Here is a 144,179-nt window from a genome sequence, read left to right on the forward strand (position 1 = left end):
CCCAAGTAGGCGGGATCGAATCCCGGCCTCGGCGGCCGTTTTTCGATGGAGGTGAAAAGCAAGGCACCCGTGTGCTGTGCAATGTCAATGCACGTTAAAGAACCTCAAGTGGTCGAAATTTCCGGAGTCCTCCACTACGGCATCTCTCACAGCCTGAGTTGCTTTGGGACTTTAAACCCCACATACCAAAGCTCTGTTGCCATAAACAAAGTGCAGATTTTGAGGAAACTTGGCTCTAATCAAAAGTTAGCGCCTCTGTTGTCGCGCTGGACAGCGAGTAGCAGAATGCGATAACAAAATAAGAGACATAGTTCACGCTGGTCACTTTGGCGTGTCGCGCAAAGATGTAATCAATACAAGATGCACTTTGGTAGTAGCTTTAGGTGGGTTACTAACAGTGACTATCGCTCATAGATCCAACGCTGCTGCAGGCACGAATATTAAGGCGAAAGCATTTCTTGGCTCGCGGTGAAAATCTCCCATGTCATCTGTCCGGGAGATCCCACGAGATGTGTTCTGTTGTTGTCGTTGTGGCTGTAGGATGGTAGTACAAACTTTATTCAGTGAAGGCCAAAAAAATTAAAAAAGTAAAATTATGTTGCCGCCGTTCCGTGGGTGGCTTCCGGCTGCTGGTCGTGGCCTCCAGGTCACGCCTGGCGGTGACTTCCGCTGCCCAGGTTGTAAGCCGCTGTTGAATATGTGGCTCCGAACTGGCCAAAGCAGCCTCCCACAGCTGCGGGCCGTTTATTTGCCAGGAGACGGGGGGGAACGTGCGCCGGACAAGAGTAAAGAATGTGAGCATAGTCAGCTCGGATAGAGCTGCAAAGCGTGCATTGGGGCGAGATGGCACCAGGGTGAATAAGGGCAAGGCGTGCAGGGGAGAGGAAAGTGTGGGCCTGTAAATGGCGCCACGTATTCTGTTCGATTTTAGATAGGGACTTGTGAGGGGGAGGGAGGGATAATCGGGAGTTGCGGTAGTGGAGGATGATTTTTCTGACCCAACTCGCATCGGCTCCAGCGTCCAACGCAACACTAATCCGGACCTTTCCATTTGCAAAAACGTCGTGGATGCAGCGTGGACGAACACCTGGGTCTTTCTCGGCAGCGACCACTATATCCTGTCCATTTCTCTCTCTCTTCCTAGCCTATCCTCCCGCCAGCGTCTGAGCCAGGTAGTCGACTGGGATCAGTTTCGCCACTCACGGCAACATGCCCCCACCTCCATCTCAGACCTTTCTCAATGGACTGCCACCTTGCTCAAAGTTGTTTCATCCGCCACCTCTACCGTCCCTACCCCTCCTCACTCCTCCACGGCTGACAGCCGCCTCCTTCACCTATGGGAGGCGCATCATTCCCTGCACCACCGCTGGCTTTCACAAAAACACAATCGCACACTACGCCTCCGCCTTGCCCGCCTGGGTATGGAAATTGAGGAGCACTGCTCATACCTCAGCAGGCAATAGTGGGGCCAGACATGCGACCGTATGGCTGGTAACCTCGGGCTGAGGGATACGTGGGCGCTCCTACGTGTCCTCCTTGACCCGTCGCATACCAAGGCCACGCAACGCAGGGATGTGACGCGCCTCCTACAATCCTCACCGCTATCCGATTCCGATTTCCTTCTTGCACTCCGAGATCGCTATCTCTGCACTTCCCCTCCGCCCCCCCTCCCTTCTTACATCGGCGCCATTATTTCTACGCTTGACGCAGATATCACTTTGGGGGAGGTTTGTGATATCCACTTCCGCACCAGGAGCAGACAAAATTTCTAACAAGGCCCTCTGTAACCTGGACACATCATCCCTAGAGGCCATTACGGACCTCGTTAACAAACATTCGCACGAAGGCACTCTGCCTTCTGAGTGGACCCACGCTAAGGTGACCTTCATCCCCAAGCCTGCAATCCCATAGACATTCAAAATCTCCGTCCTATTTCCCTCACCTCTTGTCTCGGTAAGCTCTTCGAGCACGTCGCTCTAGACCGCTTACAGAGCTTCCTCGACGACAACCATCTTTTCCCCGATTCGATGTTCGAATTTTGCCCATCCCCCGCCGGGGTGGTGCAGTGGTAAGACGCCCGACTACTGTGCCGGAGTTCCCGGGTTCGAACCCGACCTCGGCGGCTGCGTTTCGATGGAGGCGAAACGAAGTGGCGTCCGTGTGCCGTGCGATGTCAGCGCACGTTAAAGATCCCCAGGTGGTCGAAATTACTCCGTAGCCCTCCACTACGGCTTCTCTTTCTCTCTTTCCACTTTCATTTCCAACCTTCCTCCCTTCCCTTACGGCGCGGTTCGGGTGTCCACATAGCAAGTGTGACAGTTACTGCGCCTTTCCCTTCCTGTGAACCAATTTAACTTTAACTTAACTTTTGCCCATCCCTCTCTACACAGGATGTCATGCTCCAGCTCTTCGAAGAGATCCTTCACCCTGTTCACGCCAAGCGCACTCGCGCGATCATGGCGCTGGACTTGACGAAAGCATTTGATAATGTCTTCTTACCGCCATCCTAGACGCCCTTTCTACCCTTAACGTGGGTTCCCGAATCCATAGTTACATCAAGGCTTTTCTTGCCCATCGCACGGCTGAGATCTCATTCGGCGCCCTCTCCTCTCCCGCTTTCCCTCTTGGAAATCGAGGTACTCCCCAGGTTTCTCTTCTCTCTCCCCTTCTCTTCAACATCACCCTTTTCCCTATGGCACGTGCTCTAGCTAGCATTCCTGACCTCTCCCATGCTTTCTACGCTGATGATATCACCCTCTGGGTGACTACCGGCAATATTGGTGAGATGGAAGCCGCTCTCCAGGCGGGCGCTAAAACGGTCGCCGATTACACTCGCACGGTCGGACTAGCTTGTTCCCCGTCCAAGTCGGAGCTCCTGCTCCTCCTGGCTCGAGGCATAGTTCCAACCTCATCTCCTAACCTTAACGTTACTATCGACGGACATCCCATCCCTTCTGTATCTTGCATCAGTATTCTCGGTCTCTTTCTCCAATCCAATGGCAAACACACTACTGTCCTTTCCCGCCTTACTACCACCGTCCAGCCGACGGTACGGCTGATCCGACGGGTCGCTAACCGACACTACGGCATGCGCAAGCACGACCTCCGTCGTCTTGTTCAGGCCTTTTTTCGACCACCTGGGGTTCTTTAACGTGCACTGGCAATATAGCAATATATATATATATATATATATATATATATATATATATATATATATGTGTGTGTGTGTGTGTGTGCGTGTGTGCGTGTGTGCGTGCGTGTGTGTGTGTGTGTGTGTGTGTGTGTGTGTGTGTGTGTGTGTGTGTGTGTGTGTGTGTGTGTGTGTGTGTGTGTGTGTGTGTGTGTGTGTGTGTGTGTGTGTGTGTGTGTGTGTGTGTGTGTGTGTGTGTGTGTGTGTGTGTGTGTGTGTGTGTGTGTGTGTGTGTGTGTGTGTGTGTGTGTGTGTGTGTGTGTGTGTGTGTGTGTGTGTGTGTGTGTGTGTGTGTGTGTGTGTGTGTGTGTGTGTGTGTGTGTGTGTGTGTGTGTGTGTGTGTGTGTGTGTGTGTGTGTGTGTGTGTGTGTGTGTGTGTGTGTGTGTGTGTGTGTGTGTGTGTGTGTGTGTGTGTGTGTGTGTGTGTGTGTGTGTGTGTGTGTGTGTGTGTGTGTGTGTGTGTGTGTGTGTGTGTGTGTGTGTGTGTGTGGAGGAAAGAAGCCAACAGTCGGCGAGGCCAAGGAAAGCATTGTGGGTTGTACTTTGTCTTTTTTTTCTTTAATTGTTACTTGGATAATCACAGAAATTAGTAGTGTAACCTGTTTAGGGGAAAGATAATTAAACACAAAGTAGAAGCAAAAACAACGTGCCGATGGTGGGAACCGAACCCACGGCCTCCGAATATCGCGTCCGGTGCTCTTCCAACAGAGCTACATCGGCCGCTGTCCCCCGTGCTACTTTCTTGGGTATTAAAGTTGTCTGTATACGAACCTTGAGACTGTTCGCCAGCGCCACCCTCAACCATAGCGGCAGACGTGGAACGTCCAATATATATATATATATATATATATATATGTGTGTGTGTGTGTGTGAAGGAAAGAAGCCAACAGTCGGCGAGGCAAAGGAAAGCATTGGGGATTGTACTTTGTCTTCTTTTTTTAATTTTTATTTCGATAACCACATAAATTAGTAAAGCAATCTGTTTAGGGGAAAGATGATTAAACACACAGTAGAAGAAAAAATGCTCAGGCTTAGCTAAGGTTAAGCCTAGTCAGAAGCTATTCATATTGGTGGCTAGGCTTGGAAATGCACGGTTTTTCCTTGGTTAAACTCGGCAATACACGGTTTTCCTTGGTTAAACTCGGCAATAGCATGACTCGTCCATCTCGAAAATACTGTAGTATAACTGTGTTACCGACACACAACGAACATGACGAACCCCGGGCCAACGTTGATCGATTACCATTACGCGAATATGTACGCGTATCAAAAGCTCTTAGAACATCGACGTGCTGAAGGGATCAACGATTATGAATTTTTCGGCAACAACACGGTCATATTGGAAAGCCTCATCGTAAACTACCCATGTCCAGCTGGCTTGACATGCAGCAACGGTAGTTTCGTCTTCACAAGGCAGGCAGGGTTGTGAGGTCACGTCGTGTATACCCTTCGAGCCATATCACCGCCACGGTGGTCCTTCTATTACACCACCGAAGCCCATAAAGCGGTCCTTACGAAAACTGTTCAAAACCGAATCACGCACTTTGTTTTGTTACCTAGACGGGGAAACGATAGGTAGTGCATACGAGCGCGTGCCTCGCTATAAGAATGCCATTATGAGAAGAAAGATGAAACTGCCTGCAAACGATACCGCTACCAATGACATACCCGATACACAGATGCTCATTCCAACGGGCAGCCCTGTCTTCAGGAGGCATCTCAAACCCGTGTGTGCCTAGCAGAAGTTGTTGTGACTGTAGGAAGAAGGAAAAGAAAATGCACGGGCCTGCTACTGGCTTTGTAGCTGAGCCACCTCCGCTGCCTCGTGCAGACAGAAGGGGAGAAAATAGAGAAGAAAGAAAAGGAAGAGGGAGAGAAATACGTGCGCCGCAGCAACAGCCGTCGTCCACCACCGAAAAGGTGGCGGGTGCAATGACGGCCTACAACAGATAAAAATTCTGCGGCAGGCCAGCTCCCGCCGCAAGCAGCGGTGGCCCACCTGCCCCAGCCCCACCAGGGGAATAATACCGCAGACGCACCCCCCTTATATATCGCCGCTGCGGTATCACGTGTTCACTACAGCGCACCTAACGGTAGAAGTGGGAAGCGCATTGGTAGCGACGCCGCGCTCGACCGCGCGAGCCGGCTGCCCATCTCTCCTCTGCTCTGACGTCACACACCACGTGGTACTCATTGGTAGCGACGCCGCGCTCGACGGCGCGAGATGCAGCCCGGTCTCTCCTCTGTCGTGACGTCACGCATCACGTGGTAGGTCATGAAAGGTCAATGGTGGCGACACCGCCGCGCTCGAGGAGCTGAGGCTTAGCTCTAGTAATATGCTTCGCATAAAAACAACATGCCGATGGTGGGAACTGAACCCACGACCTCCGAATATCGAGTCCGGTGCTCTTCCAACTGAGCTACATCGGCCGCTGTCCCCCTGCTACTTTCTTGGGTATTAATTAATGTTGTCTGCATACGAACCTTGAGAGTGTTCACCAGCGCCACCCTCAACTATAGCGGCTTACGTGGAACGTCTTGTGTTACCGCCAGCGTCACGTAGAACGTGATCAAGAGCGAGGGCGAAAGCTGTGCTAGAACCCTCTTACGCTACCTATGGCTTCAAGACTGCCAGAACCGAGACCCCCGTAAGCTACAAGCAGATATATGAAGGGGAAATGAGGGTCCTCGTTATAATACATGAAGGAAAGAAGCCAACAGTCGGCGAGGCCAAGGAAAGCATTGGGGATTATACTTTCTATTTTTTTTTACTTCGATAATCACATAAATTAGTAATGTCTTCTGTTTAGGGGAAAGAGAAATAAACACAAAGTAGAAGAAAACAAAAAAATGTGCCGATGGTCTCCGAATATCGCGTCCGGTACCGCGGTATATATATATATATATATATATATATAAATGTATATATATATATATATATATATATATATATATATATATATATATATATATATATAAATATATATATATATATAAATGTATATATATATATATATATATATATATATATATATATATATATATATATATATATATATATATATATATATATATATATATGTACCGCGGCACTAAAGCCTACGTAAACTGCAGCGCCTGCTACTGCAACCCAGATTATAGTTATTAGAAAATTTTGTCCATGTTCTAGGCACTGTACCCAAACTATAATGCTTTCTATTATAATGTATCTTCCCTTGCCCGAACATTGTAGTCACGCCGGTTTGGATATCAGGTGGCACTAAGCTTGAATAAATGTAACAATATCCTCTGAACATTACCGTCCACGCGGCCTTGAATAGATGTCCCCAAATTCCACGGCAGTGGAACACGCCGTGACGTACAAGCAGAAAATAACTGAACGCTACAAGAACCTCACAAAACCCCGTGTAATATTAACCCAATCGTACGCTTTACTCAACACCTAAGAACACTTTCGCAATGCAAAAAAATATCATTCTATTTACGCCACCCTTTGTCGTTTCGGATGGTGTGATACAGCTTTCTGCTTAAAATGTCTGGACATCCGGGCAGATAGCGAACACATTATATACTCGTCTGACATTTTCACTACCTCTCCTAACTTTTCTTTACCTGCCCCCTCTTTCCAGGACGAGATGAACATTGCATAATATTTCGACACAAAAATAGCGATAAACTAACGTTAATATTATTGTTACTTTATGTAGAATTGTACAATTCTCTTTTATCATAATGATAAATGATATAATGACAATGTAAAATAACGACAACTCTGAGACTATTGATTATGCCTTATGGTACATGTATGTGAACTTAACGTTTTAGATGCGTGACTTCATTGAGGAGAGGAGCACCTTGAAAAGTTTCCAGGTTACACTTTAATTGTCACTGATGCGTGTGTATCACCGTGTAGAAGGCAGCAGTTGGAAATTTTTGTCTCCCCTGGAGTTTTTCGGTCCGCGTCCCTGATTACGTACAAATAATTTTAGCACAGTTTATGGCTGTTGCGCTTGCTTATTTAAAACTTTCCTGCGAAGTGTCACCAATCATTTTTCTATCAAACTGTTGTCTTATTTCGTTGTAGTAAACATGTGATGCTCTTTTGAGTGCTCACTTGAACATTTCATCCCTGAATGGGCAAAATAGATAGGTTTCATCTTTTTCCCAGGCCGCTGCGGTATTTTCCAGAATAATGTGGCAGATATTTTAGCGAACGCAGCTCTCGCTGGGCCGTAATCTCATTTTCGGAATGTTTCGTTTTCGGCGCTATCAATATATAGCTGCCTTGTAAAACGATCCTTTGCTATCCACCATTGACTATCAACATCTGGAAGGGCCCAAACTCGGTTGCTCAACGAAGTTTTTTTCCCCCCCACCTTCTCAATATGTTCATACATACATCATCATAGTTGCGGGCAGATTCCCTCCTTACTTGTATTCAAATATTTACAAACTTAGAAACATCGCTCGATATTTTTTGCTTTTATTCATATCAGCAGTCTTAAATGATAGGCTCTTTTTTCTTAGTTCATCATTGATTCAATAAAACAATCAGGTAAATACAGTACTTTTGGCTGAGCTCACTGATGGCTGAACTCACTGAACCCTCGCCAATCCCCCTCGTGCGCGTGCGTGCTTGAGCCAAGGAAGAACCAGAAGAAGAAGAAGTGGCCGGCACTGTGTGTTTTGGAGACAAGAGAACATAAACGTGTATGCCTACGTCCCTAGAGGCCTGCAGAACAGTCACAGGTGAGACAGCTCTGTATTGTTCATTGTCATATATATGTTTCTCCGTTTATTATCAGAGGTTCGAAACTCACCAACCTCGTTTGACACTCCAGAAAGCGTAATGTGTGATTTGGTTGTCTAGAAACTAGAAGGCGGCTGTGTGGAAACTTCTGATCTGTTCACATTGAGATTGCCGCAGTCACTATTGATTGCGTAACCAAGAAAATACTCTGCAGCTCTATACCTTCGAGCAGTGGGAGGCCGCTATGCTCAGCTCTCACTTTCTAGTAAAACTGCGGGCCATTGAGCCTGCAACCCAGGTCGCCAGAGCTCAAGGGCTCCTGGCAGTCTAGCGCGGAAGCTCCTGCTTGCCTGAGTTAATAAATGTTTATCCTCCTTCTCCTGTAGAGAGATCAGGCTATGTGGTTAAACAAGGTTATTTGCTGGGATACTTGGTATAGCATCATAACATTTGGAAGCGCTGAGGCACACAAGGACGGGAGAAGTGAACGGGACAAACGCTTGGGTTGAAAGGTGCGTCAGCATTACGTCAATGACATCGCTGCAGAAAGAGTTGCTGTTTTTGTGCAAATAAAGATAAAAAAAAAGTGTTTGCCCCATCCACTTCCCTTGTCCTAGTCTGCTTCAGCGCTTCCAAATAAAGATGAGGCTATGTCTGGGCCGTGTTGAATGAAAAAGACAATTTTTTTCACCAATATATGATACTGAAGCCTCATTCGGCAGTTATTTAGGGTGTTCTCCACTTAGTGTAGCGACCTCCAGACTGACGCAGAAATGAACGCTGGTAAATGGCAAGCATCGCACCTCCAAATACAGACTGTAGTAAGTTTCTATAAACGCATCTGCCGGATACAGATGCAAAACGTCTTCACAGTTCGCAGTATCCATGGTGATCGCGTGGTATCTTAATCGTGAAATACAGTTTCTTCCCTCCGTGTCGTTTGTTTTGCGCACTGTATTTTTTTTAGATCGTGTACTAACTTGGGCGTATTATTAAGAAATACAATTACCTAACACCTACCGGGCGCGGCTATTTGCACGTGGTCAGGGTACGATCGCGAGCACGTAGATACTGCACTCAAGAATATAATAACTAGTTCACAGGAAAGGAAAGCCACAGTATCTGTCACACTTGCTCTGTGAATACTTGCCCCGAGCTGTAAGGGAAGGGAGAACAGTGTTAGTGAAAGTGGAAAGGGAGAAACAGGAGCCGTAGTGGAGGACTACGGAGTAATTTCGACCACCTGGAGATCTTCAAAGTGCGCTGACATCGCACAGCCCATGGGCGCCTCTTCCTTTCGCCTCCATCGAAACGTAGCAGCCGGCGTTCGGCATCGAACCCAGGTTCGTCAACACAGTAGTCGGGCCTCTGAACACTGCACCACCGCGGTGGGGCCGAAACAGTTGTCGGGCATCTCAACCACTGTATCACCGCGGTGGAGCACCATGCACTTGATGAAATTTTAAAGGAAGGATAAAGGAAGGAGCAGTAATGCATATCGTACAGTACAACTGCAATGTCAAGTATAATGTAGTAATGATGGCATTAAGAAGGAAATAAAGATTCACCGTAGCGGAGAGCTCGAATTAAATTCAAGAACCTGAGCGCTTCGAAGTTCTCTAATATTGCAGACGACATGGACGTCTTTTGCAGTTCCCCTCTAGGTAAAACGTGGCTGCCATTATAAGGGTGAACGCGCTGCGCATATAGCCACCCCAGTGAGTTGTTTGGTTGGTTGCGCAATTTTTATTTCCATTGGAAATGGGCGTCCTCTTTCCCGCCCCCGGCACGCATTCTGGGGAAGACGGGTGGAAAATTTTCCGAGAGCACTGCCGAATCTGCACTGGGAAAATGTGCGCTGCGGTGTTGTCAGCGAGATGTGTCAGCGGGATCCTGCTTGTGACTTCTACTGCGCCTTTCTTTTCCTGTAAACCAATCATAGAACGTAGGTGAACTGCGATGCATTCAGAGGAACGAAAAGGGCGTTTCGCTGGGACGCGTGGAATCCACTAAGACAGGTCACCGGAAGCTAAGAAATGAAACTCGAATTTTCTTAGCGGCCGTCTTGGCTTCCAATTACACACTTAATTAGCTCTAAATAGTTACCTAATTAACCGATGTCAACCATCTTGTTTCTTGCACACCTTTTCTTGAGGTTCTATTCTATGGTCAATTCTTTTTCCGAAATACCAACTAGTTCTTCTTTTACAGCGCCGACAAGTCATGCCCACGCAAAACCAGCGTACATAGCAGCACATTGCTTACCCATTAATAAAGGGCGCTTATTGTAAAAGTAAATTCGTTATAATCACGGAAATGTGCAGCATCTGTCACACACATAGGAGGATGCCTAACCGCACCATAAATGAAGGGAGGAAGGCGGCAGTGAAAGAAAGGGAGATAGAGGTAGTATAGTCGAGTGCTACCATCTGTGGTTCTGTGGGTGGCGCTGCGATCGCCGAGGTGAGCGAACGCTTTCACATCTTCTCTGTCTTCTACAGTTGTTTTTGCAGTAATTTCAACCGTATCTTACCGCGGATATTTCACCAACTAATCTATCAAGTCAAGAGGCATCAGCGGATAATCAGTTTTGAGGTGGGTCACCATTCTTTGCTGAGATATTGATTTTTCTTCGCTCCGACCACGCCATAGCCTCGCTGGGCATAGGTGTGTACGCCAGACGCTAGGCCTAGCCGGCGCAACAGTTGAGCGCCTCCGACGGACATAGTGCCACCTATATGAACAGTGCCTCCTGGAGAACAGTGCCTGCAGCGTCGCGCCTGTCTCCATAGTATTGAAATTGGCGGTCTGTTTCGCTGAGGGACTGTGTGGTGGCGCTAGCGTTACGTCCTGTACCAATACGTGTGTTACGCGCGCGCGCGAAACATGTGCAGGCACGCTTTTACATTCGTAGCCCTATTTTTAATTTTCAGTTGGTTTAAAACATCTTGAAGGTCATTAAAATTCGTGGAAGTTGCCTGCAAGCGGCTGCTCCATTGGGAATTCGCGACGTGGCCGCGAGACGGAGCCATAATTATGCTCTATTGAGAAAGGGAGTGGCAATAAAGGGAGAGGGTTTGGCGGAAGGCAGAACCCCAACGCTGCACGCACGGATAACTTAAGGAGGCACTGATACGAATAGTTTCGAACGAAGTGGCACAAGCCGACGAACGTGACTCAAGAATGAGCGTGCAAATGATGGAGGAAAACATTTCAGCCGACGTAATTACCGAGGAGCCGGATGGAAGACCGTTGGAGCCCGGCATTCGAAACTCCGAGACCGTGGTGCGAATTCGACGCAGGACATCGATGCAAGAACGAACGTGCCTGGCACCGGCCAGCAAGGTACGAAACTCAAGCATGTCAAGGGAAATGTTATCAAAGCGGAACGCATGCCCAGATTACCGAAGGAGGAATCCCAACTCATACCAGAACATTGTCGTCATCAGCACACCGAAACGAACGAACGCGGACCACTATGCCAAAATGCGGCAAATTCACGCAGTCAACGCGTACGAAACGGCACCCGATATACAACCAAGGGAGTGATCACGGAGCACGGATCCCAAGCACTGGACGAGAACGTCGTAAACCCGACAAATCTACTGGCACTGGCGGCCAAACGCACAGGAACTACGACCATGGTTGTTATTGCCTTCGACGGACTCAGTGCCCAACATCGTCAGGAACGGTGCAACACTCGTTCGTTGCACGTTGTATCGCAAGCAAACTGGCATCTGTTACCAGTGCGGATGCCTCTGCCACCGCATGGACGTTCGCCCAAATCCCGCCAACCGCACTTCCAGGGGATGGGGAGACCGCAACCGCTACCAGGGATACCAATGTTCGCTCAAGTGTAACCTGTGTGGTGGCACTGACATAACGGCTGACAAGGCCTGCAAAGCAAGATAAAAGACTCCGCACGTAATTCGCAGGCGACTATGGGAACGCCTAAAAGCACATGTCTGACTAACACAGCAAGACTTCCCGCCCATCCAGCCGCCAAGACTCAGATCCACGTTGAGTTCGCGTGACGGATTGCGCTCCCGCAGCCGGAAAAAGTGCAGTCGCGACAGAAAACATCGAGATCTAGGACACCAACACCCGGAGACGAGGTCAGCTGGGCGGAACTATCCGGAACATCGCGCGGGAGGAGGTTCAGGGACAAGGGCATCAAGGACACATATTATGCAGGAAGTTAGACTAACCGCAACTAGGGAAGAGGACTCCTCCAAATGGCTCACCGACAACGATAAGTGCAGAAGCCTTCTCCGGTTCCTTACGGAAAATAGTTTACATGGGTTGTCTTAATATGCCTTATGGCAAGCTTGCGTAACCAAACAAAAAGTCCTAACAGCGCCTGCAGTCCCAAGGCAAAATCGCAAAGACAATAATGGCATTTTAGAGGCACCCAGGAAAGGGAATGTGAAATGCGAGAAGAAAAAGCGGTAAATCGAATGCTCATGTGAGATATGCAGCTCAGACGCGAGCGCGGCGTGGTGGAACAAAACAAACATCGCGCAACAACAGGTGCCAACGAGCATTCCTGACACGGACGCCTCCGACCCGAAGAAATGGAGATACAATAACAGCACGAAGGCGGTTTCGAGAGCCAGGTTCGAGCGGAAATTACAGACATCAAGACAATGCTGTGCACCATGCAAATTACCATTGAGATTTCTACCCGCAACAATCCCCGGGCTAGCAAACAGGACCACTAACCTCGAAGGAAACATGAACACAACAATGAATCACTCTGTATTCATGCAACACGGACACGTACCGGCGAGCAGTGATGCCGGACCGAGCCACCATCAAGGGCAGCCGGCAACTCGCTTCAGCATCAACGTTGCCAACGATAATCAAGCGATAGTAATACGGCAGCGGAACTGCTGCGGCTTCGTCGGCAAAAAGGCGATTCTACAGCAGCATAGTAAAGCGGACATAATATTACTCCAAGAAACACTCACCAATGCGGCTACCTTAACTGGCTACCTTAACCCTAACAGCAAAATCAAGGGGAGGTGTGTATGTACGCTCGTTAAGAAGCGTCTCACATTCGTTTACCACGAACTAAGCGGCGTCCAGATGGAACATGGTCTCATCGAACTGATATCCACCAAGCAGAGGAAACAAAGTTATTCATACTGAACGTATACAGCAACCCGTCGAAACACCGCCAACTCTTCCGTGTGCTGTTTCAAGAGGCACTCAAGATTGACGGATCCCGGACACTGATTAGGGGGCGATTTCAACGCGGCAGACACGGCATTGCGTTACAGATACACCACGACCAAGGAAAGACAACTCGGACAAGATACGTAGGAACTCGACTTCACCTTACTTACGGCCCCGGCGCACCCAACAAGAATTGGCAACTCCACTACCAGGGACGCGACTCCGGACCTGACGTTCATCCTAAATACCATGGTGACGGCCATCACGTAGAAAAACATGTCGACTGACCTGGCGAGTGTCCATATGATCGTCGAAATACACGCCCGGATGCCGGCCAAGCGCAGGGCAGTAAGCGAAAACTCCGAAAGACCGACTTGGAAGGTTTCAGAAAGATACGATACCAAAAACAGTCTTCGGGAGATGCGATCACGGACATCAGAGCCTGGAACTGCTCACAGGTTGCAGACGCAAAAGTGTCAACCAAGACTGTCGAGACCAGGTTGAAACTGAAAAGATGGACAGCCGATTGGCGCATCTCACTGAGGCGAAGAATTCAATCCTGGCCAGATGGGAGGGACAGAGATTCAATCAGAAACTCTGAAAGAAAATTGCGGAATCAACCGCAATATCGAGGAGCACTGCCCGATACTAACTGCAACCAATGGGACGAGTTATGCAATGCACTCGACAGCCAACTACATAACGGGAAATCGTGGAACCTGCCCAGGTATCTGTTGGACGAAACAAAGACCAATTAAGTTCCACCAGAGGAACTGTTTCGCACTTCTACTACACAGGGAGCTCCAGAAGCAAGATGTATGTGCAGTGACCGTCCGGTTACGAGAAAAGTACGTACCGCAACTTCGACCTCACAATACGGCCCATGTGAGGGGGATCTGAATGTTTAATTGGGTAAGGACTTTAGTGCAGTAGAGATCAGGACGGTGCTGCACAACCTCCACAGCCGATCGGCGCTAGGCCCCGACGGGGTGTCGAATCGTGCCCCGAAGAATATCGACGACAAATCCGAAAAACAGGTAAAGGCAATCATCAATGACTGCTGGCGGCGTGGCACCTACCCGTAACTATGAAAAATGCGAGAATGATACTAATCCCGAAACCCAGAAAAACGTCCAGCCTCAACAGTAATCTTGTGCGTCGGCAAGACCACGGAGCACGCCCTGCTCAACCGCTGTCAAGCCCACTTGAGCACAAAGGGGCATATCCACCATCCACCGTAGGATTCCGCCCACAATTGTCCACGCAGGACACAGTGATACACTTGAAGCACCACGCGCTCGACGGCAAGACAGAAGTACTAGAGCAATTCTCAGCCTCGACCTTGAAAGCGCGTTCGGTAGAATCGCGCACTCGGTAATTTTACACCAGATATCGCGGGAAAACCTAGGTGTACGCACGTACAACTACGTTAAAGATTTCCTGACTTACAGACGATCTGTTTTAGTGGAATTGGACTTCCAGCTAGAAGAGCAAACGCTGAGAATCACAGGAATCCCGCAGGGCTCCGTCATCTCGCCCACGCTCTTCAACCTGGTCATGATCGAACTAGCAGAAAAACTACAAGAACTGAAAGACGTCCGGCACACCATGTACGCCGACGATATAACCCTTTGGGTGCACAGCAGACTGCATACGCTCATGCACCCCAAACCAGAACAATACCACGATAAATATATGCAAGGTCTGCTGCGCTGATATAGCCACTTTAAGTCACATGCTCTGGACTGTAACAAAAACCCGCGCGGTGCTAACTCCGGAACCTTCGCGCCGTGGTGGGCCGCTTCCTTGCACAGTCCCAGCTTCGGTGACCAACTCTGGGCCGCCCAGCAGGCCTGCGAGGCAACGGCGAGGCAACACCTCAACGTCCCCACGTGGGAGACCTAAGGCCCCGTCGGCGAAAGCTCTGGAGGACTGTGACGTTGTTACCAACCAACCAACCTGGGGTTCTTTAACATGCAGAGAAATCGCTCAGTACACGCACGCCTGTGGTTCCGTAACCATTAAAACGATGCCGCCGCGGTTTCGACTGCTGGTATTCCGGTCCAGTAGACAATGGTCTTAAACGCTGATCACCGTAGCGGGTATTTTATTTGAAGATTATTTTCAGATGAAAAAGTTGTATTGTCCCCTCTGAGCTCACCCCTCAACAGAGCCACCAAGAAAACTTTGGGGGTGGGAGTAAGCATTGCCTAAACGAGCGAAAGCTGTGAGGCTAGCTCGGGAATCCTTGTAACACCGCCTTTTCAATCCTCGAGCTTGCTTTTTTATATATTTAACAGTTTTAGCGGTCACTATCTACATTTGCCGGTTACTGGACCGTTGCGCTGCCGCTATCAGATTCAATATTGCGGCCTAGTCAGCAGGGCCTGATTAACAGTTATCCCTATAATCTACCCCCCCCCCCTCCTTCGCTGATCTTGTTGTCATATTTGAGACTTACCGCGTGTGTTCTCTGCACATACGCACCATATTTACTCGAAGAATCTGTGGAGTTTACGAATATTGCCTGAGGATGTACTTTTGCACTACGCACACGGACAGACCAGTGTCTAGACAGCTATTCTATAGGAAATGAACAGGCAACACAACATCTTCTCTCAAAATTCAAAATGCGCACTCATAAAAAATTAAAATAAATGTAAAAAACCTAAAATTAAAATTAAATTAAAAGTAAAAGGCAGCGTTTCGACAGAAACTGTGATATTATGTTTTATACGGTGACGCACAATACGGCAAATATTATTTAGACTACTAACGCTGTCGTGATGCGGGATGCTAAACATTTCCGAAATAGCGCCTCTTGTATAAAATGATATCATTACCGAACTGACACAAAATTAAAGTTTTAACACACTCTAATGACCAGCAATATATATGTACATTTTTACAGATTGTTGATATTTACAAAGCCAGTATATTTACAGTCTGCACATAACCTCCACTTTTAAAACAGAAGGAAGCACATCCTTTTCTGCTTTCAATATACATAGTAAATTCACATTTTACGAGATGGTGAATGCAACTTACTGCACCGAGAGGTCGCCCCCGCCGTAGGTGGTGGTCGAAAAAATACGGTGGTACCGAAAAGGGTGTCGACACGTAGGGTCAGCCTTTGAGTTCATTATCAGACAGCGTTAAGGGTACCTCTTTGCCGCCTCCCCATGCCAATTCTCTTTCGCATACATGCACGTTCCTTTAAAATAGGGTAAAGACTTAAGCCGTGCTATCGTGTCTACAAGACCGCTTAGTCGTCGTCCTATTTTTTCCAGAAATATTACATGCTTGCACAATGGCGAAAATATAGGTTTAAATACTTCACAGGAATTCAACTTTAAATGGGGCGTGTATTCGCATAACCTGTCTGATTTTGTTTTTGTTTTTTCATTACACTTTTAGGCAAGTGAATAGATGTATTCAAATTTCTATGCGCGTTTTCGAGCCCTTTGCTGGGATAGTTTCTTGATGAGATGTTCAGCGTTGAGCCGCCTGAGAATCTCGCGTCTCTATACTCTCAGCAACTACAAATTACTAAGACGGCTGTCAGCAATGAGCAATAATAATTTCTAACTAAGAATTCATCGCTTTAGTCACAACTTTCACTGCTGCTCAAATGAATAAACTCGCATTGATCTCAACATCTCAACAGCAGTAATGACAGATATTAGTTGGTTTACCAGATAGTATGACGTGACTCTCAACTGAAAGCCAGCTAGAACAGGTCACTCCACTTGACCGCCAAGTGGGACCAACTGAATTCCAACTGGTAGGCATCTGAAAGTGGTTAATTCTAGTTGAGTACCACCTGGGACCAGCTGAAACCGACTTAAATGAGTTAGAACCAGCTAAGAATATTTTTATTTTTTTCATCCACTTGGAAGAGTCAAAGCTTTGTATGTTTACTGGCAAAATGTGAGGCTGGCTTTGGAATTGAGCACACGATGCGACGAATAGATAATTTTAACCATAGAAAATCAGAAAATTGATCATTGATTATTTGACTATTTTTGGACCAAACCTTGAGGTCCACGCCATTTTTGTTAGCTCACGGGGGGGCCCTGAGAATGGTGGGCCCGGTTCCCTTGAACCCTTTGAACCGTAGATAATCCGGCCATGCAAGCCACGTGATCGCAGCTGCAACGCTGCAAATAATTTCTTAGCTACCATGTGACCACCCATACAATAAAGTTCATCACCTGGTCCATCTTCCGCAATGCCATTGATTCCCTAGTACCAATTAACCGAGGTCCCCCACCACCGCTGCATTACATACCATGCCAAGACCGATGAGACACACAGAAAACGAGACAGGTTCAATAAATTATTGTGCTTACAGAATCAGTTCTCTGTGACATTAACACCGTCAAACTAGTCGCCTTCAGCATTCACATACTTCTGCATACGGTGCTGCCACTGCTGGTAACAGTTCTAGAACGATATTTTTGGAAGGCTCTTCAGGAGATTCTTCGTTTTTGCCTGGACCTCTTAAACTGAGGTAAAATGGGTTCCCTTTAAGCAAGATTTAACTTTAGGAAGTAAAAACGCGTCGCATGAATCAAAATCAGGTGATTAAGGAGGATGCTCCATCGCAGTAATGTTTTTGCTGGTCAGAAACTGCTTGACAGATAGAACCGTGTGAGCGGGTGCATTATCCTGCGTGAAACAGGCATCCATCACTCGCCAATTGTGAAATTTTTCCCTAATTTTTTCACGAACTCTTTTTAGTAATTCAACATAGTAGTGTTAATTAACCGTCTGACCACTGAAAATCCACTCAATCATTAGAATTCCACTCTTTTTCAAGCTTATCACTTAGTCTCGTTTCTTCTGTGTAACTATATTCCACCTGGAATGTGTGTGCGTGTGTGTGTGTGTGTGTGTGTGTGTGTGTGTGTGTGTGTGTGTGTGTGTGTTGTGTGTGTGTGTGTGTGTGTGTGTGTGTGTGTGTGTGTGTGTGTGTGTGTGTGTGTGTGTGTGTGTGTGTGTGTGTGTGTGTGTGTGTGTGTGTGTGTGTGTGTGTGTGTGTGTGTGTGTGTGTGTGTGTGTGTGTGTGTGTGTGTGTGTGTGTGTGTGTGTGTGTGTGTGTGTGTGTGTGTGTGTGTGTGTGTGTGTGTGTGTGTGTGTGTGTGTGTGTGTGTGCGTGTGTGTGCGTGCGTGCGTGCGTGCGTGCGTGCGTGCGTGTTGCCGCTTACAGTCCCCATCGGTGGCAAAATTGTGGTCCACTCGTTTAAGATAAAGTTTTGAGTCGTATCAAACAAATCGGCACCATGTGACAGAATTGTTTTTTGCGCTGCATCCTAACTTGTGCGAGCGGCTCGAACAGATGACGTTTGATCCTCGAAACCGCGATGGGATGCGAGCTTCAGAGGACCGTGGCGGGCGAATCACTGGTAGTAGAGAGGTGCGAGGTGTACAAAACGAATCGCTGTTTAGTAATGCACACGGGTTGTGCAAAATCTAGGATATATAACTAAACTGATTATTAAAGCGAGCATTCCCTGCGCTGTGGATCAGTGGTTAAAATGCATGGGTACTGAATGCAAGCAGCCGGGTTCGAAACTGAAAGCGGCGCACTTTTTGATGGAGGCGACATGCAAATGTATTGCGCTGTGCGGGGTCAGTGCACGTTAAAGATCCTCAGGAGGTCGAAACTATTACGAAGCCCTCTACTATGACATCTCTTCTACCTTCTTTCACTCCCACCATCCTCCTATTTCTTATGGTGCAGCACACGTGTCGGCTGAGAAGTGTGACATATACTGAGCTTTTGATGTACTGTAAACAAATTTACATTATAGAAACTTGTACCGCTTCTTGCTCCAGTTATCATCGACATTGATGCGACATCAAAATAAAGACAGCCAACATCCGGGCTCTGATTTTGCTTCATCTGGGGACCAAAACTTGAACATCCGGGCTCGGAACTAGATTTAACGAAAGGAGCTCATCGCTCTCTAAGGCGTCTGCTCTGTCTTCAAGGATGGCTGTACACGTTCATACACTGCCGTGCACAACACCGTAAGATATACCGGCGGTCTAGGCTGCAGCCATTCGAAACGCTTTTGCAAACTTAGATCCAAGTTTGTCACTGTATTCCTGCGGGTGCCTGCGAACCTAAGGGCCTTCGCCCTTTGCCTAGGAGGCTCTTACCACCGGTATATTTGTATCTTTTGCACATCTTTTCATTGCATTCGCCGCTGCTTCGGTGGCGTACTATGTCTGTGTCGACGTGCGTCTTTTTCTTTATTCCTTTATCTCCTTTAATTCTCCTCTGTCGGCACTGAGTAATAGCAATGGCTCAGCTAGAGCCAGCTGACAGGCCAGTGTGTCCTTTTCTTTCTTGAGTCGCAGCAACAACAAGAACTGTGTTGCTGCGTCTGCTCATGAACACGTCGTTGTGGCTCGGTGGTTAGGACGCTCGGCTACTGAACCGGAGTACCCGGCCTCGTCCCCGACCACGGCGGCCATGCTTCTATAGAAGCGAAACGAAAATTCACTCCTGTGCTGTGCGATATCAGTGCTCGTGAAATATCCCAGGATGCCGAAATTTTTCTGGACCTCTCCATTACGGCGACTCTTTCTTCCTTTCTTCTTTCACTCCCACCTTCCTCATTTCCCTTACAGCACGGCTAAGGAGTTTCGGCTGATGTGTGACAGATACAGCTCCTTTTTGTTCCTAACACCAGTTTCCATTTAGAGCTCACGACGTTTGCCTCTTAGCAGACATTTGTATACAAACTCAAAAGCAATCGATGCCACTATTTCTCCCACATTCTTGTCAGGCCACTGTCTATCCGTACCCATGTATGCTATTTCAATGCCGCCACCATCAGAGCGACACAAGCTGAGGAATGGAGCCAAATTAAGAGTTATGATGCGTCTCGCGGAAAGCGAACGCTCTCTGTGTAAACGTCACGACAGTAGACTGCTCGCACCTTCCAACAACATGGTAGGCCCGTGAACATTTCATACTTACAGCTACTCTACATTTGGTTAGTTTGGCTTGTGGGGTTTAACATCTCAAAACAACTTAAGTTATAAGAGACGCCATAATGAAGTTCTCCGGTAATTTTGTCCACCTGGAGTTCTTTAACATGCACTGACATAGCACATTACACGGGCTCTTGCTTCTAGCAGGGCGGGAAGAAGCAGTAAGTTTTTTCGCAGAGCACTACAAGGTCCTTCACACTTGTTAGCGCGTATGAACGAAGGGGCGCCGCCATTCGAGCCGTGTTAGTTTAAAATTCCGAGGCCCTCGGCCTCTGACTACAAATTACGCCTTGCACGGTAGTATGAAAACAGGAGAGACGACGTTACTTCTTGCAGTCACAAGGGATTTACTCTTGCCGCAATACGTATTTAAGGCACATAACCGATAGGTGTTCAGGAGGATTAGGCATGAAAACGCATGTGAATCCAGGCAAGGAGTCTATCAGTAAAGTCGCCCATTAATGGGTCCACAGAGTGGCAGACATTGGTGCGCTACTTGAAGGACTAGGTAATCAAATGACTTGGAACTGAAGCAATTTGCAGAAAACTGAAGAACAGATGAGTACATGACTCAACTAAGCTGGAACTTTTCGCAATCGGCGTAGCTAACCGATACGCACAGCAAGAAAAGATTCCTCAAGCCCACAAATCGAACTGGCTGTGCTTGTAGCAGCTCTTGACTGCCGCACTCGGCCAGTCCGAGCCCCCTACAGCATCTAGTAGCTAGAGACAAAAACGCTCGTGCGCAGAACCCTGAGTTGGCAGATCCACCAGAGAGCCCGCCTCGTTGTACACGTAAAAATAAAATGCAGGATCTCCGCATTCACTTTTAACACCTGTTATAACCAATAGCAAAGCTCGAAATTTATGTAAGGATTTCCCGCCAACCCAAAACTCCTACGCAACGTATAGCCCTCTACCTTCAACAGTGTTGTTGGCATTACCGTAACAAACGCAAGTAGGTACGTCACTCGTTAAGCTAAAAAAGGAAAGCGTTACCGCTTTACGTTAGCTACAAAAAATACAACACGTTACCATTAACGATAAAAGTGTACCGCACGTTACTTTGCCGTTACTCAATGGTCACATATTTTAAATAATGCGTCTTTGCTGCAACGAATTACTATAGCAATGTTATAAACCTCATATTTCGCATAAACTTCTAGCCCAGAATATTTTGCCCGCGACATCAGATATGTGGTTGAGGTGGTCTTATTATCGCTACCGCGCTAAGATGTCGTGTTTCGAAAAACTCTATCAGAAAGTAATGTTAAACTTGCAGCATCCCTTGGGAAAAATAGCATGCGCTCCAGGGTCACCTTGGCGGCCCAGAGCCGGACCTGTTGTAAAGTGGCAGAGCCTGCTTGGTCGTTAATTTGCCGTTGAGCTTTCTGTGAATAAAGAAAGCTCACTTTGGAAACGCCAAGGCTAGCCGGCGAATAATGGTGCGCCTAGGACCTAGGACTTCAGTGACCGCATATGCTGAGTCGGCCAAAAAGCACCAAGACTCAAGATATATTATTAGGAAAAGTGAGAATTAAGGTGCCCCAATCCATTGGCTGATACTCACTGCGTATTTATGAGAAGAATTCAGAAGGCTGCACATAGAAGAGTTTAAGATAAAATAGGCAATTAAAGGCCGAACACGCTTCAGATGAGATTGCCCTGCTGAGTAACATTCCGAGCAAATTGCACCGCATTTTTGTATTGAAGACTTCAAAGCGCACGTCTAGAAGTGCATGATGAGAAGACTTCATGATGCGCAGCTGGGTATTGAGTTCAGTTCAGTCGTTCAGTCGTGTCCGACTCTTCGTGACCCTATGGACCATGTCACGCCACGTTTTCCGGTCTCTCACTATCTTCCTAACATCACATAACTTCAGCTGCAGTGCCTCGAGGATGCCATCTAACCATCGCGTTCGCTGCCTACCCCTTCTCCGGCGACCCTCAACCTTTCCCAACATCAAATCTTTCTCCAGCGACTCCTTTCTTCTCATCAGATGACCAAAGTAGCTGAGCTTTAACTTTAGAATTTCACCCTCCAATGAGCAATCAGGGTTTATGGTCGACAATATCGACTGATTTGATCGTCTAGCAGTCTAAGGAACTTTCAAGAGTCTTCGCCAGCACCACAATTCAAATGCGTCAATTCATCGGCGGTCAGCCTTTTTCACAGTCCAACTCTCGCATCCATACATCAGAACTGGAAAGACCATAGCACGAGTTATACGCATCTTAGTTGGCAGAATAATGTCTCTGCTCTTTACTAGGCGGTCAAGGCTAACCATTGCTCTCTTTCCCAGAAGCAGGCGTCTCCTAATTTCATGGCTGCAGTCTCCTTCCGAGGTAATCTTGGAGCCCAAGAACAGAAAATCTGTCACAGCTTCCACTTCTTGTCCATTGATGCTCCAGGACTTGATAGGGCAAGACGCCATGATCTTTGTCTTTTTAACGTTCAGTTTAAGCCCAAACTTCTCACTCTCTTCTAGTACGCGCATCAGAAGTCTCTTGAGTTCCACTTCACTTTCTGCCATTAAAGTGGTATCATCCGCATATCTAAGGTTGCTGATACGTTTTCCAGCAATCTTCACTCCAGCTGAAGACCCGTCCAGACCGGCCTTCCTCATGATGCACTCTGCGTATAGGTTAAATAGGCAGGGCGACAGTATGCAGCCTTGCCTTACTCCTTTCTCGATCGGAAACCCATTAGTAAGACCATGCCCAGTTCTGACTGTGGCCTCTTGCCCTTCATACAGGTTCCTGAGGAAATAGATGAGGTGAATTGGAACTCTCATCTCTTGGAGAGCTTGCCACAATCTGCTGTGATCTACGCAGTCAAACGCTTTCGCATAATCAATAAAGCAGAAGGTGATGGGTTTCTGGAACTCTATTGCTTTTTCCATGATCCAGCAAAGGTTGGCAATTTGGTCTCTAGTTCCTCTGCCCTTGCGAAACCCAGCTTGCACGTCCGGACGCTCCCGATCTACGTACTGCTGCAGCCTACCTTGGAGGATTTTCAACATCACCTTGCTAGCATGCGAAATAAGCGCGATAGTGCGGTAGTTGGAACAATCTTTGGCACTGCCTTTCTTTGGAATGGGGATGTAAACTGACCTCCTCCAATCCTGTGGCCACTGCAGGGTTGTCCAAATCTTCTGACATAACGTATGCAGTATGTTAACAGCGTCATGGTTGAAGTTTTGAAGCAACTCAGCTGGAATGCCATCAATTCCGCTAGCTTTGTTCTTAGCAAGGCTGGCTAAGGCCCATTGAACTTCACTCTTCAGGATGCCCGGCTCGAGATCAGTAATCACAACAGTCTTAAGTTGGGTTTGCACATTCGGGTCCTTCTTGTACAGTTCTTCTGTGTATTCCTGCCACCTCTTCTTTATCTCTGAGGCCTCAGTGAGGTCCTTGCCTCGTTTGTCCTTTATCACGCCCAGCTTAGCACAGAAGCTTCCTTTGATATCTTTGATTGTCTTATACAGAGCTCTTGTGTTCCTTAATTGGCTGTTGTCCTCAACTGCTTGGCACTGTATGTTCAGGAAGGCATTCTGATCTCTCCTTGCTACTTTCTGAAAATCCGCATTGAGAACCTTGTATCTTTCTCTTTCCCCATAACTTTTGCCATCCTCCTTTCCTCAGCTATTTGCAAAGCCTCTTCAGATAACCAGTTTGCTTTCTTGCATTTCTTTTGCTTTGGAACTACCGTAGTAGCAACTTCTTGTATTATATCACGAACATCAGTCCACATCTCTTCGGGCTCTCTGTCTTCTAGATCTAATTCTTGAAATCGATTCCTCACTTCCACAGTATATTCTAATGGAATTTGATCCAGATCATACCTGAAATGCCTTCTGGTTTTCTGCGTTTTTTTCAATCGAAGCTTAATTTTGGCAACAAGAAGCTGATGATCGGTGCCACAATCGGCCCCAGGCCTTGTTTTTACTGCTTGTATAGCACTTCTGCATCTCTGCCGGTAAAAATATAATCAATCTGATTCCTGTACAGACCGTCCGGTGAAGTCCATGTGTACAGGCGCCTCTTGTGCTGTTGAAAATGAGTATTCGCTATCGTCAGGTTGTTTTCTTGACAAAACTCTACTAGCCTCTGCCCAGCTTCATTTGGCTCGCCAACACCGAACTTGCCTATAATTCCGGATATTTCTTCACTCCCGACCTTAGCATTCCAGTCTCCTATGAGAAAAACGACGTCTGATGATGGGGTGCGGTCTAAAAGGCATTGTAGGTCCGCATAAAATCTCTCAACGTCGACTTCTTCAGCAGTAGTGGTCGGTGCATAGACTTGGACAACTGATATGTTGAAAGGGTGACCTTGGATTCGAAGTGAAATCATTCGGTCGTTTTGGGGTTGTACCCTAGCACTGCTTTGCCCATTCTTCTGCTTACTATGAGAGCGACCCCATTCCTTCTCTTGGATTCGTGCCCACAATAAAAGACATAATGGTCGCCGGAGTTAAATTCTCCCATTCCGGTCCACTTGAGCTCGCTGATACCCAAGATATCAATGTTCAATCTGTCCATTTCTCGCTTGACGACATCCAGTTTAGCTTGCGTCATAGATCTTACATTCCATGTTGCTATGTGATATATCTCCTTGCAACATCGGACTTTCCGGTCGCTTCCCGACACATCCACAACTGAGCGTCTTTTTGGCTTTAGCCCAGCCACTTCATTCGTCCTGGAGCTACTAGGAAACGCCCTTTGTTCATCCCCAGTAACATGTGGGACGCCTTCCAACCTGGGGGGCTCATCTTCCGGCGCCATATCTTTAATGGTATTGTGACTGGCCATAGGGTTGCCTTGGCAGGAAATACTGGAGTGGATTGCCATTACCTTCTCCAGTGAATCACATTTTGTGAGAACTCTCTGCCGTGATCTGTCTATCTTGGGTGGCCCTTCACAGCAGAGCTCACGACTTCATCGAGTTTCGCAAGCCCCTCCGCCACGACAAGGCAGTGATCCATGAAGGGGAGCTGGGTATTGAAAATGGTGATAAAGACACGATGCGTTATTCCGATGCTAACACACTTTTTGTCAGCGATAGCCGAATCCCGAAATAAGATAAGTGGTAAAATCGGATACAAAGCTAGGAAAATCCAGCGTCACTGCTATAAAAAAAAAGGCTTTTGACTTTAGGCATTGGCCGTTGACATGTTGGGTATTGTACAGACTCTGACACCAAATGCGTGCATTGTTGCATTAAGCCAGCCTGATTTTATTGCGAAAGCAATACTACTCCTATTTTGAGCCCTTCTAGTAGCCACGGTCGGTAGGCACGTTTGACATTTAATGACCCCAGATAGCTGTGACATCATACCAGCTGCGAGAGATGGGCTACCAAGTAGAGCCGTGGGGTGGCGGCGGTCGGCAGGCACGGCGCGACGCGGATGATATGATGACGTCACTATGACGTCATACCAGCTGCGAGAGATTGGCTACCAAGTTGAGTCGTCGGATGGCGGCGGTCGGTAGGCACGACGTGCTGCAGCTGGAGCCGCGATGCTACCGAGTGGAGGCGCTGCTGTCACCTCTTTTGTCGCAGTTTAGAGGAGGAGGAGGAGGAGAACGATGGGTATATAAATGCTCGCGCATGCTCAGCTGAGGCACTCGCTAGGCATTCTGATAAACAGAAAGAAAAGTCACGCCGTCTCGATGAAGCCAGGAAACGACAGCGGGCTACAGAGACAGAGAAAGAACGGGAACAGTGTTTCGCTCGACGGCGCGCTCAAGATACAGCTAGACGAGCGCGTCGCGCTTCTCTTGAATCGTCCTGAACCGGTGACGACTCCGAATAGAATGTAATGGACGCTGTCTATTACATTCATTACATTGTGTCCTGGTTTAATCGTACGGTCAACATTGTACGCCACAACTGGCTACACTACAGCTTAACTATAACGTAGCCATGCTAATATTGCTTTCGCAACTACCGAGATATAAAGCTAAGCCCCAGCTATTTTTTTGAAAGAGGAAGCGTATGAAATCAGGAGCAATGTAATTGCACGAAAGGGAGGGCCGATCTGTTTTCAGGGTTCAATTATTATTATTGCCTTTGATGAAGACCCGTACAATACCCTTACTAGCAACTACACTGGGCCTAATGCATGGAACTGTACTTGCCCTGAAATCTCATAAATGTGATTCAAATCGATTCCCTTGAACGACAACGTAAGTGCCCTATATATTCACCCAGGTTGAAATTTCTGGTCGCCGCGTACCCTCACGAGCAGCAAGCAGCGCGGGGATATCCATTTGTAATTATGTGGCCACTAGACTCCACCTAAAGACGTTTGCAACACACTTGAGCCCACAGCTTTCATATCCAGTGAAGGCTCCAAGAGCTCCAATATAGTGCTTGAAAGAGTTGAGGACTACGTAACTATTTCTGGAAAAATTATTGCAGTAATTCCCCCGCACCCATCTTTTTCATGTCAGGTGACCGCAGAATACTGAATCACGTTTACTGTTGTATAAGTTGTAGATCTGACATATTTATCCTATAAGGACCGTCGTACACTTGAAAAAGCAATGTACATTCTTCCGTCGCAGCAATGCCTTGGGCGCCTGCACCATGTAACGCTGCTGGACTTGATGGAACGCAGCGCGGACGGGCTTTGATTACGCCGCGTTTTTAGAATAACCGCAATTTTTTAACGTTAGCCAGTTTGAATTTAATTTCGTCCTGGAGATACATTTGGGGTACTTCTGGTATCAAGTAACGGGCGCAATGCTTCAATGACCTCGAATATTAGATAAATACGTTAAATAACTTTCCTAAGTTTTTTTATTGGCTGAAATTGAGCTCGGCCTTCAAGCAGTGTAGCCAAGAAAGAAGCGCACGGTACAAGTCACAAATAGATTGTAGCGCACGGTACAAGTCACAAATAGATCAGCTCGATAGGCGGCTTCACTTCATAACGCAGCGCAAGCGGGGTCGCCCGGCGTAGAACCTGCTCTTCTACACTTTAAGGTCTGAATGCTAGCGTAATGACTGTGCGCATTGCGTACTTGCGTAATTTGGTCGGTACCAAATTGGCAATGAACCGCTGCGCGCTAGTCAGGCTCTAAAGGGCTGCTACAGGCGGGTTAGCGTGGATGCGTTACGATACGCTGCGCCTATCGTGGTTATATTTGCAGGTCTTCTAACACACGCTGCAATTTCTTTAGGAAGTTGTTTCTTGGCTGTACTTCTTGGAGGACGAGCTCCAGTTCTGAATATACAATATACCCCCTATTATAAAGCATAAAACGTTACTTACCGTGTTCAGTTATTTAGCGAACTAATAAAAGAAGTTCAGGAGAGTAAACTGCTGGGCTAGTTGGTGCATATTACATAGAAAGGAAACCAGTGAAACTAGACGTAGGACCAAAGCAAAGAAGGCAGACACGCACCACACCGCTGTACTTGTGTGGTGAGGAGTCTGTTTTCGCTGGTTTCCTTTCTATAATAAAAGCAGTGTCCCTCTTACTAGGAACGACCATAGCCTAAATATCCCCCAAAGAAAAGAATAAATCTAAAAGCAATCATTATCCAAAAACAATTTTTCACCTTCAGAAAAAGCACCCAATATTTTTCACCGCGTTTCACTGCAAACATATGTTCAGTGGAACAAACCAAAGGCATAGATAGACCTCTGGAAATATTTAACATATGTTTGCATTGCGTCCCATTAACATACTGAAAAGGCGCACTATATATTTATCGGCATGCGCAAGTTTTTCAAGAGAGCGGGAATAAACTTTATTAATATAAAGTAATTACAAGGCTGGCTCACACAGTTCACAAAGCTCCCCAGGCCTGACCAGTCAGCTGGTGCTGAAGGGGGAGCTCTGTGTAAGCCAGCTTCGCCTCCCACTGTTCACGAGTGAGTTCCTGTGAACTGTGTGCTTTAGGTTGCTCTGAGCAATTCCAAACCAGTGGATGATGTCAGAAATCTCTCCGAATGCCTGACATGCATTTCTGGAGTATATATTGTGCGGACCAAATCTTATTGTGTTGAACTGGGTTTGGCAGTGTGTGGGCTTGCATGTTCCGCTATGAAGTGGCTTTCTGACGATTTAAGTCTATGTGGGGAACAGCGTATTTCATGGACTAAGTCGGTGTTAATTTATGATTTTGCCGCATGTTACAGCAGACGAATATTCGAAGGTAGACGGCGACGGGGCTGAGAATGTGTGACCTCGAGCTATCCTGTCAGCTGCTTCAATGCACTCTAAACCTTCGTTGGCTGGGGCCCACAGAATACTGTTACGGGTGCGTGTACCGGTAGTATGATTCCTCATGATGGGGGCAACCGCTTGGCACAGTTGCAGGCTTGCTGCGAGTCGCTTATGACTGTAGTCATTTGCTTGGTGGGGTCAGCTTGATAACTTTATCAAATACTAGTTTTAAACGAAAGATGGTTGGTTTGGTTGGTTTGTGGGGTTTAACGTCCCAAAGCGACTCATGCTGTGGGAGACGCCGTAGTGGAGGACTCCGGAAATTTCGACCACCTGGGTTTCTTTAACGCGCAGCACTTGGGCGTCTTGCTTTTCGCCTCCATCGAAAAGCGGCCGCCGAGGCCGGGATTCGATCCCGCATCCTTGGGAACAGTAGTCGAGCGCCGTTTCCCCTGCGCCACACCGGCGGGCGTCTTAAACGAAAGAGGGGGGAATCGACAGGATATTTAATGCAACGGGGAGATAGTCGATGGTCTCGCATGCTAGCCATGGTAATTACATTCGCTTCTAGACGAACCCTATGCGGCAAGAAATTAGCTGGCAAAAAAAAGTAATCGGGAAGTTAGCAGGAAAAACACGTAACCTATGAACCTGGAATTGACAAATTGGAGGGTAATATGGGCGATTATAGGCTGACAACAAACGTTTTTAGGCTGATTGCTACTAGTACTGTAGGAAAAACAACTGAGAGGGAAGAAAGTTCTCGAGTAGTTACCGCTTGTTTGCCAGTTTCCGTAATTGGGCTGCGCAGCAGGCATGCGGAGGGCACAATGGCGCCCAAAATTTAGGATGCCTTCCTGCATTTAGCAGAAATAGCAGGCAGACTGCCTAATACTGCCGAATAACCCTTTGCTGAAAGATCACGCACTTTCTTTATTAACCCTCCCTGGCTTTAACCTAATGAGATCTGCTTTCCTTGCAGGACCCCTTCCAAATTTGAATTACGTATGGCTGACCGGAAAACGAGGCTGAGGCTTTTGGCAGGTGCCTCTCTTCTACTAATGTCGTGTGCTTACGTCATGTTCTGCCTGCATGCTGGTAAGGTATGGGTGCCAGCGCCCATGTCAATATCTAATCAAGTCGGCGGACGTAGAGAGCAAAATGGAACTGGCAGCGACGGGAAAGCGAATTTCACCAAAGTTGGTAAGTTTCTAGTAAAAAAAAAAAAAAAACCGTGTACCTTTGATGATGTAAGTGTAATAGCTGGCAAGTGAATGACTACTCATCGGGTTGAGTGACATCACCAGACCACATGACGTAGTTTAGGTAACGGGCGTTACCAACTGAGGTTTTGTTTTAAGATAGGAGTGCGAGGTCGCTGTCCAGCCTTCCAGGACCCTTCTAAGGAGGCGAAAAATAACAGCCCTGTATTGATATACTGTGTTGAGAATGTACTTCTATATTGGGCCGGACGTCTCAAACACGGTACCAATATTATTCAAATGAATTGTGCTTCCTCCGCTTTGTCTGCACTTTCACCAGACCGCCCTAATGTATCTATGTCAGCTATATTTCATATATTACGGTATCTTTCGGCTGTATGCTAATACGTAGTTTGTGGGATGTTAGATGCATGGAACAAAACAGTGCAGAAAAGTGAGTAGCAAGCAGCATATACGTGAGAGGGCATCCAACAGGAGAGCCAGAACGCAGGGGCCATCAATGCTTTGCGTGATACCCTTAAACGCGGGATTGAAATATCTCCCTAATTTTCTCCATGATTTGCTTTGCGTCATATCCATAACGTGGGACTGAAATAGCTCCCTAATTTTCTGCATGATTTTAAAGCGAAAGCCTTTAATGCCTCATCGTTGTCGACAGAAGGTTGCCAGCAGAGGTGTTACGCTTTCGAGAGAAAGAGTTAAAAATAAATTAATAATCTTTGTCTCCATCGGGAATCGAACCGCTATCCTTTGGATCCCCAGCCCAGCGCTTTACCAACTGTACCCCGCTCCAGATGGTGTATCGCTCTTCATAAATCCCCTTATCTACCGTGAGGATAATAGCAAGATTCAGCGAGTGACAGATATTACGTCTGTCTTTTCCTATAAACCAATTACAGAATGCCGGTGAACTTAGATGCGTTCAATAAAATCCTGATTGTGTTCGATAAGGGGCGTGCAATGTACCATCACGACCGGTCATGACGTCACCAGACGATTCATGTATATACGAAGCTGACCGCGCCGGGCGTCCGATCCAGGCGTCCGTGCGGCGCCTTTTATTTGCCGCTTCCTAGAACGCCGCACCACACAGCAAATAGAAGTGGACCCAGATGTCTATAGGAGGCGCTAGTACAGCAGTTACCAGCTGCATTTGAAATTAATTTACAGGATAGAAAAGGTGGAGTATGTCATAATTCTTCGCGGACACATGTACCACGCCGTAAAGGAAGGGAGGAAGGTGGGAGTGAAAGAAGAGAGGGAGAGGTGCCATAGTAGAGAGCTACGATCCACTGCGCTGTGATGGCTTTCGCCTCATCGCACTTTAGTGGTCCAAAGTGCCCTCTAGAATTTTTACATCAAACTTTTTATGAACTAGTCGTCTAAGCTAAGTACGGATGCCTGACTGAAAAACTTTATTGAGCAGATAATGCCTGATCTCGTATTAAGTTAGGTGTCGTCTATAGCGGCACGGAACGTAGTCCTAATGCAACAAAATCCGAGTTGACTGCAATTTTGCTTATCTATGAATAATTAAGAGCTATTGCACTGCCGCCTCGATCTGAGCCACCCAGATTCAGGTAACTTGCTGTTGAGCTTGCTAGTGTGCAGTATTGTTTTCACTGGGGAAAAATAAAAGGATGAAGCTCGAAAGGAGATGGCAGAACAAAGCGCCACTTTAAAAGTTTTACAGAAGTCACATCAGGTGTCAGCCCTGGCTCAAGGACGACAGGACAGGGCTGGCTAAATAAGTTTTATACGCTGCGCAGAAAACAAAAATGATGTTTCGTTAAGGCGCTGGCTGCCTCTGCTTTTCATTTCAAAAAGGTTTTATCAGTGAGCTTCCCTGGCTTCCGCGTCCTTAGTTCAACCGAGAAAAATGTCGCCAGTGTAACATTGTTCACATGTGCGGGAGAGGCATATTTTACGGCCTCCTTTATGCGCTTCTACGGATCTGCACCGCCCTTACACTTTTCGCGAGATCGTAAGGGTTTCGTGTCAGTGAAAACACGACAGTGCTCCCTCTAGCTCTCTGAGAGGACTGATTTCATACTTGACGGCATGCGTGAATGCCTGGAGCGAAAACAAAAAAGGATTCCTAATGTGAATGAATGATCAGTGCATGTCTGAAATTGCTTAACTTTACAGAGCAAATGATTTTACGCAATAAAAAATGCATTTCACTGACGATTACACTTTAACGTCGTGTGGCACGCGACCACGTCAGCTGCTCCCGGCTGCGGATACTTGTTCGCATACATGCGCGCTGCTATCCGCATAACCACTAACCCGCTTTAGAACAGTAGTGTAGATCAACAAAAAAAGAAAACCGATTTTTTTATTTCATTACTAAAAAATATTACGCACTGTGCCAAGCAAAAGCATACAGTGGCAAGGCCGCAGGAACGCTAGAAGCCATTTAAAAACGGCGCCGAAAACCGCTCTTCCTGGTATTTAAAAATGGCAGACTCGAGGCTTTGTGTACATGGTGTTTTTGCATCATTTCTTTAGTATGTATGCACATTTTTGCAAGGTATATTGCTAACTCGGCAAATTTATCTACGCTCTCCCATTTTCACGATTTGTTATTGCAATCTTTCCTTCTAATGCGATCTTGTAGCGCGTTGAAGCGAAGTCATTGGTTTTTTTTTTTTTTTTGTGAGATCTGCGCATGTGCTTTATGAACGTTTTTTGGCATTTTAGCCACTACATCTACCTTGGTTTGGCCGCGTATTGTGCTTGATTATGGCAAGACTCAGCTTCAATGTGGACGAGAAAAAGAAATAATTCAGCGGGAATTACTTCACGAGAAATGAAGCGAACGCTCGTCGAAGTGCTAGTGTCTCGAATATAGGCGAAAGTGCGCCATGTGACACTTTCAACGAGAAAGAAGCTACCTCTTCAGGATTTGCTTGACTGATATTTAAATCCTTCGGGACTTTCTTCGGGCGTCTACATTGTGCAAGAAATGCAGGAAATGTGAGCTGAGCCTAACAGAACACATTGATTGTACCATTGAACTCGCGTGCACCATGAATGTATGTTTTGTTGTATGTTGCGAGACAAGCTCGTTCCAAATAACTAATCGAGCCCAAATTGTATGTTTGGAGTAAGCGAACGGTTTGTTTACGGGCTGCGAACATGTCGGAAAGGGCTGCTGGCTGGCCGTGTGATATGCGCTGCTTGAACATGCCTCCGCCGCCTAGGAAATTTACGTCATACACTTGAAACTTACTTCATGCAACAGAGGCTGTTGCTTCGTAAAGCATCACCTGAGCTGTTGACGAGGTGAAGGCTGACATGCCTGAGAGTAATGAACCGCAGAAAATAGCCGTTACTGTGGATGAAACTTGGAGGAAGAGAGGGCATTCATCCCTGCATGGCGTCGTCACACTTATATCAGTGGGCAATGGCAAGGTGCTATTTTTGGAAGGGAAGACTAAGTTCTGCCATCTGTTATTACGGAATCTCCACTCTGACATCAGCCACGAAGAGTGCAGAGCAACTCATTTGGATCACCTGGAGGTATGGAGGCTGCGGGTGCTGTTGGCGTTATGTACACCAAATATATTGGTGACAGAGACAGCAAGGTATGCTTTGCTGTCAAAGAATCGAAACGCACGAGTACGTTGGCCATGTGCAAAAGCGTATGGGAACCAGGCTTAAAAACCTCAAGACTACCCTGAGAGGTAAGAAGCTGTCAGATGGACTACCACTGTTTGGAAGAGGTCGTCTCACAGAAAAGGACATTGAGTCCCTGCAATTTTATCATGACAGGGCCATACGTGAGGAAACCGGAAGCTTGGAGAATATGCGAAAGGCGGTGTGGCCAATTTATTTTCATACGTTTACTACTAATGGAAAGCCAAATCATTGACTGTGCCCCAAAGAAGCGTCGTTATGGTGTGGATACAACCGGGCCCTCAGTGAAGGATACCCTGAGGGACATTGCATAAAAGCAGCTTGCCAACCGCTGTTCTGAAAGACGTCAAGCCAGTGTTCCAAGCTATGTCATCGCCAGGCTTTCTAAGCAAGTGTTTGCGCGGCAGGATACAGAACAACAAGGAAATCTTGATTCGGCAGCTTTTCGATGGAGGCGAAAATCAAGGCGCCCGTGTGCTGTGCGATGTAAGTGTACGTTAAAGAGCCCCAGGTGGTCGAAATTTCCGGAGTCCTCCACTACGACGTCTCTCATAGTCTGAGTTGCTTTGGGACGTTAAACCCCACAAACCAAACCAAACCTAATTCAAAAAGGATAGGGGCTTTAAACAAAACCTAATAAAAATGGGTTTCTATGTGCACCTAAAAGAAGTATCTGGTACCGCTGTCCGAAAATAACGTTTGTTAAGAATGACGCATTAAAACTGGCCACATGTGATGCTGTAGCGTCCTATAATGACGGAATCGTGCACAAATTGACGTCTTGCAAACACTTGACATCACGCGAGGTGTATTCCGTGCAGTCTGTCTGAACCGGATTCACAAAGAGCGCGTTGCAAGGGAAGAGTTCCGATGTTCACTGGAAAGCAAGGAACATCGTAGAAAAAAAAAAGAAACATAAAAAAAGGCTTCAGGGATTATATTAAAGGGCCAGAAAGTGCGCTTATTCTTCCACTGCATTTTGATATCTTGTGTTCTGTGGTAAACATAAAAATTTGTTGTTTTTTTTCAAAATCACTTTTTTGAAATTTTTTGAACTTCTATGTACCTTTTCTCGAAACCTGTCAGGCCGACTACGCTAAACGTTTCTCAACTTCTAAAATGCTTTGCAAATAATCTGAACATAAAACTTCTAACATCATTGGAGTTATTATTCGGAAAACATTTTATTCGAACGCTCTCCCATAGTTGATGGCAGGGGATGGTAATATACTTATTTTAGGTGCACATAGAAACCCATTTTTATTAGGTTTTGTTTAAAGCCCCTATCCTTTTTGAATTGGGTTTGGTTTGGTTTGTGGGGTTTAACTTCCCAAAGCAACTCAGGCTATGAGAGACGCCGTAGTGGAGGACTCCGGAAATTTCGACCACCTGGGGTTCTTTAACGCACACTGACATCGCACAGCACACAGGCGCCTTGCTTTTCGCCTCCATCGAAAAGCTGCCGCCGAGGCCGGGATTCGATCCCGCGTCCTTGGGAACAGTAGTCGAGCGCCGTAACCACTGCGCCACCCCGGCGGGTTCCTTTCAGTTTGCTAAGTTTCACTGCGGTCAAACTGTTTTGTTTCTGAGAAAAGGTGTGTACATCTAATTGTACACACCAGCCTAAAAACTGCTTCTGAAATAAAAACTTAAAGCCTGCTGTAACAAAATTACACAAAATAAGGCCAAAGGCATGCTTATTCAACAACCAAAATTTCATGATAAAATATGTAACAGCTGATGAGCTATGAAGCTGAAACCACGACAACCCATTTATCCTACCATGCCCCCTTAATCCCTAAATTCTTAATTTGGACTGTTATCTCGAACATGCAAATTAGCGTACAGCAGTGTGCATTGGCCTGAGCATGCAGCTCCTGCAAACTAGGCAATGCAATGCGGTTACCATGTAACACAAACTTTTGGCCCAATATAGAAGGATGTTGGCAGTTGGTTGGCTCTTTATAGGGCTGCACATCGCGAACACATTTCCAATATCCCGGCCGATGGTTATTTTTCCTGATCTGGACGTCACACAAACCGACGGGTAGGCACTGCCTTTCTATGTCACCTACCGGCTGTCAGAACCTTACCGTAATTGTTCGCACGCAATGCAGACAGCGCCAGCGCCAGATTATGTGGAGGGCCTTTCCTAGGCAGCACAAAACACTGGCCCAATATTAAAAATGGGTTACCAATGTCCGAGTCTACATAGGATCAAGTCCACTCCTGATTGGGCCCGTGCATTACGTTTTCTGGGTACACTACCCAATCAAAAATGAATTCTTGGAACACTTTAGGTCGGCCATAAAACATTTGAGCGGAAGCATTGTCGGGATCTCTTATATAGCGGCCTGGAGTCATGTTTGGATATTTGTTTTTAGAAATCAGCGCTGCTTTCTATTTGTTTAGTGTTCATCACAAGGTACACAAGACCTCACTTCAGCCAAGCTGGAGGAAGGTTAATTCATGTCCAAAGGTCAGCGTGTGTGACTCCCGAGCCAATGTCCACAGTTTTTATTGCCTTTTATTTACCTAGTTTTTGCTTTTTCAGCGCCACATTTTACATTCTTACACTTCGCAAATGCGTTTCAGCCATGTTCTGACTTTATCATCAAGATATATAGATATATTTGTTCACTTTTTATTTTGGTTGCTCACCTGACGACCCTGGGAATTTGACTATGTGATGTCACGTATAGTGGGGCGTCATGATTAGCGTGACTTGATGACTCTCACGGCTAGTCCTAGTTTCCCCGACACAACACCGATAGTCGCTGCAAAGGCAGCTGTTGCGATATTAACACTAGTCTGTTAATAGAGATATACACATTCTCGAGCAAATTAAATATCTACTGTCCTACAAGTACACGCTCTTTGCCCAAGAACATTAATAGCATCAGTACATAGCGCTGTCAAAGATAGAAGCGTAGAGTAGGCAAAACGAAAGGCAGCGCAGTGCCATGTAAGGGCGAGAGAGTAACAGGATGATAAGCAAAATTATGTAGCGGTAGACGGAAAGTGAAAACAGGGGATGAAAGCCGGCTTTGTGAAACCCGGCGCCCCACCCGGGATGCCAGAAGTGGGGATTCAGTCCTTGCTCAGCGCCCTTGAATGAGGCTAGGCGTAATTAGATGTGATGGCGATACCTGAGCAGAGGCTCGATCTAAAGATGAAGAGCGCAAAGCAGCTGAGTGAGCTTGCAAGCTTATTGTCGCAGGCAATGTAATCACATAATCACAATTCACATTTGCGCCTAGGCAGAAGAATCTCATTCTAGTATCTGTTCTCATTCTAATTTAAGCTTGACTTGATTTTTGGACTGCGTTTTGTATATTCGCTACGCCATTTTAGATTCTTGCTTGTGTCTGCATCGATTATTGGACACGAAACATATGCGTCAACAGAAAGCGTAAATATATACCACATCTCACAAATTCATTTAATAGATCAGCTTTTGAAATGTATAAGATGCGGTCATGTTCGCAATTGCGAAGCGCAACGCATTGTATATCGATTCTTCTCGCTGGCCAACTAATACAAAATCTAGTTGCGCGTTAGAATGGACGCACGATGAGCCGAAGCAAAGAGACGCCACCTGTTATAATTTCGCGTCTCGCAAAACCGACACTACTGGCGCAGAAGCCGCGTTGCAGCCAGGGCCGGATCCTCCAGGATTCAAAGGGTTAAAATGACCCGGCCCCTCTATTCCCAGGAGCCCCCCGAGAGTTGGAAAAAATCGGCAGAGTTCGAGGTTTGGTCTAAATAATTATCGAATCATATTTTCCTTTTTGTCCATGATCAAAAGTAGAGGTTATATATCTTAATGTCGAATGTTTCAAAAGCTCTTCATTGCTTCTTACGCTTAATCCCAAAGTCAACCTCAAAGCTCACCATTCAAAGTACAAAATTTTGTGCTTGACCAAATGGGTAAAAATTCAAAAGGTTTTATCTAGTTTTCTCTTGATTTATTTCATTTCAGCTGGTCCCAACTACTACTCAACTATAATTAAATGGTTCCAGATGCCTACTCGCTGGAAATTAGCTGGTCCTAGTTAGTGATCGAGTTAAATGAATAGGGTTTAGCTGTTTTTTATTTGGGAGTCAACTCGTACCAGCTGGTAAACCAAATGACATCAGTCATTGCTGCTGTTGAGGACAGTTGTGTATTTTATTGTTTCAAATATAAGTAGTGAAAACTGTAACAAAAGCAATAAATTATTCGTTGGAAGTTATGAAGGCTGATAGCTGACAGGCATCTCAGCAGTTTGCCGCCGCTCAGTGAGGAGGCAGAGATTCTCAGGCGGGTTAATAATGCAGATCTCATCAAGAAGCTCTCCCTGCAAAGTGCTCGAGAGCGCTTATATAAACGCAAATGCTTTTCTTCACTTTCTTATACGGGTAGTGAAAAAAAAAATAGATTTTTAAAAATACGCACTTCATGTTGAAGTTAGCTTCCTGCGAAATATATGTAAACGTGCAATATTTATAGAAAAATTTAGAAGGACGCTTAAGCTTCGCCTTGCAGACGCAATAATGTGGCCGAAGTGTTCACCCTATTCGAATGAAAAGGACATGTACGCGAACGAAGATCCGCATGTGTAGCCAGCAAATAAGAGCTTGCCGTATTAATGCTCTCATAATGCACTTAAAGCACAGAACCGGGTTAAGTGGAGAAATATGGGAGAGGCCTTCGCCCTGCAAAGGGTATAATCAGGCAGATGATGATGATGATGATGATGAATGCACTTAAAGGCGGAGCTTAAGTGTCAACCTCATGTTTTTTCCGAGTGCTGTCTACGGCGGTGGCGGCTTCTCGGTAGAACGAGCTGTATACGCTAGATTGTAAAAGGTGTCGCTGAAAATGAGTGCAATACACGAAAAAGTGCTTGATTCTGTTTTAAAAGTGGAAAATATGTGCAAAAAAAAAGAAATATACGGTCTTTGTTAATTTGGACAATCCGTAAAATTGTAAATATATATTATTGAGTAATTGGGCGTCGTAATTAAAACTTTAATTTTGTGGCATTTCAGTAAAGATGTAATTTTCTACATGTGCCCCCTTTTCGAAAAGCTTTACCTCTCAGCATCATGACAACGTTTGAAGTATTAAAGCCTATTTGCTGTACTTTAGGTCAACATACAGAACATAATGTCGCAGTTTCTGTAGAAACACTCTCTTAGCCGAGCTACAGTTTGTCTTGCTGCAATATTTCAGAGAACTTTCCGGTGATTAATCGCGTATATACGGCAAGATTTTGCAAGCCAGTTTATGAACAAGACTCACCTCTACTTCGTCTGTCCTCGCACGCTGTGGATTTAGCCAAGGAAATATCCACGCGAGAAATATCTTTTTCGGATGTGGCGCGTTCTGATTTTGAAAGAGGATGTTGTGGTGTCCTGTTATTTTCTAGACTAGCTCACTCTAGATGCCAGTCTGTCCGTGTGCTCTGCGCAAGAAGGCTCAGGCGATGTTCATAAAAAGTCCCCAGACAAATAAATATGGTGTGTGTTCTGTGTAGAAAATTCTAAAACGCATCAAGTCCGAAACGTGACAACAGAGAGCGGGATAGCGTAAAAGGGGTTATAAGGGCCATCTTAATCTTTTGAACCGGACCCTCATCACCGGTAATCCGGCTTTGGTTGCAGCAACTACCCAATTTCCCGCAATATGCAGCAGGTGCATATTTTCGAAATATACTGAAAAAGCACAATTTACATCACGGACGAAGACAAATATGCATCACAGCGAAAAAGGTGTCTCTATTCCATAACAGAAATGGATTCCACAAACGTAATGAGCATACTTTCCTGCAGATTGTTTTTCCTGTTTACTGTATCATTCATCTAACAGTGTCAGAACGGTAGAATTGATGACCACGGATGACACATGTAAAATAGAACAGCCAATTGAGTGAAATACTCCTACTGTAACACATGACCGTTTTAATGTAGCAGCTAACCACGTGAAAAGCATTTCTAAAGGGTGCAAGGCTGCTACTTGTGCCTACAAGAAACGTCTTTAAGGGTACAAATATTTATTAACTCTGAAGGGGTGCAAGGTACTTCTAAAAATTTTACTCCTTCTCTTGCCTTTCAGAAACAACGAAGAAACAGATACCAACGACGCTGCCTCCACTGAAGCGGGAAATGGGTATGGCTTTAACAACCCGACGCCACTCTGGCAATGACACACACCATAGTGGAGAGCTTGGAGTTAATTTCGACCGCTTTTAGAACTTTACTAATTAATTGTTCGCGCAGCGCACGGGCGCCTTTTGCGTTTCTACTTCAACAAATGCGCCCGGCAGCAGTGGTGTACGAATCCACTCAATATAGTCGAGCACCTAATCACTGAAGAAGTGCGATGTGTAGGGAAAGAATTATCCTGAACTATAATTATAGGGCTGAAATTTGCACGGCGACCTTTGCGCACGTAAGCATACAAAAAGATCTGAGCTTTTTTTTTATTATTGCAGCGATCGACTTCGATCACTCGCATTAACTCCAAAATTATCGCATTGAAATGTTGTTCTTTTTCTTTGTTGTTGTTTTTTGTTCGGTTTCTTTTGTAGGATTCAACTTTGCAAAGTGACTCTGGATATGAGAGAGGCCGTGTTGGAGGATTGCGGAAATTTCGACCACCTGGGGTTCTTTACAACATGCACAGACATTGGACAGCACACGGCCGCAACTCTGTTTCTGTTCATGGCAGTCGGCACACGTGCCTTAGCGCGTTTTTGTCACGTGAGACAAGAACGCGCTGAAACTCCTATAATGCTCGTAATCGTGAGCGCTCGTTTAAGCTGCGCTATAAAAGTTCATTGCCTCGCGTCAGAATGCAGCGATGGCCATCATAATATCGAGAGTCGGACGAGTTCATTCCGTCGTCATCGATTTGTCTTTTGTTTTGCATTTCTCAATAATTCCGCATTTCCGTCACGCTTACACAGACGCGGACGCTGAGAAAATGCCTGAATCAATATAGTACCCAAGAGAAAAATTCTCATGCAAAACACTACCGAGAAAAAACTCAGTAACAAAGAAACAATGCGTAATCAGATAAGGAACTCGGTAAGATAACGAAAAATGCTGCTTGCAGGAATTAGATAATAATGAAGTTGTCAGTTCCCTGTATAGTGCTGCTTAGCCGAACACCAATCTAACAGCGTTAATTTTTCCTGGAATCGAAATATTATTTAAAATCATCATATATTACTTCATATGTATGATTTCAACACGCAGAGCTTAGAGATAACCTTGAGTGAACAATTCCGCGATTAAGCGGTCAAGAAGAGAAATTACCTGAAAGTGATAGACCGCGACATAAATGGCGAAAGGTATTTAATGTGTACTGTTCTCTTAGTGAATGTTTGGGTCATTTGAAGTATTTATTTTTAAAATATGTTGGACACCTATAGAAGAAACAATATTTACGAACCCTTTAAGTGTATGAGTTCTCTCTCTCTTTCTCTCTCAAAGAAAAGAATAATATTTTGTTCGTATTCACTCTGGTGAAAATCGAGCCGAATTTTCATCAGTACAGAAGGTCACGTTTACCAAAGGCATTGTCTTGTGTATGTAAAGCGTATGACCCACCTACGTCTTTCTTTTATAGAGTGATCATACGTATTGGATGGAGAAGAACCACGGGCATTCAGAAGGCTTGAAGAGCACCGAACTGAATTTCAAATGCAGAGTAACTGATTCCAAATAAACTTGCCCTGAGCGAAGCTTCAGTTGCCCGAAATTATTAGCCTAGTTTGTTGACTTCGGCTAAAAGTATGACACTTTATTTCGTTCCTCTCGCAGGCACTTTAATAAAACAATGGCCTTGGAGGTCGTTCCATCACCGCTCGAAGCCCGATCTGCCAAGGATCCTCTTCTGGACTAAAATTTTTGGCGCTTGGCATTCGGATTTACAAAAGGGGGATCCTGAACTGCAGAACAGTGGTTGCCCTGATCGCTACTATTTGAGCAACGACCGTCGTACATTAAATATCAGCGACGCCGTTGTCTTCTACGGCCCTGACCTGGTCCCGAGCCTTATGCCAAAGCAAAGAAGTCCGTTCCAGAAATGGGTCTTCTGGTCCCTCGAGCCTCCCAACATGGCCACTGTGGAAAAGTTCAGGGGCCTCACGGGAATCTTCAACTGGACATTTACCTACCGGTGAGTTCCTTTGTGCTTCAGGGCAACATTATATGAAGGAGCACTGAACAAGGGTAGAGGGGAGGAAGCCTCAGTACGTAGTCGAGCCAACGCTTCGACAAGTGAATTGTCTTCGCCTGGGCTTGTCCACTTGTCGAAAGGTTGGCTGGACCTGCGAACTGACCCCCCCCCCCCCCTCTCTACCCTTGTTGATCAAGCTTTCATACCGCGTAAGCCACCCATCTTCCTGTCGTTCTATTAGGACCAACATTAGGACGAGAACATAGCCTCCATTTTACGCTAACATCTTGTTAATTTGTCCTCTCTCATTTTAGCATTCTAGTTATGGTGACAGGGCACGTCCCACGCGGTAAGGTAAATTGATCACGAACTTAATTCCTTTTTTTTTTTTATTTCATTACTAAAGAGCAACATCCAATGGGAAGAGCAAAATGAGCACCAGTACGTACATGCGGAGGAGTATTCTACGCCATTTTAAAATTGATTCAAATGCCGCCAAACTGCTTTAAAATAGGCACATGCTGGCGTTGTGTTCTGCTCTATTTATTTTAGCGTATACATGTTTGTTGGTAAGGAGAAGCTTTGGTCTGTAAAATGCAAGTGGGCTGGAACTGCCACCTAACCAGGCAGCACTTTGCGGAGGAAATTCAAGCAATTGGGGCCCGTGGGGCTCTCTATCTCTGTATGGGGCCCTGTAGGGATGTGATCTACCTTTGCATACGCATCTACGTGCTCAGCCTTTTTTGATGAATTAGTAGAAGTCTTCGCTTTCTCTGCCATCGGAATGCACTCCTTTTTCCCAGGCCCCTGTTCTCAACCCTGACATCATTATTTTTAAGACAAAATGTACAAAGTTTTGCTTGTTCTGCATTCAAAACAAATATTTGCATTGTCTTCGTCCCTCAAGTTTCAAAATTGTCAGAGGGTGAAAGACATGGTACGCTTAGAGCGATACCGCTTCTTCTTATTATATTATCGGATGGAAAATAACTTGGTCATAACGCCGCCTGCAGAAGTAGTTGCGAGGTGGCGCCGCACGCTTTCGCAGAGTGTGCCCCGGGTCACCATAAACTTCGTTGCGGTCTTCACGATCATGCTTTTCACGCTTGATAAACTTCTAATGTTGCATTTTGCTGCTCTGCTGCTGAAGGAATGAACGAAAGGGATCCCAGAGCAAAGGTTCCACATCCATTACTTACCGCGCCTGCAGGAAATAGCGCGCCTCACGTGGACGCCGATACGACTCTGTGACGTTCGTGCCAAGCAAATCTATATATGTGCGACAATTATGTTATGACCATTTCCATAAAATATTAAAAGCCTGCGTTATTTCCGCCCAGACTCACACTGATATCAGATCGCGTGACCTCAGATTACTGCTATATAAATATTCACTGTCTTGTTCCTTCACTCTCAAAGTCCTACCCTAACATAACCGCCGCACTGTGGATCTTTCGACAATTTCTAGGCGGACATAGTGTAGCAACAATCAAGTCATTGTTATAGATGCACAGGCCGATAACTCGGGTTCAGGTGGCAAAGCACTTTCGCTCTACGCAACGTATTCAAGTGAAAAAGAACTAACATAGAAGCAAAAGAGCTATAGCTGATAATTCCCAAAATAAGCTGTATGTCTGCTCCGAAGTTATGCCTGCTACTCAGGAGGAGAGTTTGCATGTCAGCAAGCAAGGTACAATACACAGCTCTATTTTTAACCCTGACGGAAAGAATGGGTCGGTGACAAAAGTACAAACTAGCTAGGGCTTCGTTTCATAAGAATGCTAAGGTTTTATGTCGTACAGCCATCCATTTGCTCCTATACTGCGTGTGACATCACGGTTTTCTCGACCACTTGAGATGCGCTTTCACCTTACTTTTGATCCTCAGTGGCTAAGGACCCCATGCGGCACTGAAAATGCCATCGCCAGATCAGCGCCAAAGTTTCTAGTTGCTTGGCAGACGCTGGCCGTGAGCAGGTTACACCAACTAGAAGGCCCCCAGTCACTTCTTTCGCCGAAGCCCATGAGCCATTCATTTCTCCAGTCGAAAGCACGCTGGTAGGGCTTTGTAAAGGGCTGGAAAACGGCGTGCTACCTCCTAGACCGTGTGATAAATGTACTTTTTGTACTCGAGACATGCGTAAAATGTGGATCTAGCCATTACTACTCATACCGATGTAAAGTCATTAGATAACAAAGGCAGAAAGAAACCCATTTCTCTTTCTCTCTTTCACCATTCCTCTTGGTGAACCCATAATGCAGGCTGGATTCCGATATCCTAGACGTCTAAGGCAAACGTGACCGTCCAGAAACCTGGCCGCGAGATGTACCCCAATGGCTCCCTGAAGCGTATCTGGAGAAACAAGACCAAGATTGCCGTCTGGGCTGCCAGCCACTGCAATACAACCGGCAAGAGAGAGGACTACGTTCGCGAGCTGAGGAAGCACATGGCTGTCGACGTGTACGGCAAATGCGGCGAAATGAAGTGCCCTCGCAGCAAGGAAGCAGAATGCTACCGTTCGTTTTCTGCGAACTACCACTTCTACTTGTTCTTCGAGAACATTATCTGCAAGGATTACGTCACGGAAAAGCTCTTTAAGGTGCTCCTTTATGACATCGTCCCCGTGGTATTTGGTGGAGCCAACTATAGCCGCATAGCGCCACCAGGGTCGTTTATCGACGCCCTGAGCTTCAACTCATCTAAAGACCTGGCGCTATACCTTCAAAAAGTGGCCGCTAACTTCAGCCTATACAGCAAGTACTTCGAGTGGAAAGGCAAGTATAATGTGTGGTATTGGACTTACTACACCTTCTGCGCACTCTGCCGCAAGCTGCACAGCAATTCCTTCAATGAGAAGTCAGTGGTTCCGGATCTACTACACTGGTGGAACGCTTCGTCACATTGCCGGGCCTTTAACAGCAATACTAATACATTCTACGAGTGATCAACTGTCATTTCAACAGCGCACTTCTGCTGTATCTGCACCATTGGTATACATTAACGGCAACGCAACAAGGACCACCAGCAGTCTCTTCAATATGCAAAACGACGAACTGTCTTCGCTGTTTGGCCGCTGTCGCCTAATCGTGGCTAGACCGCGGGGTTCCACGTCATAGGTGGCGCTGTTTTTTTTGTGCCGTTGAAACATGTCCAAACGCGACTGAGCAAGGTGGTTCGGCGAAACCCCGTGTGCAATTAGTCACTACTCGGCTCGAATGCCCTTGGTGCACGAATGCAGGCAGCGCGGTGTTCAAATATATCTGGCAACTGTGCACGCACGCCCCTGACTGCGTCAAAGAACTGTGGACCTGTGCTGAGGTATAAAGTAATACGTGACACTCTTGCTCAGAATTGAATGATAGATATTTTACTGAATCTTGTTTTTACTTTAGTGAAGCGATGCGAAGCATATTCTAATAAAGGATGCATCGACTTCACCGAGAAAAGCAGAAAGCGCAAACACATGCACACTACAAACTTCTCTAAGGACAGACAGCATTCGGGAGCGTTTATACACTTCTATACTATTGCTCTGTTGGCTAATGACGACGCTGTGAGCACATTTGTCTATAGAAAATATCGCGCGTTACAGCCTTGCCATGAACCTGTTGATGGTGAACTCTCATGAGTACATTGATTCGCGTTGGGTACTGGCTGTACTACGTAGCAAGCACTTTAGTGTGTTGTATCGAGAGCGTCGTACACATTTGGTACACAATTGTACACAGTTACACATAAGTGAACCTGCAACTTTGCTATCACCTCCCCCCCCCCCCCCCCAGATCTGTTCCAGTTCCATGTTTCCGATAAAAAGTTCGCGCCAGCGAACATGCGGCCTAAATCATCTCTAGCTGTTTTTACTGTCTCCCCCGTAGTCTCATACTAGAAATGGAGATATCTGTGTGCTGGAATGATGCAAAATTAGCTAAGAGCCAGTGACCCCTATGCGTCATCGGTGGCCCGGTGAAAGTTTTCCTGTAACTAGCAAGTGCCCTCCCTAGCTTGCCGGAACTGTGAGATGTGAGACACTTTTTGTGGGCGTGTCCAGCGACGGCTTCTGTGAGACAATGCATACTCAGGAAGGTAGGCCTGCGGTGGGGCATCGAATGCGACTATCGCAAGCGGACAACGTATAATCGCTTCATCCAAAACTTCTCATTTCTAACCAAGACAAGTACACGCTTGTTTCTTTCTCCCATGAAAATCCCTTTTCTCGCTGTGCGTAATCTCAAACATTACAAATAAAAGTACAAGATCCTAGACGAGCAGAAAATCTCTAGCGCGAAGGCCGACGATAATGAATACATAGTGGCAGAAATTGGAGAGAAGGCACACCACACTCATGTGCATCTAATTTCTGCTTCAAACGTCTCCGGTGTATGAGCGACCAAAAGGGATATTCTGAAAAGTGAGTGAAGGCACATAACGCCCACGTTGTTTCAGCGGCAGTGCCCCTTGTAAATACCAGGGAGGCGATCCGGGAAAAATTGCTTAGTTTTTCTTTTCCGTTCCACTTTATGTTCACCGGCCCGTTCAAAACGGTGCTAAGATGTGTGCGCAGTACTGAAAACCATAGATACTGACTGAATTCCTCGTTCTTTGATAAAGTGTTTGTGTAGGCGCTGCCAGTGACCCAAAAATGCTACATTTTTGTTGCATTCTTTCGCAGCAAAATTTGACACATCTTTCGAGACGATGGCTTACTTTGCTGCTGCTTGGACAATAAAATATGCGTCTTGTTGAGATCACAAAGGGCTGTGTCACCAAACCAGTAGGGCAAATACTTATAACTCATTCTTTGTGATCAAGCTAGGTTAGGTTCAGCGCACCACGAGCTGCAAGTGAACGTACTGGGCAACGCGTAAATAACACAATGGCTTGAGTGTTCGCGACTCCGCTTAGTCTAGCGATGTTATGTTGCAGAGAAAAAAATGTATTACCATCAGCATATGAATAAAAGGGATGCTTGGTCAAAGGTCTAAATTGCAGCATCTGCCTGTCGCTGCCAGATGTAGGAAAGCTCATCTCGTTTGCAATATTTGCTTCTTCTCTGATATTTGCTGTCACGTTATGCCACTGCAGTGCAATCATACAGATGCTGATAGCATGGCGAGGATGAAGGCAAAACGAAAGTGCTCCCGCCCAGGTTGCTAAAAGTGCTCGCGTCAGCCATGCGGTCCACGTCGGCTGCTGGCTGCAAATTCGGGCTCTTTGAATTGGAAGACAATTGAGCGGCAAACTTGGAAACGAACGCAAAAACACAGGAATAAAACGACTGTAAACCGGAAGAGCGTGACAATCTCGGACAAGTACAGGCGGACGTTAGTCACACCTGTCAACCAGGGCTCTACGTTTCGCATTTTATTTGCTTCTAATAGTAGGCTTTTCTTTATCCCTGCCCAGCGACAGCGGTATTGAGGAGGTAATATGAGTATTGAAGTAGTTTGCCATTTTGTACAGATGAGCAATCAAGCATTGGACTTGCAGCTGTGACGACCGCGAGGTCACGTGAAATAACGAACTTGGCCACAAAATGATATAACCCCGGGAGACACGGAAAACGGCATGCGGCGAGGCCTGCTTCGTGCGGCTTCCCCGAGGGCATGGAGGGCGCTCGAGTGTTGACGCTGTTTTGAACCAAAAGCTTCACTACGCCATCCGCCTAATGACCTTCAGCGAGCCAGTGGTCACAGTATGACTATGTAGCTTAACCATGGTACCACCTATCCCCTTGACATTTGAGAGCAGATGGAGCATCACGTGTTCCTTGTTGTAATTAACGGCGTCCTCGACTCCATAGTCACGGCAAATTAATCGCTGCAAATCATGTGTGCCCATGAAGCCTAACCAAAGCGTAACCATATAAAACAACTATTTCGCTTCGCGTAACTAGGTTTAGCAGGGTTTGGTAGCAGCAGCGGACACGCGTACAACCAACTGAAGCGGCTATCTACCATTTTTCAGCACTTTCATCGACGCATCGGCACGTGTCATCGTGGAGAGATACTCGCTACAGACGTGGCTATAATCTTTGCACCGTGAGCAACATCTGTCCCGCTATCCTGCTGTGGCTACGCGCAACGCTATTCCTGACACTTTGGCAGCAGCAGAGGACACGCGTGCAACCAACTGAAGTGGCTATCTTCCATTTTTCAGGTACTGTACGTTGGCCTCTACCTATACTTGGTGCCTTCCCGGTGAACGTCTTCTCCTGTACCGCCGGCTGCCTTGGCGCCTGCCTTACCTGTTTCCATTCACCAAGCCTTCATTGTTACACCAATTGTGCGACTTTCTGCTGCACTTTCATCGACGCATCGGCACGTGCCATCGTGAAGAGGTACTCGCTACGGACGTGGCTATCATCTTTGCACCGTGAGCAACATCTGTCCCGCTGTTTTCCTGTGGCTACGCGCAACGCTATTCCTGACACTTTGGCAGCAGCAGCGGACACGCGTACAACCAACTGAAGCGGTTATCTACCATTTTTCAGGTTGGTCCGGGCTACATTTGTAGTTTCCTTTTTTCAGTGTCTCTGCTGCTGCTGCCGAAGTGTTTGTGACATGCCAAATGCAGAAATACTAAACGTTCTCCAAAATTTCAAGCAAGAAGTTCGCGACTTACTTAAAAGTGACTTGCAGCAACAATGTACCGACTTGCGTACCTCTCTTGAAAAAGAACTTCGAAAAGAGCATCGCGACCTTAAGCAGAGCCTTGAATTCCTCAATAAACCGTATGAGGAAATGGTAACAAAATGCACTCAACTCGAGGAAGAAAACAATGAGCTTAAGGCTTAGAATGAAGCCCTAGTTACTGAACAAGAGAAGCTTAAAACACTTGCTGCTCAAACAGACAAGAGAACTACCGCTCTCGAGCAGTACTCTCGTAACAGAAACATTGAGCTGAAAGATGTCCCCAATACTTCCGATGAAAGGCTAACAGAAGTCCTTGGAAAACTTAGCGAAGCTGTAGGCGAATCGATAGAGGAAAGCAATATTGATATTTGTCACCGTGTTCCTGCCAAAGATGCCCCTTTCCCGCCCATAGCGGTACAATTTCACAACCGGTCTAAACGCGATGCTGTGTTGGAAAAGGCGCGGAAAATGCGTCTATCCGCTACCGATGTCGGCCAGCCGGAAAAAACGCCAATATACGTTAACGAGCATCTCTGTCCACAGCTGAAAAAGCAGCTAGGAATGACAGTGGCAAGAAAGAAAGAGATGAGCTGGCGGTATGCCTGGACGAAAGACGGAAAAATATTTGCCCGCAAAACCGAAAAATCTGGAGTGCTTCAGATAACGAGCAGCAGTGATCTTGAAAAGATTGTTTAACAGGTTTGGGTGACGCCCTCGTCGTTTTATGATATATAGCCGGATACCAGATGGCACCACAAACATCGCCCTTGCCCCTTTTTCGAGAAAAGTACATTTCTTTCTTGCATATAAATGTTCAGTCAGCAAGAAACAAAAAAGACGAAATAATTACACTTTTTGACTGTTTTAGTTTTAAGTTTGGTGTAGTGATGGTAACTGAAATTTGGTACCAGGATGATTCAGAAGCACTTCGTGTGCACGGCTATCAAACCTTCCACTTGAATCGCAATGGGAGGATGGGGGCGGTGTAATGCTGTTAGTGAAATATGCATTTCAATGCGACATTGTTGACTCTTTCTGTTATAGCTGATGATTACGAAATGCTAACTTTGAGATGTAATATGACTATTTTTTCTGTGGCATACCGTCCGCCTAAAGGTAGAAATAGTGCTTTTTTTTCGTTTCTTGGCGCATTTCTAAGTTGGGTTAACGAAAATCACTGCAAACTAATTCTCGGCGAAGACCTGAACATTGACCTTCTGCATTCGTCCCCACAAAGTGCAGAATTGTGCTGCACTTTAGAAACTAATGCGTTCACTAACGTCATAGAGCAACCCACTCGTATACAGCATGGTACATCCACACTCATAGACATTTTTATCACAAACACTATAAATGTGCCTATCAGTTCAGGAGTTCTTTAAACACACATTAGTGGCCACTTACCTATATATTTAGTGCTTAGTCAAAAACGTTCCAATTAAAGGACGCGAAGCGGAGTGTTAATACATATCGGCAGATAAATGAAAGCATCTTGGAGGTTTTTTTATAATTTACTTTAAGATATCCTGAGGAGAGCGTTCTTTCGAGCACTGATACGGAGGGGGCTTACAACACCTTCATACACAAATTTATAAATGTCTATAATGATTGCTTTCCCTTCAGAGCCCACAAACGGCCGCGCAAAGCACGCAAACCTTGGATTACTGCAGAATGTATCAAAGCTATAAAGCTGAAAAATGTTCTTTATCAAAAGTTTTAGAAATACAGAAACAAAACCTATTTAGATGAATTCAAAAAACACAGAAACAGAACAAGCAGTCTCTTACGGAAAACTAAAAGAGAGTACTTTGAAAACCTTTTCGTCCAGGACACGAATTCATTTGGATAAAATTAATTACGCTCTTAAACAGCCACCCTGGTGCAAAATGATAACCCCAACGAGATAACTGTAAATGGTACAACTCTTGCTGGAGAAACTTTAGCTGTAGCTTTTAATGATTTTTTCACATCAGTAGGAAATAGGCATCATGAACCCATCTGTACAGATTTTATGCACCAACGAACAGAAGAGAGTGCATTTTATCTCCGGTAACTGCAGATGAGCTCGTGTCTACAATCATGTCTCTAAACAATTCTACTTGTACTGATATAGGTGGCTTACAGATTCGGCCACTTAAGTATGTTGCTATTATTATAGCTCCAGCTTTAGAGTACATCATTAATCAAATATTTTCATGCGGTCAATTTCCTCGCCGGCTCCAAGTGGCTAAAGTTACTACCATTTTTAAAGGTGGTGAGAGATGCAACATGTCTAACTACAGGCCTATTTCAATACTCCCTGTTTTCTCCCAAGTCGTTGAAAAACTAATACACGTTCGAATGAGCACATTCCTAACCAAGCATCACATCATGACGCAATATCCGTTTGGGCTTACAAAAAAACAATCCACAGAAAGCGCCTTGCTTGCACAAACAGAAATCATTCTGAATGCTTTTGAGCGTGAATTGTATACACTTGGAATATTTGTAGACTATTCAAAAGCATATGACAAAATAAATCACACCCCGCTATTAAAAAAAATGGAATATTATGGCTTCAGAGGCTGGTTTTCTATCTGTCATTAAGTTCTACCTGCAACACCGGCAACAAAGGGTACACATAAAGAACTCTTGCTCCAGTTTCAAACCATTACTACACGGCATCCGCAGGGAAATATTCTCGGGCCGCTGCTTTTCAACCTATATATTAATGACCTTGTTAACATAGATTTAAACACTTCATTTGTTATTTATGCCGACGATACAAGCTTATTTTTCTCAAATCACAGTTTACCCCTGCTTGTTAAAAAAGCGAATGAGGTGCTTGACGGGCTAAACATTTGGAGTCAAATTAATTATTTAACTATAAACGTCTCGAAGCCAAAATCAGTTCTTTTTCGCCCTAAAAATAAGCCAGTTAATTCCAATATTATCCTTCGACTAGCTCTTTCGGTCATAGATTTGGTACCAGTTATAAAAACGATAGGTGTTCTTTTTCAAGAGAATATGCAGTGGGAGTGCGCATGCTGATTTCTTCACTCCAAACTTTCGCGAATAGTAGGTATTCTTGCACGCTTTCATTATTTTTTGCCATTAAATTGCTCTTATACAATTCCCTTGTCATGTCCATGCTATTGTATGGTTATTTGGTATGGGGAACAACGACCTACGCAAACCTGTCCAAAATCTATCGACTACAGAAAAAAGGCGTAAGAATCATTTCTAATGAACCCAATGACGCATACACAGAACCTACATTTCATGACCTTAGATTAAAACCATTACCGAACCTGTTCAACGCAATTCTGCTAAAACGCTGTCATACTTATCGCATAAATAGTGACCCTTCCCTTGAGACACTTGCGACGCTGGCTCCAGTTGAAAAACCGTATGGCACACGAAGCAGTGAGGTTTGGAAGATTCCCCATACCCGTACCAACTATGGCCGCCAAATGTTGATGTACATGCTACCACAAGCTCTTAATTCCTCTGTTAACAAGTCCAGCTAATCTATACAACAGTATATGTCCTCAAATCAAAATATTGTTAACACATGCAGTTTTGTATCCACCCGATATTAGTCCTATCATATAAATGTACTTTGTAATATACAAAGCCGTCGTTATGTTTATGGCTTTTTCTTGTTTTGTTGCGTTTTGTCCGCTGCTGTATTGCACTGTAAGCGGGGTGCTAGCCTTTGTCAAGCCATCGCAGGCTTTTTGCTAGCAACCTCCAGCATCACGAGCACTGTGTAATCAGTGTTGATGCTAAATACAATTATTTGTATTGTATTGTATTTGTAAACCTCAGCCATCCTTTAAGATGACGGAGCGAGGCTGCCCTCCTTGGTCGATGCACATGGCTTTCTGTGCACCATCGCGACGCTGTGCTCTAGAGGCGCGCTCAAAATTCTTTCCAGACGCGTAATATCGGCCTCAGTCTTGCTTATTACTTGGAGTATTTACATTCTCGTTCGCTCCCACTGTATGGACGTAAAACACATCAAGTAGCACCATTTGGCTCTCATCACAGCATGGTGGGTTTTCGATGTCCATCATGCAATATTCTTCGCGTAAGGTCAATCGTTTTCCATCAGTTATTGATTGCTTTAGTAATCGACGTTTTTGATGAAATACAGCTCTCTTTTTAGTGATCTTGTAGACATGAACCGGCAGGTGCTCCTAAACAGTTCGCAGTGTACGATGCGCACTATGTGCGTGAGAACAGGCAAGCTGGTCAGAAAGCGGGGGTCTCTGCGTACACGCCTTGAGTGCAACCACGTTTATCCTACTCTGGAATATCAGCATATATATATATATATATATATATATATATATATATATATATATATATATATATATATATATATATATATATATATATATATATATTGTAGTGAACTACACGAGGATACACTAAGACGAGGATGGAGTAGGCGAAAATATCACGAAAAAGAGGATAAGGCTAAATATTGGGTTGCTGGTCCGCTTCTTTTGTTCTCTTTTGACTAACGCACGCGGTGGCATTGTCAATTTAAGGTAATGTCGACGCAGTCCCCAGGCCAAGGGCGCTCCCCTTGGTCGGGTTCCCTCCTGACCGATGATCTGCCCTTGGAAGCTTTTCAGAGCTCCGGTGTCCGCAACATCCCTGTGGCACTCGTACCTAAGGATGGGGGCACCATTAAAATGAACAACCCAGGAGCTGTTCGAGCTGCCCTTCAGGAAATTACTTCCTTCTACGAAGGAATAGCCGAGGTGCGCCAATTTGGTCGAGGCGGGATTCTTTGCCGTTCGCCAGAAATATCATGCATAAAGGACCTGCTAAAATGCTCCACTTTTGCCTCTCATCAGGTAAGCAGTTTTATCCCTTCACACCTGGCCTGCACAAGAGGTCTAGTCCGAGGTGTAGATTCCTCATTAAGTCCGCAAGAAACCCTTGACCTTCTTTCCGCGGCAGGCGTTGTTGCGGTCTATCGCTGTAGCTGGGAGGTAAATAATGTTCGTGTGCCGACAGAATTGGTTATTGCTACATTTGCAGGCACAGTCTGTCCATCGGAGATTAAAGCGTGGCCTTTAATATTCAGAGTAGATCACCTACCATCAAAGCCTCTGCAGTGTAACAACTGCTGGCGTTATGGCCATACTGCAGGCGGTTGCAAATCCACTTTGCGGTGTTGCAAATGCGGTGAAGCACATAAATCACACTTATGCTCTGATCAAATTGTCAAATGTTGTCTTTGCGGCGGACTTCACTCAGCAAATTCTTTGGAATGTCCCTTTAGAGCGCATGAAATGAAAATTCTGGAGATTATTGACCGCAAACGTTGCTCGAGGCGTGAGGCAATTCAGGAAATTAAAGACAGAGCTCTTGGTTATGCAGGTGTGTCGGCCTGTTCAGGAGCACCATTAGATTCCACGACGTCTAAAACCATAATAACTGCTGTGGAAGCAACCATGACCAAAATGGTGGATAGGATTGTGACAACGGTCACAGAATGCATATCCAATGTTCTAGCAGCTCAAAATTCTCAGACTGTGCAAACTGCTATGGTTTCTCCTACGGCACCTGGACATTCACTATCAGTGCAGCACTCATTAGCTGCAATGTCTTGTTCGCAAAATGAATCTTTCCGCATCACCTATGCAAAATTCCAACTATTCAGACGAGGCTCATGATGCAGATATGGGAGAGACAGATACGCGAATTCTAAAACGCAGTGGATCCCCGTTGTCCAACCCGTCATCACCTCGCCCACAAGCAAAATCAAAAAAGCAACAGCTAGGCTCTAACCAAAGGAAACCATTTTCGGCCAGGCTGTTGCTGCTGCCCGGATTACATAACCATAGGAAAGTTAAACGTTCTTCAGTGGAACTGTAGATCTCTTCTTTCAGCTACTACAGATTTAGTTTATCTTTCTTTAAAACATAATCCAGTAATAATCGTTTTACAAGAAACTTGGCTTACAACTGAAAAACATTTTCACTTACAAAATTATCGATCATTCCGACAAGATCGCCAGTCAAGAGGTGGTGGGTTACTAATTCTAGTTTCTTCAAAATTTTGTCATAGGGTTAAGATTTCTTTTCAATATTCTAGTTTATATTCTGAATTATTGGCTCTAGATTTTGAAATTCCAGCGTTCAGTCCGTTTACATTAGCGAATGTTTATTTCCGTCATGGTGTTCAGGACACCACATCTCTAGACCACCTACTAGTTAATTGTCAAAATTCAGTTATTTTGGCTGGAGATTTTAATTCGCACCATGTATCGTGGGGTTACAAGACGGATCCCTGCGGCAAGCATCTGTGGGATTGGCTTTCAGACAATAACCTTCACTTCATGAATTCTGGCTTTCCAACTTTTGTACGTGCTCACAGTCAATCTGTGATAGATTTAACTTCTTCCAGCACTAGTGTTTCTATATTAAATTGGTCGACAATTGATGGTGGCAACTCTAGCGACCATATACCTATTGTTTTTGAGGTTAACTGCCGCTTAACTCTGCCGACATCTCAGTTTAGATCATACGAAAATTATAACCAGTTTCACTCATTTTTGATTTCGTCTCTTGAGTCAGTGGTTGAGGCTACGGAAGAGTTAAAAGCGCAAACATTATGCCAGGCTATTGCATCCTGTCGTAAGAAGTGTGAATTCTTAGTACGTGCATCTAAAGGCAATACATCAACAAAATGGTGGAATGCAGATTGTTCGCGCGATTAGAGAAGAAAAAAGGCTGCATGGAAGAAGCTCCTTCACAACCAGTGCCCCAAAAATTGGCATGATTATAAATTTTTTGCATCTGCATTTAAACGCACAGTCGCACAAGCGAAAGGTAATTATGATACTGAGTATTTCAATTACCTTTCACAATCTAATAACCGACGTGCACTTTTCAGGTTTTTAAAATCGCGGAAAAAGATTCCTGTCTCAGAAAATTTACACTCATGTGTTTCGACTCCTAAAGAAGTTCTTAGAACAGTAGAAAACATCGCTAAAGGTTTAGAAAAGCGTTTTTTGTCAACACTTCCCAAATACCCTATGTTTGTAGGCCCAGTATATACGGTTAAGGATGTCCCTAAAATTACTTTTTCTCAGCTTTCTTCGATTGTAATGACGTTGCCAACTGCTGCGCCTGGCCCTGATGGAGTAACATCAAAAATGTTAAAAATCTTCTTTGAAGTGTCTCCAAATTCCTTGTTAGAATTGGTAAATTACTCAATTATTCATTCTTGGATACCTGGTGACTGGAAACTAGCCAAAGTGATTCCTTTACGGAAACACAATGGTGGTGGCTATACTTTGGAAAATATCAGACCAATATCTTTAACATCAAACTTGGTAAAATTAATTGAAAGGGTCGTACTCAAACGGGTTACCGAGTTTGTCGAACAAAAACATATTCTTAGTCCCTGTCAAATTGGATTTCGAGCAAAATTTTCAATATGGAATGCACATACCGACCTTGAGAGTCGAATTCTTCTTGCGCGGCGCAAAAAAATGCACGCTGCATTGGTGACTCTAGATATAGAGAAGGCTTATGATAGTGTAGAGCCCCGAATTTTATTGTACAGATTAGAATCGCTATGTTTTCCACAATACTTAATTGATTGGATATCTACATTCCTACAAAACAGACAATTTTACTGTTCATTGAACGGAGTGCATTCTGGCAAATATCAACAAACCAGAGGTGTCCCTCAAGGGGCAGTTCTCTCGCCCGTGCTCTTTAACATATTAATGAGTTCAATTCCCACTCATCAGGAGGTTCGCACTTATGTCTATGCGGAGGACATCGCATTCTTTACGGCTGCACCTGACATTCAATCCCTCAACAGGCGCCTGCAATCGTACCTAAGCTCCCTTCAAAATTGGTTAGTTGACTTAAGATTTAAATTAAATGTTAAAAAGTGCGCGTTCCTTGTTTTTCAAATTCAGGATCCGGTAACTCTTGCTCTAACATTTAAGCAGGAAATGATTCCTCAAGTTAAGTCTTTGAAATATCTAGGGGGCATTTACGATGACCATCTGGCATGGAGAGATCACATTGAACATGTTGCAGCGAAGGGGGCACGTGCTGTGGGTATGTTGCGCAGGTTAAGCAATCCAAGGTCTGGGATGCGGCGAGATGCACTTTTAATGATTTATGTTATGTATGTCCGCTCAATTATAGAATTTGGATCTGTGTTATTTTCTGGTTCACCTGCTTACAAAATTCATCCGCTTGTTCTTTTAGAGCAGGAAGCGCTTAGATTATGCCTTGGGCTCCCCAAATTTGTGGCTAATAATGTATTATACCTTGAAGCCCGAATACCACCGTTTTTAACTAGATTACAATTCTTGACTGTCCAGACGTATCTGAAAATATATGAATCACAATTCCACCGCTCCATATCAATTTTTTGTTGCGAGCCAGACTCCTTTTTTGGGGTCGGATGGCCTCGGTTTCATACCCCACAGGTAATTCTAGTGCAAAATCTGTTACAACCTTTGCACGTAGTCCTTTCTAACATCCTTCCAACAAAAGTAAGTGCATCGTCGGTTCAAATTCTCTATGATGACATTTTCCCAAATAATGCAAAACCCTTATCGCCTCACATTTTAAATGGATTATAAGAAGATCATTTACAAAGTCTTCCCGTTAGCATAACGATAGCAACGGATGCTTCTCAATTTAATGAAAAAGCCAGCGTTGGAATATACTGTCCGATTTTAGACTGGGCTTTTTCAGTCCGTCTTCCGGATTTTACTCCAATTTTCCAGGCTGAGTTGCTGGCGGCGGTGCTTGCTCTGCGCAAACTAGACCCAACATACTCAACAGTGGCTGTAATTACAGACTCTTATTCTTTGTGCTTGTCGCTTTCTTCGAATATGGACTCGCCAATTTTAAACACCTTTCTTTCATTGCTCCCCTCACATTTGAGCCTCATACATATAGTGTGGGTACCAGGACACAGCAATGTGACAGCCAATGAGGTTGCAGACAGACTAGCCAAAGATTCTCTGAACGGCCCTGTATTGCCCATCCCCCCGGCAACAGCGTATATAACAGCAGCACGATTTCGGCGGCGTGCCTTATTAAGCACGCAGTCTGGATCTATTTTATCCTCGGATGACTACCTGCACCTCAAGTATTCCTGGAATAGGAAATCATGTCAATCAAGGCAGACTGAGGTCTCTCTAACCAGGCTACGCTGTCGTATTCCGCCCCTAAATTTCTATATGTACAGGTCTGGTTTGGCGCTTTCTCCTGTCTGCGCATTCTGCGGGGAACCGGAAACAATAGGTCATTTCTTGATATTTTACCGCCGTTTTACCATGATGAGAAAACGGTACTTAGAGAAGCCGTTATAACAGCTGGGTCTTAATTTGAGCAGCCAAATTTTATTATCGTTCGGTGTCACCATGCATGGGTACAGCAACAGGTATGTTTTTAACGCCATTCAAAACTTCTTAATAGAAACAAAACGTCTACCTGGCTAATATGCTTTGAAGTTTTAATCTGAACATATAAATCTTACTATTCTCCTACTGCGTGCGTTAGTATTTACTCTTATATATTTTGGTTGATCATATTTACATTTCCTTTTCTATTCCCTTGCATTTATTTTTTTTTTCATTTTTCCGATGTAGTTATACATCTCAAAATCTAATATCTCTGCACCCCAATTCTTGGCCGATCCCCCTGTGTGGGTATGTGCCATCACATTAGAGGAGAACAACAACAACAACAATAGACTGGCTGTGTTCTTGTGGGGTTCGCCGTGCAACTTCGAGATGGCTATTATCCCTGTTAAAACACAGTAAAAAAAACCTTTCATTTGGTGGAGGTGAGCATTTCCTGCCGCCCTGGAGCTCCGCAGCCGCACACTCTCGACGCAAGCAATGACCGACGCTACCACCCCCAGTCCAACCGGCCTCTCATCCGCCGTGTTCTGCGCTGGAGCTTTGCGCCACCGTGATCCTCCTATCTTCAGCGGAACCGGCGACCATGACGTAGAAGTCTGGCTGGCTTCATATGAGCGGGTCAGTATTCACAACCACTGGTACGACAACCAAAAACTCAATAACGTCATTTTCTACCTAATGGACGTTGCAAACCTATGGTTCCGCAACCACGAGGCCGATATCACATCGTGGTCTACTTTCAAGACTAGTTTTGCCGATATTTTCGGCCTGCCTGCAGTGCGCACGTTGCGCGCTGAGCAACGCCTGCGCGGCCGTGCACAGCTTCCTGGTGAGAATTTTACCAGCTATATTGAAGATGTCGTAGACCTGTGCAAGCGCGTGGACGCTTCAATGTCAGAGAGCACCAATATTGATCACATTATGCAAGGAATTAATGATGACGCGTTCCAGATGCTTCCGGCTAAAAATCCAGCCACCGTCGTCGACGTTATCAACGCATGCCACAACTTTGATGAATCACGCAAGCGCCGTAACATCACTCGCTCTTCGCTCTCGCACACGGCGCCGCTTGCAGCTTTAACACCGGAAGCAGACCAGTCCACCTTGCTGCCACAAATAAAGCAGTTCGTTCGAGAAGAAGTTGCCCGTCAACTATCCCTCGTTCGCCAACGTCCTGACGCTCCCACTCCTTTAGTGCCAAAGTTGCAGCAAGTCATCCGTCAACAAGTTGCGGAAGCACTCCCCACGCTTCCTGAAGCTCCTTCTGTTGCTCTTTTGACATACGTCGAAGCACCAGTCCAGTATAGTCAACCTGCTGTTCCAGCCCCTTTGACCTACGCGTCAGTGGCTGCGCGGCCACCGCCTGAGCCGTCACCACCCATGCAGCCTGTCCTACGCCCTGCACCGCTTCCTCAAACGGCCCCGCTTCATCCTCCCACTCCGCGCTATTACAACCCTTGGCGTACTTCGGACAATCGTCCTATTTGCTACTGCTGTGGTTTCGCTGGCCATGTGGCCAGTCGATGTCGTCGTCGCATGGCCGAGCCTGCGTCTTCTGATTACTCGCCACCGCTGCTTCGTTCTGTCCACTCTCCGCCTGCGTATGCCACAGAACAGCGTTCGTATACAACCCGTCGTTCTCCTTCTCCGCGTCGCCGGTCACTGTCACCAATGCGCCGGCGACCGCCACCTGCTGACGAGGGAAACTAAGCTCCGCGGTTCCTGAGGCAAGACCTGCGTACTCTGCGAAAAGCTCAAGGCCTCATATATATATATATATATATATATATATATATATATATATATATATATATATATATATATATATATATACAATGCGATCCAGTTTGTTTTAGACGAAAATAAGCGATTCGATGTGTTGAACACTTGCGGTCTACTCCCTCGCAGTGCTCGCGTTACTATTGTCGGAGCCGGCTTGTATGCGTATCGCAAATAAATGTATTACACAGATGGCAGGGTCATTATTTCCAGCGACAGATGCTTTTGACAGATGACTACTGCACGTAATGAGCTGTAGCCCCCGCTGCGCTACGGGGTAACAGAAATCAGCTCTGGGCAGCGGCCGTCTGGTAAGCCGAGTTACGCACGTGGCCTGTTTTTCGTGGAAGATGGCATGGATGTGTGGATGTTCCAGAAGCGGTAAGTCCACGGTTTTCCATTACATTCGTTCAGAAATAGTTAAGATTGGCGTCAAGGCAACGTTGCGTTCGCTTGTCGACATTCAGCTTACAATGCTCGCTTGCTACGGTACTGACGACGCGGAAAGATCCAGTGAGGTTCACCAAATAGACCGCTTACGCGATTCCGATTCCTGTAGTGTATGTAAATGAGGCTGAAGTGCTGCCTTTGCGGCAGCCCGCTGAGATTGTATCGCTGCCCCTGCAGTGTCCCGCGCGAAGCATAATGGCGGCTTGGCATGTCTAGAGTTATTAGGATAGAACTTATCGCGAAAATGGTAACTTAATCCTGGATTTTAGTGTAGTTTAGGGGAAGTCCGTGTAATTATTAATCGCGCACAAAACCCTGGAGGTGGGACAGGTTTTAGCGCATGCGAGACGCGGCCGGCTCGTTGGCATCACAAAACACCGTTTGCTGGACCATGTCAAGTTTCCACGTCCCGAGCACTGAGCTATTTGCGCGAGAACGGGTACACGCCTCTTACTGGGCTCTGCATCTTGTAAGCTCCAACTCCTCGGCTTCGCTAAATCTATGGGCGGCCCAGACCAAAAAGACAGTGCCAATTGGCCAGACCTCTAAAGAGCGCTGCTGTGTTTTACGGCCTTCAAATGTGCCTTCCAGCAAAGAGTGGAGCTGCGAACCACAAGTGGATGCAATTAGCTGTGATTTAGCACGCATGAATGGGGCATCTACGATGGTCATTGCGAAATTCTACGCGAAAATGTATATAACTTGTTCCGTCGAAAAGCCGCCGCCGCCGTCGGTGACACGGTCATGACGTCAGAATCAATTGACCTCGCACGGGAATTTCAAGCACTCCAAATGTAATATAACGCCAACGAATAGGGAAGGATCTGAAGCAAGGACATTCCTCACTTTATCAGCAAATATTTTCCTCTAACTAGATTGTCTTATGAAAAGAGGAAGCAATTTTTGAATACATTTCTCACACTGCAGTTCCAAAAAAGGGTATATGGCTGCCAGGCGGGCATTCAACGCATAAGCCAGGAAGGATTTTTGGTAGTAAGCGTGCTAGAGGGAGTAAATGCATTGGGGTGCGTACGACTGTGTTTTTTATGTTTACTGATCTTGTAATAGTCATTCAAATATCCTTTTTTTTTTCATTCAAAGAGTGCAAGGACTCCGCTAAATGTGTATTATTTTTGTGTACTAATCTTACAATATTACTTTAAATGTTTCTTTTTAATTTACAGAATGGAAGGGCCCCATTAAACGGCCTACCACGTCTACTCTTAAGGCGGAGGTTAAGCAATATCCTAACTTAAAAGAAAGGATTTGCTTTCGACCTTGATGGCCACCATACCCGCAAACATATATCCATACGATTGCGTTAGGCTCCCGCTTAGCGAAAAACCTTTCCGCGAGGACATTCGTTAAAAGGCAGCATTGGTCAAAAAACATGAAGAAGCGAACCAGAAACGTAAGTGAATGGCCCTGAAAATAAAATTGATAGATAGTGAGATGGAGATCTAAAGCGAGCCCCACGCTTCGATCCAGTGTTAGCCACACTGCACTTAGGCCACGCAGGAATATTCGCACGGCTTGGTTGCAGGTAGGCCTTTTGTCTATGATGCTTGGTTTTTCTCATATGATAGCTTACGACTGCACTTAGTAAGCGCTTGTAAGAATATAATGGCAAAAAAATACTTGTGTCATATCGCTAAGCTTAAGAATGTGTGAACCAGCAACTTGAGCTATGATTGGTATGCATGGAGACGCTACTTCGCAGCCACCAAAATAAGAACAGGACGAAAATTTGAACTAAGGCTTAAGTTATCTCTCGTATATTTGGAAGTGCGACGCTAGTGAATGTGGGTGAAGGGTTTGTATACGTGAATGAGTACGCGTGAGAGAAGTCGTTGACGGTAGGCAATAACGCAGGATTAGGCAACAAAGAAGGTACCGATGGGACAAGCGTAATCTTTACATTTTTCGCACGCAATGAGTCAGCCAAACACAAAAACTCCATGTCGCTTACAAGTCGAACCTCCGAGCATAATGCAGTTTTTTTCTTCTTTCAAGTGACACCTCAATGTAGGGCGAGTCGCATCGCGTTTGTGCTTCGCCGCCTTGTTTGAGTTAGCAGCATCTCTTAGGTGGAGCTACACTCCCGAAAACAATATTCACGTGCTAGCTTGCCCTCCTCGGTCGCCGAGGCATTGTCTTCATATCGTTCCGAGGCAATGCCACCCATCGCATCAGCATGCAACAAAGCACATCTAATAAACTCGCTACAGCAGCGTTAATTAATTAGCTCCAATCGAGCACTAGCTGCTACTCACGAGCGACTACGTGCGACAGCTCCCCCCTTACCCCTCACCGCCGCATTCCAAAAGCTCCGCACTCTCGACGAGATGAGCAAGCGTTCCGCCAGGCCGTCCATTTTTCCCTATATCTTCGCTTTTTCCCTTTTAAGGTAACAAATCTTTTCTCTAAAATAATAAATATTGAGGGACTAAGTTCGCTATCTGAACTTTCTTTTCAACGATGCAGGAACGTTGCTATATTAACGTCACTAATGCTGTCGGGATGTGTTTTAATACTTACGTTTTCTTTACACGCGTTGTGTTCGCCTTTTGGCAATTAAAAATTATTTTTCATTTATATTTTATTACGCCCATCAAGCTTGGTCAAGGTCTACAATATTAAATAAATAAATAGAAAGGCGACGCTCAAAGACATCTCTGCAAACCTATGTGACCTGAATTGATAACAGCTTGTTCCTGGTGTGTTATGCATTGCAGTCGATTTAGCTAAGTTCTCCAAGTGGAAAATATGTCCGCTAACAAGTCGCGTTTCATTTTGCTTTCGTAACGAGGCTAGGCATGCAACGGCAAACTTCAAGCAAAGATTGGGAAAATCGCTGATTGGGAATCTTAGTGGTATTTGTGTGCGAATGCAAACACATTAGATATAGCGTTTCGAGCATGCATTGATTTGGAATTAAACGTAATCAAGACGTTTACAATGTCTATCAATAAGGCTTGACCTGTGCAACTGGACAGATCGCAGGTTGCGGTACATCAAACGTTGAATCACTGCAAAACAAACCAGGCGACGTCTGTAGTTGCTGCAGGCGCTTTCTCCGACCACTTCAGATGATCAAACGCAACGATAGCCCAGGCGTTGCGCTCAGCAGTGTACACACGTGGGTCGTTTCAATATATGCTACCTTGGGCAAATTTGCGGGATGGGCAATGGCACGACAGCAGCTGTACGAGACAACGATGAGGAGGTCTCTTTCGACGCTGACAGAAGAGGCGATCGGACGTAGCTAAGGACCAAGTTAGGTGTACTATCGGAAACGCACTTGTAAAACTCTAACCACACAACTTGTGTTGAAAAGCGCCAAGAGAGAAACTCCCTCGAATGATCCTTCAACAAGTTTGGTAGGGAACCGAAAAAAGCAGAAGCGTCACCTGATCATGCGTTTCTCTAAAAAATATCGTGGGACCAACTGGAACATTTCTCTTACGCCCACGTGCGCAGCAGCTATTATCAAGCTCATCTTAGGCGCTGTGGTGTACGACAAAACCCGACATTATAAGGCTTTCTTCTAGTAATGCCCCAGAGTACAATCTGACTCGTAACTTCCTTATTACACCACACCCTTCTAGCGGCCTCGAAACGCGCTCGGTATTGCTATACCTCTCTAATATTCTCAGTGAGACATGCCGGAAGAACAATGACCGCCACTGTTTCACGGACTAAGGCATTGAATTTGGCAACTGGAATAGCTTACTTTGTTTTTCACGAGTCTCGCAATCACGCCCATATCAACATGGCAACACCCATGAATGGCTTTGCACTGCTGCCTAGATATTGTGGGTGATAACGCCAAGCAATGACCCCTTGCAGTAGAACACATAGATATTATCAATACCCTTCACGGAGTGGACATGTGCGTAGAAAGACCAGTAACAGCCGACGGGCTGGAAACAACCTATGCTTGCTCAGAAACTCCTCTTTTATCGGCTGTTGCACCTGTTACTCTACGTTGGGAACTTTACCAGCCAACGAATATCTGTCTTTACGATGTCACGGAACTCCCTAATCAGTCTGTCCGTTTGCAAGGCGCAAACGCCTCTGAAGTATTCTGTGAAGTATGTAATTCTGCTACACTTGAAATACATCAACTTGCATCTACCAAAGAAATTGAGACCAAGCTCTGTCGGATTTTCTTCTTATTCTGAGAACGTGGCCATCTCATTCCTGTCGTATGGAATCCACGTGTCACTGATGATGGCACATGATATCGATCCGCCCGTGAAGCAACTTCGCAGCGCCTTGCTCGTATCTCTCCTATCGATCCTAAAAACAAGGACCCCGCATATATGATTCCCGAGCTTTCACAGGGTCATAAAAAATGTTGCCATATTGTGTTCTTATTGCAGCCCCTCAGAAGCGTCAGAAGTTGTAGTCTACACATTGACACATGTAAACGTTGTTTCATTAATTCCACCGAGCTCTCGAGGCAGACCAGGTAATCCTGAATACGGCTTGTTCTGATCCTGTGTACATCACCAATATTATCAGCCAACGGGTCCCAACATATCGCTGTCATGCTTGCTATCGCCGGTTGCTCGAATGCACGTGCCATTAAATAGGCTGTGCACCCATCCAAATTGGGCTAATGTGCTACAAATATAGTTCACAATTTCACCAATTAAATTCAACACCTCGCGAAAAGAACGGCTGTCGCCTTCCTCCACGATGTAGATGGGTTGCCGAATCTGTGCCCCGTGAAAATAAATCTTCACGACGATGTCACAGCACGCAACGCCCTTCAGAAGGTTAAAATCAGCCCGGGTTTGTCACCTCATCAGAAGAACCTTCTGTCCTCCCTGCTACTTGATTTTAAAGATTGCTTCGCGACGAGCTCCAAGGTCGGACGTACGCCGATAGCCAAGCATCGCATCGCCATCGATTCAGCCACGCCACCAGTTTGTCAGCGTCCATACCTTGTTTCGCCTAAAGAGTGGGAGGCTATTAAAACGCAAGTCGATGAAATGCTTGCAGACGATGTTATACAGCCGTCAACAAGTCCGTGGGCGTCGCTGGTTGTCCTGGTAAAAAAGAAAGACAACACGTTCCGATTCTGCGTTGATTATAGGAAACTGAATCATGTTACTAAAAAGGACGTATACCCACTATCCAGGATCGATGATGCCCTTGACCGACTCCTAAACGCCAGGTTATTTTCTTCCTTAGATCTGAAAAGCGGATATTGGCAGATCGACGTGGACGAGCGAGACCACGAGAAAACAGCTTCAGTGACGCCCGACTGTCTGTACGAATTTAAGGTGCTTCTGTTTGGGCTCTGCTCTGCGCCGGCCACGTTTCAACGCATGATGGACACTGTTTTAGCTGGTCTGATGTGGCAGTTATGCCTTGTGTTCCTGGACGACGTGGTCATCTTTTCGCCTAGTTTCGAACAACACTTGCAGCGATTGTACGTTGTCCTTCAAGCTCTCCAGTCTGCTCAATTAACTATCAAACCAGAGAAATGTCCTTTCGCCTTCGAGGACCTCCGTTTCTTGGGACATGTGGTCAGCGCACAAGATGTTCTCCCAGATCCCGACCAGACATCCGCCGTCTCCAGTTCGCCCCGCCCAACAGACAAGAAGGCCCTCCGTCGTTTTCTGGGCCTCTGCTCCTATTACCGCAGCTTTGTTAAAGATTTTTCTTGCCTAACAGAGCCATTGACAGCCTTGACTCGATATGATACACCCCATTTATGGGGGAGTGCCCAAGACAAAGCCTTCAAGGAACTCCGTCGCCGCCTTCAAAGTCCACCGATACTAGTTGATTTTGAAGACAATGCAGACACAAATATCCACACCGACACCAGCAATGTCGGCCTCGGAGCGATCCTCATACAGTGGCAAGATGGTGCAGAACGAATAATCGCCTACGCGAGCCGTACACTTTCCCGTCCGGAAAGTAACTATTCGACGACAGAAAAAGAGTGTCTTATCGTCATCTGAGCTCTGAGTAAGTTCCGACCGTACATCTACGGGCGACCGGCCGTTTCGTGTTGTCAGTGATCTTCACTCGCTGTGCTGGCTATCCAGCATTAAGGATCCTTCTGGGCGGCTGGCCAGGTGTAGCCTTCGGTTATACAGGAGTATGACAATGACAGTCGTCTATAAGTCGGGCCGGCAGCACCAAGCCGCAGACTTCTTATCACGAGAACCCGTGGAACCGGCTACGCAAGACATCACCGAAGATTGCCCTATCCTTTGTGCCGTTAGCATCTCCCGTATGGCGCAGTTTCAACGGACCGACGCTGAGTTATCGCCACTCATTGAGTATCTGGAGGGTGTTAATGCTAGTGTACCCCGTTTGTTTCGTCGTGGGCTACGGTTCTTCACTCTGCGGCTTGGAGTGCTCTACAAGCGCAACTTTGACAGCACCAGGGAGACGTTTCTGCTTGATGTGCCATCCCAGTCATGGCCCGAACTCTTGAGCGCTTGTCATGATGAACCATCCGCTGGCCACTTGGGGGTCAGTCGCACAGTGGCAAAGATTCGGCTGAAGTTTTACTAGAAAAATTTACTACCACCAGTGCGTAAATACGTAGCCGCATGCCGTGAATGCCAACGGCGCAAATCTCCTCCTCTGAGACCAGCTGGCTTTCTGCAGCCTGTAGCACCCCCAAATACCCCTCTTTAGTAAACTGGCACAGACCTCCTCTGCCCTTTTCCGAAGTCGTCCACTGGAAAACGATGGACTGTGGCCGCGACAAATTACTTGACTCGGTACGCTGAAACTACGCCACTTTCAAGTGGTACCCTGCTGAAAAACGAAAAGTTCTACGGGGCAATAACCTCACTCAATCTCATCAAATCACATAGACTCTCATACAGTGCACATCATTATCATAAAATATCTTCCATAATTTATTTAATGTACAAGAAACCATGAGATCTTACGCAATTATATCAGACTTGTATGTGATTTCTAATGTGAATTGTGTGAGACAGTGTGAGAAAATGTGAGGTTATTGCCTCACTTCTGCTGAAGTCACCAAACTCTTTGTCCACGACATAGTCCTGCGTCATGGCGCTCCTGCAGCTATCGTTACCGACCGTGGAGCTGCATTTACGGCTCACTTCGCTGAGGCTGTACAGAAGCTCGCGCACACCAGCCATAGACGTACAACAGCCTACCACCCACAGAAAAATGGCTTGGTGGAACGCCTCAACAGGACCTTGACCGACATGCTTTCCATATCTGTTGATGTCGAGCACAAAACATGGGACCAAATTCTCCCATACGCAACATTTCACGTACAATACTGCGCAACAAGAAACGACGCGGTTCACTCCGTTTGAATTAGTCTTCGATCGGCACCTAACCACCCCCCTGGATGCCATGCTACCCGTGGACCTCCCTGACACTGAGACTGAACTTGACGTCGATGTCGACACTTATGTTCAGCGTACGGAAGAAGCGCGGCAACTGGCCAGACAGCGTATTCACCGCCAGCAGCAGATCGATGCTGACCGCTACAACCTTGGACGCCGCTACGTTACCTACAACCCGGGCGACTATGTGGGGATCTGGCAGCCCGTTCGCCGCCGCGGGCTGTCCGAAAAGTTACTGCGCCGCTACATCGGCCCTTACCTTGTTGTCCGCCGCCTCAGCGACGTAACGTATGAAGTTGCACCAGCCTCGCCGGCTCATTCATCGCACAACGGCAAGCGCTGTGAAGTTGTGCATGTGGTGCGAATGAAGCCATACTACGAGCGAACCCCCGACTGATTTTCGTTGTTCATTCCGTGATGCCAGACACGTGGCGCAACTCTTAAACGCTTTTTCTCCCCGCTCTTCTGTCTGACGGCAACACCGCATCCCGGTAACACCGATGCTCCAGAGGAGAGGGCAGTGACACGTGCATTAGAGCTACAAGAAGGAGCGTAATGGGACGAAGTAGACGACGTTGAAGTGTGGGCCCCGTTCCTGGTATCCATGTTCGCTGGCTCAGCTGTCTCGGTGCTATCGCTCAGCGGCCACAGTAGCTGTTTCTGTGTAACAACTGTTATAATGAGTTGTCTATTGTGACGTGACAACAAATAATTCGGTGTCATCCCAGAGAATGCGGACGTTAGTTTTTTTTTTCCAAAGACAGGATATAGGGAAGTATATTTCAAATATCACCACCTTCAAAGACGTGCACAGCTTTTATGTTTAGCAGGAATATCCATCCACTATGCTTTGTTCAGTTGAAATCCTACAACCTTGCTGAGACCAGAATTTGGATACCATTTTACATAACCTTGGGGAATATTGATAGGTAGGCGGTCATTTATGCTATAATTATATTGCCGCGAAACCTTCAAGACCGTATTTGTTGTTTTTTAACAGCCGCCGGCACACAGGCTTATCACTCTGATTCTGGACCGCGTATCAGTTCCGTAATCTTTGTTTGTTAATGCTCGATGTCGCGAGTCACACCTTTATCAGTTTTGTTGTAGCGCAAGATGCCCCGAGATCTGTCTCGAAGGTTCCGGCCACTCGGGTGCCTTTCCACAATGTTCCAGCCCGTGCTGGTAGCTGTTTGCGACGTTATCTAGATTGTTCTGTGCAGCCTTTAAATTGAGCGTTGATGAGTGTGACGAGCATTCTTTGTTCGACGACCGACGAGCGCGTTTGTTGCTATCGCCGCCGCCGAGTTGCTTATTTCTTTTGCGGGCGCAAGTCAGCCCCAATAAAGAGTTATTTCAGTACCATCACGCCTGTGTCTTCTTTTGGCGTGTACGGCCTTGTCACCACTACGTGACAATATGATAGAGAAATGTTGCCAAGGTAACAGAGCGCATACCACTAAACGAAAAGTGAATCAAGAGGCGGCAAAACCTGATGCTGATGAATGCGATCAGGCAGTTTCGCTGAACAGAGTGGTGCAGCTTAGGACAGAAATGTTATATTGGATGTAATTTTGAGCGATCTTCCTGTGATGCTGGTTACAGTTATAATCATGAAGGAAAGAACCTGCGTGCCAAAGCACTTCAGAGTAGATCAATCACTGTGCAGGTAATTTTGGGTTATTAGGTTTAAAATTCTGTTGCCGAACCAGCATGCACTGAAAACTTAAAATTTAAAATTTCGGTTGCCTACCTACGTGTCACAGAAAAAGTTGGCAGACTACCCTTTGTGGCTTAACTCACATTTCCTGAAAGGCCCCGCGCATTTATGATCATCTCTGCTCATATTTTCCTCTAATGTGCTTTACCTTCCTTGCAGAATTCTTACCATCTCTGAAGGGACCGAGGAAGTGGATGATGCTTTTGTCTGGTGCATGCCTGACACTGTTGCTGATTGTTTACGTCCAATTCTTTCCGTATGCTGGCAAGAGCTACACAGTGCCGGCGCCCATGCCGATATGCGATCGCGCTAGTGGGCGCCGTGGGCAAACTGGAACTTGCAACGGCGACGAAGTGAAGGCTACCGCTAACAGTGAGTACTTAATATAAACATACGTCATTACGACATCATTGTGCTCAAACAATCATTTCGAGTCATTTGGTTTTTTTGAAAGGTGCTCTGTGCCAGTTCAAGCCTTTATTGTAGACTTTAAGGTTGTGCGGTCTCAACACTACCGCTTAGATACAGTGCGAGTGTGCCTGAGTTGAGACGGAGGCCACGCAAAATTTGCAGCATGGACGTTAAACAGCGCGACTTAACACTGCCTAAGAAAACAGCTGAGGGTAGCGTAGAAACAGACACATAATACGGCGCTTCGTGTCCACCATGCTAATCCCGATCACACAACAGTTCATGTTTTCAAGCCTCGATTCTTGTGCAAGGGGTGCTGTTTCTTTGCCATGGTTTTCGAAACCACACCGCCTTGTGATATCCATCGCACTGGCTTCCTAGAAATGCAGAATGCTAGGCTTCTGCATTCGGAAAAACTTCTCCCATCATCGCTCTGCTATGTCCGTTTCTACTCTTTCCTCTGTGCTCGGCTTAGGACATATGCCACGGCGCTGCCTCATTGTATCGTACAAGACCAACTCTCCCAATAATTTGTGATTTCAGTTTTTCACGGCACTAGCTGTATAAGGCGAAGGTCCGTTGTCAACAGGTAGTGGTTGTCGTCCTCGGAAAGAGGGACATGAAAAGCAGCCCATGAAGGAGCAGCGCTCGCCAAGCAGCATACAAGAATAGTGTAGCAAAGAAGCATTAGAATAAACAAACAAAAATGCACTAGACCAAAAAGTAAAGGACAAACCAGTGCGATCACAAAAACATGCCCCATGCTATGCAGTGTAGCGCTGCCGGAGTGGTGAATTATTTTAATTCTAACCGCAAAGAGTAAAATACAACCCGCGTGGCATGGGCTTTGTTAACTGAGATTAAATGGTATGACAGCTAGTACTTAGGTAAGCGTCTCCTCACTGCCACATAGAAGGTTTTGCCTCAGATGACCTATATTTATCAGAGCTTCATGAACTGCGTGTGTAAGGATGACAGCGCAACCTCCCTTTTAAATCTCCTTAAGTGGCGAGACCAGTACATGTATAGCACAGTCAATGCGATTAGAAGCGATCAATGATAATAAAATTGCGATTACGCTGCCTTCTGTGAAAATCAGCTATAGGGAACTTGGGCTTTTTCGTGCTGATGTAATATTGATATCTAAGTTGTCAAAATAATACTTAGCACGAAAAGATGCGACAAGCCTTCGCACCACTTCCCTGCCTTCTGGATTCATTGAAAAGAGTGACTAAAGGCCTCAGAACTTCCTGGGTGCAGAAAAAACTAGCGGTGCATATCAGCAAACATTGTAAACATTTTTTGCGGGCAAAACCCACATTGGCGATTGCGCAATGTGAATAAATACCAGTGTTACAATGAACCCCAGTTCCAGCACATCCTCCCTGCAAAAAAAAAAAATCATTTGCTGTTACGATGCGAAGAAACGGGACTCCAGATAAAAATGCAATGATGCTACCAAATATTCAGTATAAACACGTGCATAGTTTCCTAGTGAGAAGAGGCCGTTTTCTTCAGACCACATGCTGAACGCATGGAATACGGCTTCTAGGTAACTGACTAGCAAGCTTTAAAGTTTTAATACCGGGTAGTTTTATTACTGTTTAACCAATGAAGGTTTCCTAAAGATACAATTCACAGTCGTCTACGTTTTTTAAACAGCATATGAAGCGTTAATACTCGCATATGACCGATAAAGTTCGTTGCTTTTATTCACCTGAAGGTACAGCTCTGCGCTGATCGGGTGTGTCAGAGCTGTACTGTATTGTTCCATTTCAGAGCCCTTGAAAAAACCCTGGTAGTCGACATTATCCGCAGCCGGCCACTCCGTAGTCCCTCATAGCCATGGTTATTGCCGCTTTAGACAATGAATGCCTTGTACAAAAACCATAAACCAACTTTTGGTCCACGTGCACAGATGGGGCTCCGGTCATTTGCCTCCTCACTTTCGAAATTCGTAAAAAGGCGATCACTTCTCTTTTCCTCGAATCAAAGTTCAAAAAAGACGGGGACAACTAACACAGATGTAGACAGGACAGGCGCTAGACAGGCGTTTAGAGCCTGTCCTGTCTACATTTGTGTTAGTTGTCCCCGTCTTTTTTGCGCTGTCTTCAAGAAAATGCTACCAACTAGCCCAAATCAAACATCTGTTGCAAGGTTCAAACAACTATTTCCCCAGAAAAAGCCTTCTAGCTTCACTAACCAATTGAATAGGCTGTAGTAGCCGGGTTCCTTCGTTCGCTCTTAGTAGCGATGACTCACCGCAGAAGGTTCGCTGACAGAACATTTTTTGTCATACTTAAGCCGCATAAACAAAAATGACTTTAGAAATTCTCATGACGGTAATGTTTCCTTGATTTTACGCTGTTTCGGTTTCCCTCTTTTTCGTCTCATCCTTGGTTCAAGTTGTGCGAAATAATTTAGCATATTAGGTCACTGCTCGTTTAAGTTTTTGTGTGTTCCAGCCTCGCCGAAATAAGTGCGCAAGGAAGCGGAGAGAATATGCCGCCACATTTTTGCGGCTTAAGCCGTTATACGGTGCAAGTCCACCCGAAGCCTTCACGTGTTTCAGGTCCGTCTAAGATCACCAACTAAAGGAGCAACGAATGAATGATACGAAAACAAAATGGCCGTAATAAAACAAGTAAGGGAAAATATGACGGAGAGGATACGCAGCGACGTTGCCGCGGATATTGATATAGTAAGAAAAAAGAATAGAAAACAAGGGCGCAGCGTCTTTCTTATTGCTTGAATCCTCGGTAGAACACAGCGTTGAGCTCTCAAATAATGTTATCACCGACACGAGGGATGACAAACGCCTTTTGCTCTCGACATCTCAATCTTAGTTTTCTGCCTGAGCCTTTTCATCGTCTAGGAGCGGATTAAAGCTCGGAAGCGTAAGTGCTCGGGAGCGTAAAGGCAAGAGAGCTTTGTTAGGGCTCCTTCTGCACGAAGGCAGTAAACTAATCATTAGAAGGGCGCTTAAGGTTCACCTAACGAGTTGACGCACAGGGCCCGCCCTCTGTGCTCGTTGAACCCTGCCTTTTCACTACACAATTTTCATTTTCACGCTTGTAATATTTAAAATTCACTTTGTTTTCAACGTGGGGTGTTTGAAATTCTTGCGCGACGATGATGTGGCTTTGACACCATGATCCTGTCGCGCATTCAAAATTTTCTACCTGCCGCTGTCCGCACCTTAGTTAGTGCGGACAGCGGCAGCTATTCAATGGAACGAGCTTGTATAAAGAAATCGCCTCTCTACCAAGACCTATGTGCGGCTAGCAACAAGGGCCCAGCAGCGCCGGCCTCAACACTTAAAAAGCGTATCCTAAACTTTCAGAACTGCTTTGGTAAAATAAGTTAATGCTAGGATAAGAGGCACTGCAGTGAGAACATACACGAAGACATGCGGGAACCAGCTGCCCTGCAATGTTTAGCCCGTATGTCATCATCATCATCGTCGTCGTCATCATCATCATCATTATCATCAACCTAACTATACCCACTGCAGGGCGAAGGCCTCTCCCATATTTCTCCACTTAACCCGGTTCTGTGTTAGCTGCATCCACTTGACCCCTGCGAACTTCTTAACCTCATCCGCCCATCTAACTTTCTGCCGCCCCCTTGCTACGCTTCCCTTCCCTTGGAATCCAGTTTGTTACCCTAAGCTGGTCTTGTCATGATTGAAATAACTTTCGAAAAGATCATGCATGCATACGAACTTGTGTACATTGTTTAAGGTATAATGCTTTTTTTTTCTGCCCCGCCGGGGTGGCGCAGTGGTTAAGGCGCTCGATTACTGTTCCCAAGGAGTCGGGATCGAATTCCGGGCTCGGCGGCCGCTTTTCGATGGAGGCGACAAGCAAGGCGCCCGTGTGCTGTGCGATGTCAGTGCACGTTAAACCCCAGGTGGTCTAAATGTCCGGAGTCTTCCACTACGGCGTCTCACATAGCCTAAGTCGCTTTGGGACATTAAACTCCACAAACCAAACCAAACCAAACCTAATGCTTCTTTTATTCTGAAGTTCATGACTAATTATTTTTTGTTTCATGCGGAGGCTATATTGTATAAAAGTATTACTCGAATTTTTTCCACTACGGTTGAAGGCGGGGATCATTGTGTCACAAAATTATCGGCTTCTGGTTATCGAGTTTAGATGATGGACATCATTATACCTCCAGAACATTAATTGCACCGATGGCTGCTATATCAGGGACGACCGTAGTGCTATAAATAAATATCCCGCTTCCATTTTTGCGCCACTTACTAGGCCTATAATTCATGTTGGAGTGTAAGCAGGCCCTGTTCCCGAAGCGTGTCTTGCGATCCCTTCTGTAGACGAGTAGGTGCTGTGGTTGGTACGGAGTGAGTTGCTAGCTGGGGTTGCCATGGACGAGATATAATGTTGTGCGAACGTAAATTTGGTGAAGACTTCGTCACAGGCGCGCGTTTTCCCATTGTTTAAGCCGGCCCTATTTTGGCGACGTAACTCAACGCAGAGGGTTCCAACCCACTCAACGCTCCTAGTGCGCGCATGTGCTTGCGATCGATAATTAGTCGGTGCTTTCACGTAACGGCGATCAATAACTGTGACAAGGAAACAGCGGCAGACAGCTATGCCACCATGTTCGTTAGGATTCAATGGCTACCCTCATCGTTGGGGCACGACGAACAGAAGCAAATGCAAATGGGCGCTGCGTGTGTCGACGTCCGCCTCTCACAAAACACACGCTATAAAAGAAAACAGTGCAAAAAGACGTAAGGATCAGGCGCACATTGTGCCCGCGTGTACATCATTACGCCTAAGCTGATGCTCGCGTTGTACTCAACAAGCCTCAACATTTGTCAGGTTGTACTTAAATGACGCACTATCTCTCAGTGCTCAGTGTGCAGACAACGTAAACGGGACCTCACTGCATAAAAGTACATGTAAGCATGAAAGAGGCAACTGCATGCTTAATGTGCTTGCGGTCGCTTTTCCCTTAAATCTACATCTTTTCTTAAAAAACCTAGCACCACAAGAACGAACACCGTCTTCAAAAACAGGCAGTACTTGAACAACTGCAAGCTTGGAACTATTTATGAAGGTGCAATGCTGGGAGTTATGCACATAACAAAACGCCCTTAAATGTGAAGGTATTCCTTTGTGGAGATATAGCCCTCTGAATTATTTCACTTCTTTTGTTGTCTTTCAGAAAAATACAATGAAAATGAGTCATAAGTTACATGCAAACCAGTCAATCAAAGGCACTACAATGACAGCATTTATAGCGAATGTTCGCTTATTACGAACGAGGACGGTGCAGTCAGCAGGATACGCATTCAGGCGTATGACACGGTATTTTGAATAGGTGAACGACCGTGGTCGCGCCAATCAATTATAACAAATGAGGCGATGCCAAAAATGGCCTTTCATCGAAAAATGTGCTCACCCAGTCAGTGCAGAGACGGAACAGCGCGTCTAAGGCCTCCTACTTCCTCCCAGTCAAAGTGCCGAGCTCTCTAGACGCTATAAGAACAAGGCATTACAAGTGCAGCTGCCATCATTCAAGCGTCCACCAACAGGCATGGAAGATCAAATGGTGCCTGTGTGGGTGCCGCCTCAGGAAAGCGTTTCTAGGAGATGTACAGTGGAATCCTGGTCAGTGCGAGGCAACGGCGGCTTTAAAAGCGGAACTACTACGCATGGCCAACGGTGCATGACGGTGGTTTTAGCAGTCTGAAAACCTGTCACTAACTTTGTCTTCTTGAGCATGCTAGTCAAGTGGCTTGCGTCCCCCGCCAAGTAGGACTTCCGCCTTCTGCGCTCCTGCCGCTGGCAGTAGTCCGTAGAAAGCAAGTACGCTGTCTCACCCTTGTGTAGAGGATTCAGCAGAGCGCACAAATCAATGAAAACTCAAATGGGACATTAAAAGAGGGTGCTCGGCTAAAGTGCCCCTTTTGGCTTAGCTTGCAGGGTTATAGGCAATACTTCCTCGAATATGTTGCTCCAGAGCTTTGGAATTGTAGCAAGGATTCATTTGCATATCTAAGCGCTTCATCCTGGTGTATGGGATGCATGTTTTACCCATAGATTTGCAATTACATATACCTTCGCTCTCATCGAAGATTGAAAACAAGAATGACAACCTACCAATAGTGCCATGAACATTTGCGTGCCCTTCGGTATTATCGCGCACCGACAGGTGATGATCGTCTGCTAGGGGCTACTTCTGGAGCATATTACTGCTCTGACTAGATTAAAAAGACTAGATCAAAAAATCACTGTGGTTTGACCAATTGCCTTCCCGAGTAGAATTGCGGAAGCGACGAATTACGAAGGTTTGCTCGCCTAAGGCGATCAGCCTCTGCTCGGCTCAACCTCTCCATAACTGACTGCATCGGTACCGGCGCGATGCCACATATATACACCCCGCGCATGCGCAGTGGCTCCGGCGTATCAGAAGAGCAACGACGTCACTTCGCATGCGTGGCGCGATTAATGCGGTGGAGGCGGCACCCCTGAGTCACGGCGCCACGGAGCAGTCAGCTGTGGCTCCGGCGCGCCAGCTGTGCACCGTGTGACGTCACTTCCGCCTGGCGTAGGCACAGCTGGCGCGGCGGTGGCGGCGGCACCTCTGAGTCGCCCGCGCAGCGGAGGAGACAGCGGCGGCTCCGACGCGGCTCTACAGCTATGCTCCGTGAGACGTCACTCGCTCCTCGCGCATGCGCAGCTTGGCTCATCGGGGGCTTCACGAAATTGCCCACCAACTACCGCAGTGTTGCTTCCGCAACAAAACCTGGCTTGATGCTCCCTGATTTTCAATTAACAGAAATGAACAGTGGATTTGAGAATTTTTACGTTTTGGCTGTGATAGAGCAAACTCATTCAATATGAAGTTCAGATCAAATGAGCACCATCCGCGCTAACGTCAGGTAGGTTTCAACTAAGGTGCAGATTATGGAGATGCTGTTGCATTGGCTGCAGAATGAAGAAGATAATTTATTGCTGAACTTCAAAGCACTTTAGCTTTCACTGTTGCAAGCGTTGATACCTCTTCAAAGTTCGGAAGCACTTAGGATGTGCGCAGCGCGTTTTTTGAAAGTCAACATTAGCCTCAAAATATAGCATTAAGCCATTATATTATCCGGCAACTGCCCAAGGCACTTGCCATTGTCGCAAAAGATGTTTTTTGTTTTCTCTTTTCCTGTTTGTGAATACTGCAATCTTCTTGTCTCGTCTCAGGAGAGAGCGCTCAAATATACATGAACCAATTTGCGATCCAGCAAAGCAGTTCTCATGGAAAGCTATGAATAAAAAGTAATGAAAACACAAAAATAGTAAGCACAGGAGCTTTTTACCTAAGATAGCAGGATGGGGAAACGTTCAGCGGCTACAAATTAGATATAGAAGCCTGTACGCGATGCTGCAATGAAAATACAATTCTAATTACAACGCCAAAGTTTAACCCTCAAGAACTTCGACAAGCATACTAGACAGATCGTTTGGCGATTCTGTGGCGTGCGGGGGCGCGTACTGTAAAATATTACACTACGCCAATAAGGCCGAAGCATCTACTGTATACTGTGAAATGAAATTTCAGCTCATATTCAGAGGGCTATGACTAAACTGAACGGAAATTTAAGTAGGACACAGTTTATGGACACACGTTTGCTCAATTTAATTCCACTTTGTCGACAGGCTGGAAACACTCGAAAAGAATATCTGCTAAGGAAGTAACTCAAAATTGCTCCACTCTATGTGACATACAATTTCAAGGGTATGCCCTGTATATGGGAAACATACAGTCCACTCAAATAAATTTTGCGCGGTTGTCCTTTGGAGGACAGTGCCCAAGGAATACATCCTACGAAAAAGGATGACGAATACCGCATTCCATTTTAAAGATGGAAACTACGATTAATTTAACGAAGCTTCAGCTAACGAGAAATATGTTATTCAATGTCCCTGGTAAAAACCATGTATTTTTTTTATCCTTTCGCAGGTGGTATGATGGAAACGTTGGCTTGGAAATCGTTCCACCACCGTTTGACGCCGCCCGATCTGCCGAGGATCCTCTTCTGGACTACAGCTTATGGCGTCTGGTTTTGGCCTTTAGAGGAAGAGAATCCTGAGAGCCGGATCACACGTTGCCCTGATCGCTGCCATATGAGTAACGACCGTCGTACTTTAAATATTAGCGACGCCGTAGTCTTCCATGGCTACGACATTAACACAAGCTTCATGCCAGAGCAAAGGAGCCCATTTCAAAAGTGGGTCTTCTGGTCCCTCGAGCCTCCTTGGCTAACCCCTCTGGACACATTCAAGGGTCTCACCGAAACCTTCAACTGGACCTTTACCTACCGGTAAGTTCCTCTGTGCTTCAGTGCCATCTTTTGGAAGAAAACAAAGCAAAATTATATAGCATAAAATCTTTGTAATTCAAGCTTCTTTACTTGCTTGGGGAATCCTGATAAGCCTTGCTAAAGGAGCAGCCGTATAAATCGCGAACGCAAGTTAATGTAGTTGATATGGAGGTTGACACCTTTGAAGCAGCTAAGCTCAACCTGGTTAATACTGACCGAATAAGGGAAGGGGAGGGGTGTTAATCTGTAGCTCTCTATGGCTCCTACATCAAGCAGTTGTCCATATGTCTGTATTTTAGGCCTCCGTTTCACGGTCCAAGGTTACCAGCGCACTTCTAAGTGCACGCAGAAGCAGGCACTGCCATATTTGATGCATTGCTACGGATCCGCATGCATCAATTCCAACCATTATGATGGCCGCTGAGACGAGAATCGATCAGCTGGTCCTTTTAGGTAGCTCCTTTTTGGTGCTTAAGCAAAACGTTTCGACCAGCTAGTTGGTACATGAACTCATTGAGTGTTAAGCGCTGAAATATTTACCGCAGAAAATTGTAAACAGGATAGGACAGAAGCGATTCTTTGCTATTATCTCTCCGTTTTCCCGCGATCGTTTTTTTTTTTTTTCAGGGCTAAGCACTTATATATTGTTACGTACTCAGTACGTAACGGGGGTGTTTATTGGTAGTTTAAAGCGCTGCGAGTCACGCAAGGAACACCAGCACACACCACTGTGTCTTCCGTTTCTTCTTCTCTCTAGCCTCTTCTTCCTTTCCTGACGCCCCGAAGCACGTGACACTTCGCCCCTCGCAGACGAAGCCCCAGGACAAGCAGTTTAAGGAAGGTGCCGGGGATGGAACCTTTTTAGCCGAGCCACATGCACCACCTGGGTCCGGCGTGAGCATCGGCCACTTTCGGTGCGGCGTCAAATTACATAGTTCACGTCACTCAGGCGCTCCAAAACGACAAAAGGGCCGCTATAACGAAACAGCAGCTTCTGGACTAAACCACACTTGCGCAGCGGCGTCCACAGCAACACTAAATCACCGGGCACATAAGAGACATGTGGGCGTCGGTTGTCATAACGCTCCTTCGAACGTTCCTGTGAGTCTAGGATGCGGAGGCGGGCAACGCGGTGAGCTTCTTCGACTCGACATAAAGTAGTGGCGATAGAAGGCTCGTTGTGAAGGAAGAAAGGAAGGATGGTATCAAGACAACTGCGGGGAACTCGAGCATACAGGAGGTAAAACGGACTGTAGCCAGTCGTCTCATGCTGTGCAGTGTTATACTCGAATGTAATAAAAGGGAGGATTTCATCGCAGTTCTTGTGATCAGAATCCACGTATATCGCCAACATAGTGGTCAGAGTGCGGTTGGTCCGTTCAACAAGTCCATTCGATTGCGGGGTATACGGCGTTGTATGACGGTATTCGCAGGTGCATAGACGAAGGAGTTCTTCGATAACTTCAGCAGTAAATTGGCGCCCACGGTCACTGATCAGAACCCGAGGAGGGCCATGGCACAGGACGAGAAATCGCAGAAGAAATAGGGATAGTTCGTAAGCAGTGGCTGAGGGTATTGCGGCTGTTTCTGAATATCGAGTGAGATGGTCAACACATACCACTATCCACCGGTTACCGTTAGAAGATCGCGGAAAAGGACTCAAATGGTCGATGCCCACCTGCTCAAAGGGTGTAGTCGGAGACGCAATAGGGTGCAGCGGTCCAGGTGGACGGGAAGTAGGGAGCTTCCACTGCTGGCACTTGACGCAACTGGCTACATAGCTCTGAATGACTTGACGCATTTTCGGCCAGTAAAAGCGGTCCTCAATCGGGCGAGAAATTCCAGCATCAATCGAATGATGGATGCGAGAATTTGGAATCGGTGGCTGATGATCTCTGGCGAAGTCGAAAACCTCAATATGCTTGGAGAGCAGGTCTGTCAAAATTCGGCGCTCCTGTGCTCCCAACGCTGTGTTTATCATTGCCTGGATTCGAGACTCTGCAAAATGAGTTGTTTTCTCTTCAGGAACATGGTTACTTAGTGCTACCACGTAATTCGACACACCTTCCTCGTAATGAGCGAGCCTCATGCCACGAGGCAATATGTGTCATCCCATGTCAATCTTTTTTCATTTTCAACCCAGAATGCTCTCTGCTTCTCCTCTTGTGAGGGGTTACTCCGTTTCCGATCATTGTCCGGATAAATGCGCGTGGTCGCAGCCTATGCAATGGAGACTCACAATATGCCGCTTGTGAGAAGGCTCCGAAAACATGACCTCAAGATCGCGAAACCTCCTTTCACTTTGTTCACTTAAACGTGTTTTTGGTCTTTTAGGTGCTACATATTTGTGCATGTGATCAAATATTGCAATTAGGATATGCGCGGTAAACAGTGTGGTGGTGCAAAAGATTAATCCTGCAAAATAGGATATGCTTGTGACAGCTGCGATAGAGACCATGCAGCGACTTCTATTGCCAGCCCCTTCCGTGTGAGCATCATACATCAACGAATACCTTTCATAATGGTCCCTAACCCTAACCGACCAACTAGCCTAGGCCTGGAAGTGGCACGTTCTCTGCGTGGAAATTGGATGTTTTCGTGTACTCAGCGAGAAGTGCCCCACAGACAACTGATTCCACGAAAACACAAAGGGCCTCGTCGTGTAATTGAGTTGCTCGAGCTGCTTCATAAAATGTCCCATGGTTCTCAGCACTCAGATTACGGCCAGAAAACGGCAAGAAGGACTCATAAGTGACAAGATAATCAGCTATCCTGGACAAGAGCGTGTCCAGTACACATTTTTGTGCACCTGACCAAGTGTGTCGAACGACTTAAGGTGTTAAAAAATCACGTTGTGTTGGGCTCCTACTTTTTGATTGAGACCCTGCGTTGACATGTTCCAGAGATGGAGCCTGATGACCCGAAAAAATTTCTTCAGCTTGGGATTTTTTTTAGTTCATGATTGCTGCCTTTGATCTATATCTGCTGTTCCGGCTCAAAGAGCTTAAACTGCCAAAAGGGCCGCTTATGTTGGAATAGAATTGAGCGGGGATTGTAGATTGATAAGCGCAAGTGCAACTATTCTTGAAAGGAGCTAGTGTTCAAGTGCTGTCACTCTGAGCAACCGGTCTGCCAGGCGGGAGAAATTGTACTGCCAATGTCGGCCATAAAACTGCAGCAAAAATATTTTTCCTGCAGACAGTAGCATGGTTTTACACTTGCAGGACGATTATACGCGTCTCAGTTAACATCATATGCCTTTTCGCGTAATGCATTTATGTAGCAATTGTGAAGATATAGCTCGGCTTTCCATCTCACTCTGTTAATTGCTTCGGGATACGCGTCTCCCTAGCATGTGTTTTTCGTCTTACGCTCTTTAACACGGTAATGGCTGGCCTTCCCGATTCAGCGCAGGAAAATTGCAGGCTTGGGCATATGTGAATGCCTGCTGGCAACATTTCTTTTTTATCTCCAGCAACCAATGCAAACGATTGGTCATGACCACTCGATAGGCCCACTTTCGGTAAAATATTACCGTCACTGTGTGACAATTGTTACAGTGCCTTAAAAACGTCGACCTCATCCAGTTACCAGGTATTCGAAGACGTTATGTTCAGTTGAATAATTCTAGACCTTGATTACTCTGGCAAGCTCACGATCATTGATATACACTTTATGTACGTCGTTAATATCTGTCTTCAGCGGCGATGAACTGTAGACTCGAATGTCAGATCTCTATCTTCGCCTTCTAATCTGATCCGATGAATCCCAACTGAGCAACGAGGAAACCGCTATTCCTAAAATCACTAAACAAACAAAGCACCTGTCGTATAATGTACCAACAACCTTTACTTTCGCCCTCGATTTAACACCTTGACCATTTCGAAGTTTGTACAGGGGTATATATAGCTCTTGGAGTCCCGCAGGTGGCAGCGAGCAGTGCAGTTCTTCATGAGACGCCATCGAAACCTCTTAGCATTATCATTTCGTAATGCTTACTAATGAAACCTGGCCGCCATTTAGAGATAGCTAGCCGAGAATTTCTGCCGCAGTTCATAAAGGATTCTGTATGCAGAGCCTACTTTGAATTTAATACAATTAGTTCGAATCAAAGCAAGCGGTTGAAACCACCCTGCTCTTTTGCGATCTTCGACTGTACAATCACTGGAAAATATTGTGCTACTGAAGACTGCCTTGTAGATTTTTAATCCTTACATAAAACCAAGTTCATTCGAGCAGCTGATCGGACAAATTGAGCTTCAGCTAGTTAGGCATTCTAGCATTGACATTCCATCATGTTTCAGTGGGTACCCAGCCATTCCGGTATATCATAAATGAAAGCGTTGACACAGAAGATAAACTCGTCCATGCTGACCAGGCTTCCATATCTATTTCTCTAGGCATGAGGCTGTAGTCACTAATTCAGTGCACTGCGCCATGCAATTACACTGGAACAGTGGGATCAGTGTGAACCATCAGCAAGGCTTCATCTATGGCCTTGATGAAGGTGTACTACTTCGCCTACCATCTAAAGTTAACAGACAAAGAACTCTGCTCCATCAGTTACGGCTTAGTCTAGCGTATACAAAAAATCTACCTTTATAAGATCGGACTTGAAGCCAGCCCGAAATGTTTAAGGTGTAATGTTCGAAAGAAAATATGTCACGTTATTTGCCTGTGGCCTCACCATATACTGACGATAGAAGGGCTATGGACACTGCACTCAGGTTGTTAAACAGCTGCTTTTTTCTGAGAAAGCTGCTCTAGATGTCACGGCAAAACTGTCTGATAACTGGCGTACGATGAAGCCCCTCCAAGTTTTTATGAGAAATAGGTGACTCTAGATTCCCGCCTTTGAAGTTCGCGTGCGGTGTGCTGTTGGCGAAGAAACGTTTATAGTGCGCACCTAACGTGCATATTTATTTCTCCTCCAACATGTGAAGACGTTTCTGCTGCAAATAGGCGAATGCGAATTTCGAATTTGTTCTGTTGCAGCGATGTGCGCTTTTAGCGCTTGTGCCTGCATGTAAATATACACAGCTCCTGTCTGCAACCTTACCGGTATACGTGCACATGTATTGATGACTGGTATCTGCGGTAGATATGTGCGTAGAGCTTTTTCTGCCATTCTGGCGCAGTGCGAGCGAAGTTTCCTGAGTGACGTAGACCCCCACAAATAATTTCCTTGAAGTATGGCATCATTATTCTCTATTCGCCCTCAACCTCTCTTTTACTCTCTTTTTCCTCTTACCTGCGTGGACGTGTAAAATGGATCGGGCATCGTTTTCACAATGTCCCGAATGTGGTGTGTAAGAGGATATAGGTAGTTATCTCGTGGTACAGGCACAATACGGAATGGTTTGTGTTGTTGCATTGCTCGCTTTCCTCAAGAAGACACGAGTGCCCCACAGTTCCCTGTAAGACATTATCTGTCCATGCGAAAACCGGTTATGTAGAAGGAAGGCTACTTCACTTCAAGTTTTTCCAGGACATCGACTCCAACTTACGACAGCAGTTGACTATGACTATTATATTTGCTTATCTGTATAGCGTTGTAGATCAGCCTTAAATTGGGTAATGATCATAAAATTACAATGGCATTATGGTACAGCAATTGCCTGCAGATTCCGTAAGTCACATCTCTCTTGCAACTTCAAAATGGCTTAACCTAGACCTGAAATACGTCAAGGCTTCCTTGAAAATAAACTTTTTTGGAAAACTCGGACGCATCTATAGTTTTTAAAGAGAGAACTGGACTTGATCGTGAAGCTTAACAGTCCGAAGCGAGAATGTGCTATTACGGACTCCATAGTAGGTGGCTCCTGATTACATTCGGTCACCGGTGTTTCTTTAACGTACTGCATCGACATACACAGCACACAGATGCGTTCAGTGTTTCTCCTCCATCGTAACACACTGCCACCACTGGAATTGCGCCAGGGGCCCATGCATAGTGAAGTCCGGCGTAGAGAAGGAACAATTTCACACTTCCGACTGTGTGCGCAGAGACAATGGCATTTCAGCACCGCCGCGGAGGCACAACGGTCAGGGTGCTCCCCTGCAGAACCTAAGCACACGAGATCGAATCTCAGCCGCGGCGGCCGCATATCGATCGAGGCGAAAGGCTAGGCGCCGTGTGCTGCACGATGTCAGTGCATGTTAAAGATCTTCAGGTGGTTGAAATTATCGAAATTCCCCATTACGGAGTACCACATCGCCTGAGTCGCTCTAGGGCGTTAAACCCTACAAAAGAAAAAAACAGAGGTGGTTGAATTTTTCGGAGCCCTCCACTGTGGCACCTCTCATAGTCTGATTCGCTTTCAGACATTACATGCCACATACAAAAAGTAATTAAGCTGGCTTCAAATCCCGTTCCTGTCACCCCATTCGGGCCATTTTGCAGTGTGAGCCACATTTGTTACCGTTTTAAAGGGGCTCACAGCATTACCAGTGAGGCAAGAAGTAATTAGATGAAGCCATGACCCGCATTCAATGAAGCCACTGCAGAGCGAGAGTTGGAGTGCGCGAGCCCGCATCACACGTGCAGATCTCTCCAATTTGGATTTCTGGAGCTATTACCAACTCAAATAAAACTATTCGCCTACCAAAACTATTAGTGGCCCGGGAGGCCTGTGACCCTGCAGGGCAAATGTATTGCTTCAGGTTGGGCAATGAACTTCCCCCTAAGATGATGGTAATTTTGTTAAAGGGGGACGTTATATCTATTTTGGGTTGTCTTTCACAAGATGTGGCAGATTGAAACTGTATGCTAGGCAGTATATGTAGAATATAAGGGGCGAAAGATAAGAAAATATTGCAGCGATTCGCAATACCCGTGTACGAAAGCCAGATTTCGCAAGGTAAGTAGAACGCGGAAGCCTTTCTCACTCCAAAGGTGGAGCTTAAATGTTATTTTCTTTTAATACGGTCGCGCTCTTAAAAAAATATTTTTGCAGAGAACCATCATTGAGGTCATCTGCAGGTTGGTCGTCGATGAGTCGATCCTGCTTATTGCCGCAGTTGAGTGACTAAATTGACCGTTGCGTAACCCGCCGTTAGGCCCTCGCCTGTTTGTATGACGTTCCTCTAGAGGCATGACGCCCTGTACTCGCCACACTTGTCTAACTGTATTTTATTAATTCATCTTTGGTGCTCTCAGCTCCAAGGTTGCAGGAAGCTACTCTGCTATATATCAGGTACGAGGGCAAAATCATCAAGCAACGATTGATGTCAAGTATTAAATATACAATGCCTTCCACGCAGATTTAGGCATCTTCGTTCTGGGCTGGAGGTTCCTAGAAAGCGACTGTGCTGTGACCTATGCTATGTGCTGCTAGGGCCGGGTCACCAAGCAGCAATGCAGTAAGCGCCGAATACAATGCCAAATATTACAGATACAATGCCTTTATTGAATGTTTAAGGGTCTTTGCTCTCGGCTTCATATCTGGAGAAAATACCTCTGCTATATGACGAGAGTGAGAATCAGGAGGTCAAATAGCGATGTCTTCAGCTCAGCGCCAAGTAGTGAAGCAATAGTGCTTTTTGCGCAGATTCATGTTTGTTTCACGCATGAAAAATTTTGAGTAAATGGTGATATGATGGGCCTGAGGGCTATGTTGTCCAGCAGTACACTTGAGGTTGGATTAGTGTCAACTACTAGTGGAGCAAGCATGCCTTCCGCGCAGCATTAGGCGTCTTCTTTCACGGCTAAAGGTTTGAGGAAGACGACTGCTCTACACAGGAACGCGGCGGTCCAGTCTGAAACAGTGACCTCAGCTCACTAGTTCTAATAAAAGAAGTAAATGCTCCCACGCAGATTTGAGCCAATTACTGGCTTCATGACTCAATTGTATTACGTAATACTGTGGGCATATTTTTTATGTGGATTATCCTTTATGTTTTCCCCGGAAGCCAGTTTTTGTCCAGTAAACGGCGCGCATAATTTTTCTCTTTCGCAACGATAAGAATGGTATCTGATTTTTTTTTTATATTTCATCTATTCATGGGTGCATAGACAGATGAAAACAGAGTAAATTTTGAGCAACAACGTTTCATTTTGGTACGTTTAAGGTGTCCTTTGAACAGAATTGCCCACAGCATACATGGTCATGGCATGTCTACCTTTGTGCATGTTTACGTGGTGTTATTGTACTGGTGAGTTGTGATGCGTTGTTTAATAATTACTCTAATAAGTATATGGAATTGTTATGCAATAAACGTAGAAAACGAGCTCACGTTTCATTCCGCCTTTTTCTGCTCATTCGCAGGCTCGATTCCGACATCCTAGAACCCTATGGCAACTTCACCCTTCAGAATTCCGGTCGTGATATGTACCCCAATGACACCCTAAGGCTTATCTGGCAAAGCAAATCTAAGATGGCCGCTTGGGCCGTGAGCAACTGCGACACACCCGGGAGACGTGAAGACTATGTGATCGAGCTGAAGAAGTACATACACATAGATGTGTACGGAGAATGTGGTGACAAGGAGTGCCCTCGCAGCAAGGAGGACTATTGCTACCGCTCTTTTGCCAAAAACTACTACTTCTACTTCTCCTTCGAGAACTGTATCTGTAAGGATTACGTCACAGAGAAACTCTTCAAGGTACTCAAGTACGATATTGTCCCCGTGGTATTTGGCGGGGCCAACTACAGGCGCGTGGCGCCACCGGGGTCGTTTATCGATGCCCTGAGTTTCAACTCACCCAAGGACCTTGCGGTCTACCTTAAAAAAGTGGCCAGTAATTTCAGCCTATACAGTAGGTACTTCGAATGGAAAGGCAAGTATGAAGTGTGGCACTGGACCTTCTTCTCTTTCTGCGCCCTCTGCCGGAAGCTGCACAGCAATTCTTTCAGGGAGAAATCTATTGTCCCAGACCTACTTCACTGGTGGAACACTTCTTCGAACTGCCGGGCCTTTAACCGGTATACTAACACTTTCGACGAATTACCGTGGTCAGTTCTATAATTGTGCCTCATGAGCTGAACTCGACACTAAACATTTCGAACAACGCGACGAGGAAAAGCAGCAATACCTTCAAAATGCTGGCAAATCGACCACACTACATAGTCCCGAAGCCACTGGTTCCAAATCGCAGCCTTGCTCAAGAATATACAAGAGTGGGAGCAAGTGCACGGGCTTATAAAGGTGTCCTTTCTGTTCACTTTCTACTTATATTTTCACGAAATTTGATCATATGAATAAACATGCCCAGTTGCAAGTACTCGGAGCTTTATTCCATACACAATATCTCTTTATTACCCTTGACGCTTCTCTAAGCCCCGCCTTGGTGATGCAGGGCTTATAGCGCTCGACTATTCTGCTCAAGGATGCGGGATCGAATCCCGGACGTGGCGGCAGCCTCGTTGGTGACAAAAACCAAGGTGCCCGCGTGCTGCGCGATGTCATTGCATGTTAGGAAACCCCAGATAGTCCAAATTTCCGAAGATCTGCCCTACGGCGTCCCTTATGGCCTGAGTCGCTGTGGGACGTTAAACCTTATAAGCCAACCAACCAGCTTCTCTAAAGCTAGTGAGAAGTGCGCTGAGGCGCAAGTCAAGTATAATCCGCCATTACCCGGTTCTAACTAAATGCAGACGTTTATGTGGCTCTATTTGTTTTGCGCGCATTGCTTCCAAAAGGGAATGTATTGGGGAGGGGAATAAACTACAAAAAGTACAGTGAAATATGATTCAAAGCAAAGGAACTGAAGGCAACAATAAGGAAAAAATTGCACCCGTAATCTGACTCACAGATGTACACGCGCGTCGTTCAAATGCTTGAGGGAAAATTATATGGTATTTACACACTATCATCTGACTGTGTCAAGAACTGCTGTAACATATTAGACGGGAAGTAATATTAGCTAATTTATGTGTAGCATAAATAGCACATTGTTTAATTATGCATTTTTTTCAACCTTTAACGAGTTGCGATGTACCACTGTCCGTGAAGAACAATATAGAAATTTTGCATATTCTTCTCATTTTCTGCAAGTATTTATTATGTCTAGGGGGCCAAAAGTAAGCTGAAACCATCGACAGGACGTGCTATCCCTAATGCAGGTGACTAGTTTGCGGCTTAATGAGATGTATTTTGTATAGGAGGCCAGCCCATTAGGTCTTGTAATCTAATGGAAAGAATTTCAACGCAGCACAATCGTGAATTATTGACGTAATCCTGAAACATACGACACAAAATTAGACCATACCAATTAAATGATATAGACAGTTAGGGCCGCCGTATTGACCTTACTCTAATAAGTTCAAAATGTGCAAAACTTTAGACCACCGTTGTTTCACTGTTCGTTCTTACCGCCGGCAAAATTGCAGGCAAGCTTCTCCAATTCGGAACTGGACTCAATCATTTCTCGACGAACTGCTACTTAAACTGATTTATTTATAGGAAGGGAAAGGCGCGGTAACTGTCTCACTTGTTTTTCTGTGGACACCGCAACCGCGCCGTAAGGGAAGGGAGGAAGGTGGGAGTGAAAGGGGAAAGAGAGAAAGAGGAGCCGTAGTGGAGGGCTACGGAGTAATTTCGACCACCTGGGGATCTTTAACGTGCGCTGACATCGCACAGCACACGGACGCCTCTTCGTTTCGCCTCCATCGAAACGCAGCCGCCGAGGTCGGGTTCGAACCCGGGTACTCCGGCACAGTAGTCGGCCGTCTTACCACTGCACCACGAACTGCTACTTTCGTCCATAGCTGCTGTTGATAGAGAGAAAGGGGAGCCGTAGTGGAGGGCTACGGAGTAATTTCGACCACGTTAAAGATCCCCAGGTGGTCGAAATTACTCCGTAGCCCTCCACTACGGCTCCCCTTTCTCTCTATCCACTTTCACTCCCACCTTCATCCCTTCCCTTACGGCGCGGTTCAGGTGTCCACAGAGCAAGTGTGACAAATACTGCGCCTTTCCCTTCCTATGAACCAACAAACAAACAGGGAACGTGGGTGAATGGCACATCATGTGATGATAACTCCAGTTCAGACATCATGTGCAGCAATATATCAACACCAAATGCAAAACAATTGCTGTCCTGCGCATGAGCCTAACCGTTGTTTATTTGTCCATTATTCTCAGAGTATTCCGTCCGTTCTGTGACTTAATTTAAAACTGGTTCTGAGATGAACGTCATGTTTAAATAAATAAAAGTACTAAGATAATACAAAATACATTAATTTAGTACGTCAATGACCATGCATGCAATTTTAAGTTATCAATATTTTATGAAAGAACTGTGCTTTACAACGCTACTTTTAATTTCAGCAGGAGACTTGTGGCTGGATATTTTATTCATTTCCCATATTAATGCCCAGCTGCCTTTACTTCTTTCATCATTAAAAGTTCAGTCACTGTCATATATCCAGGAAGCCATAGACTTCGCGCTTTAACAAGAAAGCTGCTTTAGCGCCCTGGCGCATGATGTAGAACAGTGTGGAAGTTTGGGCATATCGGTATTGGTCCATGGTGTAAAAGAGCGAAACGACGAAAACGGACAAAGGGTAAGAACTCAATCACAAGCGCTAATAGTGGTGTTCGTTTCGCTTTGTGGTGGTGGTATCGCTTGTGGCCTGTGTTTCTGTTCATTTTCTGTTGGATTGGTTTCGCACATTTTTTTTTTCGTAGTAAAAAAGTGTAATTGTTTAGAAACTAAACAAAATGAGCTAGCTACGACTGCCAACTCGAATATTCTTATTACATTTTGCAGCTCTCCGGATGATATTACGTGATCTGCCCAAAACATCCTAACAAGTACTAAATTTATGTTTGTATAACTGCCAAAACTGTTAATGCAATGGTACGAAATTAAGCGAGAACTTATTTCCAATATAACAATATTGAGGACGCTCACGCTTCTTGTTCGAAAATGTTAGCTTGAAAGTTCCGGTTCGAACCCACTGTTGCACATGACATCTAAAGTCACTTTGCAACATGAAATGATGAACGCGTGTTATGAGTTGAATAACCTCAATCTCTCCTGTTAACTGCACACAGCAGAATTATCTTCAACAATGTTTATTTTTGAGCAAATTATAGTTACACTAATACACCGGTGCCTTACAGCCTCTGTCGCGTACAAACCGAACCAGAGATAGTTAGAAAGTCGGCGTTCAAAACAATACAGTAAATACATTAGTAGAACTTATACACTGCCATGCCGTCAGCATAGAGGAAACATTGTAATGAGAAAAGCGACGCCCGAATATCGGTGAATCAGAGTAGGAATAGAATTATACCAAAAAAACAACCTGGGGGTAGATGTCTTAAATAGTTTGGATGCCGGAAGGAGCAATGGATGCTGTCGACTTCAGACCTGTGACGGATAAGATTTTTATCAAGTGTAGAGCTAGAGCACATGAACCAACGCCTTCTAGCTTTGAAAATAAGTCTGTGTGGTGACTTTCTTTAAACGCTTTCAATTATTTGCAAAACAAAAATCAGCATGTTTTTATCACTAAAGGCCGATTTCAGTTGGTAATGTTACCTTTGTAAGTTCCGTTTTCGAAATGGTGTGTAATCTGAACCTACAGACAGGAGCATATTATAACACAATGCCGACAGCGACGTCGGCAGCGGGCTCTTTGAGCAACTGTACTCTTAACGCCATCGAGGTAATAATATAGCTAATTTAAATTCCGAAGTTTAAACAGTTTCATAACTTCATCGTTAATTAGTAGCTATGTTAACTGGAGCATACGTGTTAAAAGAAAACATCACCTTATTCTGCAAGCGGGGGTTATCTATCCATGGTCCAATCAAATTGGATAGATGCGAGCCCTAACGGCTAGTTTAGTGATGTACGAAACTATGCTGAAGTTAAGGTCTGACGTCAGTTTTACCACTAAGATATAATATCAGTGACGGGCTCGTTGCCTTTCGACTATATATCACATGAATTCTTATAACGCAGTTGAAATAAAAATAGAAACAGCACAGATCCAAACGTCCCTTCTTTGTGCAGAGATTATCAGACTGTGTAGCTTCATTATTAGCAAGTTGAAGCTACTGCCAACAATCTTAATTTCACGATTATGTAGGATAATGCGGCGGCGAGCAGATTTTGCTAGTTCTATATTCTTCAGCGTACTCATATTTTGGTTAGTTAATATGGAGACAAGAGAACATTTTAATCATTTCACTTTAGTTTAAAGTTGCTAAACAAATTGTCCGGGCAGAAAGGTTATTCTGAAAATTATTTTTATTTTAAGCGAATGCATTATAGACACGCTTATCTTGATTTTATGGGGTCGGCAAGCGAGCCATCAGTCGTGTGTAGTGCTGCGCCGAGTGCATCACCGGCTACGTCCAACGTATAATCTCAAATTCCAGCTTGGGTTTCTCACAAGCGAGTGCCTGCATAAGCATTTCTCGTGTCGGTTTCGCAATCTCACAAAAGAATTACCGGTCGGACGCCAACATCTGATGAGTATAAACAAAGATTTATAATCTCAGTTTGATCGATGTTCTTTTTTTGGTAGAGGAGCTCCTCCGGCCCGTGTTTAGTGGGCTGTACCGTTAAAGTAGCGTATCGTGTGTGTTCTTTTTCGTCGGGGCAGTTTTGGGAGACTATAATTCAGCGCCCGATATTAAGAAACGCAATGGCGATTTCAAAATGTTAAAAACTGGGCTAATTATCATAAACATTGATCGTATTCCTCCATGCATTATTTTTCTGTAATCTAGTTACTTAAAGGGAGTCAGTCAATGAGGGCAAACCATTAAATTGTTTACTACCAACTAGCGTGGAGATTCTGTTATATCTTTCATGGTGGTTTAGAAAAAAAATTGTAGATATTAAAAGAAATACAGTAAATAATATGTTGGTCTTCCCTGCAGCTGTATGTTCTAGGCCATTGTTGACAGGCCAGGGTTCTGTGCGCCATGCACAAGAATGTACGGAACACAAAAGTAACATACAACAAATGCACGGAAAAAAAAAATAATGAATCCGTTGCCTACGACAGTTGTGTAGAAGAATTTCAAAATCATATTCGCCATGGACGTAGTCAATTTTACCTGCAAAACCCCGTATTCCTCTGCCCCTGCGTATGAGGAAGGGATAGAACAGTAAGAAGATGGCAGATTTCTTAATAAAGAAGCAGCCAGTATAAAGGGGCAGATTGCCATGAAAGCACTATGCCTAGACCGACCTCAGTTTAGCGAATGAGTCCACGCGTTGGAGGGCTTTTTTTTAAGGAACAGGCAACTTATGTAAATGGCAGCTGTGCTAGGTTTAGGCAAAACGCTATGCCTAGACCTGCCACAGTTCCTTGTCGTAGTGGCTACGGCAGGATTATTCTGGTAAATATTTTTGACTTCTTGGATACCGGCCCTTACGCATGGGATTCAACTCCTCAGTTAAAAGACGCGGGCTCGGCTGCCGACCGAGGGCTGGGTGGGCTCGATGGAATCCCAATGCAAAAACAGTCGTATGATTTACGATGACAACAGAAGGTATTAAATAATATTAAATAAGAGGTAGTCGATACCAGCCCGGAGGACTCTGCTTGTTCCATCACAGAAAAAAAAAAGGCTAGCTCTATACTGTAAACTTGTTGGTGACGGTGAATCATTTTGTTTTGTATTTCTGTATAATTTTCTACATCATGATTGGATCCACCTGCGTTCATACGTTTTAAGTTCAGACATTGTTTTCCAGAAGAAGAGATTCATTATTTTACCTTAATGTCAAGACTCGCCAAAAATAAGAACTCCAAAGGACAGAATTGATGCAAGCATTGGTTTTTATCGGTCGCTTTTTTTGTTCATATTAATTGCATATCTTCACAAAAACCTATGCTAACTATTAAAAAACAGTGACCACAAAGAAGAAACAATTACAGTAATCCGAACGGGCAAAAAGAGATAAAGACATGTTCATCATTTAGAGACGGAGCTTGCATGTGTTACTAGGTGAAAATTTGCCTCCACTACCTTCTATAGTGCCGCGATTGTTCCATCTTATGTCACATGGCAAGACTCCTAAAAAAAGACTTTACTACATTAACTATACGTCTTCATTTCATTTCATTTTCTTTTTTTTTTTAGAGCTTACCATTTTTGCAGCCATTACACGAGATAAAGGGGAACATTAAATAAAACTCGCAGCAAAGTATCCAGCGTAGCATTCCTTGCTTTTGGCTCTTCTTTTAGCAAAAATGCAACAGTTCCTGTGAAACGAGAACTTGTCACGGATTCTATAAAATATCCAGCACCTTACACCACTGAACCACAATTGCAGATGAAGAGGGGCGCCGAACGGTAACAAGACTGAGGATAGATTCGGTCATATAATTTGCGCGAAATAAACATTAAAATTCATGCAAGACTTTCTTATTTCCAAATACGTATTGCATAGCTCTTTGCGTGGAACGCTGACAGATCGTCAAAGAGTTATAATTTCATGACATTAATTTAATGACAAGCATATTTTTATTGCGCCCTTGACGCAACAACACCGTTGCGATTTCAAATGCAACATCTGATATCCTGAGAAAGAATAACGCCATGTTATGCAGTCTCCCTGATATAATGGATGGACGGTATGAAGGCACCTGGATTGAACTCTAAATTATTTTCGCAAAGGAATGTCACATTCTTTGTTTTGATAATAAACGGCAAGGATCATGAATCTGAATACTAAAACCATCCACTTCACCTACGGCAGACGCTGTCCATGGATTTTATTAACTAATTCATTCAAAATTCAAAATCTTGTGTTTAGATTTTCCCGCGGAATCACAGCCACACAGAAAAGCAAGACCCCGCGATGAAACTATTGAAGCAATAGCTGGTACTTTGATTCGAAGACGTACACAACTAGAAAAACAGTAACTTTTCAAAGGAACATGATTTCACTACGCACTATTTTCGGTTGGAGCGCTGAACTAGGCAAGAGATTGTTATCCAACAGGGGACCCCTAGACCCCGATCATACAAGCAGCCCCTAGTTAAAGCTGGTTAAAGCGGGACCTTTTATCTGTTCCAGGTTGTGCTTCACATGATGTGTTAACGTATATGACTACATGCTAATGACTGTATGAGAGATAACAATGAAAGAAATTAAGAGATTAGGGAATGAACGTTCAACACCTTGCATGTACACAAACGTGTACCCGTATAGGGAGCCGCAGACGGGTCCATTAACAGTTGTGACATTACCTACGTACCTTGAATGCGAAATTTAAGAATCCCTCTTGTTTAATCACCGTCCCTTCTTGTACTAACTCTAAGACGCGTATATTAGGTTCAAGGCAAAAGTTTGCCCTCAGTAGTGGCAAAGCGAGGCAGCTGTTCGGCATAGATCAACGTTATTTTCGTCTCTTAGTATGGTATTTGGGCTGATCAGTTTTTGCATGCTGAAACGTGAATCCCACTATTCCTACGACTGAATACAACTCTCGTCTGTAGTAACCTCCTCGGCCAACTCCTCCGTGACAAAATTAGTCCCCTGTGAAAGCTTTTCTTGGATATATACCCAGTCGAAAAAAACTACAGAACTCTGTCAAAAATACGACAAAATATCCTGTAGTTTTGTCGTAACCATCAGGTTTTCCTGTAGTTCTCTAGTACTTTTCTGTAGTACTGTAGTTTTTCTGTTGTATATTTCTGTTGTCTGTAGTTCTGTAGCACTTTTCTGTTGTAACTACAGAAATTTCTGATGTTACTACAGAATGTTCTGTTGTCACAACAGGCTTTCCGTCAAAACCGCACAGAAATTCAGTCGTAACATCAGAAAATGTGCTGTAGTTTTTTCCGACTGGGTACTGCTTATATACTGGATATATACTGCTTGGACTTATACTGCTTTCCGTTGTACAATCGTGAGTACTGTCATTATGTTTTTTTCTTGCCATGGCGCTTCTCCTATTTTTATTTCTTTTGGCATAAAATGTAGACGAATAATAAATTTGTGCTTAACTTTGACCAACTGTGAGTCCTTTTGAATTTAACTGGGTCATTCTGTGTTTGTATAGGCAATAAAAATGTTGTAATGGGCCTGCATATCCAGCACCCGAAGCGCTAATATTCCGGCCTTTTGTGAAGCTCTCGACACTTTACGTGATGCTTTAGCAAAAGTAAATAAGTGTGAAGTTATTATGGGGATATCGTAACAGTTCTTACACAGAAAGACTACTGTGGCCGCTGAGCGAGGACGCCGAGACAGCTGAACCAGCGAACGAGGGCACCAGGAACGGCCCACACTTCAACGTTGTGTACTCCGTCCGATTGCGCATCTTCTTCCTCTACCTCTAATGCACGTGTCACTACCCCCTCTTATGGAGCATCGCCTCGATGCGGTGTTACCGTCAGACAGAAGAGCTGGGAGAAAAAGCGTGGAAGAGTTACACCATGAGTCTGGCATCACGGAATAGACTACATGCAGCCTGAAAGTCAGTCGGAAGTTCGCTTGTAGTATGGCTTCATTCGTACAACATGCACAACGTCACTGCGCTTTCTGCTGCGCGATGAATGAGCTGGTGAAGCTGGTTCAACTCCATACTTTACGTCACTGAGGCGACGAACAACAAGATAAGGGCCGAAGTAGCGGCGCAGTAACTTTTTTCACAGCCCGCGGCGACGAACGGGAGTCCAGATCCACACATAGTCGCCCCGGTTGTAGGTAACGTAGCGGCGTCCAAGGTTGTAGCGGTCAGCATCGGCCTGCTGCTGACGGTGAACACGGTGTCTGGCCAGTTGCCGCGCATCTTCCGCGCACTGAACATGAGTGGCGACCTCGACGTCAAGTTCATTTTCACTGTCAGGGGGTCCACGGGTAGCTTAGCATCCAGGGGGGTGGTGACCTGGCGACCAAAAACTAATTCAAACGGAGTGAACCACGTCGTTTCTTGTTGCGCAGTTATTATATGCGAATGTTGCTTATGAAAGAATTTGGTCCCATATTTTGTGCTTGACATCAACATATATGGAAAGCATGTCGGTCAAGGTCCTGTTGAGGCGTTCCATCAAGCCATTTGTTTTTGGGTGGTAGCCTGTTGTATGTCTATGGCTGGTGTGGGGAGCTTCAGTACAGCCTGAGTGAAGCGGGCCATAAATGCAGCTCCCCGGTCGGTAACGATAGCTGCAGGAACACCAGGACGCAGTACGATGTCGTGGACAAAGAATTCAGCGACATCAGCAGCAGTACCGCTTGCAAGGGACGCGGTTTCAGCGTACCGTGTCAGGTAATCCGTTGCGACCACCATCCACCGTTTTTCACTGACGACTTCGAAAATGGGCCGAGGAGGTCTATGCCAATTTGCTGAAAAGGGGTCTTTTGGGGGTGCTATGGGCTGCAAAAAGCCAGCTAGTCTCAGAGGAGGAGATTTGCGCCGTTGGCAATCGCGGCATGTCGCAACGTATTTACGCCCTGATGGTATTAAATTGGGCCAGTAGTACTTCAGCCGAATCGTTGCCAGTGTGCGACTGACCCCCAAGTGGCCGGCGGATGGTTCATCAAGACAAGTGCTCAAGATTTCGGGCACGTAACAGGGATGGCACAACAAGCAGAAACGTCTCCCTGGTGCTGTCAAAGTTGCGCTAGTAGAGTACTCCATGCCGCAGAATGAAGGACCGCAGCCCACGACGACCGCAGCTAACGGCACAAAGAATGGGGCACTCATCGGTGATGTCTTGCGTAGCCGGTTCCACGGGCACTCGTGATAAACAGTATGCGTCCTGGTGCTGCCGGCCTGACTTATAGAAGAATGTCACGTCGTACTTCTGTAACCGGAAGCTCTACCTGGCCAACCGCCCAGAAGGATCTTTAATGCTGGCTAACTAGCATAGCGAGTGATGATCACTGAAGACTCGAAACGGTCGCCCATAGGTGATGGACAGACGAAATGACATTTCTCTAGCTTGATAGTTGCGCAGACTAGAAAGCTTGTAGGACAATGCGCAATCGCTGCAAGTGTTGTTCGAAGCTAGAAGAAAAGATGACCACGTCGTACAGGTACGCAAGGCACGGCTTCCACTTCAGACCACCTAAAACAGTGTCCATCATGCGTTGAAACGTGGCCGGAGCGGAGCAAAGTCCAAATGGCAGCTCCTTAAATATAAGTGCGCAACAAAGACGAGACAAATAGGAGAAATGGACAACGACGACGGCTCCTCTTTGTCTCGCCTTTGTTGCGCACTTATATTATTGTTCATCATGGTTCACCAACTCGCCCAATCAGCCGTTCTTCTACAGCCTATAGATGTACGGTCCAAACTTACTCAGAACCCAGATGACGGTAAGACACTCTTTTTCTGTAACCGAATAGTTCCTTTCCGAACAAGAAAGTATACGGCTCGCGTAGGCGATTACTCTATCTGCACCGTCCTGCCACTGTATGAGGATCGCTCCGAGGCTGACATTGGTGGCGTCAGTGCGGATATCTGTGTCTGCATTTTCGTCAAAATGAGGTAATATTGGTGGACATTGCAGGCGGCGGCGGAGTTCCTTGAAGGCTTCACCTTGAGCACTCCCCCATAAAAAGGGTGTGTTACTTCGCGTCAGGGCTGTCAATGGCTCAGTAAGGCAAGCAAAATCTTTAACAAAGCGGTGGTAATAGAAACAAAGGCCCACAAAACGTCGGCGGGCCTTCTCGTCGGTTGAGCGTGGCAAACTGGAAAAAGGTGGAAGTCTTGTCGGGGTCTGGCAGAACACCTTGTGCGCTGACCACATGTCCCAAGAAATGGATCTCCTCGATGGCGAAATGACATTTCTCTGGCTTGATAGTTGCGCAGACTAGAAAGCTTGTAGGACAATGCGCAATCGCTGCAAGTGTTGTTCGAAGCTAGAAGAAAAGATGACCACGTCGTCCAGGTACGCAAGGCACGCCTTCTACTTCAGACCAGCTACAACAGTGTCCATCATGAGTTGAAACGTGGCCGGAGCGGAGCAAAGTACAAACGGCAGCTCCTTAAATTAGTACAGACCGTCGGGTGTCACGAAATCCCTTTTCTCGCGGTCTCACTCGTCCACCTCGATGTGCCAATATCCGCTTTTCGGATCTAAGGAAGAAAATTACCTGGCGTCTAGGAGTCGGTCAAGCGCATCATCGATCCTGAGGAGTGGGTACACCTCCTTTTTAGTAACAATATTCAGTTCCCTCTAATCAACGGAGAATCGTAATGTGCTGTCTTTCTTTTTCACCAGGACCACTGGCGATGCCCACGGACTTGTTGAAAGCTATATAATATCGTCTGCAAGCATTTCATCGACTTGCGTTCTAATAGCCTCCCGCTCTTTAGGTGAAACACGGTATGGACGCTGACAAACTGGTGGCGTGGCCTAATCGATGATGATGCGATGCTTGGCTATCGGCGTACGTCCGACCTTATAGCTCGTTGCGAAGCAATCTTTAAAATCAAGTCGCAAGGACGACAGAAGGTTCTTTTGATGAGGTGACAAACCCGGGTTAATTTTAAACTTCTGAAGAGCGTTACGTGGTGTGGCATCATCGTGAAGATTGATATCCACGGTGGAGGGAGGTGAAGGGGGGCTGGTCCTGGCCCTGATGGGGCTGGGATTGGTAGGTCAATGCCGCTTGCTGTGGGGGCTAGCCTGCCACTGTATATCTATCTAATGTAGGCCGTCATTGCACCGCAACCGCTTAGGTGGTGGACGACGGCTGTTGCTGCACGCGTCTCTTTCTCCCTGTATTTTTTCTTTCTTCTCTACTTTCTCTCCTGTCTGTACGAGGCAGCGGAGGTGGCTGAGCTACTGAGCCAGTAGCAGGCCCGCGCATTTTTTTTAACAGATTCGGCAGCCCATCCACATCGTGGAGGATTGCGACAGCCGTTCCCTTGACGAGGTGCTCAATTTCATAGGTGAAATTCGTCAGGTAAACTATTGCACAGGCGTCATTCAGGTGGACAAGACCGCCCTCAATAGCCACTCCCTTCTCGAGCAACAGCGAAGGGGTACTGTCCACAATACCTTCGTAGTCCTGAAACGAGTCGTTCTTCCTTAACGCCAGCCCACTGGACCGTGGTGGCCGCCTTACATCGTTTCCGACAATACGCAGAGCGTTGACTCCTGGTTCTTCTGTGTCACTATGCGCCCCGGCTTGCTTTGTCGAAAATGTAACTCGCGCCTCATGTAGGTCGATCACAGTACCGTTTGCCTGTAGAAGTCGAAGCCCAAGATCAAATCTCTCGAACACTCGCGCAGGACGACGAATTCACCGACGTAGACGAAACCGCGGACGCCGCTTCGGGCTGTGCACCTTCCGGCCGGGCTAACGAGGAGACCCCCAGCCATGCGAATGCTAGATCCCAACCATGGCGTCAAAACTTTGCTCAAGTCCTGGGCGAGGGCGTGGCTTATCACCGAATAATCTGCACAAGTATCAGGTAAAGCGATAGCGTCAGTACCATCAATTGTCACACACAAATCAGAGGTAGCGCGTCGGATACTGTTGCTACCCTGCCCCTGTGAGAAAGCAGCGTTTCAGCGTATCGGCTGCGGAGGATCTTCAGTTTTTTCCCGACAGCAGAGGCCTTGCCTCCGGAGACCGCTCGAATTAGTTTTCCCGACCTGGACTGGGAGAAAGCCGCTCAAAATAGCCGGCGTCTCGACTAGGACTTGGGGAACGGTAACGCCGAGGAGAGGACGATCTAGAGTCATAGCGGCCGTATGTCCCAGGCCTCTGACGGGCCGTCAGGTGCGCTTCGATTTCGAATGGTCATTCGCCATTCCGTCGGCAAGGGTCGTGGGGCGCAAAACCACGCAAGCCCACTCGGTGATATGAGCAGGCCCTGTAAATATGACCCGCCTCACCACAGTGGTAGCAGAGGGGCCGCCGGTTTGGTGCACGCCACACGTCCCATTTCCGTTGCCGCTGATAGGCTGGTCGAGAAGGCACACGGGGAAAACCAGACTGCTGTACTGCTTGAGTCGCGATATTGACTGTATTGACGTCGTAGCCAGGTGCTGGCGACCGGCAGAGGACAGATTCATATATGTAGGTCCGACTTCAGTCTGGCTAGGACCCTCAGGGAGTTGTTGCTGCACTGCTAGGCGCGCGTCGTCCCGGACGACTTCCGACAGCTATGTATTAAAAGGCGCGCTGAAAGGCAGCTGAAGCGCTTGTAGTTCCTCGCGGACGATCGACCTGATTAGGTCACGTAAGGCGACCACATCGCTTCCTAGCGACATTGAAGAAACAGCAGGGCCGAGCGTGCTCTTATGCTGATTGCATTGCCGGGCTCGTTGGCAGAGCGTTGTGTCCAGTGGTGGTCGCCTCAGTGAGGAATTCGGCTACAGTACGCGGTGTGCTGCGCACAAGGCCGTGCAGAAAGCTCCTGCTTGACCCCACGCATGAGGTGGCGAAGCTTCTTCTCCTCCGCCATGAAGGGGTCGGCACCGCAGCTTCCGCTTTCTCCCGGCGGTCTGCGTTGGGGAATGTAGATAGGAGATTTTGGCGAAATGTCAACCAGGTAGACAGATTGCTCTCGTGGTTCTCGAACCATGTCATAGCGGATTCTTGCTGGACTCAAAAACGCGCCGCTTTCGGGGAACGCCAGATGGTTGTGCTTGGGCATCTGGTTTACAAAGACGGTGTTAGGCCCGACCTACAGAATATTTAAGCTGTCAGTGCCCAAGTCTGCGAAAAAACTACAGGAGGTTCTTGGGCCTCTGCTCTTAATTTTGGCACTTCCCCAAGTTTGCTGACATAGCCTAATCGCTTACATGCCTCTTTCAAAAAGGTATTCCATTCAAATTGACTCCCGAATGTGATTCTGCGTTTTCCCCACCTCAAGTTTATTCTTACCTCGCAGCCCATACTGCGTCATTTCGGCCCGACAGCTCCTGCTGCAGTCTACACTAACACCAGTGCAATCAGCGTAGGTGCTGTGCTCATATAATGGCACATCGGGAACCAACACTTTGTCGCTTACGCGAGTCACACGCTCAGCAAGTCTGAGCGCAGTTATACCGTGACGGAAGAATAGTGCCTTGCCATTGTTTCCGGCGTACAGCGATTTCACTTGTACCTTCATGAACGTGCCCTTACAGTCATCCCTGATCGTCATTCGCTTTGCTGGCTGGTGACTCTGCGCAACCGTGTGGTCGTTTGGCTCAGTAGGCATTACGCCTTCAGACGTTCAACGTTAAAGTGTCGTACAAACCTGGTCGCCAGCATGCCGACGCTGACTGCCTCTCGCGACTACTCACTGCGACGATGACAATTTTGACGACTAGCTTGCCGCCATTTCCGTGCAATTTCTGGATCTTGCCTCTTTCCAGCGATAACAACGCAACGACCAAGACTTGGTACCACGTTTTAAAAAAGCTCGTGATCCGGCATCTGAAAACACTTTCTGCATTCGCGATTATTTATTCTGCCGGAAAAGGTACTCGTGTGGCGGTGCGCTTTCGGCTCGTCATTCCAGCTAGCCTTTACTCTTCTATTCTACACGAAGTGAACGATGACGATGCAGCTGAGCACTTGCTTTTTGCAAGGACCCTTATCCGCATTAAGTAACCCTTCTACTGGCCAATATGCGTCGAAAGACTCAGTGTTATGTGACCTGTGCGCCGAGCCTGTGGTTCAAGTTCCCCACTTCTCCACCGGGCCGCTCACCTATGGTGGCACCACCGACCACACCATATGAGCAAATGGGTATTGACCTCATAGGCCCGTTTCCCCGCTCGTCCAAAGGCAATCAGTGGGTTATTGGGTATGTTGATCATCTCTCACGTTACTGTGACACATTCAACATATGTCGTTACTCGGCAACACCTTGACGCACTCTTAGGACGAGAGTTGCACGAACTCAACCAAGGAAGGTATACTTTTGTTTTGGCGAGCTACCTATTTATTTTTGTCTGTTATCTACCCCACTCTATATGTGATACCACGCCGGGCCCTTTAAAGGTATATTAATGGTGACGAAGATATTCCTTAAATTGGGCTCTAGTAGGTAAGTGTACCTCCGCAAATATATTATTCGATGAGAGGACATGGCATGGTAAATGTCACAGCCAGGCAAGTAATTGACTTATAAATAATGATGAACTCCTTAACCGATCAGGCCAACGTCAATGCCTTTATTCGTTACATAAAGGTGGACCTATTTGCTGACTACTTCATTAGATGAAGTTCGTCTACAGCAGGCGCGATCCGAGTTATTCCCTTCCACTGTTTTTCCTGATGTGCAATTACGCATGTCAGAATTTGGAAGTCGACGCAAATTTTCCCCTGTTGGAAAAAATTTGTTGAATTGGGCCTTTCGCCTATTTGGATGGCCGTAAAACAAAAAAGCATCAACTTCACTATTGGCTCTACGCCGTCGCCAAATGGAACAGTGCATCACGCCGGGAGGAGCACCACATGGAGCATAACAATTGGGAGACTCCTAAGCTACGACCTGAATGACGCAAGAACTTTGATGGGGCACTAAAGGAGGCTGTGGTCCTTCTTACGATGTAGCGCATGTAGCGTGAGGGCCCCATGCCGCAGAAAGTATGCTGTCGGCGTTTTTGTTCTTGGCTGTTTTAGCACGAAAATCAGCATGCGGTGCTGCCGCAGTGCAGGTGGCGCGAGCGTCATCTGCAATCAACAAAGGAGATCCCGAGCTGATTGACTTCCTTCGAGATCACCTTCTTTAGATTGAGGCATGTTAGTTTGATGGCAGGCGTCAGCCGTAAATATTTGTTGGTTGTCGAATAGCAATTGACGCTGTTTGCCAACTATGGGACGATATCCAAAAAAGATCTACGGCTTTTAATACCTGCTCACGCGTACACCCTAGCAGGATCCTCTTCAAAGCATATTTGGTCACATCAGACAGAAGCAAGGATGTAACATCAACCCTAATATGTCGCAATTTATTTCTGGTCTGAACGATATCTGTATCAGAATGTTTAAACTATCCGAATATGAAAATGTGGAGGACGATGGATGTGACCATCTTCATAAGCCCTCGCAATTCTCCCTCACTGGTGAACCGGTTGTGGCAACGAAGGCTTTCCACAGCATGATGACTTTCCCTCCTTGGAGGATCTTTCTGAACTTGCTAGCAATGTTTCTACGCATCAGTGATGACTCGGCAGCTTATTATGTTGCTGGCTTTCTGATCAAACTGCTTGTTGGGAAATCAGATAACACCTGCAGTTGTCCACAGTTGCTGAGAGCGACAGTCATACAGTGCACAGTCATCACCAATATTTCACTGTTCTCAAAACGTACCGCATGCCTAACAATCTGTTTGTTAATCTGACTGTGCCATCAAAAAACGTTTTTCTCATGTACAGTTGCTTGAATTGCACTTTCTTGTAATAATTGAGGCCACTGTACATCTCCCAAATATCTATGATGTTTTTATCACCATTTGTCGCGTGTGGGCGATTTTCAGTTGTACTTTCTGAGTTTCACAAGAGGTTTGTAAGAATGTTTTGCCTAGTTGGTTTCAATTGACATGTGCGATTCATGAACCGAAAATTAGATAAGGTTAGGTTTACGTCTTCGGTTTTGATATGCAACTTGACAAGTTTAATGGTTATAAAATAATTTGCACAAACGTATATACATTTTTCGAAGAGACAGTAAATTGCTGTGCAGTTTCTTGAAATGATCTGCATGTCCTTGAAATCTAATAACAATGACGGTCGTGTCTGCATTTTTGGTAATCTGAACCACTTACGGGCCAACTTTGGGTATTTGATGCATATCGGTAGATCGCTACGTGCGTTTTAGCGCAAATCACATATTGATAGCAAAAACACATGTGATGTGGGAATGTTTTAAAATGAATTATACATAAGGTGGTAAGCATCATAATTTTTATGCGGGCAAGGTTCAACTTGTCACTCTTTGCATAGTCGAGCTCTGTGTCGACTTCGTACTTCCCGTCACTCCCGCCGTCAAACTTTTTCATAATAATCATTAAGCTTGCAGCGAATGATGGGGAACTGTTTGTCGTCTCTTGTTATTACTCATTTCTAATGGGAACGAACAAGCTATGCACAGCCATTTTCAGAAGTAAAGAACCCAAAGAGCTTGTTTCTCAACTGTAAAGTAGCGCTCTTGTAGCATTACCTATATGATATTTGGTGTGCTGCCGATGATTGACAGTTTAAACAATACTCAAAAATTGCGACTAAGTGGTGCATAAAAGAGGGAAACGGGCTTACCTTTATTTTGATCATGTCCATCTTGTCTTACCGTTTTCTGCAAGCACTAGCAATGTGTTGACTTTTTTGTGTTGTGTTCTCACTGTTATTATGTCTATTCCGATCTGCTTATGTTAAGGAACGCAGTTGCCTTTCTATCGAGCCTTTTTCCGCTATACTGGTCTAGATTTGCGCCCCGATTGAGTGCTCATTTTTATCTTGCCCTGAAAAAAAAAAAAGTTTCGACACTCCGCCTCTTTATTGAATATTGCATACTGAGTGACTACTTGCTCCAAACTAAAGACGAGATGCCATACAGAAAGAATCTTTGTTAATATATGAATCTATGCCTGCAATTTCAAGAGCATGTTTCTGTACAATTTACAATAACAATAATTTCTAGACGTCAAAATTATGAGAAGGTAATAAATAGACAATTTATCTACCTCAGGCCGCAGACAAACGTGGGTAATACGCAAGCAATTCGAAATTTTCGCCATTGGAACCGGAACAAGAAGTGCGTGCCAGTCGCTTTCACGCACCTTGGGTGTGGCAGAATTCACTGGGCGGCGTATAAGCCATTTAAAATTCGCGCCAGGGAAACTGAAACCGGAAGCATTCGAAAGTGTTGGCCAATTGTTCTCATCCATAGCTAGGCACGCTAGAGTCGATTGGGCGGCTGAATTCTGTGGGAGTGTCATCTCTTATTCATTCCTTCTCTGTGGCGTTGCAGGGAAGAAGGAAGGCGGTCAGGGTAGGCTCGACATATGCGAAACCTGTTCAGAAGCGAAGCAAAAAGGCTGCTGCTTCAAAGCTGCGGCGCTGGAGGAAGAGGAGAGGTCGCCCCGGTTCGAATTCACTTTTAGGCGCACTTGACTACTTTCTGTCGATGCTATGCTTCTTGGGTTACTATGGAGGGTAGTGCAAGGCCATCCCGGTGTCTGAGGAATAATATTGCCAATGGCGGGAACAACAGCGGACAAGACGACAGCGGCTGTAGGAGTCAACGGAGGTTGATGTCATTTCTAAGATACAGAAACATGTGGACGCCGAAGGGCGCTATGTATAAAAAATAGGTTCGCAAGAACCCGATGACAAGGGCAATAGTTCTAGAGATCTTGTATTTGAAAAAGCTGTTCGTGTGGATGACGTCAAACTGATTCACTGATCACGAAATTGTGTTTGTGAACTGCGATACAAAATGTTATTAGTATCCTACACCATCACCAATAATGGCATTAATTTAAAACAATTCTGTGTGTAGCAAAGGCAATGGGGGGTTTGGAATCATAACTCCCTAATTAACACAGCAAAATAACGTTTAAAATTCAGACATAGCAAACACAATTTTATCAGAACGTCCCGCTGTTGCACGATATTCAGTGATTAATTGCATTAAACCGTCGGTATTTTAATCACATTTAACTCCCTCAGCAAAGCCCGTCGAGAAACTTTCCCATGATGAATAATGATGTTCATCATATGTATAGTATGACAATAACTGATCCTTAGTTATTTCACTGAACTTTCTTGCGACTATTAAGACATGGAATTGCAGCATTACGAAGCCTTAGTTTCAGTCAGCAGAAATGAGGCTATTAGGAGAACAACGTAGAACAAACACACAATTCATAAGATTATCTGAAGAACAGCGCGACTTCGACAAGGACGGAAGGAAGACAACACGGACAGGCGCTGTCCGTGTTGTCTTCCTTCCGTCCTTCAGCGCCTGTCCGTGTTGTCTTCCTTCCGTCCTTGTCGAAGTCGCGCTGTTCTTCAGAAAATGTCATACCAACTCGCCCAAGCATCAGTTCATAAGATTAATATACGTTAATTGCGGTCAGGGAGACTGGCGAATAAACGTGTTTATTAGTAATAAAACGCTAAACGAACAGCCGACCACATGCAGCCATATTTGCGTCCACTACCTTGTACTCCACTTGTGCCAGCGGTAGTCAAAAACTGCAAATCCAATTGTTTAAATATTCATAACAGTTTAAAAAGTAACTTTTATATTTATCTGCCCAAGGTATGTCTAAATAGTTCCTTCTATTTAAGCCCGACATGGGGCTCGGGGATGACTGTGCACTGAGGCCAAGGTAAGAGTCGAAATCATCACGGCCGAAGTAGGAAGGTGCGGGCCCTCACGCCTGCTTCACGCGTCCTATACTAAAGTTCAGCATTTGTCCTCCAGATACCACCTGCCGCCATATGCTACCTTCTACGAGCTACTTCTGGTCGCAGGATTACTAAATGATGTTGGAGCACGCTGCTGAGACGAAGCGATGGCGTTGTGTTTACATCTGTCCGTTTTCCAGCGAAGAAGTGTTCTGAGCAAACGCGCGATAGCAACGAAAGCGAAAAGTCTTTTCTGATAAAGCTTGCTTACCAAAGCCACCGTACCTCTTTGACCGCAGGAAATATATGCAGCTGAAAGAGCTTGCATCCAGAATGCCGGCACGACTGGTCATAAGCTTCACATATTTTCATTTCCATTTTTTAGCTTACGCTAGCTGTTGGATCCGAAGTCAACGCAATGTTTTCCCAGCAGATCTGGAGTTCGCTGTTATGTCGCCAAATCCACGAAAAAGCACGAACGTGACAAAATGCGCAGAACGAGAAACATCCACACTACTAATGTGTCGAGGACGCCACTGCTCATTCCACATGCCAGAGAGGAGGAAGGCAGAGAGCGTGCTGCCAATGCACTCGTTGCAAGCCTAAACTGGAACATGGTGTATGCAGAATGCATGTTAAACGGAGAATGCTTCCCTTAGCGGGTTGTTTTATGAACGGGCTTGTGCTAACACACGAAGTGGAAGTAAACGCCCTCCTCGCTCGATACAGACAGTATCATCGTTTTCTGTGCTTCATGGCACCCCAAAGGTTTTTCAAAGCAGTGAGGCGCTTCCGTGTGCTGTCATTGTAATGCAAGTGAGCGCGCCGCACCTGGCCCTATTTCTCACATGTGCATCTGACGTCACGAAACCGATTCTAGGACTCCGACATTTGAGGCAGGTGTACTTGCCAGCAGCACTTCTGAATTAGCCAAACAGCAGTCGTTTTCTCGTGTCTTTAGCAACGTGCGATTAAATATTTTACGCAGTGCTGAGAAGCCCTGTACACTAGCGTTCCCTTGCACGTACAGCACTTGCGCTTACACGGAAGATATACATCTACTTCAAAGAAGTACATACTCTCCGAGAAGAAGTGATCCATTTTTCGGCTTCCTAAGATGTGGTAGCTTACATCGTCACCGCATGTTTTTCGTTTTTTTCGTTGCTCCCCACTGACTCGTGCAGGCCATATTTGAAGCGATCGTATACCTATCGCGGTAGCGCATCAATAAACTGACTTGCAATTACTCTTGCAAGGTGTTACTATCTCTGCTCCAGATCTGGCAACGCGACGAAGTGTTCCACCAGTGAAGTAGGTCTGCGACCACCGACGCCTCTTTAAAGGAGTCGCTGTACAGCTTCCGGCAGAGTTCACAGTAGGTATAGTAAGTCCGTGGCTTCACTCGGTATTTGTCTTTCCATTCGAAGTAGCTGCTGTAGAGGCTGAAGTTAATGGCTACTTTCTCAAGGTATAGCGCTAAGTCCTTCGGAGACCTGAAGCTCAAAGCATCGATGAAGGAACCAGGCGGCGCCATACGGCTGTAGTTGGCCCCACCAAACACCACGGGGATGATGTCGTAGGTGAGTACCCTGAACAGCTTCTCTGTGACGTAATCCTTGCAGATGCAGTTCTCGAAGGACAAGTAGAAGTAGTAGTTTTGGGCAAAATAACGATAGCAGGCGGCCTTCCTTTCGCGAGAGCACTGCTTGGCGCCACATTTGCCGTACACGTCAACATAAATGTGTTTGCGCAGCTCGTGTACGAAGTGCTCGCGCTTTCCCGATGATTCACATTTGCTGACTGCCCAGACACCAATCTTTGACTTCCTTTTCCAGATTCGCTTCATGGCTCGCTTATAGGTGTCCTGAAAGTCCGTTTGCTTTATTATGACCTCTCCGTAGGTGTCCACGACGTCAGAATCAAGCCTGTGGATGAGTTGACCAAACAGGAAAGCATATCATTAAAATGAATATAGATTGTTTGTAATTACTACCTTCAGTCGCATAGTCAATCCCTAGCACCTATGTAGTTTTTACAAAGTTACATATCACACGCCACGAAAAAAAAGCCTAATATGAAGTCGCACACCTTTTGTAAAACAGGTCCGAGCCCAGGAGTTTGCTTCTGCTGCATTCATGTAAGTCCGACCCGTTACAGGTTACAGGGCCGAGAATCCCTTTATCTTGCCGAGATTAAGCTCTCACAAGCACTCACAAGGCATGAATTACAACCAACGCAGTGTGGCTGGGAAGTAAACTTCCCGAACTCCAACTGTTTCCCACAGGGCGTACAGCTCAGCACGAATAACATTCGAAACTGTGCACTAAGAATACCTATATAGCTCTTCACATCTTTGTTTACATATAGCAGCTACGTTAATCATAAAGACAAACAGTGAAAAGTTGCGTGATTTCATTGTGCATGCGCAGGTTCGCGCAGCTTGCAGCGAAAATATTCAGAGGAGAACAGACAAGCCCTCCTTTTTGACGGATATTAAGAAATTCGATCTAAACACATATATTTAAATTGGTGCTCTTTCTTCAAATCAGTACGTAGCTGTTCTCAAATAAGAGGTGATGTGTTATTTGCAAGTACAGCCTCTTTGGGCTCCTCAACTAGTGTTTGTACATTTACATCATTGTTTCAACGTGACCCCTAGGTCATTTTTCAACCAACCTGTGCCGTAGATTTATTATCGATTTGTTTATGATTTTCTTCATTATCTGATTTCGTGTAAGCTAACTGATTCTCCAGCACGCTGGGAACATTATTCAGCATGTAGTGTAGCGACATCGCTACCATTTATTGAAAACATCTCGAGAGCTGTGTAGTGACTTCATTTTCACGACCCAGGCCAAAGAGGTGAGTGACTGCTTGTGCAATGTTGTAGAGTAGCATAGCTATAGGTGAAAGGAATATAAAGAGGGGGGGGGGGGGGGGGCGCGGAGAGAGATCCAGTTTTTATGGTCGATGTCAACGTCCACTAAGCACAAATTGTTGACTTCCTTCGTTTATAAACCAGTGCATTTGTTCGCCGCTGGACTGCTCATTGCATGAGCTGCACTACGAAGGCTACTCAGTGGCATCTGCCAATAAATATAACAAGAGAAAACGGGAGCCAGAGAAACCAATCCCGGCCGGGGGCCGTCGTGAAAAGGGTTTTGCTCTCCTGGTCACCTGACTGTGTAAGCCCGCATGCAGTCAAGCATGAAAATGCATTACACCGTCCCATCACACACTTTCTATCAACAACTAAACAATTCTGCATAGTAAGTTTGTTTTCTTTGCCCTTACGAGTACGACAGTCTTCGCCTTTACTTTTTAACGAAATGTTAGCAAACGATCTTCTCGGTCCGCTTACGTAAAATAAGCTGTCACAAAACAGCTTTATAGCGTAGCATTTCAAATTTTAAAATTGTGCGGGCTTTATTTTTCATGCACTTATCAATTTTGTCGACGCCGTGCTATCTCTAGACGGCGTGGTCAAAACCATGGCGCCGCTGTGAAATTATCTGACAAACAGAAGCGACAATTTAAAAAACTTATGGTGCTTCTCCGCCACAAACATTGCTATTGAGAGTTCGGTGAAATATTTGCTCGCCTCTGTAAGTAGGAAATGTCTCTTTGTGTATTAACAAACTATTTCTTGCAACGACACAAAAAACTCCTCTCTGAAACCTTTCTGCTCATTTGTTTATTGCGTTTAACGTTCCGTTCAATGAGGCTCTGAGGGACGCCCTGGTGAAGGGCTCTAGAACTTCAGACCACCTTGGGTTTATTAACATATGAAATTACATCACACCGGTCACAGGGGCCCTGCATTTCACCTCAATTTAAAAGCAGTTGCTAGGCTGCCAAGCTCCCTAACCGCTGATCTATCGCGGCGACTAGTAAAATATTTTTATTTTAAAGTTCGTTTGGTCGCGTCTGCTTTCCTGTGTTACTATTCACTTAGGACAATCCAAGGTATATGCACCATTCCTACCTACATGATCGTATCGCCGCTTTAATGTCTGTGTGATGGTCTTCGGTGTGAGAGACAGCAAAGAGTGGCCGAGTGTACATCATTCACGTGAAACGCAGCATTACAGTAGGTCATACTTCATCTACACCGATGTTCGTGCAGAAGCACTACAATCAAAGTCAATAAAAGAGCACGTACATATGTCCCATTACGTAGACACTGGCCTGAATTCAACGAACATGAACCTAGTTTACAGATTGGAAGCTCTATTAAGCATTGTCAAGCACGATTTGCAGTGGTTTCACTTCTTCATGACGTTCTGCGAACATCACGGAAACGCATCCGAAGTGCTCGCTTGCGCTCGCGACTCCTCCATGGGGTTCTACGAACCTCAACGACAGCACAGCCGGTTCCAGACGAAACAAATGTGTCGAGAGCGTTTTGAACGGGAGGTCTAAGGAGATGAGCAAGACGGCCAGTGGTGACGACGAAGCGAAATCTATAGGCAAGGAACTGAAAGGTTGTGTGGTATTGCATCAGGCAATGTTGTATATATGTGGAGATATATACTGGTAGGAATAACGTTTGTCAGGCGTGTGAAGGAGCAGCACCAGCAGCAGCTGCGGGTTTTTGAAGAAAAAGCGAAGCAGTAGCAGAAAAAGAAGCGGGCAATGCTGGCTTCTCGCACTGCGACTAAAGTCAAATGATCATACCCCCTTAATTTTTTTTACATATTCCATTATGCCCTGAGGCAATAAATAACGTTATTAAAAAGCAATGATCATACCCGATGATCTTTCCGAACATGGCGTAGTGGAGCTTCCGCTCCAAAGTATGTTGGAATTACTGGCTTGCCTGTTGTCACTGCTTAGCTTCCGGTAAAATATGGCACGAAGGTGTCCTAAAAGGCGAATCTAGAGCATCTTTGATTTCTCCCAATAGCGCTTCAGATTACATTTCCACCGCACTTGTTTACGTTCAAATGGCCTTTCTTCTGTGTGTCTGCATTCCTTACTGAGCTCCTTACTGTTCTGTGTAATGCCCATGGTAAAGCAGAAAAAACCTTCAGTACTCATAATCCTCAATACGAGGGTGTGACAAGAGTGAGTAGGATTATTTTCTATTACGGCCGAGACATGCGCGGCAGACCAACTGAAAGTTGCAATGGAGGATCTTAAAACTATCCTTACCACCAACTAATCTCTCCTCCTTTCCTTCACCTAATTTATCTTGTTCTTTGGTAATTTAGTTTGCAGTAAAAACAATTATCGACCTGTGTCAAAACTACGACAAAATATTCTGCAGTTCTGAAACGCCAAAATTATTAATATTACTGTATAAAATTCCTGCAGTTCTCAACTACTTTTTTCTAGCCTGCAGTTATGTAATACCTTCTTGTTCTAACCGCAAAAAAAAATGCGACTTTTAAAACCGGTTCATTCTCAAAACCCCTGAGAAACGTTTTTGTGACGAAAGAAAAATTTCTGTAGATTTTTTCGATGGGTTACCTTGAAGGAATTTATGTAGATGGGCAAACGCGTTTTGGGTGTCTGGATCGGGATGTGTCGTTCTCGTCTTCAAGCTACCAACTCACCTGTAGGTGAAGGTCCAATTCATTGTTTGCTTCAGACCTTTGAAATTGTCGACAGGAGTGTGCCAAGGAGGCTCGAAGGACCAGAATACCCATTTCTGGAACGGAGCCCGTTGTTTTGGCATGAGGCTCGGGTCGAGGTCGTGACCATAGAAAACCACTGCGTCGGCGATATTCAACGTACTACGATCGTTCGTGATGTAACAACGATCAGGGCAACCTTTGTTCTCCAGGTCTGGATCTCCCTTCTCTAAATCAGAAAACCAGTGGCCGTAATGTTTAGTCCAGAAGAGGATCCTCGGCAGATCAGGCTGCCCATCACGCCTTGTGCGGTGGAAGAATGGGATCCATGAACTGCGGCCTACTGCATTGCCTGAGGAGAGAAAGTTACTGATTCACCGTACTTGCTAAGCCAAAAAAATAATCATTTTTGGTAGCTGAAGCTTCATTGACACATGCACGCCAACTGTAACCTATCGCAGCAATCGGAAAGTGAAAGTAAACTAACATACTGAACGATTTTGTGCATTCCCTATGGTATGTCGTCTACTAATAATGAATAAAGAAGAAAAATAATATATTAATGCCATAAATGCTCTTTAATCAACAGCATCTCCTAAAAATAGCAGTAAGAAATGTCTTGAATTCTGGTAAATACTGCACCATTCAGCCTTACTGTATTGCGGCCAGATATTCTATTATCCGTTATTTTTGTATTCAACTAATTGGTCGAAATCTATTGTGTGAATAAGTGTCCCTAAAACTTTATTTTACTTAAAAGCGGGCTCAATAGCTGCAACGCGTAGATACCTCATATAGGCTGTAACTTAACAAGATATTCTCTATTCTTAAAAGCACGCCATCTACATAACCTCTCAGACCAAAACATTTATTTTGTCGTTTAACGATTTGGTTTCTCAACCAAAGAAAAAAAGAAAATCCGGATCACCTAGCACGTACGCACCTGTGATGGACGTCTTGAGCATGCCAGCGCTGTCCGTGTCATTGTGCTTTGTGTGGCCTCTGGTGAAATATATCACCACTGGCGCTAGCTCTGTATAGTTCCTCGCGTCGTAAAGCAAGAGCATGACACAAGCTACCAGTGCCAGTGCCATAAATGCGGCAGCCAAAATTCTTGGCCACAGCATCGTTCCTCCGAATCATTGGCTGCATACGATCAGACTTGCTGAAAAAAAAAACAGAACTAATCACATGAGCTCCTCCACTATTGTTACGGTCACACGGTTTCACGTGCTTTCGGTATATGTATGGTATTACCTCTCATGCCCATGAGGCTACCCAAACCTCTCAGGCAAAAATCTTCATAGTCTCCCTCAACCGTAACAACGTCACAGAACTGCGATTGGCAAAATATGTGTCAAGGCTGCGTTAGCTGTTCCAGGCATCATCTCCGGAGTAAATGGTGCTGCTTTAGTTAGTGCACTACAGCATGACTAAAAATGTTCCTGTTTACCTGTTGTCTAAGAGCACTGCTATCTGCGTGAGCCTGATCCACAAATGGGACCGTATAGACTTATGTGAGGAAAATGGCTTTCAGAATTTACCCTTTGACGAGTTCGTAAGAAGATCGATTAGTGATGTAAGCCACGGATCCTTGCGATGTTCTGATGGCATGTCGTTGATGTACAAAGAAGACAAGGCGGAGCTGGAGGCAGGGGACAACGGAGCGTCAGGCGACACTGGCGAGCGGGATAAAGCGTCTGTGTCGGAGTGCTTACGCCCTGTACGATAGATAACTCGAATATCATACTCTTGTAGTCTAAGCGACCAGCGGGCGAGACGGCCGGTGGGGTCTTTTAGTGAAGACAACCAACATAAAGCGTGGTGGTCCGTAACAACATCAAATGGGCGCCCATGCAAGTATGGCCGAAATTTCTGAAGCGCCCAAACAATTGCCAAGCATTCCTTTTCTGTCACCGAGTAGTTGGTCTCGGCCTTGGTCAGCGTTCGACTTGCGTACGCCACAACGTATTCATCAACACCGGGTTTTCGTTGGGCAAGAACAGCGCCGAGGCCGGCGTCGCTGGCATCGGTGTGCACTTCGGTAGGAGCAGCCGGATCGAAATGGCGCAATACGGGGGGTGAGGTAAGTATCTTGCGCAATTTCGTAAAAGCAGCATCGCAAGCCGGCGACCAAGCAGAAAGATCTTTGTGAGCGCTGAGAAGTCGCGTCAGAGGAGCAATGATGGTCGCAAAGTTCCGAACGAAACGCCTAAAATAGGAGCATAAGCCTATAAAGCTGCGTAATTGCTTGATAGATGTTGGCTTCGGAAACTCAGCGACAGCTCGAAGTTTAGATGGATCAGGGAGGATGCCATCTTTGGACACTAAATGCCCTAAAATAGTGAGTTGGCGAGCGGCGAAATGGCACTTTTTCAGATTGAGCTGTAGACCGGCGTTGCTAAGGCATTGCAAGACGGTTTCAAGGCGAGTTAGGTGGGTCCCGAAGTCGGATGAAAATACAACAATATCATCCAAGTAGCAGAGACATGTGTGCCACTTCAAACCGCGGAGAATATTGTCCATCATGCGTTCAAATGTGGCGGGCGCATTACACAGGCCAAATGGCATCACGTTGAACTCATAGAGCCCGTCGGGGGTGACAAAAGCTGTCTTGGGGCGATCGTCCTCAGCCATCGGAACTTGCCAGTAGCCAGAACGTAAATCGATTGAAGAGAAAAATTCCGCTCCATGCAAAGTGTCCAGCGCGTCGTCTATGCGTGGTAGCGGATAGACGTCCTTTCGTGTGATTGCATTAAGGCGTCGGTAGTCCACACAGAACCGAATAGACCCGTCTTTCTTCTTGACTAAAACGACCGGGGACGCCCAAGGGCTACTGGAAGGCTGAATTACACCCCTACTGAGCATCTCGTCGACTTGCTCATCAATAATGCGGCGCTCTGAGGCTGATACACGATAAGGGCATTGGCGTAATGGGGCGTGCGTACCAGTATAGATGTGGTGAGAAACAGTTGACGTACGACCCAAGGATAGCTGCTGGATGTCAAAGGAAGCTTGGAATCGGTTCAGTAAGTCGAGGAGCTTGGCGCGTTGCAACGTGAGTGGATAGAACGAATCGTTAGTTATGGCTAGTTCGGTGCGTCCGCTTCGTACACTAAGGACGGCGCAGGGCAGGGGAAGACAGCGTCGCGAGACGAAGAGGGAAGATGGGGTGTAGAGCACTGTACAGTCTTGTAGAGAGGCACAGTTTATAGGCACAATCGCAGCAGATGAAGGCGGGATATCAGTAGCATCCGCAACGTGGCATTTGGCTTCCCCAAGGACATTAGCGGCAGTCGGTGCGGTGCACAGCGGAAAAAACTCTACTTCGGCACGAGCGCAATGAATTACGGCGCGATTGCGACACAAGAAGTCCCATCCTAAAATAATGTCATGAGAGCAGTCACGGAGAACGATAAAACTGGTGACGTAGAGAACGTTCTGAATGGTGACTCGAGCCGTGCAGGTACCGATCGGTTCGATGTGCTGAGCAGTGGCGGTGTGCAATGAAACCCCAGAATATGGCAGAATAACTTTTCGTAACAAGCGGCAGTCTAAAGTCAATAACCGACACAGCAGCACCAGTATCTACAAGCGCGAGTACAAACATTTTCAATGGTAACTTCTATTAAATTGTTCGGTGGCGAAGCAGGACTTTCACTGTTCGACGAAAGCGCAGTTCTTCCCTGCGGAACTGCGTCTAGTGGTTTTCCGGCATTGGCGAGGTAGAACGGCGGCGCATCGGCGACGGAGAGCGACGGCGCGGAGAGGTTGAGCGGTTGTCATAGGTTGAGCGGTTGTCACGCGAGAAGTGGTCAAAGTGAGAGGAGGGCTGAGGTGGCGCATGGGGTGGGGACGGCGGCTGTGCGTAGGCAGCCGGGCTCTGATCGAAAGCGTACGGCGTCGGACGACGGCGGCACAGGCGTGCAACATGGCCAGGGAGACCACATGCAAAGCAAATTGGCCGATTGTCAGATGTGCGCCAAGGGCGTAGAATAGGTGGCGCACGACGCTGAGTGAAAAATGCGCGCTGAGGCGGACCATACGATGGCAAAGGCGTAGGAGGGGGTAGTCTTGCGGCAACCTCAGCATAGGACAGTTGTGTAGGTCCGGACGTCGGAACAGCGTCGGCATGAATGAGCGGAGCTGTCAGTGGTGTGGAATGAGGAGTAGGTTGTCGATGGGGCGGAAGTGCGTCGGCAACTTGTTCCTGAATAACCTGGCGTATGGTCGGAGCCAAGTGTGAGCTTGAATGCGGAACGTTTGAAATTAGCGATAATTGACGTGCAACTTCTTCCCGTACGAAGTCTTTAATTTCTTGAATTAGTGTGAAGCTGACAGGGGCGTCAGACATAGCCGCGATCGTGGCTTCAGGTTGTCGAGGGACGATGCGTTGCCGACGAAATTCGTCGTAGCTTTGACACATCGTGACAACTTCACTTACAGTACGGGGCTCTTTTGCCATCAGAATGTTGAATACGCCTTCGTGGATGCCCATCATGATGTGGCGAACCTTCTCGGCTTCAGTCATTGATGCGCTTACACGATGACACAAATCTAAAACGTCTTCGATGTAGCTGGTAAAGGTTTCTCCTGTCTGCTGCCTTCGCTCGCGCAAACGGTGTTCGGCGCGAAGCTTGCGGACCGCAGGTCGACCGAAGACATCAACAAATCGGGATTTGAACGAGGCCCAAGTTGGAATGTCAGCCTCGTGATTTGTGAACCATAACTTTGCTACTTGGGTCAGGTAGAAGATCACATTGTTAAGTTTTAGGACGTCATCCCAATTATTGTGGGTGCTTACGCGTTCATACGAAGAAAGCCAGTCCTCGACGTCCTGATCGTCGGTACCGCTGAAGACCGGCGGGTCCCGCTGGCGAAGCACCCCGGAGCATGGAATAGAAGGGGCCGAGGTAGCGGGGCCGGTGGTGTTAGAGCTGGAGTCGGTCATTGAGGTAGGAATTCGGCGGCTGCGGAGCTCCGGAGCGAATAAATGAAAGAGAAATCCCGCGACCTCCACCAAGTGTTAAGCGGGGATCCAGGCACTGGTAGCGGGCACTGGTAGCGAGCAGGACCGGCGCAGGGGTGGCTTAACTTGCAGTCAGCTAGTCCGCAAAATCACTTTCTCTTCCTCCTTTTCGGTGATCTGCCCAATTAATGGGAACCTCCTCTTTACAGTAAGTTAATAACGGCTACCTGGTGATCGTTAGCATACCCTGGTATACGCTAGGACCATGTGCTGAATTTCCGATTCGGGAGAAGAGAGAGGAGCATAAGAGAAATCGCGGACTGGTACAGTAGACGCATCCAGCTCTTCAAGCAAATATTTTGAGTTTTAGTGCACGAACGCCTTCTTGGGCTGAATGAAATTCCTGTTATTTGTTTTTTCTCCCCTACAATTTTTTGTGCGGTTGTCACGCCTGAAGGTTGTTAACACTGTGTATGGCATTGTTCACTGCCCGTTATATTACATAACATAAGCGGGATATTCACAATTTCTAAAGCTAGAACCAGCTTTAAAATATGCCAAAACTGGACCAGGAATTATATACTGGGTACAAAATTTGTCTGCCTAAACCTGTGACGCGAGCAACAAAAATTAAGCGCCGATTAGTTCTTAGTAAAGGCATCTGTAATATAGCGGTATATGACAAAGATATTACAGCACAACCGTGCTATAGCGTATACAAAGCGGCCTCAGTAGTTTTCTATTAAGCTGTTGCTTCGTTTCTGCGTTATACAAGCTTAGTCATTCGTCCGTCTACGTCGGAACCGTGACATCATCAGCTTCGACAGCTATAAATCCAACACTTCACCCCGGATTCATCAGTGGGCACGGCGAAAGCGCAGGGAGCCGAGCGCTCAAGATGTGTCCTGCTTTTCTGTTGCAGACCCTGTTGCTGTTAACCGCCGCTGCATAAACTTCACCCCCATGTGTCGACAATTCTATCGACGACGTGGCTACAAAAGAGTGCCTTCATCCTGGTATCTACGTCTACACCCCTTATTCGTCCGTCTACGTCGGAACCGTGACATCATCAGCTTCGACAGCTATAAATCCAACACTTCACCCCGGATTCATCAGTGGGCACGGCGAAAGCGCAGGGAGCCGAGCGCTCAAGATGTGTCCTGCTTTTCTGTTGCAGGTTAGTCCAATTTGGTCATGTAGAAGTGATGACAGGTTTTTGATTCTAGTGCCGTGCCCGCACATGGTTAGAACTGTTATATATGAGTTTGTCTATACATGCATGCTTTTATTATGTGGTGATGGGGAAGAGAACCCTGGTCCCCCAGTTGCTGAAATGTTAGAGTCCTTGTTACAAGGTCAACAAGCTATTAGAAATGATATAGCTGAGGTGAAAAAGATGGTGGACGAAACCGAAAGAAAATTGAACAACTTTAGTTTTTGCGTCACCAACCTTGAAGACAGTGTCAAAACAATATCTGCTAAAACAAATGATATTGATAACATGTGTGCCTGTGTCACAAAAATTCAGGAACAAATAAAATGGCAGCCTTCAAAATTAATAGATCTTGAGGACAGAAGCCGAAGAGCGAATCTTGTGGTTTTTGGAATAAAGAAAACATCGGACGAAACTGTAGCTAGTCTCCGGGAAAAGGTGCTAAATGATGTCTTTCGTGATAAACTTGGCGTGAGCTGTTCATCTGTAGCACGTATTCATCGCCTCGGTAAACAGTCTACACATCAGCCAGTTATACTGTACTTCCAGGACTATTTAGAAAAGCAAGCGGTTTTGCGTAATACTTTTAAGCTGAAGGGTACGAATATATACATTAAAAATGATTTCTCGGCCGATACTTTAAGGAAACGAAAACTTCTTTGGGAAAGCGCTAAGAAGGAAAAAGCAAATGGCAGAAAGGTAGCATTTATGAACAAAAGGCTTAAAATTGACAATAGGTTCTTCATATGGGATGACGTTGTGAATAACCAAAGACCAGTCGAAGCGGTAGGCAGGGAGCTGTGTGATAAATAGCAATTGCAGCATCCGACGCATGAGCTGCGCATGCTGTCACTAAACGCTAGAAGTATAGTGAACAAGGTTGATAAACTAGAAGCATTGCTTCTTTCTTACGATCCTGATATTTTAGCTATGACAGAAACTTGGCTACATGACGGGATTTGTGATGACGAAATAATCCCACCCGGTTACATCTTATTCAGGCAAGATCGTGGTTCACGTGGTGGGGGCGTTGCAGTTATCGTTAAATCTGACACCTGTGTGACCGTTCTGGACCAAATCCCTGCTTGCATGGAAAGTTTCATTGCATGGATTTTCTTTCTTGTTATGCACTGTTTATCGTACACCCGATGCGTCCGAATTATTTCTTGAACAACTGAGTGAACATCTTTTAAATTTACGGAACAGAAATGTTATTCTAACCGGTGATTTTAATCTACCGCACATTGACTGGAAGCGCCCTGTGTATAGGAACTGCAAGAATGCTGACGCTTTACTGGACATTATGTATGGATTATGTATCGACTGAATGTACCCGCGAAGATGCTGTGTTAGATCTTCTCTTTGTTAGCCAAATGCTGTGTAATAGTGTTATCAGCATCGAACCTGGTATTTCCGATCACCGTTTAGTGTATTTTTCCTGGAAAACAAAACAAATCACGAGGCCCGCCCAAAATTATGACCATAAAAAAAGATTTTTGCCGCACAAATGACACGGCCATCATTGATTACTTGGCAGATAATCTAGGTAATAATATTGAGGAAGATGTGCATGGCTTATGGAATCGATTCACTAGTGCTATTAGATATTGTATTGAACATTTCGTGCCCACAAGACATGTAAAAAAAATTGAAAAAACCCATGGATTGACAGGGACATGATACACACCAGCCGCAAACTGAAACGTATAAGAAAAAGGGGTGAAAGGCAATCACAAAAGTTCCACGATTTAAAGCGCAGTTTAACTGAGAAGATTAAGATCGCAAGAAAGCGCTACTTCAATACAACACTTCCTCAATTTTTAAAGAACGATTTATCTAAATTTTGCGTTATCTCGCGCAAGGGAAGGACGATGTTAAGGAACTTAGGGTAAATGGTAAATTAGTAAAGGAAGACAGAGAAATTGCGCAGGTTTTCAATGAGTACTTTCAAACTGTTTTTTCAACTCGCAGTGAGCAAACTTCCTCAAACTCGGAGATAAATTTTGAGGATGTACCTGTCATTTCGGCTGAAGGAGTCCAAACATTGTTACGCAACCTGGATGAAAAGAAAAGCCCAGGCCCAGATGCTCTTCATAATTCATTCTTAAAACGCTACGCTCCGCAGATTGCACCTTTTCTGGCAAAGATTTTTCAAGTTTCTATCAGTACTGGTAAAGTACCCTCTGATTGGAATCGGGCACGTGTTATAACATTGCACAAAAAGGGAGATAAATTCACAGTGTCTAACTGCAGACCTGTATCTATAACGTCCACATGTTGCAAGCTACTAGAGCATATTCTGGCTGGTTATATTTGGGATTACCTATCAGAAAACCACCTTTTATCGCCACATCAGCACGGGTTCAGGAAAGGAATGTTCACTGTCACGCAATTGGTAACCACTGTACACGAATTTGCTACGACACTTGATAACTCCGGTCAAGTTGACGTGCTATTGTTAGATTTTTGCAAAGCTTTTTGATAAAGTTGAGCACGGAAAATTACTCTATAAGTTAAAATACATTGGCCTCCCGAGTTACCTTATATACTGGATAAGTTCATACCTTAATAACAGAGATCAATTCGTAGAAATTAATGGAAATTTTTCTGATGTCCTCACTGTAAGCTCCGGAGTGCCTCAAGGCAGTGTGTTAGGCCCTCTGCTTTTTTTATTATATATTGATGACTTAACCCAAGTAATTCCTGACTCTGTCTCCATTCGACTGTTTGTAGATGACTGTATTATTTATAAAAGCATTACCTCAGATAACGACCACGCGCTATTGCAGCAATCTATTTTTTCCATAGAACAGTGGTGTAAAGACTGGTGTATGGAACTTAACACGCAAAAAACGGTGCTTCTTAGAGTAACTCGTAAAAAGAATATCAGTTCATTTCAGTATCGCTTACACAACTGTCTCATTTCCGAAGTTTCTAGTTATAAATATCTTGGCGTTACTATTACCAATAATCTCTCCTGGAGTGCTCACATTTCAAATATTTGTTCATCAGCTTTTGTATTTCCTTGACTGCTTCGAATACTGTGTGTTGCTACATTTTAACTACGTTGTTGTGCCGCCTTTAACAAAAAATAATTTTTTTTTTCTTGCGTTGTTTGCTTGCCCACTCCCCTCTGTAATGCCTCGGCGCTTGAGGGTATCGAAAATAAATAAATAAATAAAGAAAGAAAGAAACTTTGTTTTATCAGACGTAAACTCAAAGATGCTCCATCCAATCTTAAACTACTGGCTTACACCACATACGTCAGGTCTAAACTTGAGTATGCTTCGATCATCTGGGACCCTCACACTAAAAAAGACATTTATCGAATTGAACAAATACAGAGAAATGTGGTGAGGTTCATTTTTAATAAATATCAAAGAACGGACTCTCCTACTAACCTCATGACCACCAACAACATTCCGCTCCGAGAAACTCGCAGGAAAATGACTCGCTTACTCTTTTTGTATAAAATTTTAAACAACCAAATAAACCTCAGTCCTCCACCGTGTGTGAAAGTTCCCAACACTAGGCGGACACGTCATCACCATAGTCACTCACTGCAGCCAATTTATGCAAAATCTAAATCCTTTATGCATAGTTTTTATCCAAGGACAATTTCTGAATGGAACACTCTCCCAGAAAGCTTAATTCAGTCTCCAGACTTTGACCAGGCTCTAGAGCAACATCTGTTTGGTTGACAGGGTCGGAGTTTTTTAGGACATGTATTGTTACTTTGATGTCGCACAAAGGTTTTTCATGTTTTCCCTTTTTTTTTTGTCTCTCCGGCTGTTGGTCAACACATTTCATGTCATTACATTGCCTATGTTTGTTAGTTTTGTGGGTGCTTCGTGTGATTTATTGCGTTTCTTGTGCGCTGTATATATGTATGGCACTCCTGCTAGGACTAGAATACTGGTCTGCAGTATCTTGAAATAATAAGTACAACTGTCGCTTGCTGCAGCGGGGTAATTTGCCAGCCGGCGTTCCGTTTTTCACAGATTAGAATCGCGGGAGCCGAAAACAGATGCCAGGTGCACCCAAGATCGGTCACATAATTTCGATAAGCCCTCCTAAAAAGTTTAAAGCCCGCAGCGGTTTTGTTCTTGGCTTCACCATGCCACTTAGTAAGCAATCCAGGACTTTCAATTCAAATGTGTGATTTACTGCGGTCATACTATACGTATGCCTTCCTGGGCTTTAACCTTTTTACAGAACCTATATATCAGTGCGATAAACAAAATGTAAGGGAAATTTAATCCCATTACCGATTGTGAATACAATACGCTTAAAATAAGAAGTCCTTTAGGCCTGTTTTCCTTTGTTCGTCACTGCTGCTCGCCGCGTACAGTGTGTCTAGGAAGCCGCTGACACTCCAGCTTCAGTGAGATACTTCTGTGGTTGCTCCATCCCCTTGCTGTTATTTTAAAACATGGTAAATCTTCACAGCTTTGATCCTTTATCTGTGTCAGTATACGCAGAGCTATCTAGACCCGTTCGCACTCGCAATCAAGCGCAGGTGCTAACTTCCGATGAGGCAGCCGCCATGCACGTTCGGTCATGGCCGTGACCACTGGCTGCGAGCGCACCTTCAAATCTAATCCCGTATTGTGGCACCAGGGTGTCATGCACACCATGTATCCACCAATCTGCGCTCGGCGCTCTCTGGTGACCCTGTGTTACTGTATATCGAGCAAACAACGAATTTTATTTCTGACGCTTCAATGTTGTTGTTTTTCTTTCGGCGAATTGAATTCTAAAGCTCTCAGCCCTACCAACACGCTCTCGTTCAACACCCAGCAAAGTCTAAGGAGGGGATGTTTCAGCAATAATGTCACAGCCGCATAGGGAGAGAGTTTTTAAGAATCTGGTCCCGTGAGGTGTTTTAGTTGAGCTTCAGTATGTCCCTCATTATCCTCCTCCGGAAACTTCAGTACCCCTTGCGTTCCATTGGTCGACGACTATGTGTGCCTGGCCCGCGCCGCCTGCATGTGACTAACGTACAAAACCCGGCCTCATTTCGCAATCTCAAACCGACCCGTAGACACAAAGAACTGATGGCGGCGCAACGACCGCATCTTATGACCGCACTGAGCCGAGAAAACGTCGGTCCACAGGGGAGCGCATAAGTCCCTTGCTCATGTCGTTCGGTGCGTTCACAGACCTCCGCGGTGTATCGGCTCCTGGCGACCTCTGGCAAGAGAAGCATGGTGGGACAGCGCTTTCGTGACCATCTTCTAATCGCCTTATGCCCCTTGGTGAGAAGATCTTAACCTCAGAGCAAAAAATTCCGTCACGTGCATCATCATGGCCTGCTCTATTTTCCCCTTCAGTACCCTTAAGGTAGCGGCTGCGACGATCGTTCGAACACCGCTGCTCGTGCCATGGACTAGAAGGAAACAGTGAGCAGTGGTACGTGTGGGATGAAGTCCTGGGGCTACGCCGACAGCCGTTACATCGTCTCATCACCATCCTCCATGTCGTTCGGTATTATATGTAACACTATGTAACAATAGTTCTTGGTTTATCTGCTTTCTTTATGCTTACGCCGATAATTACCCTTGTAAAAGAAGGCGCTCAGCGGCGCCTTCCCACCCATGTTTGGTGGCTTCACCGTACAGCTCACGAGCATACGCGTCACAAGAGTTCCCCGCGCGGTAATTTTAATTCCTATTTCCAGCCGTCGCCACAGGCTGAACGAACAGTGTTTAACCTCCAAAAGCAACTCAGGCTATGAGGTAATTCGCAGAGTAGCGCTGCTGGGAACTTTGACTAGATGCAGTTCTTTAACATCTCCTTGCATCGCGCAGTACACAGGACGCTACATTTTCACCTTCATTGAAACGCCGCAAGCTGTAGTCTGAATGGGACCCAGGTACCCACCTTATCAATAAGCCCTGCAGTTACGAACCCATGCCACCTACCATGATTGGTGCACGCAAATAGCCGACTGTCACAACTGACAGGTGTCAAAATGGAGATTAAGGAATCTGCCCTTGTTTAAAATGCACCAAGATACTTAGATATCACAAATGACATGAGCCATAACGAAACACTCCCTAATAACAAAAGCTTGGATACAGGAAGGCCTGCGATTAACAAAAAAATTGAACACTTCGACGTTTTCGAACGTGGACAATAGGGAGTTTTAGAATAGGGGGACCCAAGGCTTGGGGCTCCCAAGGAAATAGCGCGCGGCAGCGCAACGTGCTAGCCGAGTAGCGAGTTTTAGAATAGGGGTTTTCCCGACACAGCGGAGCCGGGCTTGCGCCACGATGGCAGCCAAGGAAAAGCATTTAATATACAAAAGCCAACAACACCATCTTATTCCTCAAAAAGTACTATTATTGTGCAAAAACTATCTTAAGACCACCGGTTATGGAAACCGTTTTCGTCAGACAAGACGAAATCGGACAATTGTCAATCCAGGCCTATACCGGGAAACCTCATTTGAACCTTCCGCGCTTTCCGCAGTCTGGTCCCCATGGCAACAAAAGGGGGCGAACTCGCTAAGCCTAGCAGCTTGGTAAATCCGGAAGTAATCTGAAAATATAGCGCGTTTTATCGCTAAAATTTGGTTGTGCGGGCATCATGAAACATAGCATAAGCTTCGTTGGCCCTTCGTTTTCAATGAACGCGTAACACCATGGAGCGGTGACTACGCATGTGTGCCGAGGCGAGCGGACGCCGCTTGGCCGAACGCCGCCATGTTGCTGTAACGCAAACGACCCAACGGCGGCTTGGGGCGAACGCTATATCCGAAAAATAGCGGCCGCTCCTAGCGTTAACCCAAGACCCCAAGCGTGCCTTACATTCTGCGCATGCGCATTTCGACGCCCCAAGCTCCTTAGGGCCCCCTATTCTAAAACTCCCTAATGAACGTTACCTCAGGGTACTTTCACGCCAATGGCACAATCATTGCATACTCGTTATACCTAGGTTAGTGGGTCGTTGTATCCGAGATCACGTGGTATGCGTCCATTTTCGTTATATCTGGTGTAACATGTTCGTTACATCCGAGATCAAGGGTCGATCCAAGAATAAAGCGAAACTCATCAATGAACGCAGTAGAGAAAATGCTGTGACAAAGAAATTATCGGGGACACTTGCTTTCCGCTTTTAACGGTATGACACGATAGCGTAGACGACAACTCGACATATAAATCTCCGCTTTAATCAAGCCGTCTGAACCTCTCTGCGTAGCTTAGATGCAGAGCGCCTGATTCGGTATTCAAGATCACTGTAAGGAATTCATTCTCATCCTTCCTTTCCATCTCAAATTAGAGCCCGAGTTGGCAACTCTGCCAGAGCTTCTGGTATCATGTGATCAAACCATCAGTGTCCAGTCACGCCACCTATCGCTTGCCAGTGCCATCTCGTGATTTCTTTCTCAAAACGCCGACGCCTTATTTTCTTGCGAAGGGGGCCTTTAAGACTGTTGCGTTAAAAACTTGCTGGCAGCGGAAAGCGCAGCATCCTACTCCGAAGACAGACACGAACAGGGCATCTGATATGATGTGCCCTAAGAGAACAAGAGAAAGAAATAGGAGGACGAAAAAGTTCAAAAGCTGCAAAAATGCATAGCTCACAATGCAAAATATGAGTTCCCAGAAGCACTTAAATCTTGCCATCATTACTACATCAGCGAAGACAAAACGATGTATGCTTTGGCCTTCCTGCACATAAATCAAATTGACCACCTCTGCACTCAAGTTGAGTACAGAGGTGGTCCTAAATGTCTCTCCAATCCCAGTTGCACCGCTTTACACCGTAAGTACATTTCTTGCGCTTAATTCCTCGCATTAGTTGTAATCATTGCCTTTGAATTTCATTTCTTTTGCACCAGTGAGCCAGAGCCGCTTCTTAGGCCAACGGACTCCTGGACAAAGGACTGCCGACTACTTCTTTTTCTAACCCACTATCCCTAACCCTTATTTTTCCTAATAATAAAGTTTATCAATCGATTAACATTTGCACAAACTAAAATCAGTTGTCTTTGAGGGAATAGCTTCAGATAAATTCACTTGGTCATACGCCTCTCTCCAAACCTCGAGTCCAAAATCATCGCTGTTTTTGTCACTTGCCCAGTTGGTAACACAAATGCTTGAGATACTCCATTTTTATGCCCCAACTGAAAACAAATGAAAATAAGCGCGCGGTAAGGTCGGGTGCGGCTCCAGTTTTTTCAAAGGCAGAGCAACAGTTCTCGAGGCTTCGAAACAACAACGACATTAGTTTAACGGACAGTCTAATTCCAGGAGCACATACGCCGCAGCAACTACAAGTGAAAAACGGTGGTCGATTATATTCCTCAAGATACCTCCAAACTATAATTATACTCAAGAAGCGTCAAAACAACGAATACGTTCTGATTTCTTGACATTTTAACATTCTAATACATAAGGAGCAGTGGCGGCCCCGGGGTCCAAAGCACCCGATGTGCTTTGATGGTACGACAGCCTCATCCCTCGTTCCCCGACTGCTCATTAAACACCCGCTGCATTTTTCTGCATGGCTTGCTTCGATGGGGGTAGTTCAATCTGCGTACCCCACGACCTGAGAAAGCGGAGGATATTTTCGTTTTCTTTTTAGGTTCTCCACACAGCACACCTACCCACAACTCATATATAAGCAAAATGCCACATGAAAAGAAAATAAATTCCATATTTATTTACTAATCAGAAAGATGAGAAATATGCCTTGTTTGTTTGTTTGTTTGTTTGTTTGTTTGTTTGTTTGTTTGTTTGTTTGTTTGTTTGTTTGTTTGTTTGTTTGTTTGTTTGTTTGTTTGTTTGTTTGTTTGTTTGTTTGTTTGTTTGTTTGTTTGTTTGTTTGTTTGTTTGTTTCAAGAAAAGTGCAATTGTAAAAAGTGGACAAAGTGGCTTTCAGACATATTTTCCGGGTCGCAAGTATAAAATTAAAGACACATAAAAGCCACGTTAAATGCAAACTTTGAGAGCGTAGAAACGCTGATAGGTGAGCGCAAAGATGACAAAATGCAGGCAAAATGGCAGATGCAGCCAGAATTACAAAATGGTGGCAATGTGGGCTATTTCCTGCACCTCTGGCATAGAAAAACCAGTGAAATGGGCAAAATCTGGCAGATATGCCGTCGTATTCTAGATCTTTTTTGCTAGTTCGGCCATCTCAGCATAAGGCCTATCTAAAGTTATGTGCCCGCACAAAACAGCACATGCAACAACAGGAGTGACAAACAATAAATGAATAGTGAATCAAAGCGAAGACGATCACGCTTACAGGAATATGCGTACAAAATGGAAATTGAAAACTAAGGTGGCTAATTTCCACAGAACAACTCGAGCACATAGAAAATACTTGAAGTCATGACAAAAGCAAGCATCATTCCAGGTTTTCAAGTGCCACACCTCAAAAGGTGAACCTTACAAAAGAAACAATCGGATAATTGAGTTTTTCGCACCTAAGAATTATGACCCTCGATGTATCCAATAAACGATCAAGGAACGGCTGATGTACAAAAAGTGGGAAAACACTGACGCCACCTTGCTTCATGTAATTTATAACATGAAGTATCACGCGCCTTTAAAAGCGGATATGGACGCAAAAAGCGCAAACCATAGACGAAGTAACATCCCCAGTGTTATTAAAATATTCCTTCTGGTCTTTAGGGCTCCAAAGCAGCAGGGTGCTAGATAAAAATCGATACATTTTGCTAGCTCACTTGTAATCAATAACAATACAAGACCTGAAAGCCTAGACTGGCCGATCACAGGTCTCAAATAGGCTTTGATAAGATCTCTCCCCTGCCTAGACATTTCCACGAAAGGTGCGAGCCTGACAACTCATCACAGAAGATTGTAACGATGTCAGTTTCGAAATAGATACTTTGAGCTCCTCTGCTCTAGAATAAAGAATGCTTTTCGCGTTCGCGACTTCCAGAATATCTTTTTGTATAATGCAAGATTCGACAAACTATTTATCACTTCAATTCAGCATCGCCCTGTTATTTGCTTCCTGCATACAAAATCCCGCATGTTTGGCTTGTTCCCTCGCATTTCCTTTTCCTTGTCATGTGGCGCCTACCTGCAGCCATTCTGGATTCATCTAATTTTATCAGCCCATGTTCAACAGCATCATGGGCGAGGTGAACATGCTCCTCATCGAGGAAGGGCTTTAGAGCCTCCAAATTTTCTATCACCTTGGCAAGGGATAGGTCCCGCAAATATCATGCAAACTGGAAATCGTGGAGCATTGCACGAGGTCTCCTTATTTAACCAGGCCCTATTCCCGAAAAGCCCATTACAGGCGCCAATCTGCTCATTTGTAATGTCGCTTTTGCTAGGCAAAGATTATAAAGGGGCAGTCCTGAAACCCGATACAGAAACCAGACCACCTGAAACTGTGAGTAGGAGAATTAAAAAAAAAATCGCACTAACTTATGCAAAACAATGAACTGACAATGACCCCCAGAGTGTGCCCTTAGCTTTGGCGATGTAAAAATTAGCTTAATTGAAGACTTACACATTTACAATACACAAATCGAAACAAATTGCAAAAATATGGCACTACAAATGTATGGAACATAAAACTTAATACAAAATGGCAGAGGGAGAACTCATCATGTATGTAATTATTGATATCGAACACAAAGCGGCAATAATATGTGAAAATACATTGTCGCGCTATCCTGAGAAAGCACTTTTATAGTTTCCTAAATGCATAATTAATAATTACTTAAAATTAGTTACGAAGGAATGCAAAATTGAAATGAAAGTGAATGAAGAGCGAGAATCGCCAAAACTTTCTACATTAGGCCCAAGACTTGGAATTACGTACCACTGCTCATCTTTCTGAAGCAGGCTAGTATTAACACATAAAATATACTGCACTGAAACCGTATAGCCAAGAAGCATCACCAGTGCAGGCTCTTCTTCGCTTAATGAACCTACTCACGTTGAGAGCTGTACCCACCGTTGAGCGCCTTGCACTGGAAGTAGTCGTTCTCGCTGACCTCATTCCAGTTCTGTGCATCTGAATTCCACCTGAATTTCGTGCAGTTGTTTTCCTGATCATGTGACTTGGCAGGCAGTCAGCCGCCCGAAATGCGTTCAAAGTCAAGCTAACAGCTGCCGACATCTACATTCCAGATGGTGCGTCAACTGCCGAGAGAGCACCTGGTGCAAAAGCGGCCGCACGGTTCACCCTTTACAATCAATGCGCCCGCGTCCTGCGTATTCGACGCGACGCAGTGTGCGCAGTTGCTCCCAAACGGAGCGAAAGCGTTACATAAAAAACAGCTACGAGCTGGCTTACCACGTTACCACGTTTGCTGTAATGTTCTGTTATCATTTGTTTTCCGTGTTGCGCGCCGCTGTGAACTGTATGGGGAACTGTGACCCCGTCAGGCCTAACCGCCTTTTGTCGCAGTTCCTTCTTTCGTTTTTTGAAAGAGAAAAGAGAAATAAAAGAAAGAAAAAAGAAAGAAAAGAAAAACAAAGAATAAAATCAGCAATGGCGCTTGCCGCTCTCCTCCAATTGTCGCTTTACAGCTTATGTTTTGGCGATACTGGGGCGTTTAAGTCAAATCGCAAAATATCGAAATGGCTCGAATGAGGCAGATATGCGGAGAGGTGATTGCGCAGTCAGGAGACATTCACCACAAGATTATTTGCTCAGAGAGCGGAATACGTGCACGTTGCCGCCATAAAAACAAATATTCATAATCATCAGTATAAATATATTCCTTTGAATGGAATAATCCATCGCACTATTCTTGTTTATGTATGACGAGCAAGAAATAAATCAACGTTCCACTCCCGCTTATTGTCAGAAGTTTATGGCCACCATCCTGCACTGTCACTTTTCCAACGTCAAGCACCCAACCGCAGCATCTACTCGGCATCTCTAAACCGATCTCCTTTGTGCACATTCAGCCTGAAAAAATATTCCAACGCTGGCGAACGTAACTATTTAACGCAAACACTTTCAAAACCATCTTCCTCCTTTAGTGCAACTCAATGGGCAACCACTTCAAGGGAAGGGGGACATCGATGTTTCGGGGTCGCTTGTGCCATTTCTTCGCGGGTAACATTTAAACGTCACTTAACACCGACTTTTATGGGCAACGAACTATTTTTGGCGTCGACGGCGCAGCATACGTGCGGGCACAGACGGTTGGCAGGGTCCACAGCGGCGCTGTGAGATTGGGAGCAGCGCCCGTCTTTGCATCCGCGATGCAACCTCTGTCTTGAAGTCCCACTGACATCGAGGCCAGAGGTATTCACGATGTGCAAATACACAGCGCTGATATGTACTCAAGAAAAAATAATTTAAGAAAATTTAAGGGAGTTGAACTGAATACGCATGGAGGAAATTTGCTAGCATTTATTAACACAATAGCTTTGGAGGCCTCGTTCTCCACAAATTCCGTGTTGGCGTTGTCGGCCATATCAGAGTCGACGCACTGGGAGAAACATCAAGCCCTACGTGTCGGCAGGTGACATGCCGGACACTATTTGATGGGTGAATTGAGTTGCGCCACCAAACCATAAGACGTGACCGTATCTACTGGATATGTCAACCCGGGTATTTTCTTTGTTTAAAGCAGCGATTGATATCCATGTCGACTGTACTACACATAATGCGGCAGGTTACGCCTGTATTATGGGGTATATAGCCACAAATGAAGTATCGAAGGGCACCAAAGTACATGTACGTGGACGAGAATTTTTCAATGGTAGCCGCTCTTTGAGACACTAACTCCTTCGCATCATATCCTCAGAGGCGTAGCTTAAGTGTCCCCTCGCCTTTTTCCCTCGCCACACAGCTTCACTTTTGCTTCTATTCAATTTCAAGTACATTGTATTTCACACACCAAACTATTTTATTTCAATTCTTACTCCGATTCTATTCACAATCGTTTCTTTTATTCATTTTTGCTAAGTCATTCTAAATACAGCCTCTACATTCTCTCCTCTAGAATTGGCGAGGGGTATTCCGACCTCTCCGCCTGCAACCTGCCACCAGCCACAGTTCGCAGGTGGAGGCTTAACGCTTAAGGACACGCATAATGACTGCGAAATAAAAAGCATCCTAGGTGATACTAAAGCTAAGGATGTCGTGAGCTATATAGAGGATCAACCTTTTGATACGATGACATCTACCTCTATGTGGGCGCGCTCCATATCGGTTCTTCCACCACACAGGCGACGCAAGCAGCGATATAGATGCGAAACAAAAAGCTGAATATAAACTGCGGTGCTTTATTAACAGAGAGAGAGAGAAGTAATATACGCGTCTAAACAGAGTATAGATAAGGGGGAAAATGTAAGAAGACAAACAAAGTGCTACTTTTCGACGCGTATTTCACCTTAAATTGTGAGGTAACAAGCCAAACTACCCTCCCTCTTCTGTATGTAAAAAGGCAGACGAATCACTGATAAATACAAAGTCTTTATTTAGCTAATTAGATTCGCTATTAGAATCATTAATTATGTCACAAAGACACAACTGCCCGAGATTTTTTTTTTCACCTGCCACGTATAGATAGACGATTGAGTGCAGCTACCTCCTGATCACTGGAGGCAGCTGCACTAGTTTACATACCTGCATTTATAGTAAAAAAAAATATCCCTCGCAGTTGCGTCTTTGTGGCGTCATTAGCATTGTTTACGATGAATCTAATTAGCTCAAGAAACGACACTTTGCGTATAATTTATTCATATTGTTTGTATTGTAACGGCACGGAAGAGAAGGAAGCGTGGTGCTAGCGCACGGCGCGAGCACGTGGTTGGAGGATGAAAGAGAAATAGTGACTCTCTCCTGAGTGTGATCCTACCCTGTATGCATCGATCTCCTTAGTGTCGTCCTATCCCGTAACAATATATACGTACCAATAATTGCAAGAAAGGCCTTTCAACTGTTTAAATTCTGGCAAGTTGATAGTATATTTAAAAGTTAAATCATCATTTGTACAATACTGCGCAGCTGTAAAATAGTATTTCTTAATATATTTTCTCAAAGTTGCATTTTTGTCTTTTTTTATTTATGAAGACACCTAAGCTCCGCCGTAAGGATATGATGCAATAGGCAACAGCTTTCAAACCAGATAAACGAAGTATTTCTTTTTTTACTTTTTAATGTGTGATTTGATTTTTGTTCTTCTCACATCTTTCTATTTTATCTATTTAATTCTTTTACTTTTTTTGTGGACCGGTATAGCGTCAGCAAACATTGGTTTTCCATTCGAAGCAGTCTTACACCTTTGTACGCAGTTGTCCTTTTTTCAATTATTTCAAATAGGTAATCGATCAATTACGCCCTTTATATTATCATAATTGGCATCATCGAGGATTTAATTTTCACTTCATTCTGAGCATTCTGACACCTTTAAACCCCTTCTTTTTCAATTGTTTCATTTCTCTCATTCATCAGTTAATGACAAGAATTTCTTCTTTCGCCCGGCTTCCAGGGCCTATAGTCCAGGCCTTTTTTTTTTTTAGGTTCTGGGCACCTCCTGAGCTACGTCCTTCGCTCAGGGTTATTTTCATGACCACCGCGGGCGACCTGCGGGGTCCGGACCCGGTTTTAACCGGGTTTTTTCGGCGGCCGATCTTGGTTCGTGGCCAACACCGGCGGCTATTGCCTGCGCCCGTCACCACCGGGCCGGGCTCTCGGATCCGACCTATCAAACGCAGGTAAGCGTTACTCCTGCGGACTCCCGGGCGGGTTTCTGCCGCCTGCTGCAGGGTTTTCGCCGGATTTGGGAGCTCCAGAGTTTTGGAGCCGTGGGGAGCGGCGGCCTTGCCTAGGCCTATCGAGTCATGATGAGGGTTTGAGCCGAAGGGTTTGGGGTGCATCCTGATACCAGTAAACACCTCCGGAAACGCTCTCCCTCACCAGAACAGGAATTAGATACCCTGGTACTGTAATTGGCCACAACCTCCCATGATTAGTCCTACAGAACACCGGCCCTCATTCACCAACGGCGGTCAGACCTGTGACGCAGCTGGGGGTGCTAAGAATCTCTGGCTTCGCTGGAAAGGCCGCTGTTGGAAAGTGACCCTGGCAACTTTTAACGCTAGAACACTAGCTAGTGAAGCTAGTTTAGCACTGCTGTTAGAAGAAGTAGAGGGTTTGAAATAGATGTCATGGAGCTTAGTGAGGTTAGGAAGCCAAATGAGGCATATACTGTACTGAATGATGGGCATTACTGTGGTATCGAGGTTTACCGAAGAAGCGAGAACGAGAGGTAGGTTTCCTTGCCATAAGTATATAGCTGGTAATATAGATGAAACCTATAGCACTATTGAGAGGGTGGCAGGCCTCGTAATTAAGCTTAATAAGCAGTATAAACTGAAGGTTGTACAGGCCTACGCACCTACATATAGTTATGATAACCTGGCAGTCGAAAACTTCTATGAAGTTTTCGACTGCAATGCGGAAAGGAAAGACGCAGTATACTGTACTAATGGCCGACATCAATGCCGAGGTAGGGAAAAGTAGGCAGGAGATCAGACAGTGGATGATTATGGCATTTGTTCTAGGAATAGCAGAGGGGAGTTACTAGTTGAGTGTGCAGGGCGAAAAAACTTCAGAATCATGAACACATTCTTCAGCAAACGGGAGAACCGGAAGTGGGCATGGAAACGCACTAACGGAGATTAAGAATGAAATTGACTTCATAATGTGTTCTAACCCCGCCGTTGTGCAGGACGTAGAGGTAATTGGGAAGGTGCGATGCAGTGACCACAGGATGGTAAGGTCTCGAATTAGTCTAAATCTTAAAAGGGAACGAAACAAATTCTTAACAAAGAAGTTCATCAACGATTTTCCGGTGAGGGGTGGGGCAGAAGAGTTCAGGATCTCGCTACAGAAGGGATATTTAGCTCTAACCGAGGATGACGACATTAGCCTAGAAGCAATGAACAATAATTTCACGGATATTATTACTGAGTGCGCTGTAAAAGTAGGCAGTAGGATAGTTAGAGAGGATACCGGTAAGCTGTCTAAGGACACGAAGGATTTGATTACGAAACGCCAAAGCATGAATGTTTCCAATCCAGCAGACCAGATAAAAAGAATTGTCAGAGATATCAAAGCTAATCAATAAGCGCAAAGTGGCCGATATTAGGAAGTATAACATGGAGAAAATTGGCATGCTGTAAACAACGGGGGAAACCATAAAGCGATGAAGAAGAAATGGGGAATAGGCAAAAATTAGATGTATGCGCTAAGGGACAAGGCAGGGAATGTCATTACGGATATGGACGAGATAGTAAAAGTAGCCGAGGAGTTCTATACATATCTCTACAGCAGCCAACGAAGTCACGACAATAATGAGATTGGCGGTAGGTAAATGCAGTCAGACGTTCTACCAGTGACGAAGGACGAAGTTAAGAAAGCAATATAAGAACCATAAAAAGTGGGAAAGCAGCTGGAGGGGATCAGGTAACTATAGCTTTGTTGAAGTACTGGGACGATATCGTGCTGGAAAAACCGGCCACCCTGTTTACGCAGTGTCTGGTGTCATCGATGATACCAGAACCATGGAAGAACGCAAATATTATCTTAATTCATAAGAAAGGGGACGCTAAGTACTTGAAAAATTACAGACAAATTAGCTTATTGTCTGGGATGTATAAGGTATTTACCAAAGTAATCGCTAATAGAATCAGGGCACCTTTAGACTGAAAACAAGCACAATATCAAGCAGGTTTTCAGATAGGATACTCTACTATCGATCATATCCATACCATCAACCAGGTGATGGAAAAATGCTCGGAATATAACCAGTTCTTATACATAGCATCCATTGATTACGAAAAAGCATTTGACTCAGTGGAAACCTCGGCGGCCGTACACGCATTGCGAAATCAGGGTATAGAGTAGACGAGCCGTACGTGAAAATCCTGGAAGATATATATACTGGCTACACAGCAACCATAGTTCTGCATAAAGGAAGTAACAAAATTTCCATAAAGAAAGGTGTTAGGCAAGGAGACACGATCTCCCAAGTACTATTCACAGCTTGCTTAGAAGAAGTATTCAGAGACTTGAAATGGGAGCAGTTAGTGATAAGAGTAGATGGATAATACCTCAGTAATCTGCGTTTTGCTGATGACATTGCCTTGATAATAACTCAGGGGATGAATTTCAAAGAAGGATTGATGACCTAGACATGAAAAGTAAAAACGTAGGCTTGAAAATAAATATGCAGAAGACAAAGGTAATGTTCAATAGCCTAGGGAAGGGACAGCAATTTACGTTAGGTAGCGAAGCACTGGAAGTAGTAGGCAAATATATCTATTTAGGACAGGTAGTAAGCACAGATCCGGACCATGAAAGGAAATTAACCAGGAGAATAAGACTGAGATGAAGCGCATTTGGCAAGCACTCCCAGATTACGACTAGCAGCTTACCGGTATAGCTAAAGAGGAAAGTATACAACAGTTGCATTTTACCTCTACTTACCTATGGGGCTGAAACGTGGAAGCTAACAAAGAGGGTTCTACCTAATTTGAGACAACGCAAAGGGATATGGAAAGAAAAATGGTAGATATAACGTTAAGAGATAGGAAGCGTGCAGAGTGGGTCAGAGAAATAACTCAGGTTACCGACATTCTAGTGGAAATTAAGAAGAAGAAATGGGCATGGGCATATGAGAGAGGCCTTCGCCCTGCAGTGGGTGTAGTCAGGCTGAGGAGGATGATGATAATGATGATGATGATGATGATGATAATAATAATAATGATGATGATGATGATGATGATGATGGTGATGATGATGATGATGATGATGATGATGATGATGATGATGATGATGATGAATTCAACGAACGCGTCATAGCCTATCCCTCACCAATCTATCATCAATCACTTGGATTAGAAATCGAGATGATAACCTATTTTACGCAGCCTACAATATTTGTCAAAAAGCGGTGCCGACTACGCCGGCGGCTTTTCGATCGAACGAGCTGTATAAACTATCGCCTAAAACAAAACATTGAAAGAAGAACGAGCAGGAGGTGGAGTTCAGTCGGTTACCAACACCTTAAATGAGGAGCAGCAAGAAAGATACTGTCGCGTTAGTAACAATTACGAAGAGCAGGGTGGCTCCACGCCGTCTTTCTAATATATATTCGTTGCGCCTGTTCTTCGCTGATAACAAAGCTTGCCCGATTCCTCCATAATACTATACACAGACGACGCATAGACACGGACAACAAATTCTAACAGTGGAGCGCGTTGGCACCGCGATACTCGCTTTTAGATTATCGATAGGATTGCGTTTGAATCCTTTTGAAGGCCGCTTTCAGCATATGTTGAGTTATGATTGTTTAATATCTCGCTCGCAGTGATAGCTCATATTTACGCTTCGTTGCATCTCGGCCCGTCCTTCAGTCTTGAGCTAACCCCCTGTGGTTACCTCCGCGGAGATCACTATCCAGAATACGAAAAAGCTAGAATTTAGGGGCAAGGCTGGTTCTAAGCCTGGAACCGCAGGGATTTGACCCTACCGATGCCAAATGAAGGCAGGTGAAAATAGTTCTCAGTTCTGCCCAATATCGGCGTACGATAATGACGACCACCATGAGGTCTACATCGGTCTGGAGTCCTCCACCATGTCATTTCTCATAGTCCGCATACTGCTTTGCTATGTAAAATTCATATCCATGAGCACACCATTACTGACCTATCATACTGTAACACTCCGTGCCATATCACGCCTTACTCTACAATTTCTGTCATACCATAGTGATAAGAAAAAAAAACATACCTCTTTCTTTTTCATCACAGGTTGTTTTCTTGTATGCTGCTGTGTCTGCCTCGCAGTTCCTTTGTCGTTGGACGAAACGAAGTTCCGTGAACTCTATCGCTGTGCGGTGATGATTGCTTTGATCAACGAAACAGAATGTTTCTCACTCAATGGACTTGTCACCGACGTGCTATAAAATGGGAAACCACAGCTGGCTTCACCGACTTCTTTACAGTGAGCGGCTGGCAACCTATGCTGACTTTAGTGTCTTCTTTTTAGTCCTGCTGAAAAGTGGCAGGGATTAGGATAAGCTCTTCTCTTCCCCATCGAAAATTTAGCCAACATGATTTGCTTCAAAGCGTGCTTGTACGTTTCCTAAGCACCATGTCACGACCCCATTCATCCTTCTCTTTATTTGGCCCTGAGTCGCTTCTAAAGATTCTCTTTAAAAAGAAATATTTTACAAACATAGCGCCAGAAAGGACGGCAAAATGGAGAGATGGCAAAGTGCTTAGTAACCTTTAAAAAGAGAGCTTTATTCCTCTAAGATATTGTCTTGACTCACATTTATGCGGGTGGCCATTCCAAGGTATGCTCTGCCTCCTTGTTGTTTCTAAAATTCACAACAAGGAAAGAAATGCCATCTCACTTAAACGTAATAAAACCTTTATATAGGATGATTGAATTTATTAGGTAAATCATCAGTACAAAAATTCGTTTGGCAGGATTGAGGGAGGGATGAGTTGACAGCCTCTATTCCGGGAAGGGGGGCGATGGGATAGCTATTAAATTATACCCTGTTGCCTATCTGTGCTTCAAACTAGCAACATAATGCTCGCATTACGAAGCTAGGTTGGACAAACGCAAGAAATGTTTCGCAACGATCGTGCTTTTCCGTCACAGCCAGCATCTTCTGTGGCCTTTATTTCTTCTATTCGGCTGAGACCTTTGGTCCTAGCGGTTGGTTGCGCATAACGAAAATATCACTTCCGTCGTCTTATTGTTTTGTAACTGGGGGAATATGATCCGGAATTTTGAACAGTATAGGCTGCGTGTAAAGAACCTCAAGATGTGAGAGAAAAAAGCATAAGCCCGTGTAGCTAAACACACTAAGAGCGTTATTGGTGGCACTCAACACAAAATCACATTGCCAAAATGTAGTCTGGGACATTAGATGGGCGAAATCAGAAAAGTTAATCTCACGAAAGTTGTCGTTGTGGCACTCGCACGCAAATTTCACTTGACCAAGCTAGGCGATATGTGTATTCAGAGCAATGGATATCAATGTCCCCTTCTTCCCGATCGACGCGGTCATTACGCGCTCTACCACTCGAACGAGCTACAGTGTAAGGCCGCTGCGTCGTACATTGTATCATAATTTTCTGGGCATAGCGGAAGTCGTACGAAGACACTGATGAGATGAAAGGATGCATTTGGCATTGTTGAATGGAGCACTGCTACAGCGTTGTTACGGTGTTTGTGGCGCTGATCAACCAAACGTAAAAGCCACCAGAACGCTCAAGCAGCGACCATGGCGTGTATATAATGCCCACAAACACTCACCTTGTTTATAAAGCACGTAAGCCCATGTTCACGATCTCTACAACTCCCCCTTCACCTCCAAGAGTGCTCTCTCGGCCCGCCGCCTTACAAAAAAGCTGGTGGCTTCGGTTGCACCTGGTACTTTCTGAGGACACGTATCCACTGTTTCTACAAGCTTGGGACAGTCAGAAAGAACTGCGTCTATTGTGAGGGGTTATATTCTTTTTTTCTAGACTACATTAAAGAAATTTCTGGGACGATTACGACATTCCCTAATGTGAAACTTCAGGGCAGCTCTCTAAATATTTTTTTTTTTTTACAGATGAAAAGACAACGCCAGGGGAGAGCCCAGTAGCGGGGAGCCATACAGAGAGATAGCGTCAAGGGTGTTATTTTATGCCGGTCTCGGTAAGCTCCGAACTCTACCCGGCGACCGTCTCGGGTGTCCATTGAGAGAGTGACGCAGGCTCATGGCTCTTCTTTTTTTCCTATTTTGAGAACTTTTCTTTGGTTCCTGACTTTCTAGTGGCGCTCTTTTGCTCAGCTACACCGGCGTCGACAGCGACGCTCCTCAACCATCGAAGGGGCGCATAAGAGCTCTGCTCTAAAACCTGGGGCGTAATTAACTGGCGTAGTGCTAAACCACTTTAGGACCAGTGAAATGAATATTTGAATAATTTCTCTAGATTCTCAGCCATGATGATCGAGAGTTTAAAATATGTACAATGATTCTAGCCGTTTTTCAGGTCATCGCTTGAAAGAGAGGAAGCAGGAAAATTACCATTAATGAGTACAAGCATTACAGCTGCCGTGCTCGCCAATAGTTTTTGCACGCAGTCAAAATGTCGGTACTGCATTATTTCATCTTCTACACGAGGAAGGAGGCGGGCGGCAGAGGCATTAGCAAAATATCAAGACATGTTTACATACTGGAAGCATTAACCGATAGTAATGCCGACATAGTGATTACAAATGACTGTTTGCGTAATTGCAACGGCAATAATGTTGAGAACCTTGTGAGACGCAATGAAATAAAGTGCATGCGATGGCAGGCGAGTGAAAAGAATGGACCAGAATGGAAACAAAACAAATTTTATGCTTTTGTACACGAATCTCACACTCGAATCAAACCCTCCTGAAAGATATTATATTCCGGTTTTCGAAACAAAATGGCACGCGAGCGCGGAGCATTTCTTCATGGCTTCTATTCACTAAGATTTCTTGTACAAAACCTTCTGTTCTAAGCAGATGTTAGAGCGTTTCCAAGCTCAGTTCATTCTTAAGCAGCAGACCAAGAAGACAAACAGTAACGTACAGTCGCGAGTAAACAATATTAGCACAAATGACGGGAGCGCAGACCTGTGATATCGCACCACGCGGCACTGCGGTTCGCAGGCATGCTTATCAGGTTGCTCTCACTTTTGCAGCAGGGGGTAGGGGGGGTAGGACAGGAAAAAATCTTTATCAAGCGAGCCACCGCCCGAGCGTCGAAGTGCAACCCTTACGTGACTGTACAAGTGGCAGTTCTTTTTACCTCAGTCGTCATGAAAAACGGGGGCTTATTTTTTGTTTGTTCTATGTCAACAAAAATAAATTGCGGCGAGCCTTACCCCCCCCCCCCCTCCTCATACATTTTGCTGAGCCTCCCTAATACTGAAGATTATAGACGGCCCGGTACTCTCGTTATCAGCCTTTGCGTCAGCCGTAGGGGAACACGTTGCCATTCCGGTGATCCATGACGTGTGCTAATCTTTTTTACTCTCGACTGTAAATAATATACACACATTCCTGCATGTGCGCAGGACAGACTGTTGTTGTTCGCAATCATCTAACCTTGGAACTTTACTCATGACAGGAAATCTGCAAGAGTAATCCCCATCCACAAGTCAGGATCAGCACACGATCCCCTGAATTACAGGACTATTTCCCTTAGATCCGTACCTTGTCAAATCATAGAGCATATTATATAATCACATCTTGTTAACTTTCTCGATAATAACAACTTTTTTCCAGTGCACGGCGTGGCTTTCGCAAACTTTTCTCTTCTGAAACTCAGCTTGTCTCTTTCACTAATGATTTGCATGCCTATTTAGATCCTGGAATTTCACCTAACCGTTTGTTGATCTCTCTCAAGCTTTTGGCAAATTATACCATGCGCTACTTCTTCGTAACCTGCTTCTAAACACCGATCCTGAGTAATTAATTGTATTCGCGCTTTCCGCACGTCCCACGTAAATGCTAATGAAATCAACTCACCTTCGGTCCCAGCCCAGTCCGGCGTTCCGCAAGGGTCGGTTCTAAACCCCTCTTATTGTTGATTTACATGAATAACTTGCTTTCTGTGTCTGTTTACAAATTTGCCTCTTTGCTGATGACTGCACCTCGAACCGTATATTTACTGATAATTCCGATGTCCTTCAAATTTATAATCACCTTATTACTAGCGAATGGTGCAGTAAATGGTTCACGCAATTAAACCTTAAAAATGCAAATAAATAAGGGTATCTCGCACTAATGTAGCAAGTGTCCTGTATTTTCTTAATAACATTCCATTAGAATATGTAAAATGCTACCATTACTTTGGTGTAATTGTTACCAATGATCTATCTTGGAAATCGCATGTCAACTTCTGCAACGATCACCACGGATTCTTCTCTACCTCGTTCGAGCCGACGACTTGCGAGGCTCCCACCTTTGACCGGACGAATGCGAACCTTCGCAAGACCTAATTGACATAGAGCTGGAGATGGCGGCAAATGTACGGCGTGTTCTTATTACTGTGAACTATTACAGACAACATAGTTGGTAGGAGACTCCGCGTGACACGGCAACCCTAGTAGACTTCAAGAGGCTATATCGCAGCGTTGCCAGAAACGGGCAAGCCTACTGTACGCCAAATGTTTTAGTGTTTGAATTTATACGTCTATAATACTGTGCGTGGGAGCTTTGCAGCCCCGAAGACATCTCCTTATTTATTGCAAAGAGTTGCTAATTCTGTTCGAGGTTGCACTAAGCAACTAGTTCGAGAATACTTGATTCCAGCGCCACCACTTCCACCGCCGCTGACGCGATAACGCGACAAATGCACAACCACGGCCTTCAGCTTCACTTTCTTTTAATGCGCTAGCAATACTGCTCGCAGTTTGAGCCTTCAGCGTGGAACGGCGGTACCCATCATTGCCTTTTGGCCTTTAGACGACCCCCGTAGGCGACCCCAAGCTGGCAGGAGCTGCCAACTAGGGTCTCTCGTTTCACATGGGACGCTTATACTAGAATCAGCCTTCCAGGACCTTGGAATTGCGTTACCGCTCTAGGCCACTAAGGCAAATTCATACGGCTTGGAGCACAACTCAAAAGACTGTCTACGACCAAGGCCGGCCGGAAATTCCTGGACATCCTGGGAATTGGAAGTCAAGGCAGGGACAAGACGAAGCTCCCCGTCCCCGATGAGATCGGGCGCAACATCAGAGTGGACTCGGTACCGAAGAACATGCACCCGGAGTATAACAAAGGAAGGAGAGCAGCGAGAGCCAAGGCGCTGATAGACCAGCACGCTGCCGACACACACGCACGCTACGTTGACGCGGCTGAGTACGCCAAGATACACGGCTCCACGACGGTCGTCATCGACGCGACCGGCACCGTTCGCACGACCGCCAGCACGAGATGCACCAAGGCAGAGAAAGCGGAGGAGGTGACCATCGCCCTGGCCGTCGCCGACCGCGACTGCCACACAGTGCTCTGCGACTTGAGGCAGGCGGTGAGAAATTACGCCAAAGGCAGGATAGCGAAGGAAGCGGTGCGCATACTGCAGGCAACCAAGAACGACGGTGGCAGCAGACAAGTGAGAATCAAGTGGTTCCCGGCGCACGCGGGCAAGGCGTCAGACCGCAACGCCAACCACAACGAGACGGCACACGCCGAGGCGCGCGCGCTAACGGACCGCGCCTCGGTCGACTGGCCGCTGTGGTTCAGCACCAAGGATCGAATGACCGACTACAGTGAAATAACCAAGGCGTTCCGCCTAGCTCGCAGACCTCTTCCACCCCCTTGCTCGGGGCTCAGTCGAGAGCAAGCCGTTTTATTCAGACAGCTACAGACGGGCTCACTCTCCAGCCCGTCGCTGATGCACAGAATGTATCCCGAGACGCACCCGACAGACAAATGCAGAGTCTGCCGAATGGAAACGGCCGGCTTCGCACATATTCTGTGGGATTGCAACAAGTACCAGGAAAAAGCTAAGTCTGGGAGGATCCCGCCGCGACTGGAAGCAGCCGCAGGGAGCGACAATCAAGAGGAACAACTCTGGGCCGTCCAGCAGGTCATCAAGGCGCTGGACCGGCAGGGAACCAGCGAGCCGGCCACGGCGAGCGGGGACCCAGGCCGCAAACTATTAGATGTGTGCAAACTATTGCAAACTATTAGATGTGTGCCAGTTGAAGAAATATTGGGAGGCAGAAAACAGCACTTCAGAAGATCGATCAATATGCGATCTTTCAGCACTATTTCGAGAGAATCACTAATACATATAATAAGAAAAATTGTTTCTTCTCAATGCCACTGTGCAAGCCGAGTTCACAGATATGCCTGCAGCGAAAGATGCAGCGAAAGCAAGAGGAAACGAATAAAAGTAGGTACCCGCAAACATAGATTTCCATTCGATTCTGCCGGCTATGAAACGTGTTTTTGTCTTCATAGGGTAGACGGGTAATACACCAGAGCAAATATCCATCTTTTCTTCTCCTTCGTGACTAGTCATTAGAAAACAGCCCACCTGGCTGCCGTCGGCGAGAATGAGACCTAAATCCTGATCGCTTCGTTGTCTCATGGCTTGCAGGCAGGAAATGCGAACCGAAATATCTATTAAGGTGGGCCGAAAAGACTCACTAAACAATTGTGCGTTCATGATGATCAGAAAAGTTGCGGCGGACAAAACATCTCGGCGAAAAAAACCCTGAGTTTTCTAGCACAAAACGGCATGGTCCCAAGCAGAGAGATAGATACCTGTAAGTTAAATCGATGTGTAATTACATCGTTCCATAGATGAATCTCGATTGTTCCCTACCGCATCCCTTACTTCAACAGAATACAGACCAAGCCTTATCTATGTGGTATCGCCTATACCCCGTTTCCATTACCCTTCACCTCACCATGTAACATGTAGAGAGTACCTATAAGATTTCCCAGTAGTTGGCAACTAAGCGTTAGGCTCTTTTGCCTAAAAGATGAAGCTCGCACCTCTCTTGATTTGAAGCTCGTGATCGCGAAGACCATGGCCGTATTCATTCCGCTCCGCCACCAAGCAGCCATCTGTCTAGCGCTCTGAATTATTCTATGGGAACCTGTAAAGCACATTTGCTTCCCTTCTACTTGGGTCTGCATTTAAATGATTAAACAGCATAATGTTGAACCAAGCGCATTGCAAATTATGCAATATATTGAACGGCCCAGCAAAATCTACCCCTGTGCTATGCGTATGCAACGAATCCCTGGCCATGTTCACAATCCGCGTAATATTCACGTTGCCGTAATTGCATTATTTTACACACAAAAGAATCCGCAACTTCCCTATTCTCCCCAGATTCGTTTCGGTTCTAGGTTACAGATAAAAAGCCTTGCACAAGGGAGCACGTGGTCTAATACCCCTGACACACGGGAACTTTAAAGGCATTTGAATAAAAAGACACCTCCTCAAAAGGAGTTTCATACGCAGACACACGACAAAGTTCAATCGGCTTTCCAGAAGCGGTCTTTTCCAAAACCGGAGATCGCCGAACTCTTTTACGGCTGGAAAGGCATAGCCTCCACACCAGTGGACACCAGATTATCATCTAGTACAGGAAAAAAGAAGCAGTTTATTTTTGTGCCACGTTTACGTATAAAAGGATATTTATGCTTCGTAGAAGATTAACTAGGCTAGGCGCAATAATGCACTTTTTGTACAGCACTCTCGTGTGCAGTTTGAAGATGTCACGTGATGACGCTAACCGCCGATGCGGATGCGCGACATTCTTTTTTTTTTTTTAATTTGCCGCTTGTGAACATACTGTAGCTACATTTACTATATACAACTTGTAATAACACACGTATTTGATTTATATGTTTTGATACATCGGTTTATTGGGTTTATTCTGAGTGGTTTTGTTTCAAGATGTGGCGCGTGCTTTCGATAGCATCCTCCGAAGGAAACGCTAAAAAGAAATCGCTAGCGCCGTGAGTCTGCTATGCAACTCCTTTTGAATAAAAGTCTTTCAACTCGTTAAAAGACCGCTTAGGTAAAAGAGGTTTTGCTTGCTCGTGCGACACGGGTATAAATCATCCCTATTTGTACCGTCTCCTTCGTAGTCGCGTACGGGAAGAGGTGGTATCCGATCCGTGTGCAGGATTAAGGCAAGATCAGCTCTAAGCTACTGACTCCTGTGCATCATCGGCTGCGTGAAGAACGTTTTCCAGTGAC

General features: G+C 45.6%; 2 protein-coding genes, 1 non-coding gene and 3 pseudogenes across 3 annotated transcripts; 4 read left to right on the top strand and 2 right to left on the bottom strand.

Annotated features, from left to right (window-relative positions):
- Positions 1-5,547: 5,547 nt before the first annotated feature.
- Positions 5,548-5,620, bottom strand: TRNAS-CGA (transfer RNA serine (anticodon CGA)). The gene has a single exon. It is a non-coding gene; the product is annotated as a tRNA-Ser (tRNA).
- Positions 5,621-32,832: 27,212 nt separating this feature from the next.
- LOC146199859 (uncharacterized) lies at positions 32,833-40,891 on the top strand (annotated as a pseudogene).
- A 59-nt stretch (positions 40,892-40,950) lies between these two features.
- Positions 40,951-44,288, top strand: LOC146199860 (alpha-(1,3)-fucosyltransferase C-like; annotated as a pseudogene).
- A 24,590-nt stretch (positions 44,289-68,878) lies between these two features.
- Positions 68,879-86,677, top strand: LOC146199861 (alpha-(1,3)-fucosyltransferase C-like). The gene is made up of 3 exons (XM_084592819.1): positions 68,879-69,064; positions 77,093-77,453; positions 85,721-86,677. The coding sequence occupies exons 1-3, from the start codon at positions 68,887-68,889 to the stop codon at positions 86,418-86,420; spliced, it is 1,239 nt and encodes a 412-aa protein (XP_084448945.1). The 5' UTR covers positions 68,879-68,886; the 3' UTR covers positions 86,421-86,677.
- A 12,410-nt stretch (positions 86,678-99,087) lies between these two features.
- On the top strand, positions 99,088-104,445 carry LOC146199862 (uncharacterized; annotated as a pseudogene).
- Positions 104,446-106,930: 2,485 nt separating this feature from the next.
- On the bottom strand, positions 106,931-112,228 carry LOC146199863 (alpha-(1,3)-fucosyltransferase C-like). The gene is made up of 3 exons (XM_084592210.1): positions 112,207-112,228; positions 111,246-111,615; positions 106,931-107,612 (listed from the first exon to the last, which is right to left on the bottom strand). Exons 1-3 carry the CDS (start codon positions 112,226-112,228, stop codon positions 106,931-106,933), a joined length of 1,074 nt encoding a protein of 357 aa, XP_084448336.1.
- Between the last annotated feature and the right edge of the window lie 31,951 nt (positions 112,229-144,179).

Source organism: Amblyomma maculatum, chromosome 2 (assembly GCF_055883805.1).
Source record: "Amblyomma maculatum isolate TAMU_Amacu chromosome 2, ASM5588380v1, whole genome shotgun sequence".
Lineage (NCBI taxonomy): Eukaryota > Metazoa > Arthropoda > Arachnida > Ixodida > Ixodidae > Amblyomma > Amblyomma maculatum.

Coding starts and splice junctions, on each gene's coding strand:
- LOC146199861 (XM_084592819.1), top strand. CDS start 68,887: ATGATGCTTTTGTCTGGTGCATGCCTGACACTGTTGCTGATTGTTTAC. Junction 69,065..77,092: donor AGTGAAGGCTACCGCTAACA/GTGAGTACTTAA, acceptor ATCCTTTCGCAG/GTGGTATGATGGAAACGTTG. Junction 77,454..85,720: donor AACTGGACCTTTACCTACCG/GTAAGTTCCTCT, acceptor GCTCATTCGCAG/GCTCGATTCCGACATCCTAG.
- LOC146199863 (XM_084592210.1), bottom strand. CDS start 112,228: ATGCTCAAGACGTCCATCACAG. Junction 111,616..112,206: donor GCTCAAGACGTCCATCACAG/GTGCGTACGTGC, acceptor TTCTCTCCTCAG/GCAATGCAGTAGGCCGCAGT. Junction 107,613..111,245: donor AATTGGACCTTCACCTACAG/GTGAGTTGGTAG, acceptor ACTCATCCACAG/GCTTGATTCTGACGTCGTGG.